Raw genomic sequence first — 144,179 nt, 5'->3', positions numbered from 1 at the left:
GGTCAAAGAGAGCTTGACAAGAGTGTGTTTTCTTTTGTTCTTAGTTTAAGTAGTTTGTAGATATCAATTATATATAATGGATGGATGGTGCTTTTTTATTTTGGAAAATACAAAATATTTATATTTTTCAAACTACAGAGTTCTTAGCCCCAGAGCCACCTTATGAATAGTCCAGAGACAGGTGATGCTTTTGAATTCAATTATGTCTGCCTGTTGGATCTGTGCATTTCTGACAAGGGTCTCCAACTATTACAGTGAATTCACCTATTTGCCATTGCAGGTGTATTGATTTTGCCTCACATATTTCCATGTTCTATTGTTAGGCACATACACATTAAGAATTGATATATCTTGGAGAGTTGACCCATTTATCATCATGTATTGCCCCATTTTATTCCTGATAATTTTCCTTGCACTGAAGTCTGCTCAATCTGCAATTAATGTAGGTATTCCAGCTTTCTTTTGTTGAATGTTACCATGGCATATCTTTCTCCAACCGTTTGATTTTAATCTACATATGTCTTTATATATTTAAAAATGGGCTTTTTGTATGCAACATATATTGGGTCTTGGTTTTGAGGTCCACTCTGATAATATTTTTAATTTGTTTATCTAGGCTATTATCATTTTCAACAGCAAAAGAACACAAAAATTTACTATATAATGAAGGTACTGGAATAATAGACTTATGGAGGGGAAAGGTACTTGAATTTAGTGATAGGGGTTTGGGCTTCTGGGGTGAAGTGGGTGGCTCAGTCTGTGAAAGGTTGCAGAGAGGATGTGCACAGAAAGCCAGGTCTGTCTTGTGATGCAGATATGACATCTTCCAGGTAACAGCCACCTGTGGTCATTTCTGTCTCTGGGCCAATTTCTTCTTCCTCTGGAAAAGCCCCTCCCTGTTGTGCAGGCATATGGCTTTTCTCCAACATTCATCCTCAGATCCATCCAAATCTCAACCAAAGTTTCCCAGCGCCGGTGGTAGACTGCTTTCTCTGTGTGCACATCCAGGTGCAAGGATCCTGAATTGTGAGGTTCATTTCTTTTCCTCTTTCTGGATTTATTTTTTAAATTGGTGCATTATAGTTATACATAAAAATGGAATCCATTGTGATTTGTTCATACATGCTTATAACATAGTTTGGTAAATTTCATTTTGTTGCTCCTCCCTTTTGCCATCCCTCCTCCCTGTCTCTGATTCCCCTTCCTCTATTCCACAGTTATCTCTTCTATTTTCATTAAATATGCCCCCTCCCCTTTTTAAAATTTCTTATTTCTCTCTAACTTCCACATAGGAGAGAAAACATTCCACCCTTGACTTTCTGAGTCTGGCTTATTTCACTTAACATTATGCTCTTCAGTTCTGTCCTTTTACCAGCAAATAACATAATTTCATTCTACTTTATGGTTGAGTAAAACTCCCCTATGTTCTATGCCACATTTTCTTTATCCAATTGTCTCTCAAGGGGTTCCCAGGCTGGTTACATAACTTGCTATTGTCAATTATGTTGCAGATTTGAATCTTAAGGAGGTTCTGAGAGTCTTGTAGAATTCCTGATGCTCTGGACAGACAAGTGGAAAGCATTTAGCCTTTTCCTCTGTCTCTCCAGGAGTGTCAAGTCTGTCTTCCCCTCTTGACTACTGACATTCAAAATGATTTATTGATATGTTTGGACTAATATATACCCATGCCTGTCACCACTTTCTATTCAATGTCCTTCCATTTTTCTTGGTTTTGTCTTCTACTCTTTTTCTGACATTTGTGATTTTCATTGAGCATTTTATACAAGTCTATTTTCTCTCCTTATTGTATCAATTATACTCTTTTTAAACTTTTTCCCTCACTGGTTGCCATAGAATTTGACGAACACATTCATAACTAATCCATTATTAAATAAAACAGTATTGATTTACAAGTAAGTGAATATCTCACAATAAAATATTACTAGTTCCTCTTTTCCATCCATTTGATCATTTCTGGCATTTATACATAAACTAGAGCCACTGAATACATTGTTGTTATTATTTTGAACAGACGGTTACCTGTTATATCAATATACCCCATTTGAATCAAATGTATGATATATGATATGTGAAGATCATTGTAATGTTTTGAGCAACCAATAAAAAAAGAATAAGAAAAAATAGTTTTAATTATACTTTTACTTATTTTTCTCTAATACTCTTCCTTTCTTTATGTAGATTCCAGCTTCTAACCTATATTATAATCCTTCTTCTTGAATTATTTTCATATTTATGGCAAGGCAAGCCTATTGGCAACAAATTCAATTATTATTTATTTGGTTAAGTATTTACTTCTTCTTTAATTTTATTTATTTATTGTCCTGATTTGGCTTCTTATGTTCTTCTTTCTCTTCTTTTCCTTTCCTTCTAGTGTTTGTATAATTTAATCTGAAAGGTATGACCAAGCAACTAAGATGATAAAAGGCTATTTACATTTTTAAAATTTATTTTTACTCCTAAATGACAAATAACAACTGTGTTTATTTATGAGGTACAATGTGATATTTTGATTTACGTATATATTACAAAAAGATCCAGTCATGCTAACTCACATATCCATCACCACATCAATTAGTCATTATTTTGTGGTCACACTACTAAATATCTATTTTAAAAATTTTCAAATATATCCTACATTATTATTAACTGTGGTCACCACAGTGCAATAGTTCACTGAAACCTATTCTTCCAGTCTCACTGATATTCTGTACCCTTTAATCAATACCTTCCCTTTTCTTTTCTTTCCTTCCCAACCCTAATTCCCAGCCTCTGATAACCCCTTTTTACTCTGTGTTTTTATCCATTTGACTTTTTGAGATTCTATGTATAAGTGACATCAGGTCTTTTTTGTGTTTGGATTATTTCACTTAAGCATAATGTTCTCCACTTTCATCCATGCTGTCTCAAATGACAGAATTTCATTTCATTGTATACATGCACCGTACTTTATGCATTCATCCACTGATGGACACTTAGGTTGCTTCCATGTCTCTGCCACTGTAAATAATGTTGAAATAAACCCCAGATGTGTCTTTCACACACCAATTTCAATTCCTTTGGATACATAACCAGAAGTGGGAGTGCTAGATAGTCTATTTTTAGATTTCTGAAGAAGCTCTATGATATTTTCCAGAATAACTGTGTTACTTTATGTTCTCAGTTCTGATGAAAATTTGATAGAATACAGGATATTTACATAGCCAAAAACGTGATCCCTCAGTATACATATTTATCACGAAGGGAAAAAGTGACTTTACAGGGAAGTTTGGCAGACACCTCCTTAATTCTATGATGAAAGTTAACATCACCAGTAAAAGTATAAGGTGAAATCATGTGCAACTTCATAAGAAATAAGAAGAAGGACATACATTATTTATGTATTATTCATGTCAAAGATGCATATCCTCCATTTAATCATGAAAGAACATTAGACTAATACAAATAACAAATATCCAATAGCCTGTGATCTTCAATATGCTGAGACCATGAAAGTCCAGAGGAGACCAAGGGACTTTTGGTCAGAGTACAGTCAAAAATGCATAATGGGATAGAGTGTGGTGGTGCAAGATTAGGAGGCTGAGGCAGAAGGATCACAAGTTTGAGCCCAGCCTCAGAAACTTAGTGAGACCCTGTCTCAAAATAAAAAGGGCTAGAAATATAGCTAAGTGGTAGAACGCTCCTGGGTTCAATCTCCAGTACCAAAAATAAAAAACAAATAAAATATCCCCAAATCCATGATGAGACTGGGGGTGTATAACTCAGTGGTAGAGCAATTGCCTAACATGCATGAGGCTGGGGTTTGAGCCTCAGCATTGTAAAATAAACAACAACAAAATAAGAAAATAAAAATACATCATGAATAAATGCAATGTGTAATTCTTAACTGGATCTTTTTCTCCATAGAAGACATTGTGAGAACTGGTGAAATCTGAATTAAAAAACAGAATCAGTGGAGCAATGCATCAGTGTTAACTTCCAGAGTTGCATGGTTCTGTTGTGTGTTATTACCATATTTAGGAGCGATGGACAATACATCAGCAATTACTCTTAAATAGTTTCATGGAAAATAAAAAGTTTGGTACTTTAAAGTTTTGTAACTTGTAAATAAGTTTTGTAACTTGTAAAAGTCCTTGTAAATTTTCTGTAGGTTTGAAATTTTTTTCAAGATATGATTTTTTTTTTTTTTTAGCCAGGCATGGAGGAGCATGCCTATGCATGATGCCAGCAACTTGGGAAATGGAGGCAGAAAGATTTCAATTAGTGAGTCCTTAAGCAACTTAGTGAGACCCTGTCTCAAACTAAAATATAAAATGAGCTGGAGATGTGGCTCAGTGGTAAAGCAAGCACCCTTGGGTTCAATCCCCAGTGCAAAAAAAAAAAAGGTCTAATTTTGTCTATGTTCCATTGGGGGTGATAAATTATCTAATTATCCCAATGATTGGTGTAAGAGTTCCTCTAAAAACTCATTCCAAACTAGTTATTGTTCAAAATGCAAAATATTAATTTATCTTTATAGTTGTGTCCTTTTCTCTAGAGAAAGATCTTTCCCAAAGCACTACAGAGGTCATAGCCCTAGGACAGAGTTTGAAAATATCAAATCTAATGAAATCCTCCTAAACAAAGGAATTAGGAGAGAAAAAATAAATCCCAGATTTGAAAACTGAATGAAAATAAAGGAGAAGTGAAAAATTGCATTGTCCAAAAAATTCTTAGTGTCATATGAGTCCAAAAGTAGAATCCTTGATTCCTTATGGGGTTTCTACTAATTAAATTTCCTTTGCTGTGTTTCTATATTTAGTCTGTACAAATGGAAACAAAAATGTAGTTATGTATTCTCCAAACTAAATGCCAATGATCATAGCCAAAGCCTGTTAGTGACATAGATTTTCAAACTAACAAAGACAAAAGTTATAGTTTATATACAGAGTTACAAAAAATTGTGCTGTGAATGGATAATTATGAATGTAATGCACTCCACTATTGTCATCTATGTAAGAAATAAAAAAAGAATAGTTTTGCTTATGTAGGCCTATGGTATTGCTACTTGATCATGGTGTTCCTGGAAATAAACTAGATAAAAATCTGAAAAAAAAAAAAAAAAGCCATGGAGTAAACAAAGATGTGTGGGGCAACTTGAGTAAAAGGAAAGGAGTGCAATCTAAAGAACCATGATCTTTGAAAGAAAGATTCTCTCAAGGAACAGAAACATTGAAACCCAGACAGAGAAAACAGACTTAGGAAAGAGTGGGAAAAAAGCGAATAAGTGAAAGTTTGAGTGTCTAAGAAACTGCTACAGAAACTATTCAATCCTTGTATAATTGCAAGTGGTTTAGGAAAATAGAACACAAAAGGTGGAAATTTTGTAAACTTTTTTTCTTTGGGATGAGAGAGAAGATTCTAACTGCTAGAATTCCTGAGTCTGAGGCCACAAACAGTTCAACACTTCTCAGAGCTGGTGGGCTCTGTGATCCACCCCCCACCACTTGCTGCCATGACTTCTGACTTTCAACTTTTCTTCTCTCATTCTGAAGCCTCCCTTCCAACCGACTTCCCACCAAAACAGACCATTTTTAGTCTTCATGAATGAGAGGCATGAAGGTCAGATGCAACATCATTCCCTGATTTGATCTAATCAAAGATGTACCCTCTTCAAATCTAAACTATTTAACACAGTCAACAGCCTAAGTTCTGTTGATTCTGGAAGCTACACCAAATGCAGTTTTAAGACATGAGATATTCTTTTTCTATCTATGGTCACTCTTTGGACTCTTCATATTTTCCCCTGAAGCTGTTGGATTTATTTCTAAGCTCTGCTCTATAACCTTGCCTGGGATGATTCATATCCCAAGTAATTTTTTCTTTTTTATACATTTCTTAAGTTATAGGATTTCAAGGAATTTCCCCATTATCATCTAAACTGTAAAATTTACTGGCATAAAATTGAACATACTATGCCCTGATAATTCCTTTGATGTCTCAGGATCCGTACTGTTCTTCTTCTATCCCTGATATTGGACATTCGAGTAACTACTTTCTTCTCTATCAGTTCAGTTAAGGATTTATCCTATACATCTTAAGTCCATGTTTAATTCAAGACATTTTTGCCTTTTTTTTTTTCTTGTCCTGAAGTGCAATTTGGCCAGCAGCTGGTGAATTTCCAGGTCCCGGTGAGGTCAAGTTGGATGAGAAGGGGAGGGAGCAGGCAAGGTCAGAAGCAGGGTCTGTGGAGGGTGAGGAGGCTGATAAGGAGGGAGTGTGGTGACTCAGAATCTGGGCGGACCCAACACCAGTGCAAAACAGCCATGCCTACACACCCTTCCGCAGTCAGTACAGGGATATTTCCTGGGAATGTATTGTTAAAGGATGATTTCCCAGTCTATTTTGCTGAGGTCTGAGGAACTGACCATTTAAGCTCCACAGCTGTACATTAAACTCACAAGAACCTCAGGAAAGTTGAACTATATATAGAGTGTACATTTCTCTCAAATATGGGAAGGAAGGAACACAGGACTTAAGACTCCAGAGAGGGTGAAAGAACTATTTTTATATACCTCTGTTTATGTAAACCGTAGTTACCTCTGAGATGTTTAAATTGTGCTGATTCTTAGCTTCTAGTGTTTTCACTGTGGCACACATTGGCAGCTATTTAATAAGAAAGATGCATAATTTGTTACTATGCAGACTATAATTTCATGCACTAAAGTGTATGCTAGACAGCAACGAAAAATACCAATAATATAAATTACAAATAACAAATAAAATATAAGATAGCATGAATTAAATAAAATAATAAAAATTTAAGGCCAAGCTGAAATCAAGTAAACAAAAGGAGAAAAAACTAAATTCTGTGCTTCATTTTATAGTGTACTAAGTTCTTCCCTTTGGCCTCAGATCTGGCCCAGAACAGAACTCTCAGTCTGTGCTGGGGAGCAGTGATGCTGAGGACATGCTTGCTGGGGTTACAAGTGGACATGTGCATCCATGCCACACGGAGTTGTCCTGGACTTTCAACAGAGATATGTGGTGGACAGACTCTTCACCCTTCAGTGGGATCCTGAGTTAGTGAACCAGCCAAGTGGAAAGATTTGCTTAATGTGATTCTCAAAAAATTCATTCTCCTCCAGATTAGCAATATGGGTAGTGGGTGGACCACAGTCTTCTTTCTCCCCTGTTCTACATTTGACTCTCTTGTTTTTCAAGAATTCTTGGATCCTGGTTTAAAAATGGGAACCTGGTTCATCTCCTACTTTATAAGGTATTCAAAAGAATAGCACTCCTGAAAGAGACATTTATTAAAAGACATGAAATCTTAGAGTACTTTTGATTTGCATTTCTCTAATTGCTAGAGAGGTTTAACATTTTTTTTATATATTTGTTGATTGATTGTATATCTTCTTCTGAGAAGTGTCTGTTCAGTTCCTTGGCCCACTTATTGACTGTGTTATTATTATTATTTTTTTGGTGTTAAAATGTTTGAGTTCTTTATATATCCTAGAGATTAGTGCTCTGTCTTATGTGCATGTGGTAAAAATTTGCTCCCAAAACATAGGCTCTCTTATTCACTTCACTGATTGTTTCTTTTGCTGAGAAGAAACTTTGTGGTTTGAATCCATCCCATTTATTGATTCTTGATTTTAATTCTTGTGCTATAGGAGTCTTATTAAGGAAGTCAGGGCTTAATCCAACATGATGGAGATATGGGCCTACTTTTTCTTCTATTAGACGTAGAGTCTGTGCATGGTGAGAGATAGGGGTTTAATTTTATTTTGTTGCATATGCATTTCCAGTTTTCCCAGCACCATTTGTTGAAGTGCTATCTTTTCTCCAATGTATGTTTTTGTCTAATATAAGATAACTGTAATTAGGTGAGTTTGTCTCTGTGTCCTCTATTCTGTACCATTGGTCTACAAGTCTATTTTGGTACCAGTACCAATACAAGCTAGGTGTGGTAGAACTCACTTGTAATCTCTGTGACTTGGGTGGCTGAGGCAGAAGGATTGCAAGTTGAAGGCCAGCCAGGACAAGTTCCAGGCCAGTGTAGACAACTTAGAGAGATCTTATTGTTAGGGAATAGACAGATATGAATGGTGGGAACATGAGATTAAGAGAATAATTCTAGGTCTGGGGGTGTGGCTCAGTGGTAGAGTGCTTGCCTCATATGTGTGAGGCCCTGGGTTCAATCCTCAGCACCACATAAAAATAAATAAATAAAATAAAGGTATTGTGTCCAACCACAACTAAAAAAAATAAATATTTTTTTAATATATTAAAAAAAGAGAATAATTCCATAAAATGAGTCCACTGTGCTGACTCTCACATGCTTTCCTTTTCAAGAAGCAATTTACCTGCATATATATAAGCCTGGCTTATGTGGATAGGCTATGTCACATTCTTCAGAAAACTACCTGTAACCTACAGAAGAATGCAGGTCCCAAATAATGTCAATATGAGGAACCCAAGTTATGATGAAAGGGAAGATTTTTGTGACCAGAACTTGAAACCCAGGGAGATAAGGACAGTTCCTCCGAACCATAAAAATCTGTAAAAATTAATTGTTAAGAAGCCAATTAGTGCTGGTTGACACTAATTGACAACTGACCTAGAGTTGTCATAGAAGTGGGGACTTGAAAGTCTTATGTCATCCTGATGTTAGTCAACAGCTGGACCTGGGCAAAACTCTCCAGAAAATTCTCTGGGATCCCCAATAGTCCCTCTCATCTCTTAGAGGACCCATTTCTCCCTTGAGAATGTCCCCTTTCCCTTTTCTCAGGCTTTCAATAAACTCATTCCTGTTCCTCTGTGGGACATTGTTTAAAATCTCTCTGACTTGATTGCAAGAATCGGGGTTTGAAGGGGGGTCTTCACAGTGCCTCAGTTTCTTGGAAGGCCCCAGGTCTGTAACACTATCTAAAAATAAAAATAAAGGAAAAGCTTAGTCGTCAATCACCTAGTACAGCAATAAATAGGTTTGATTCCTAGTTCAGCAATACATGAAAATAAAAAGAAAAAAGAGAGAGATTGCATACTTAAATTTTACCCTTATCAAGAAACATTAAGCCCTTCCTTAGAAAAATTCTCTCAGTGCCATTGTTCTTGCTCCTTTCAGGGTTCTGACCCACTTTGAGAATCTCATGATGCCACAGACCCTCACTTCATAAAGGCACAAAATGTGACCTCGAGGAACTCATTGAGCCACTGGACCCAGGGAATATTCTGATTCAGAGTATCTGCTCTGAGAAGCTGCATTCCCTAGGAGAGGATTCTGAAAGGATGCTAGGGATGCTTCATGGTGACCACCTGTGTTCAGAGGTGATGCTATTTAACTTTGTTTTCTTTTATTTTACCCAGGTCTCCTCAGAGTTCTCTGTATGTTAACATCAATGGGCAATCTTCTTGCTTTTGTTTCCCAAACACTGTGGCCCAGAGTCCCAGTTAAGAAGTGTGGTCTTTGTCACTCCTCCCACGAAGGCCTGCAGTTTCCTGGTTGGCAACCATTTTCGTTTGGAAATAACATAGTGCAGAGACCTGGACTGCAGAGGTACTCTGGGAGGATGGGGAGGCATAGGTTAGTGAGCTAATAATATCCTTCTACTCCCTTTTCAAGCACAAGGGAAACAGGGTGGAGACTGTGATGAGCTAAGGTAATCTTTAACAATCCCAGGGCGGTCCTGGGGAGGAAGGCTTTGCTCCCCGGAGCCTCAGGGTGAGACGCTTCCTGCCAACCTCAGGGAACACGTTGAGGCCTTCCTTTGGGGAAGAGGTGTCAGTCCCTGCTGACACCTCATCCAGCGGGGTGAGGCCATGTGCTGGGAGAGAGGGAAGGGTGTATGGTGTGGGGGGGCCCCTGACACTCTTTTCCATACTCTGCTGCATGCGTCAGAGCAGGATGGAGGAACAAGTAGCCTTTGCTTTAATTTAAATCTTATTTTTCCCTTTTGCCCTCCCCCCCCTCCTCCTCTTCTTCTTCTTCTTCAATTTATTGGAAATTTCCAACTAAAGCAAAGTTGAACCTCCTGGCACCCATCACCTATAGAGCACTGACCTGCTTCTGCATACCCCACAAGGTTGTCTTGAAGCAAATCCCAAATATCATATCAATTCATCCTTCAGCCTATATTCTAACAGTTAAGGGCACAAAAATATACAATTGCAATACCATGAGCTTATGAAAACCTAATAATTATATAAAATCAAGTGAATGTTGCTATTTCCCCATTGTTTTATAAATGCCTCTTAAAGGTATTTTGTTTAAAAACAATATCCAAACAAGTTCTATGTGTTACATTTAATTGATAGGCCTTGGTTCATCGCTTTCTCTCTCTTTTTAAACTAAGGCTAAATACGCCAGCTATATATATATTTTTTTCATTTCTAAACAGTTCATTTATTTTTTATTTATTTATTTTTAATTTTTTATTGTTGGTTGTTCAAAACATTACATAGTTCCTGATATATCATATTTCACACTTTGATTCAAGTGGGTTATGAACTCCCATTTTTACCCCGTATACAGATTGCAGAATCACATCAGTTACACATCCATTGATTTACATATTGCCATACTAGTGTCTGTTGTATTCTGCTGCCTTTCCTATCCTCTACTATCCCCCCTCCCCTCCCCTCCCCTCCCCTCTTCTCTCTCTACCCCCTCTACTGTCATTCATTTCTCCCCTTTGTATTATTTTTCCCTTTCCCCTCACTTCCTCTTGTATGTAATTTTGTATAACCCTGAGGATCTCCTTCCATTTCCATGCAATTTCCCTTCTCTCTCCCTTTCCCTCCCACCTCTCATCCCTGTTTAATGTTAATCTTCTTCTCATGCTCTTCGTCCCTACTCTGTTCTTAGTTACTCTCCTTATATCAAAGAAGACATTTGGCATTTGTTTTTTAGGGATTGGCTTGCTTCACTTAGCATAATCTGCTCTAATGCCATCCATTTCCCTGCAAATTCTATGATTTTGTCATTTTTTAATGCAGAGTAATACTCCATTGTGTATAAATGCCACATTTTTTTATCCATTCATCTATTGAAGGGCATCTAGGTTGGTTCCACAGTCTTGCTATTGTGAATTGTGCTGCTATGAACATCGATGTAGCAGTGTCCCTGTAGTATGCTCTTTTTAGGTCTTTAGGGAATAGACCAAGAAGGGGAATAGCTGGGTCAAATGGTGGTTCCATTCCCAGCTTTCCAAGAAATCTCCATACTGCTTTCCAAATTGTACGCCAGCTATATTGTGCACTGATTCTAATCACACAACTTAATGAATGTTTTTGATGTTCATCTAGCCTCACATGTCACTGTGCAGATCAGTGTGGGGCTTTTCCTGCTCCCCACTCTCTCTACTCCCTCCTGTCAGCACATACCTGCCATTCCCAGAAGGAACCTCTGTCATGCTTTCTCTCAACATGGATTTGGTAGCCTGTTCTTGGACTTCATAGACTTACATGTGCAGTATGTTTTCTTTCCTTTATGAGTTCTTTTTCCATGTCCTGTAATGCAAGATCCATTCATGTTACAGTTGTCATTTTGTTTGTTTCCTAAAGTATTCCACTGGTAAATACTAAAGTTAATTTTGCTATTTAAATTGATAGGGGTTGCTTTTGTATTTTGGCTATTACTACTAATGCCTTTTATGTCCATGTTTTTTGGCAATATAAGCACTCCTTTATGAAATGCCTGGATAATAGGGTAGGTGTAGTTTGCTTTTGGAAATATACCATGTGCCAGGCGTGATGGTTCACACCTTAATTCCCACCACTCAGGAGACTAAGGCAAGAGAATAGTGAGTTCAAAAACAGTCACAACAACTTAGTGAGGCCCTAGGAATCTTAGCAAGACCCTGTCCCAAAATAAAAAAAAAAAATGAAAAAGGACTGGGGAAGTGGCTCAGTAGTTAAGTGCCTCTGGGTTCAACCCCCCAGTACCAATTAAAAAAAAGAGAGAGAAAGAAAAGAAAGAAAGAAAGAAAAGAAATACTGAAATAACCCTATGCAATATTCTAAAGTGTGTGAATTCTAGTTGCTCCACATCCTTCTAAATATCTGGTATGGGCTGAACATGTCTAGTCCAAAAATCCAAAATCCAAAATGCTCAAAAATATAAATTTTTCTGAAGGCAAATATTATAGTATAAACAAAAATTCTACTCTATGAAATGTTATTTCATTCAAAAAATTAAAAATATTGTATAAATCACCTCATACTGTGTATAGGATGTATCTGAAGCATACATGAATTTTGTATTTAGACTTGCATCCCATCCTCAAGATATCTCATTATATACAGAATAGGGAAATATTTCCCATCTAAAAACAAAACAAAACAAAATTCAAAACAGGTCTGGTCCTGAGCATTTTGAATAAGGATACTTAACCTGTGTTATCTGTTGTTGTTGTTTTTTTAAATTTTTTTATCTGTTTAAAAAAGTCCACTTTGTATGTAGTGACAAAGATTCTCTTCTTGCCTAAACTCCAGCCAGGCTCCCTGAGCCCCTTTCTCCACTAGGCCTCAACCTTGTCTTGAACAAACACAGCTTCTAATAGCTCAAAGCCATATCCCCAACACAATCCTATCTCCCCTTAAAGTGCCTGCCTGGGAAAATTGGAGGAGCCAAGAGAATGTGCTGTTTGACATTCCAAACCAGTCACACCTGTGGATAGGGCCTCTGGCTCCAGGCTGAGTCTCTGGGGACCCCAGAATCCTGACTTTAATGCTTTTCTGCTGGTAGCTGCACCTGCCTTTTGCGTGGATTGACCCTTTGCATTTTCACTTTCCTGACTCTGCCCAGGCCCTGTTTCCCTTCCTGCTCCCTCACTCTCCCTTGAAAACTCCTTTCACCTTTGTACAAATTGATATCAAGTTCATTTCATGATGGACTCTTTCCTATTGCAAGAGTCCTTACTGACTAAAATCTTCCCTTACCACTTTAACTAGCATCCAGTTTTGTTTATTTTTGTTACTATACTTTTTTGTGACTTTACCTTTTCTTAATGACTAATAATGGGGAGCATCTCTTTTATATGTGTTTATGGGTTGTTTGGGCATCTTTTTTTGTGAAGTATCTTTTCATTTTTAAAGTTGGGTTGTATTTTTCTTAAGTTTTTTTAAAATAGATTCAGCAGTTTTTCCCACTAAAATTCTGTGTGAAGAACAAATTATCTGCAGAAAACTAGAAGGAACAGGTTAGGAGTGGATAGTTTAAGGGTGAAAGAATAGAAATTTAACATAAGAAAAATGCTAAAAATATTGGTACCTTTAGAGGACTAGAAAAGGTAGGATTTGGGTCTCTTGTTGTTCTTCAAAGAAGGTATATGCCTTGGGAACAAGATAAGGATAACATAATAAAACAGAAATGATTTAGAGACTGGGTGTATAGCTCAGTGGTAGAATGTTTGCTCAGAACTGCAAAAATAAAAAATATATATATACTTAAGAACTTTTATGAATGCTAGAAAAATGATGATTGTGGGAAAATTATTATGTCAGTGTATAATGATGGACAGTAAATAAAAGGAGAAAAAATTTGGAATATATGAAGCAGTAGATGGAGTATTCTACCCTTTGGACATCACAATATGGCTCACATCAATAAGGCTCACATCAATACATGACATATAATAGCCATAATATATCCAGTGCATTTTTAATATTTAGGAAAGTCCTCCTTTAAGTTTTCTTTAAGGCCTTTTAGTGTATAAAATTGCAAGTGCTCACTTGCGCAAGTTTGCCATCTTATCAGCCTGACATGACCCATCCCCTCACGTCTTCACTGTAATCTGTCCCTGTCTCATTTGAAGTGGGCAGCACTGTAGAGGGCTCCCCCCGCCCCAGGACTTGTCCTACTGGGTGTGGGACTTCCTGCCCGAGGGGCCTTGCCTTTCCTGAAGGAAAAGTGAGGCTGTCCCAAGGGGAAGGAAGAGACATTCAGAGCTAGTAAAGTTACCCATTCCCAGGGACATCCAGGTGGGGGATGGGGACAGCAAAAAAACTCACTACATAGAAGATTTCTGATAAGGACAGTCCAGTCATGGCCATCCCAGAGCAATGCTCACTTGCAACTCAGTTCAACCCAGTGGCTATATTCACATGTGGCCCAGTGGGAGACCATAAGCAGAGGAAGGTTGAGGGGGTGAGCTTGGCTTTGAAACCTAAAGGGCCACTCCACAGCTAACTTGCTCCAGCTCTCCACATTGGCTGAGATTGGTGCTTGGAGGGTCTGAAGGGAAGAAAATGGGTTATGGAAGGAGAAAGGGTGTGGGACATTAAAGGAAAGTCACCAGAACAGGGAGAGGGTCCACAGTGAATCACCATCCCCAATCACTGGACTACCAGGAAATAGCCTTTCTTGTGACGAGATGAGATCTGCTGTCCTGAGTTAGAGGCCACCTAGTCAAGATCACCTGGAAGAGAGCACAGAAAGTGGTGACAGTGCACATACACTGGGATCAGATAGACACTTTTCTGGGCCATGTGACTGTAGGTAAACTATTTAATATCTGCTGATCAGCTTTCATTTGTGATCTGCTTAAAAGCAGGTGAATCTCAGGAATACAGGGAAAAAAATCTCTGGCTCGGCAATAGTGTTTGGTAAATAAGAGAACTGTTGATCTTCCAAGAGTGACACAGGAACCTTCCTTAGGGGTTATTTCCTTTGTTATTTCCCAACTCAACTGCCTGAGTTCCCTCTGGAATATGTCAGATCCAGTTCTGACAGCTCACCTTGGCTCTGCCTCCTTCCAGACAGTGTGACTTCCAGGACACATCAAGGCAGGAAGCAAGGGTACTCAGGTGGATCCAAAGCGAGGTGTTGATTTTTTGAAAGTACTGGATGAATTGATCCTTGTATGGAGCTTCATGTTAAAACAAATGTATAAACAATTCTGGCTAAAACCACTGAGTTACCCTATTTTTTTTTCTAAGTTGATTTTTAAAACATCTGGTCACTTAGTTCATTGGTCAACCCAACTGTGGTTCTTGATTTAGTAATTTTTTCCTGAATGTTGTTAGAAGTATATTCAGTGGTTTAATTTTACTTTATATTTGTTTTCTACTCCAAGAAATATACATGGAAGTAAGAAAGCAATATTCAGAATCTCCTGTTGCTCACCTAGTTTAGTTCAATGATAATTCATTTATGTGATTTCTTCTTCTCATCATCTCATCCCATGAATCCTTACTGAGCACTTCCCTGGGCCAGGTTGTTAGACATCTCACTTTGGGCTCAGGACACACAGGTCTCTGAAGGAAGGTGCCCCCTGCAATAGTTATGGTGAAAAACTAGAAACACCCAATTCTCAACCAATAGAAGCAGAGCTGAATCAATCATGAAAAATTCATACCATGCTCCACCAGGAAACAGTTAAAATGAGTAGAGAGGATTTAGGTACAGTGGTAGAGAAAGACTCTGAGACAGGGGACCCTTCAGGAAGATTATATGTATGTATGTATTCTACATGTATGGCTTAGTCTCTGCTTCTATACAGAATGCCATTGTTTTACTCAACTTTTCCCCTGCTGCAACCAAAAAACCTTGACAAGAACAATTAGAGGAAGAAAACTTTATTTTGGGGCTCATGGTTTCAGAGGTCTGAGTCTATAGATAGTTGGCTCCATTCTTCAGGGTTCTGGGAGAGGCTGAATATCATGGAGGAATAATATCCCAGAGAAAAACAGCTCAGCACACGGCCACCAAAAGGCAGAGAGAAAGCACTCTCCTTAAGGCATGCCCCTAGGGACCCACCTCCTCTAGCTACACCCTACCTGTCTATAGTTACCACCAAGTTAATTCCTATTAGGGGATTAATGCACTAATTAGGTTAAACCTGTTAAAGCCCTATCATTTCACCTCTGCATTCTCTTGCACTGTTTCACACATGAGTGTTTGGGGTACACTGCATATATAAACCATTAAAACCTCAGAGTGTGTAATCTATAAACAGAAGTTCATTAGTGTACAGTTCTAAAAATTGGGAAGGCCAAGATCAAGGGGCCAGCAGGTTTGGTGACTCTCATTTTGTGATGGAGCCTTGAATGCTGTGTCCTGTGGAGTGAAGGGATGCTTCATCATCACCTGGAGCAAGGCAGAAGGGCAAAAAGGCAAAAGGAGACTGAACTGGCCCTTTAATAATGGCATTAATCCCATCCACCAATGCAGAGTCCTTATGGCCCAAACACCTCTTCACGGCTCCACTTCTTAGCACTCTGACAAGGAAAATTAAACTTCATCATGAGTTTTGGAGAGGATAAATGTTCAAATCATATCAATCTATGTAGAAGTCTTGGCCAAATATTTGATTTTTTTATGCTCTGTGTATATTCTTTGGAAACTTAATTTTTATATATGTATAGATACAAGTACAGGTATAGGTATAGGAATAGGTATAGGCATAGTCTTATTTATAGTTAAACACAGAAAATTCTGAAAGGAATTTTTTTTCTGATTGTGGAGAAGGGCTGGAAATAAGTTTATTTTCAAAAGGGAATTTAGCCTTGTTAAATGTTCAAATTTTGCCATGGAAAATGCATTATTTGTGTAACTAAAAATAAATTTTACTTAGATATTTCCTTTTGGGGAAAACAACAACATCAAAAAAAAAAAAAAAAACAGAATTAAAGAGAAGACTATTTTAAGATGCCCATGCCACAAAGGAAGTAAGAGAATTGTACAGCTTTTGAAGAAGCGTCCATGTGATTTCTTGGTTGTTGGGTGATTTTTCACTCATTCATTCAGTCAGTCATTCAGGTTTATCAGTCCCGCCAACTTCTGCAAAATATTTGAAGTTGATTACAAAATTCTACACATATAGACTTTAATAATTCAGCATAAAAATAAAACTAAGTGAAACATATCTGTATTTTTTACATGGATGTGTTATGTACATGTCATTAGGTACTGACTCAGTTCTATGTCTGAATTTCCTGGTAGTTTAAAAGAGAGTCTTTTATATGGATATTACCACAAATAGCACATCTGATGTGGTGGGCTTTTTGCAAGATGTTACTAAACTCTTGTTTGTCCTCTGAAAGAAAATATTATATTCTCTATGTTCCCACAAAACTGGATATCCTGGAAAATTCAATACATATTGAAACCATAACAAATCCTTTGTTTTTTATTGTGAATAAAATAAAGCTGTTTAGGTTATTGGATAGAATAATTATAAACAACTTCCTTATCTATGAAAGTATCCAGTGGGACATCTCAAAGTTATATGAAGTAGGTGACAATGTTTATTTAAAGCAGGAATTTTTCCCTAGCTGGATGCCATGGCTTATTCATTCTGTGCATTACATTGCACTTTATGACACAAAAATGAAACTTTTATGAAAATATACAATATTTAATTATTGTTATTCAGTCTTATATTACTATTGTAAAATACCTGAGATAATCAGCTTAAATGAGAAAATATTTATTTTGGCTCACAGTTTTGGAGGCTTCAGTCCATGTTGATTGGCCTGTTGATCTGTGGTTATGATGAGGCAGCACACCATGGCAGGAGCATATGATGGAATCTACTCACCTCATCACAGCCTAGAAGCAAAAAATTAGAGAGAGGAAGGTGCTGAGGTCCCAATATCCCCTTCAAGGTCATGCCCCCAAAGGACCTAACTTCCTCCCACTAGGCTCCACCTATTAAGTGTTCTCTACCTCCTAGAAGTGCCATAGCCTGGCAGACAAGCTTTTATTGTGTGTGTCTTTGGAGGATGTTTATTCCAACCATAACAAATGTGCTGGGTTTTTACAGAATCCTCAATCATCTGCAATAAAATTTCCGTCAAAGTCTTTCACAGGCACCTGTTTTCTGTCTTGTTTCCTTGGAATTGGTGTTGTGTTTTTCCCAGTCATAAATTGTGCAATACCTCTTATCAGGCAATGATTAGCTAATGCCCTTATTATTTTATCTCACTGAAAAATAATGTGAGTTTAAAAAAAGAAATATTTTCCAAATATTTCTGCACATCTCTAGTATCTACAATGTATCAGCTTAACATTCTTAAATAGCATTGGATACTTTTTCAACAGGTTCTTCTTTTTATTTTCAGGTAGTATAAATTTTAGAAAACTTTGGTGAATTGGGGTGGTGAGTTTAAGGATAATTTCCATGTTTTATTATTCTTCCTCTGAAATTTCCTGAACTTTAAAAACTTTAGGAACAGTGATAATGATACTGACACTATATCAGATTGTTTTCATGTTCTTTGATTTTCAACATGAGTCCATATATTATTTTTAGTAACACCAATGAGAAACATAAGGAAAAAAAAACATGATTTGCACCTTGTTACTTGCACAGGAAGGGATGGGGTGGGACTCACATTCAGAATCTTTGACTTCTGGTTAGATGTGCTTTCTCTCATAGATTTAATAGCTCCATCTACACCTACAAAGCTGGGATGGATTCCACATCTCACCTTATCTGCTCACTAAAATATCTGACTATTTGCATGGGAAAACTGCTCAGTGTCAGGGTTCCTGGTGTCCTGCCCACCTCCAAACCTCTTAGCCAATTTCTTGCAGAATATTGATTTTCTAATTGAAATTTCTTGCTTTGATTTATATTTCTGATTGTTATTGTTACTATTTTGGTACTAGGGATTCAACACAGGACACTTTACCACAGAGCTCTATCCCCAGCTCTTTTTATGTTTTATTTTGAGACAGGTTCTCACTAAGTTGCTGAGGCTGGCCTCAAACTTGTGATCCTCCTGCCTCAGCCTTCTGGAGTCACTAGGATTATAGACATACACCCTCACATTTGGCAACTTACATCACCCAGTATTCCCAGGCAGTCTCCCATCCAGATTCTAACAAAGCCAAACCTGCTTAACTTCTGAGATTAGACAAGATTAGGTGCATTTGGCCGGGGTATGACTACAGACCTGATTACATTTTTATAATGAAAATACTCTAGGGAAAAGTGTTCCATGCTCCCTATTCACCGATGTTGTAATGAAAAGTAATTCATTGGCTTTCTTTCTGTGAGGAACCTGAAGAAAGATGAGAACAAGAAGGCCTGATGGCTGTGTGTGTGTGTGTACGTGTGTCTGCAAATACACAAGTTTGGGTGAAGGATCACAGTAGGCTGATACCAAGAAGAACAAAAAATTTGTCAAAAATTAGTATTCAACCCACCATTCTATCCCAATAATATATCTACTTGATTAAATTTTAAGTTTCCTTAATATGGTTCAACTGTGTCAGATGGGTATATATATTTTTTATTGGTTGTTCAAAACATTACAAAGCTCTTGACATATCATATTTCATACATTAGATTCAAGTGGGTTGTGAACTCCCATTTTTACCCCAAATACAGATTGCAGAATCACATCGGTTACACATCCACATTTTTACATAATGCCCTATTAGTAACTGTTGTATTCTGCTACCTTTCCTATCCTCTACTATCCCCCCTCCCCTCCCCTCCCATCTTCTCTCTCTACCCCATCTACTGTAATTCATTTCTCTCCTTGTTTTTTTTCCCATTCCCCTCACAACCTCTTATATGTAATTTTGTATAACAATGAGGGTCTCCTTCCATTTCCATGCAATTTCCCTTTTCTCTCCCTTTCCCTCCCACCTCATGTCTCTGTTTAATGTTAATCTTTTCCTCCTGCTCTTCCTCCCTGCTCTGTTTTTAGTTGCTCTCATTATATTAAAGAAGACATTTGGCATTTGTTTTTTTAGGGATTGGCTAGCTTCACTTAGTATAATCTGCTCTAATGCCATCCATTTCCCTGCAAATTCCATGATTTTGTCATTTTTTAGTGCTGCGTAATACTTCATTGTGTATAAATGCCACATTTTTTTTTATCCATTCATCTATTGAAGGGCATCTAGGTTGGTTCCACAGTCTAGCTATTGTGAATTGTGCTGCTATGAACATCGATGTGGCAGTATCCCTGTAGTACGCTCTTTTAAGGTCTTCAGGGAATAGTCCGAGAAGGGCAATAGCTGGGTCAAATGGTGGTTCCATTCCCAGCTTTCCCAGGAATCTCCATACTGCTTTCCAAATTGGCTGCACCAATTTGCAGTCCCACCAGCAATGTACAAGAGTACCCTTTTCCCCACATCCTCGCCAGCACTTGTTGTTGTTTGACTTCATAATGGCTGCCAATCTTACTGGAGTGAGATAGTATCTTAGGGTGGTTTTGATTTGCATTTCTCTGACTGCTAGAGATGGTGAGCATTTTTTCATGTACTTGTTGATTGATTGTATGTCCTCCTCTGAGAAGTGTCTGTTCAGGTCCTTGGCCCATTTGTTGATTGGGTTGTTTGTTCTCTTATTGTCTAATTTTTTGAGTTCTTTGTATACTCTGGATATTAGGGCTCTATCTGAAGTGTGAGGAGTAAAGATTTGTTCCCAGGATGTAGGCTCCCTATTTACCTCTCTTATTGTTTCTTTTGCTGAGAAAAAAACTTTTTAGTTTGAGTAAGTCCCATTTGTTGATTCTAGTTATTAACTCTTGTGCTATGGGTGTCCTATTGAGGAATTTGGAGCCCGATTCCACAGTATGTAGATCGTAGCCAACTTTTTCTTCTATCAGATGCCGAGTCTCTGATTTGATATCAAGCTCCTTGATCCATTTTGAGTTAACTTTTGTGCATGCCGAGAGAAGGGGATTCAGTTTGATTTTGTTGCATATGGATTTCCAGTTTTCCCAGCACCATTTGTTGAAGATGCCATGCTTCCTCCATTGCATGCTTTTAGCCCCTTTATCAAATATAAGATAGTTGTAACTTTGTGGATTACTCTGTGTCCTCTATTCTGTACCATTGGTCCACCCGCCTGTTTTGTTACCAGTACCATGCTGTTTTTGTTACTATTGCTCTGTAGTACAGTTTGAAATCTGGTATTGCTATGCCGCCTGATTCACACTTCCTGCTTAGAGTTGCTTTTGCTATTCTGGGTCTTTTATTTTTCCATATGAATATCATGATTGCTTTATCTATTTCTACAAGAAATGCCGTTGGGATTTTGATTGGCATTGCATTAAACCTATAGAGAACTTTTGGTAATATTGCCATTTTGATGATGTTGGTTCTGCCTATCCATGAACAGGGTATATTTTTCCATCCTCTAAGATCTTCTTCTATTTCTCTCTTTAGGGTTCTGTAGTTTTCATTGTATAAATCTTTCACCTCCTTTGTTAGGTTGATTCCCAAGTATTTTATTTTTTTTGAGGATATTGTGAACGGGGTGTTTTTCCTCATTTTCGTTTCAGAAGTTTTGTCGCTGATATACAGGAATGCCTTTGATTTATGCGTGTTGATTTTATATCCTGCCACTTTGCTGAATTCATTTATTAGTTCTAGTAGTTTCTTTGTAGACCCTTTTGGGTCTTCTAGGTATAGAATCATGTCCTCTGCAAATAGTGATAATTTAATTTCTTCTTTTCCTATTTTTATGCCTTTAATTTCTTTTGTCTGTCTAATTGCTCTGGCCAGTGTTTCGAGAACTATATTGAATAGAAGTGGTGATAGAGGGCATCCCTGTCTTGTTCCAGATTTTAGAGGGAATGCCTTCAATTTTTCTCCATTCAGAATGATGCTAGCCTGAGGCTTAGCATAGATAGCTTTTACAATGTTGAGGTATGTTCCTGTTATCCCTAGTTTTTCTAATGTTTTGAACATAAAGGGATGCTGTACTTTGTTGAATGCTTTTTCTGCATCTATCGAGATGATCATATGGTTCTTATCTTTAAGTCTATTGATGTGGTGAATAGTATTTATTGATTTCCGTATATTGAACCATCCTTGCATCCCAGGGATGAATCCTACTTGATCATGGTGCACAATTTTTTTGATGTGTTTTTGTATCCAATTCACCAGAATTTTATTGAGGATTTTTGCATCTAGGTTCATTAGAGATATTGGTCTGTAGTTTTCTTTTTTTGAGGTGTCTTTGTCTGGTTTCAGAATCAGGGTGATGTTGGCCTCATAGAATGAATTTGGAAGAGCTCCTTCTTTTTCTATTTCCTGAAATAACTTGAAAAGTATTGGTATTAATTCTTCTTTAAAGGTTTTGTAAAACTCCGCTGTATACCCATCCGGTCCTGGGCTTTTCTTGGTTGGTAGTCTTTTGATTGCTTCTTATGTTTCATCCATTGATATTGGTATGTTCAAATTGTGTGTATCCTCCTGACTCAGTCTGGGCAAATCATATGACTTAAGAAATTTATCGATGTCTTCACTATCTTCTATTTTATTGGAACATAGGTTTTCAAAATAATTTCTAATTGTCTTCTGTATTTCTGTAGCATCTGTTGTGATATTGCCTTTTTCATCCCGTATATTAGTAATCTGAATTCTCTCTCTCCTTCTCTTCTTAGCATGGCTAAGGGTCTGTCAATCTTATTTATATTTTGAAGAACCAACTTTTAGTTTTGTCAATTTTTCAATAGTTTCTTTTGTTTCAATTTCATTGATTTCCGCTCTGATTTTAATTATTTCTTGCCTTCTGCTACATTTGCTATTGTTTTGCTCTTCCTTTTCTAGGGCTTTGAGATGAAGTGTGAGCTCATTTATTTGTTGGTTTTTTCTTTTTTTGAGGAATGACCTCCAGGCGATGAATTTCCCTCTTAAAACTGCTTTCATTGTGTCCCATAGATTCTGATATGTTGTGTCTGTATTTTCATTTATCTCTAAGAATTTTTTGATTTCCTCCTTTATGTCTTCTGTAACCCATTCATCATTCAGTAACATATTGTTCATTTTCCATGTGATGCAGGATTTTTCCTTCCTTCTTTTATCATTGATTTTCAGTTTCATTCCATTATTATCAGATGAAATGCATGGTATTATCTCCACCCCTTTATATTTACTAAGGGTTGCCCTATGGCATAATATATGGTCTATTTTTGAGAAGGATCCATGTGCTACTGAGAAAAAAGTATATCCACTTGATGATGGTTGATATATTCTATATATGTCAGTTAAGTCTAGGTTATTGATTGTGATATTGAGTTCTATAGTTTCTTTATTTAACTTTTGTTTGGAGGATCTGTCCAATGGTGAGAGAGGTGTGTTGAAGTCACCCATAATTATTGTGCTGTGGACTATTTGAGTCTGGAACTTGAGGAGAGTTTGTTTTATGAACGTCACAGCACCATTATTGGGTGCATAAATATTGATAATTGTTATGTCTTGTTGGTGAATGGTTCCTTTTAACAGTATATAATGTCCTTCCTTATCCCTTTTGATTAACTTAGTCTTGAAGTCTATTTTATTCGATATGAGGATGGCCACCCCTGCTTGCTTACGAGGACCGTGTGTGTGGTATATTTTTTCCCAACCTTTCACCTTCAGCCTGTGTATGTCTTTTCCAATCAGATGTGTCTCCTGGAGGCAGCATATTGTTGGATTTGTTTTTTTTAATCCATGTTACCAGCCTATGTCGCTTTACTGGAGAGTTTAAGCCATTAACGTTTAGAGTTACTATTGATATATGGTTTGTACTTCCAGCCATGTTTGATTATTTATCTTTTTTTTTTTAATTTAGTTTGTTTCTCCATGATTAACTTTTCCTCCACCCTCGGTCTTTACTGAGGTTCTTCCCACTGTTGGTTTTGGTTATTGTTTTTCATTTCTTCCTCGTGTAGTGTTTTGCTCAAGATGCTTTGTAATGCTAGTTTTCTGGCTGCAAATTCTTTTAACTTTTGTTTATCCTGAAATATTTTTATTTCGTTGTCATACCTGAAGCTTAATTTTGCTGGATACAGAATTCTTGGTTGGCATCCATTGTCTTTCAGTGTTTGAAATACGTTGTTCCAGGATCTTCTCGCTTTCAGCGTCTGTGATGAAAAATCCGTTGTTAACCTTATTGGTTTACCCCTGAATGTAATCTGCCTCCTTTCTCTTGTAGCTTTTAATATTTTCCCTTTGTTCTGTATATTGGATATCTTCATATCAATGTGTCTTGGCGTTGGTCTACTGTGATTTTGTGTGCTCAGTGTCCTGTATGCATCTACAATTTGTATATCCGTTTCCTTTTTTATTTCTGGAAAGTTTTCTATAATTATTTCATTCAGCAGGTTGCTCATTCCCTTGGTTTGAACCTCTATACCTTCCTCTATCCCGATGACTCGTAAGTTTGGTTTTTTTATGTTATCCCATATCTCTTGGATGTTTTTCTCGTGATTTTTTACCAGCCTTTCTGAGTTGGCTAGACTCTTTTCAAGATGATATATTTTGTCTTCATTATCTGACGTTCTGACTTCTACTTGCTCCACTCTGTTAGTGATACTCTCATTTGAGTTTTTAATTTGGTTTATAGTTTCCTTCATTTCTAGAATTATTGTTTGATTATTTTTATAATATCTATCTCCTGATAAAGATGCTTATTTGCTTCTTTTATCTGTTTATGTAATTCATTTTCAATGTGTTCTTTCACTGTTTGAATTTGCTGTCTCGTATTCTCTTTAAGATTCCATTCCATCTGTCTAAGGTATTCCTTGAGTTCTTTATTTGACCATATTTTTGATGCCTCTAGGTCCTCCTGAATATTTAGGCTGTCCTGCATTGTTTGTACTCCTTTTCTTCCTTGCTTTTTCATGCTGCTCATGTTACTTCTTGTTCTGTTTGACTGCTGAGTTACTGTTTACTCCTATAAATTTATTTGATGCTTGGGAGGAAAGGTATTAGAAGGGAAGGGAAGAAGTCACTAAAGAGAATGAGAGTAAGCAGGTAGAATTCAAGGAAGGGGGAATAAGGAAATTGAAAAGACAAAAGAAAAAATAGAAACGAAAAAAGAAAAAAAATTTAAAAAATAATAAAAATAATAAAAAATTAAAATTAAAAAATAATAAAAAGTATATTTAAAAAAAATTTAAAAAATAAAAAAAATGTACTACAGAGCAATAGTAACAAAAACAGCATGGTACTGGTACCAAAACAGGCTGGTGGACCAATGGTACAGAATAGAGGACACAGAAACCAACCCACTTGAATCAAAGTGTGACATATGATATATCAAGAACTATGTAATGTTTTGAACAACCAACAATAAAAATTTAAAAAAAAATGAAACCGCCCCCCCCAAAAAAAACTAATAAATGCAGTCTTAGAGTTTGATTAACTTCTCTTCCAGTAGGTGGAGCTGTGCCCACCAGGCCAAGCTTCTCCTCTCAATACGCGGGAACCAATCACTGTGCAGCAGCTTCTCCTACCAGACTGGGCGGGTCTCCAATCCTGAGTGCCTAGGGTCTTCTCTTGTGTCTAGTCACTTCCCCACTTTTCCTCAAGCCAGGCCCCGCTCAGCGGTGACGGTCACCACAATACTGGCTACACACCAGGTCTGCTGCTCCCAGGAGCCCTATTTTCTTGAACGACTGGGCACACTCTCCCCGTTTGCCATTCCCTCAGACCCTAAGTTTGTGGAGCTTGGGGCTGAGAACCCTCAGTGAATTTTGCTTGCCCTCCGGTAGCCACGCCCCCAGTAGCTGGTGCAAGAGACCTCAGTTGTCAGCACTGGTGGGAGTGGTAGCTGGGAGTTCCGCGTCGCGGGTCCCGCGCCACTCCTGATTCCCTCAGTCTGACTATCGCGCTCACAGGAGAGCTGGGAGGGGCCCTTACAGGAGAGCTGGGAGGGGCCCTTAAGGTTTCCCCGCTATGTGGAGAGGGAGGGCTAGGGGGTTACACACCTGTCGCCACCGGTTTCAATGAAGTTATCTCCTCTGCCGCATTCTGGTGACGTCAGTTCTCTGCCATGGTGGTATCCCATGCAAATGGCCACAGTTCGTTCCCTTTGCCAGGTGACCAATGCAACGGGTGGGTCCTGACTGTCTCTCCCAAGCCAAGTCTCAATCCTGTGGCCACTGCCTATGAAGGCTCGGTCTGTATTAACCTCCGCACGTTCAGAAGGGCCGACCAGTTGTTTCAGCGGGATCGTTTAGTGCTGAGTCACAGCGGTTTGCGAGACGCAGGAGAATGGGAGCTTGAATTCAGCTGATCCGGGCTCGGTGTGTGTTCTGAGAGGCCCAGACTGTTCGCCCCAGATCCCCGTCAGCTCAGCATTGCCTAGTGATCCTGAGCAAACAGCATTTCAATGGTTTAAGACTCCCTATGCCCGCGCAGCTGAAGAGGTCAGAGACTTGATCTCTCCGCACCCGCTGCCATGTTGAATCAACCCCTGGATGGGTATATTTTGATACATTAGTTATATTTCAGTTAACATCAGGTAAATTATTGGAAGTGAAGAACTGAACATTAAGAAATGCCATTTCAGATGAGGGTTTGATAGGTTTGATTCTTCATTGATTCACTTTGGTTTATTCTCAATCTGTCCAGATCCCTAACCCTCTATGCATTCAAGGACGATGTGCAAGCTCAGAAATATTTGCTACATTTAATCTGAGTTATGGATTTCTGCTTCATCCAGCTCTCATCCATATACAAGCTTAGCACCTATTGTCCTATACATAAAGGTTGACTTCAGACTGTCTCTTACTCATCCTTTATTTAAAACCCATCACCAGCTGGGCACGATCACCAGCTGGGCGCCGTGGCACACCCCTGTAATCCCAGAGGCTCAGGAGGCTCTCAAGTTCAAAGCCAGCCTCAGCAAAAGCGAGGTACTACTTAACTCAGGGAGACTCTGTCTCTAAATAAATTGCAAAATAGGGCTGGGGATGTGGCTCAGTGGTCAAGTGTCTCTCAGTTTAATCCTCAGTATCCAAAAAGTAAAAAATAAAAATAAAACCCATCACCAAAATGTCTATAGACTCTTCCTCTGAATGAACTTTTCTAATTCCCCTTGATCTCCAACAGCATGCTGGAGAAGCAATGCCCTCTGTGCTCATTACTTTTCTCCTAGGTTACTGTCATATTATCTTCACAGTGTAGATGCCCCAGCAAGGAGGAGAATCCTCTTTCCCAATGTAGATGCCTAAGGGAGAGCTCATCAACCAGCAAGCTCATTGTCTAGATTTTTTTTCCTGTACCAGGCATTGAACCCAGGGGGGCTCAATCACTGAACCACACCCATAGTTTTTTGTTTTTTTATTTTGAGACAGGGTCTCACTAAGTTGCTTAGGGCTTAGAGACGCCCTAAGTTTCTGAGGCTGGCTTTGAACTTGTGATCCTCCTGCCTCAGCCTCCTGAGCTGCTAATATTGCAGGCATGCACCACCACACCTGGCCCAGTCTAGATTCTTGAGGGATTCCCTTCAATAAGAGATCATGAGGTAAACCTTTGGGAAACAAGGAAATCAGCAATTGTTTTTTCTAAAGATAAAACTAGTTCCACAGCGGAGCTTCAGTGTTTCTGTCAGAAGCAGGAACTGGCTGCTGTCGACACCAAGTGGAGCCATTCAAAAGATAACACAATGCAAGGATTCTCACGAAAAGCTGTTACAATATGAAGGCAGCCAATGCACAACTGGGACCTTTCAGCAGTCAAGTGGGGACAGATTCTGTGAATGGAACCAAGGGAGCAATGCTCAACAAGATACCCACATCCCAAATGAGAGGGAAGAAAAAACAGTGGAACTCAGGTCCAGAGGGGCAACAGGATGAAGGCTCAGAGAGGTCAAGGAGCAAGAACCGTGGAGATTCCCATGGGACGTGGTGTGTAGATGTTCATTTATTTATATCAGAAATACATGCAAAGAATCACTTTATACATTGAAATTATGGTTTTCTATCAATAACTAAAACATATAAATAAAATAGGCCACTGAAGTCATAGCTACTGAATTTCAAGCACTCACTCCCCCACCTCCATTTCATCCTTCTTTCCAGTTTAATAAAGAAGCAGTGAAAGTTTTCAGACGGAAAAATCTCACTATCGTATTCTAGAACAAAGAATGGATTTAGCGTCTCTGATGGTGTTGGGAGATTTAAACAAAAAGCCTTCATCTTTTAGACCCGGAACCAAGAGAAACAAAGGAGGAAAAAAAATCTCTGGGAATAGTGTTTAGAAACATTATCTAAAACCAATCTCCTCTTTAGAGCTTTCTCCATAAATAAGATTTCCGAAACCTTATTTTTATCATCCTCATAAACATCTGAAGGGTTGCCAGGATTGAGACAAAAATTGTTTACCTTTCACACATTTGTGTAAGCATTTCCAAACACAGAGCAATGTTTTATGCATGTGTCAAGAGGTGGATGGGTCTGGAGGAAAATATACAAATAGAGTTGACCAGAAGTTCAGGGAGAGACAGACCATGGCACCCCACTTCAGTAAGAGGTAACCTTGGCAGCTTTTTGGGCTCCATAATGGCCCCTGGTGAGGTTTTGGATTCCAGGTTCTGAATGTCATTTCTCAGTATCATGTACCAAATGTGCATTCTGCTTACCAGGATGATGTCCAGTTGTTTCTATTTTAGCCTCTGAGTATCAGATTCAAAATCTTTAAAGAAGCAATGACTCACAGTTCACAAAGTATAGTCAAGTCAAATCTTTCACATCAGCTGATTTTTGTTTATGCAGCAAGGGTCCACACTGACCCAAACTGTTCACTCTGGGATTCAGGAATTTATGAGCATCTCTAGTGCCTTGGGGGACTGCCAGGAGCTGTTCACATGAGACCCCAGGAAGCCACTTGGGAAGGACATCTTGGAAAAACAATGCTTCAAGTTTATTCTAGTTGTCCTTCTTGAGCCAGCTCTTCCCAAGCCCATCCCCATTACTTAGTTTTGTGTCCTCGGAGGAAGGAGGCTGTATCAAAATGGAAGGAAGGCATAGAGAAGGCAAAGCTTCAGCAGGACAAAAGATCTGTGATCCAGGGAAATTTCCCCGGTACAGGGCCTCAGCTTTACAAAGGGTTAGTACCAGCTGTGATAGGCATCATCAGATGGGACAGGTACTGTTGCACTGGGGGTGTTCACAGCACAGTTATAATGCCACTACCCCTCACTGGAGTTTCTGCAGATGTTATACAGTAGCCACATCTGTTGGGGGAACCAAGCAAGGGGAAATGGTGATTCAAAGTGGGTTATGGAAGAGAGTGTGTGTTATAATTGGATATAGGGTGTCCTCCAAAAGCTCCTGTGATAATGCAGGAATATTCAGAAGTGAAATGATTAGATCATGAGGACTGTAATATAATCAATGCCTCCTAGTTGAATGGATAATTATGTTCAGGTGGGGTGTGGCTGGAGGAGGTGGGTCACTGGGGGCATGCCCTAGAAGGGTTCATCTTTCCTGTGGCCCCTTCTCTTCTCGTCTCTACTTCCATGAGTGGAACAATCTCTCTCTACCACGCCCTTCCACCATGATGTTCTGCTTCACCTTGGGCCCTGAGCAGTGGACTCAGCGACCTTGGACTAAACTACTGGATTCATGAGCCAAAATAAAAATTTCCTCCTCTCAGTTATTCTTGTCAGGTATTTTGTTCACAATGATTAAAAGCTGACTAACACAGTATGACACAGCTCGAGGATCCCTTGTCCAAAATGCTGGTGACCAAAATTGGTTCTGATTTGAAATTCACCCATGAAAATGATCCAAAAGAGGGCGAGCAAGGCATAAAATGTGTTTTATGACCTAGCCTTGAAGGTAATACCTCCGCTTACACCTTATTTTGTTTGTTTTAAGTGAGTAACTAAATCCAGTCTGTATTCAAGGGCGTAGGAAATAAATCTCACCCTTTGAAGGGAAGACATTGAAAAAATTTCAGACATACTTTAAAGTTATCACACTTCAAATTCTTTGTCATCTATGTAGGTGTTATATTTTTTAAATAATATTAATTTTATCAGTACATTATAATTATACATAATGGAGAAATTCATTATGCTATAATCATATATGCACATAATCTAATTTGTTCCATTTTCTTCCTCAGTATTTCTCCTTTCCTTCCTTCTTTCTTTCCCCCTAATATCAACCCCCAATCTATTAGTCTCTCTTCTATTTATTTTTTAAACTGGTACATTATAATTATACATAAAAGTGGGATTCACTGTGATATATTCATACGTGTACATAGCATAGTTTGGTTGATTTCATTCCCAAGTACCTCCTGTGTCCCTTCTCTCCCTTCTCCCCATTGATTCCTTCTCTCTACTCTACAGTTCTCCCTGCAGTGCAGTCTGTTATTGAGCCAATCTAAGTCCAGAGATGGTGGGCAAAGCAGAACCTAAGGGGTCTGGGTAGGCTAAGATTGGGTGACAGGGGAATTATAATTCTTCCACTTTGGGGAGCTTGAAAGAGCCATCAGTTTTTGGAGATAAGACAACAGCAGATGTGGCTGGTTGGAAGGTGGTCTCCACTGAACAAGTGCTCAAAGGAAGGGTGAAAGGAGCAGCTAACACCCTTGAGCCCCAAAACTCACCTTAAGATCCATATCTTCAGTTTCACCTTTTGTCCACTTTCTCTCTAAGCCTCTCCAAGTTTCTCTAACCTTCCTCCTTTTGTAGAAGTGAATACTGAGATGGAATTTGATAAGCAAGCCATTTCACAGTGATGGGGGTTTTTAGCTTAAATATAGAATACTCAGGTAAGTTGAATTTCAAATAAACAAAGAATAAGTTTTTAAAATGTAAGTATGACTCATGCAATATTCAGAATGCACTTATACTAAAAAATGAATTATTATTTATTTGCAATTCAAATTTAACTGGACCCTTTATTTTTAATTTTTTTTTTTTTTGCTAAATCTGACAACTATAAGGAGGGATCAATACCTGTGAAGAAAAGAAAGAGGAAGAAAGACTGGGCAGAGAATAAGATGCAGAAATGGTAAAACCCTGGCCAGCTCTGCAGGAAGTTCTGGAGCCGCTGTTATCTGTCAGAGTTTAGAATTGGGAGAAAATTTTTTCTCCCTTTATGTGGCATTGTATGCCTGCCTTATTCTGTCTTTTCTTGAGTTGTGTGGTCCTGGCAAGGCAATTCTTTGCAGCCCAGGCCAGAGCCAACAGCTGAAGGCCACCTGAATATCACCATCTCCATGACAGGGCAGAAAGTCCTTCCCTGAGGGAAGATCTGGTCTGCATATCTTTGCAAGCACTGGCCTTTGCTATTACTCCTATTTGGATTTCTTCCCTGCTTTCCTACCTGGTTCTAGTCAGTCACTTAAAACACCAACATCACTTGTTCTGACTCCATCAGTACCTTACATTTAATTAATCACACCCTCTCCTGTGCCTCTGTGTATTCTTCAGTTGTTCATCTTGTTTCTCTGGGTTGTCATTTGTTTGCTTACATCTGTCTCCCCTGTAAGATGGCTAAGCTCTTCCAAAGTCTATTTTGTGTCTTTTTCATTCAGAAAATATTTGTTGACGTTAGTTGTGATCCTGGGTGGTGCATCAGGCACTAGAATACTAGTATGAACAAGAGCCGCTCATTCTGCCCAATCTGACTGACACTAGAATTGGGTGGGGGGTGCAATCAGTTCAGATGGGCACCCATGATAAGTATTGGGATGAATTGTCTTGGTTCAAGTTCTCCTAGCAGTAACCCTGAAACAAGGATTTGGGTGCAATAAGTTCCTTTGGAAGGTGAGCCAGGAAACCCTAGTAAATGAATGAGGAGGTGAGATAGAAATGGAGGGCGGCCAGCAGGAGGTGCTATCTGAAGATGACTGGAGCCCTGTCAACCACGTGTCTTCACAGGAATTCCCCTGGAAGAGCAGGGGAGCTAGGGTACTGATCCACCATGCCTGAGAGCCACTGTGTGTGTTTATATGGTTAATTTTCTAGCTCTTTCAGTCTAGGATGTAGTGCCTCTGGCAGCTAACGTCTTCAAACTACTAGCAATCAGGCCACTGTGGATTGTACTTTGGAAAGCCTAAAGAGCTATCAGTGGGCCTCTAAGCACTAATAGGAAGAGCAGAACAGGGAAGTAGTATCCACAGACATCAGTCTACTAACCCAAACTTACAGAGGAGGGAAATGAAGTCATTCCTCAGCATCTTCATAGGATTGTTTCCAAGACCCTCCTCCAGTACCAAAAGCTGTGGATGCTCAAGAACCTTATATAAAATAATGTAGAATTTGCAGATAACCTATGCACATTCTCCCCTATACTTAAATCATTCTTATATTATTTAGGAGTGCCTAATACAATGCAATTGCTGTGTAAATAGTTGTTATATGATATTGTTTAGAGAATAATAAGAAAAAAATGCCTGTACATATTCACTAGAACTGTGATAGCCCTAACTATATAATAAATAAAGGAGATGCCCAGGTGAACAATGCTCAGATACTGAATGCTGGGGAGAGATTGAAGATCTGTGAAATAGCAGGATATTATCATAGGGTATCCCTCTATATAATTATTCTCATGCATCCAGCACACTGGTTGATGAGCTGCAAATTCAATTTTTGTGTTTTGGAACTTTCTGAATGTTTTTTCATATACTTTCAATCTATTGTCAGTTGAGTCAAAGGATGTGGAATCTGTGGATATGGAGAGCCAACTCTATTGGGAAAGAAGGAATGGGTTCTAGGAGAGGAAGGAATGTGTGCAAACGCTCAGAGTCAAGAAAGTGCTGGTACATCTTAAGTCAAGATCTGGAATCCAAGGACCTGCATCATCAACTGTAGGGAAGCAGAAAGTGGGCCAGAGGTATTGGGAAACAGACCTGAGAAGCTTTGAAAGTCATGTCTTGTGTCTCTATCAGGTCCACCAGGTTATCTGGAACCCATGAGTATCCTAGATGAACAGAAGTCTGTTGGCTAAAGGGTACCAGATACTTTTGTTGATGTCATAGGTTCTACAGCATCATTAAGCTCCTAACTGAACACTCAGAGCAGAGCTAATAAAAAATTATCTTCCTTAACCCATTAGGTTCCAAGTTTTAAGTTCTATGAATATTTCATTGAAATTGACCTGGAACATTAAAATTAATTGGAAACAATAATCTATAGCTTTTATATTATTATATTAATAAATAATGTTATGATCATATCCTTATTAAAATTACATTGCATGTTATTTAATTATATTGTAGATTATATACTGTATTTAAATTATTTGTTTCACATCTGGGATGGGTTAATATGGACACCCACTAGCTTTGCCAAAGAACACACCAACCCCAGAGGCCCTACTCTTAACTAGTAGATTAAAGTCAGGCCTGGGAGTGCCCCTCCAAGCTCTTTGGGGCAGGTTGAAACTCGTTATCCAACACATAGCATTTCTTTTCCTCTTGACTAGGCTCCTGGAATCTGCTGATTATCAACACTGCCTGAGTCCTATATCAAAGGCAAATAGAAAAGGATGTATGGAATGAGAGAAAGGGTCTGCCATAGTGCTGTACCCTGGAGGGCAATGGGAATGGAACCAACTCTGACCCCATAACTCTAATCACCTAAACTTGAACTCCAAAATCATTCCCAAGAAGCAATCAACCATTATCAGTCTTAAGGAAATTAGACTTTGGCTCATGGTCAATGGTAAATATTGCTGAGAAAAATGGTCTTCTTGTATACACTCAAGAAATGTATTGAATTGATTGGACTTGATGATGACTATGTTTTAATGAAAATCTAGCAAGTTAGGGGTATTATATACACCATGCAAGGAAGGACTTGGATTATTTTCTTGCTCAAGGCACCATCTTGAAGTACAGAGGCTGTTTCTATATTTGTGCTCCCTACTTTGCAAGCACACATGTTCTACTCTCAGGGACCCTTGTTGCCAAGCAATGTAATACAGGAAGAAACACCAACCTGAGACCAGGCTCAGAGGCCTGGGTTTGAAGTGTGACTTGGTTATTCAGTCTCAGACATTTATTTGGCCCTAGACAAGTCACTTACACTTTCTAAGGCCTGGTTGTCACATCTTTAAAATGGAACCAAAGTAATTCTTCCTTTGCATTGCTTTCACATATTTGGTCTTGTAGGTATGCATGTCTTGCAAAATGCCTGAAATGAGGCACCCATGAATATTGAAGATGACACTAGAATCCCCAAAAGGAGACATGACCTTGGGCAGGCCTATTTGCTCTGTGCCATGGTTTTCACTTAACTTCTAATCCTGAGGGATGATGCATGTTCTCAAGTGCCATCTTCAGCCAGACCTTACAGCTTAGCTCACTCGTGGTTAAGGCTATACAGGGGACTTGGTCTCTAGAAATTTCTGTGTAGTCTAACTTTTTAGCTTGAAAATTTATGTGGAACAATTTTCCATATTTCTTAAAACTTCAAAAGTTGGCTCAGTCTCAGAATGCAAAGAAAGACAGAAAGCTGTAGATGAGAGAGAAATCTCACCTACCCATAAACCTCATGGGTTTATTGGCTGAGATGACTGAGCTTAGGATCTGGAACCAACCTAGGCAACAGAGTCAGGCTGGCTGTGGATATGAACTGAGCTCCAGCAGAGGGGACTGGCTGCTTCTGAACCTCTCTGCTCTTTTGTTTTGATGAACAGAAAAGGCCAAGCCAGGGATGCAGATGTACACTGTTCCCCACATAGGTGCCGAGCTTATGGTTCATAGACAAATTGATACCTACTTAGAAGGAACACATCTGATGGCTAATGTTGTTTTCAAACTTAACTTTCTGCTAAAGGACACAATGATCTTGCTTCTGTGAAAACCTCTGGGTAGAACTGTTTTCTGGGTTAGGTGTCATTCGTCACTGCATGGCTTTAACTGATATAATCAAATGAATGATTTGGATGGCTCTAGATGTCTGCCCCATGTGACTAGGTATGATAAACAAACAAACAAATAAATGAACAAAGATTCCTTTGACCTCCTCAAAAAAGTCTCTTGAATGTGGAAACAAAATCTTCATCACGGGCCATTGGGGAAGCCAGATTCCACAGTTCTATGTGTGCCTGCAACACATGATTTCAGAGGGGGATGGGAACTTATTATTTTCTAAGCTCAATTTGATCTGCCCATTTAAACAGTCAACAATTAATGTTAGTGTCTAAGTCCAGCTGAACAATGAGAGTGATTTCTCATTAAGTAGTAAGCTGTCTGGGCTCCTTCAGTTGGCTGAGAACAAGGAAGGAATGATTAGCCACATTTTCCTTTAACAGTTCATAAAAACTTGCCCATGCCTAATTAAAGTTCACATCTGCACAGCACACTTAAGTTTCCAAAGTGCTCCTAGGTTTATTATTTCAATGGAGGCTCCTAACAACTGTTTCGCAAATGAAGAAACTCAGGTGAGTAAGGGTAAGTGATTTTCACAAAGCTGGGAAGGGTTAGGCCACAGGTTGGGGTCCAGATCCTCTGAGAATCCCCTCATCATATCTACAACCTGGGTTTTCAACAAGATCCATCATGAGATCCTGATGAGACTATACAAGCAGAATGTTTGCACAAGATGAAATTGTTTTTAAGAAATAAACCCAACAGATCCTCTATTTTTACTTGTTCTTAACTTAAAAATCATTAATTGTGGAGGTCCACAGAGGAGCAGTACTTAATCAATCTCCCACTAGTGTTGCTGTGGGTAACATCATTGATGTGTGTGTTATGATGATAGCAGTTGCCTAGTTTACTTTTTAGGACCTTGAGCCTTTTATTGGAAAACACTGACTTTTCACTTAGGCCGGTGGATGTCTAATGGGTGGTGGGTGACTTGAATAGGATGAAAAGCTTAGGCATCTCTGTTTTCCTGTTAGGTCTGTCCTCTTTGCTGCCTCTACGCAGCTCTGCATAGAGACAGACTGATTGCTTGTCAGAGCTGGTTTGTGTTCTCTTCAACTCCACCTTTGAACTTTTTCAGCAGCTATCATAGCCCAAACACCTAGTCCTTTCACAGTCCTAGATCAACCCACAAGTCCAGAATGTTCACACAGGATGGCAGGGCCAACTGCAAGGTAACTTGGCAGTTCCTGGGACAAGTTCACCGTGATGTCAGTCTGAGTTTCCCACAGGAAGAAACTTCTTTTGGAATGCACCCCTGGCATTGTACCCCTGGCCAGTGGAAAATTACCAGACTCTAGCCCATCCCAGCAAATTGGTAAAAGTTTACATCTCCCTTTCTTCAGCAGCCTGATCTCCTAATCAGTATTGTCATCCTTCAGCTGAAGCCCCAATTAAAGTCTTGTTCGTATATTTGTGCTCACTTAACTCATTTTTTATTTAACTCAATTTTTATTTGGTGGCCAAATTTTTATTTTAAATGAAAATTCTCATCTCTGGTATTTTGCATTTTGTCTGTTTAGTGGATTCTCCTTGTGGTGGTTCTTTTTGTCTTACTGGAGCCAGTATCCTCAAGGGCAAATAAGATGGAAGAAAAAAACCTGAAGAAAGTGAGTCTCTTAGCCTGGCAAGATGAGTCCCTTATTCCCACCCAAGAGCACACCATTTGTGCCAGACTAATTCTCTGGCACCATCTCCATGTCTTTATTCTAATGATTTCACAAAGCATAACTTCAAAAGAATTTTCTGAATCATATCCTACAAGTAAAGTACAAGTGAAGGAGAAATGTTCCACAAATAAAGAGAGAGAGCTGATGAAGCTGTGACTTTAGACACTGCTATGCCCAGTCCTAGCCACCCCCAGCCTGCCTGTGAGGGGGCCCCCCAAAGGACATTTTCGTTCCATTACACCCTGTGGATGGGGAACGGAGCGGCTGCTGACACTCCTGGTACAAGCAGCACCAAAACACCACTGCCTGACTCAAAGGGTGGGGTGGGGAGTGGACTCAGGAAAAGAGCTATCCAGGCAGCGCCTTGACAGACAGCTGGAGCCAGCCTAAGGGCCCAATGTCCCATGCTGGGTGGTTCCAGGAAATTCCAGGCTGGCCAACCTAACTGGCTGCTATTTTAAGGGCTGGGCTGAGCCCAAGGAGACACCAGGCTCAACAAAAGCAAGACAATTAATTGTTTCAGAGAAGGAAGGTCAAGGCGGGCTCACACCACCCCTTTGTACCACTGGGACATGGCCAGGCTTATGGGTAGGCTGTGACTCTGAGGCCCCTTTGACATCTGTCCAACAGTTTCTGGTCCCCCAAAAGCCTGGGCTGATTCCTTGAAATAACAACCAAAAGAGGAGCTCTGTTTTATGGGATTGTCTAATATGCTGATATCCCCTTTGGCTGGCTGGTGATGCTCTTCACCCATCATCTCTATATTATGGCAAAGTTTCCAAAGTGATCCCACCGGATATCACTTTTTTGCTAAGACCAGAAAGATTTTTCCATTGCTGGGTCAAGGTTCACAGTCCTCAGCTTATAGACTGGCATGGCCAAGGCCGGGGTCCTCATCTGGCATTGCTCTGGATCACTCATGCTTCCTGCTGGCTCTTCCTTCAATGTTCACATGAAGTGTGGGAGTGAGTTTCCCTCCAGTCCTAACATATCACAACAGAACCCTGTGCAAGCAGCACCAGGTTATCTGTGTGCCTGTGAGTGGCTGCAGGCAGCAGGACTGAGCAGGGCTGCACTACAGGACTCAGCCTTTCTTTGATTCCCCTGGAGTTTTCACACTTCCCATAGGACCTGGTTCCCTTAGGACATCAATACTCTGAGGATCAGGAGACTGAAAGGAGCTGCTCAGGGCCTTATTGAGAGGTGAAATCAGGCACTTTGAAAACTTGCCACATGACTCTAGAGAAGTCCAGCCCTCCATGCCCACTCTGTTCCACAGGCCTGGTTAGATTAAAAGGCTGAGACCATAGCTTAGAATTTATTTTGGATGCAAGTGAAGATCAGACTGAGGCCACTTACAGCCACTTGGCCTCCCCAAGCTTTTGTGTCCTCCTCTTGAAATGACATAATTGCATATACATCTGGTATGCACCATTCCTTTCTTCATATACAAGAAAGATTCCATCAGTGGGATTACCACCTAGATTTCCATTGTCTGCTTGGCCCTGGAATGAGAAAAGGGGACCCTCTGTTCAAACCAAGTCTCACTATGTGATCAGATAGAAAGATGGTGCCACCAAAGAGTTTGTGATTTTCAAAGTTAATGAGGAGAGTACTGACAAACTCGGTTCAATGAAGAGGACAATGGCAAATTAATAAGAGCCAAAGAGAAAAAAAATAAAGGAAAAGAAATAAACAAAGAAAGAAGAAAGAAAGACTAATATCCTGAGAGGATTTGACATGATTGAGGACAGGATTTAGGCTGTAGAAAAGTTGTTGACAGATGTTCTGCCCTCAGGACTATATGAGGACAGAGAAACAAGGGAAACGAGAGAACCCAGTGCCTCAATAATATTTTAAGATGCAGATAATTTTAAAAATGGAAAATGGATCTTGCATGTGCCTGGGGGGAATACAAACACAAGTGGTTATTTTGTACTAGCAAAGTTGACATAGTTTCCCTCTGACTTTTTGAGACACTGTCTCTCCTTGGGCCTCCAGTCCTGATGGTGGATTTAATAATGTCCCAAAAGGAGGCCTGACCTCAGGCTGCCTGCATACTGTGTTTTTTTTTTTTTTTTTGGCTCCAGACCACTCACTTTTCTTAAATGACGGTGAGACGGAGGGTGAGGCTGTTTACGGGGTGAGCTATGGTAGGAACAGAATAATTGGAAGTATGGAGAGAACTTTTTTCAAGTCCTGTGTCTTCAGTCACGGGAAAAAGCTGAGAGAAGAAAACATTTCACTGGGACTCACAGCACCTGTGCTGGATGGTTAATGACTAGACCCAGGTAATCCAGGGCCCAAATCCTTAACACAATATTATACGTAATCTTAAAGAAGCAGGGAGAGTTTTTGCAGTCAGGGTAAAAATAAATATTAGTGTGGGTGAGGTGGGTTTCTTCTCAGGCAGCAACTGAGAAAACCTGCTCTCCATGGTGGGAGATCAAACTGAGATGAGAGCATCCAGGTGCTTGCACCTCCAGAGGCCCAGAGCCCACCCCAAAACCCATATAGATGGCAGGACAAAGAGTGATATGAGCACTGGTCAAAGTTGGGGAGCTTGATTTGGAAGCCACAGGAAAAGACTCAGGAAGGGGGGCCCTAAGGGAACCAGGTGGAATCCCAAATCAGACATCATGGAATTGGAGAATGGGCACAATCAGGCGAGTGAGAGAATGAAAGAAGAGAATGAGAGGAAGAGAGAACAGGAGGTGTGGGAATGGAGAAAAATAAAGATAAGGAGTAAGCAGAGATCAGTGTCTTTCCTATGTCCAAGTCAAAAGGAAATAGTATAGTAGAAAAGATTAGGTATAGCTTTGTGTTTTCGCCAGTTGAATGGTCTTATCCCATGGCCTTGCTCAGTGACAACTCCCTATTTTAGTGTGACATTTGTAGAGTTAGGACCACATGCCAAAAACTGGTTATGAAATATATTTTATTCCATACGTTTTCTCATTTAATCCCACTTAATCTTTATAACAGATTACAAGAATGGTGTTATTCTCATTTTTTCAGATGAAATTGGAGATCAGAGAAATTAAATCAGTTGCTTGTGTCACACAGACAGTGGAAGAACTAGGTCCTGTGCTTATGTTGCTTTTTGTGATATAAGCTTACCCAATCACAGTCCCAGTAAAAGGATAGAGGCACCTACCCTCTTTGAGGGAGGGGTACCTCCTAGAACCTGGCATGGTCAACTTGGATGGGCTTCTGCAGTCCAAGCAGGATTGAGAAAGACCTCTGGCCCTGTAGTAGAATTCTCAGACATGGTTTCATTTAGAAGTGGGGTCTGTGTTCTTTCCTCTTGAATTTTTGATGGTCCTTATGAAATCACTTGAAGTATAAGTGAAGTTGAGCAACTTTTATGACCAGAGAAAGCACTTTGAAGCCTTGGTTTTGGTCTCTTGAAACAATAACTTTTTGGAAATGCCTCTGGGGATGCTCCCTTATGAAGATGACCTTCTTACTGTAGGAAGCTCAGCTACATGGACAAGTGCCTATAGGTGCTCTGATTGGCATTCAACAGCCATCATCATCTGCAAGCCAAGTTAATCACATTGGACTTCCAGCCTGAATGAGCCTTTGGTGGTGTGTAGCTCTGGGAGATATCTGTTAATAATTATTTGAGAGATTGCAAGTGAGAAATTCCCAGAAGAGTCCTTCTGAATCCTTAACCTCCAAACTATAAGCAAAATAAAGCTGTTTGAAGTTCCTGAGATTGACGGTATTTATTGCAGAGCAGTGGATCACCTTAATGGGGCCTCTAAGTATCTGAAAGCTTCCCCAAGGTCCAGACATGTGTGTAGGTCATGGGGCTGTTATGTGAGGATGGAGGATCAGAGACTGCCTGCTGTACTCAGAAAGGAATGTGACTGTATGACCAATGTGATTCTACAATATGTATACTCAGAAAAATTATGAGAAATTATAACCCATCTGTGTATGATACATCTAAGTAAAAAAAATAAAAATAAAGTGCTAAAGGAATAAAGCTGCCAACCAGGAATTGTGTATTTGGAAAAGTTATCCTTTTAAGATGAAGTAATTAAAATATTCTCAGATATACCTAAAAAAAAAGAAAGAAAAAAGAAAGGAATTTCTCCTGAAAGGGGGATCTCATGCACAGCCTCAAACTATCCAAGTAAATTTCCAGGGAAAGAGTCTCAGAGCAAACTTCTTTAAAAACTGTTTTTACTAGTGCAGTGTACTGGGGTTCATTTTAACATAATCATACATGCATGGAATATCATTTGCTCTATTTTCAGTCTCCATTGCTTCCTCTTTTCCTTCCCTCCCCAACCCTATTCCTCTTCTACTGATCTACTGATCTTCCTTATACTTACTTGCTGTTTTTTTTTTTTTTTTGTAATTGGTGCTTTATAGATATACATGAAGGTGGAATTCACTGTGGTATATTCATATATTTACATAATAGAATTTGGTCAATTTCTTTCCACAGTTCCTTCTGTTTTCCTTCCCTTTTCCTTTCCCCTCGATCCACTTCTACTTCATCAATCTCCTCTCTATTTTTCATGGGATCTTACTTTCTCCTCCTTTGGAGCAAACTTTTAATTGGTGACCGACAAACCTATCTCAGACTGTGAACAAAGAAGGGCAGCAGGAGCCAGGAGCAGAGATGAGTTCAAAAGTCATCCAGATGGATTTCTAAAGCATGTGAAGACTCAAGAATGGCGGGAGGAGAAAATAGAGGGTAAAAAAGCAAATACCATTCATGCTTGCATGAATGGCATAGTGACATTTTGCAGTTATTGTTGACTCTGCTTCTCATTTTGATGATCATCTTGCTTCAGAATTTGAGGTCCTCTGGGAAAGGATTCATGTTAGTTGTTGTCCCTGAGGTGAACAAATCGGTCTCTCTCCTCTGAAAATAATCTTAAGCTGTGTTGAAATTGGGGTTTCTCTCTCCAGTCATTATGAGTATCCAGAGATGGATGCATGCACATCAATATGTCAAGTCCCCAAATTTGGTTTAGCATAAATCTGATTTAAAATCGAGCATGAGTTGTGTTTTGAAAAATAATAGATATGCATGTTTAAGACCTTGCAATTTCTAATGTCATATTAAGGGCTTGAAATTCAACTTGCCTGTCCTCCAGCTGCTGAAAAAAAAATCCAGTGTTGGAGTAGAATTGTCTTTTGGCTTCATGTTCTATAAGAATCTTAACTTTGAAAAGAATCAGACCCCCAGGCATCAGTGAGAACACAGAAAAATTTCCAGGGATGTAAAATCTGGGTAGGATGCTTCCTTTTAGTCAATCAGGGAAACATTTTCTTTTCCTGAAAGAAGCACAGGGAAGTAGGAGGGGGGATGAGGGAGAGGAGACAGGTGATTTTGCTGTTAAGTCCCTGCAAGAGTCCAAGGATGCTAGGTAAACAGCCCTGTGGATTCAGTCCTGGGCCTTTAGCCAGTTGGATGATTTATTTGTTTGCTTATTTTTATTTCAATGAAGAAAAGAATGGCTGGACAAAAGAAAGGAGATTAAAAATAAAGAATTGTGACATTTGTAGATAAACAACCAACTTTTAAAAAAGAGGGAAATGAAGATTCTGATGGTTAAGGTAAAGAGAGAAAATGATGGCATTTGAACAGATATCTTGAGATTACTATAGAAGCATCTGTATGTGAAAAAGCAGAAGAAATACTAACACAAGCTTGCATTTGGCCAGATTTTGGGATGCTTTTTGGGTCTGGATGGAGCTTTGTTTTCAAGAATTGGAGGTGAGGTACCCTAATTCCGAAGTTTGCTTCTTTTAGAGGAAAAACTCTGAAGGGGAAAGACTGTGATACAGAGGAAATTAAGAACAGGGAGAATCCGTGGCTTATATGTGGGGTAGGGATGGCAAGTCCATGGGTCAAATGTGGCCACACCCATAGGTTTGAACATTGTCTGTGGTTGCTTTCCTGCTCCGAAGGCTACAGGGAGCAGTTACAACAAGGGCTATATGACCTGTAAACCCTAAAATATTTACTGTCTCACCTTTCATAGAAAATGTTCACCAGCTCTCAGTCTAGAGAGTTACAAACATATTCTCCTTGGTGCCACATGCCTTTTTGTTACCCCCAGATTTTGTTAGGTTAGGTTTTGTATGATTGCTAGTATGGTGAAGAATGTAAATATATACATACAGACAAAGACACACACACATATAGACAAGCATGCATATACATATACAAAGACAGACACATGGTCACCTATCCACCAATCCATCCATTTACATAATACAATACAAAAAGAGAAAGAAAGAAAAGAAAAAAAAAATATTATATGGAGGGAAGAAAGACAGCAGGCATGGATCAGGGTTTCTCTAGCAGTCACCCCAGCCCTGTGTCCCCTGAGCATTCACTGCCTCTGTACACACTGCACGCATTCTTACTGCACATGGGTGAGATTCCCTGTTTGAAGGGTTTTCTCTGGACATAGAAATGTGCTTGATCCTTGTACAGGGCAGATTAATTTTACTAGTTGGCTCATAATCAAGGACAAATGGGAGTTAGTAGAGACTAACAGTCCCATTTCCTTATCCCTTGGGCAGACAACTCTAAGGTACCTGTGCTGCACTGTCTCCCAGATGTTCCAGAGGTATTGAGCACAGTTGCTCACAGCCCTCCTGCTTTAGCTTTTTAATTGCTGTAACCAAAAAACCTGACACGAACAACATAAAGTAGGAAATTTATATTTTGTGCTCATGGTTTCTGAGGTTTCGGTTCATAAAGAGTTCATTGCTCTGGGTCCAAGGTGAGGCAGAACATTGTGGCAGAAAGGGGTGGAGGAGAAAAGCAGCTCAGGACATGGCAGTCAGGAAGCAGAGAGAGAGAAAGCTCTGTGCACTCCAAAGGCACACCCCAGTGACCGACCTCCTCCACCCACACTGTATATGCCACTTAGTTAATCTGTATGAATGGATTAATCTAATGATTAGGTTATTATTGTCATAATCTAATCATTTCACCTCTGACCATTCTTGCATTGCCTCACACATTAGTTTTTTGGATACACCTCGTTTCTAAATGGTACGCCTTGAATACCACCATTATTGTCTGCCTTCCCTGTCACACATCCTCATTCCCTATCTGTACTCACAGGGGTCACCTCCAAATAAGCTGCCTGGGCTCACATTCTAGAATCAGAGTCTGAGTCTGGGGGAACCAATCTACTATGAAGGCATGAGAAAAAGGAGAGGGACAGAGTGACTTTTGCTTTTAGGTTCCTAGATTTCATCAGGCAGCTCTCCAGCTTGGGACAAAGCCCAGTGGTGCTGGCTAAGTAGCCCGACTCAGAAACAGCATACTTTGCTGTTGGCAGTCAGCTACTTTACACTGCTCCCTATTTTCCTTTGCTTGATAAACTATACTGTGTTTTAAAATATAAGAATAATAACAGGACTAATTTAATCAAGAGTTGATAATATCTTATTTTCTTACTCATTACCTAAAACCAAGGAATACACACACACACACACACACACACAGAGAATCAATGAGGACAAAGGCTAACCTTCTGTGTTATTCAAAATATTTTTAAGCCAAGTTCAGTTAGTTTGGGCACCAGAGGCTATTTACATAGACAGGCAAAGGCACAGGAAGAGCCCTTCTACATTTTCATTTTTTTTAACTCGGAGTAATTTGTATATCTCTTTCAGCTAGACGATAATCTGCTCTACCTGCTGCACAATTTACAAGTAACTTTACCAAGCATTTTTTTAAGGAATATGAACGGGGCTAGATACAGAATTAGAAAACACATTCACCTAGGGACTAGGAGGGAGACTGAGAAGCACTGAGGGAGAAAGTCTATGGGAGGAGTTTCTTAGAGACAATGAAGAACAGTGGTTTTCCCACAGCCCTTCGGCTACCAAGAAGAAAGGGAGCATTTGCAGCATTTTATTCACTGTATGAAGAAAGGTGGGAACCTTCAGAAGAGAAGGTGCTTAGAGGAAGCCATTACTCTCAATAGGGTATGAGAGACTAATTAAGAAATAGAGATTCCTCTCTCATCTCTGGGATGGGAGAAGGTTATTGCATGAGGGAGACTGGGATGGTGATAGAGAGGAGAAAAGAAAGATCTCTGAAGAGCTGGCCTCCCATTTTCTGAGTACACATCTCTTATTGGCCTTTAGGGGACAGACAACTGGCTTCAATGGACTACTTATCTGACTTAATATGCCAGTATGTATACTAGGATTCATTTTTACAGAAAACAGAGGCTATTGCACAAAACAGGTCATCCTCTCTTTGTAGTTTTAGACCTGCTGGTGGTTTCTATAGTAACCTGTGATTCTCACATTTCACTAATTATAGAGCAGTGTCTCCTGTCATGAGGATTCATGATAACAATGCCCATGATTTGTGGAATGTTTACCTTGAGCCAGGACTCTGTTTATTGTCTCAAATACTCACTATAACCTTTCAGAGTAGCTTATAATTCCCATGTTAATGGGTCTCAAGAAATTATGTGCTTTGCTCAAGACCAAGTAGGGTTTGAATCAGACAAAACACTCTATCACTGAGCCACATCCCCAGACTTAGGGTTTTGAATCTTGATACAGCCAGATCCTGTGCCATATTGTATCCACCACAGCAGTGTTTCTGCACACAATCCCATTTAGATATTCTGGTTCAATAGAGGTCATTGGTTGGGCTCCCCCAGAAGCAATTCCTGAGATGGTAAGTGTCCAAGTACAAATGACATTGGAAGGTGATACCATGAAGCACAATAAAGGGACAGAGAAGGAAAACAAACCAGTAAAGGGTACATTATTAATTAGATTACTGCTTTGGGCAACTGGGGACTCCACCCTGGGAGATTGTGAAGGATGTGCCTCAGAAAGGCAAGAAGCTGGGGCATTTCCCACTAATTGCTGTCCATCATTGGCTGAGTGACATGTCTAGGGCAATAATTCCTTGGCACCACTGGCATCCCCTGAACATGAGCCAAGTATATGACGAGACAGGAAAATTCTGCAGGTAGAAGTTTTCAGGTGTTTGGGATAAAATAAACCACCTGTGGCACCAGAGGTATCGACCACAGACTTAAGGTGGGGTGGAAGAATTTGCAATTTTAAAAGCTCTCTGCTTGTCAACAAATGCTATTGGAAAAACTGGATATTCACATGCAGAAATTAACTAAAAATAGAGCAAAGATCTAAACCTAACACTTAACATACTGAAATTCTTAGAAGAAAACCTAGGAAAAAACCTGCATGACATTGAATTTGGAAATTATTTCTTGGATAGGATCTCAAAAGCTTAAAGAACAAAAGAAAAAAAATAATTAATTTTTAATTAAAATATTAATCAAACTAAAATGTCTGGTAATCAAATGATACCATCAATAGTAAGAAAAAGCAACTTGCTCAATTGAGAAAATATTGTGAATTATATATTTAACAATTATGAATTATATATTTATATATTCCAGAATATATAAAGAATGTCTATAATTCAACAACAAAAAGACAAATGATCAAATGACAAATGATCAAATAAATGATCATAATGTCCAAGATATACAAATGGCCAGTAAGTAGATGAAAACAATGCTTAACATGACTAATATTCAGAACTGTAGTGAAATACCACCTCACCTCCATTAGGGTGGCTATTATAAAAAACAAACAAACAAAAAACCCCACAAAAACATAAAACAGTGAAGAGGATGTGGAAAAATTGGAACTCCAGTATGTTATTGATAATAAAGTAAAATGGCACAGACTCTATGGAAAACAATTGATGGTGCCTACAAAATTACAGAAGAATTGCCTTATGATCAAGCAATTTCACTTCTAGGAATAAATCACAAAGAAGGGTCTTGAAGAGATGTCTGTACACACATATTCATAGCTGCCACTAGTCTAATAGCCAAAAGATGGAAACAACCCAAGTATTCATCGATGGATTAGCTGATAAAAAATATGCTATATAAATATAATGGAATATTATCCAGCCTGAAAAATAGGAAGTTCAGACATTTGCTCCAACATGGATGAACTTAAGGACATTATGCTAGGTGAGATAATACAGTCACAAAAAGACAAATACAATATGATTCCACTTATGTGAGGTTCATAGACTAGTCAAATTTGGAAATAGAAAGTAGAATGGCAATTTCCAGGGATGGGTTGGAGATGGGGTATAGTTGTTTAATGGGTACCATGTTTCATTTTGCAAAACGTAAAGAATTACGGAGATTGTCTCCATACAGTGAGAATATACTTAATGCCACTGAATTGTGCTCTTAAAAATGCTTGAGATGGAAAATTTTATGTTACATGTATTTTACCCTAATGAAGGAGGAAAAACCCTCCATATTTTTGATAAGCAGCCAAATTTGGGGACCACTGAACAAGATCCTATTGTGTTACAGGAGATCTACTGGCCCAAAATATAAAAGAATGAAGATTAGAGAGTAAAGGGGATAACTAAAGAAAATTCAGTCTACACCTTTGATCTCTTATAAAATAAATGAATTCCCTCATGCAAGTAAAGGGTCAACCATGAGAAAAGAAAGAACAAAAGTAGCCAGTCTTTCTAAAAAATTATATAGTGGTCAGTATTTAGTTCTTACCTTGCCATTGAAAAGATATCATCATAAACTACATGCAGTGACTTGGGGGTCTCATATATTGGCCCGCTTTTCTACATAACAAACAACTTTACAATCCCAGTGGTTTCTAAAAAGACACAGATATTTTCATGTTCAAGGTTTGAAGTTGGCCCTTCAAGGATGGGGGAAGTCAGGCATTAGGTGGGAGTTCAGGCTTTGGGTTGAGTTCAGATCTTCAGATGACTTCACTATGGTGTACAGACTCTAGAGACAGCAACTCGAGATATGTTTTGCTCATAGCAACCTATCGGAGTGCAAGAACAGCTAGCAGAAGCTCACTATCTCTATACTTTTAAAGCCTAGGCTTAGAACTGGCACAACATCACTTGTATCCACATTCTATCAATCAAAGCAAGACACACTGCCAAGACTGACATCAGTAGAATATATTACAAAGTTGCAAGATAAAGGACTAGAGTATATTAATATATAACAGGGAGGGAACGAGGAATTGAGAACAATTCAGTCTACCACATCACACTGGGGAGGACAGCAAATCAGGACCATTTAAGGAAAAACAAAAGCTTGGGAAAAATGCATTAGGGCAGTAGTTCAAAGCCAAGTCCAGTAGACTTAACATTTCTCAGGACAGACTTGATGGCTTGAGTGTGTGGATTGATGGGGACATGCTTGGAAATAGAGACCTCAGCCTTAGGGGATGTCTTGTTCCCAAGACTATCTGAAATAGTATAAAATAGAGCCAAAGCAAGGGGTCAGCCCTGAGGGAAGAGGGCTGTAGGAGCTAGATTATAAGATTAAGGCTCTTCATCAGCCAGCAGGGGAGATGAGGGTACATGGCACAGGTTCCATGTAGGTACCAGGGATCTGGATACATTGAAGAGCAAACAGCTGGCACAGGCAGAGCAAAGCATCATGTTAGCATTTTCTACTTCACCAGAGCCAAGTCAATGGCAGTCCCATTTCCAGCCACCTGTCCTGGATACATGCATTTATATCTGATCAGTTCACTTTCAGGTGTGCAGCATACAGAATACATAAGCTAGCACCTTGGCAGGCTGTGACTTCATGGGGTAGACATGATTTGGCCTAGCTGTGGAAGAGGAGGCAAAGACTAACCCCAAACAAGAATACTTAAAGAGTGAAATTCCTTCCAGGAAGACAGTCCAAGGAGAAAACATGAATCCAGGGTGTTTGATTCCAATGACACCAATTCCATGGAGAAAGAGAATTCTTCACTACCAGGTAGAAATAAGAGCCCCATCTTGAAGCTGAAGAAGGAATGAGTAAAATAAACCACACCAAATTTAAGAGAGAAAAGAAACAACATCAAATGAAAAACAAGTGGGAAGAGCAAATGGATCCTGTTCTCTCCACAGGGATTTCCTAAGATGGAGAAATGGTCAAATGGCCATAAAAGTACAAATGTCTTCTGTTAACATTGTTATGAGACTGCTGGGAGTAAGAAGAATATATTCAACAACAATCAATGGACATCCAGCAATAAATGGAAACTGGAGAAAGTGGACAGACCCTTAAGAAATCTCACCTTTTTTTAGAAGTAACTCTTAAAGCATCCTAGAACGTGTCTCCTTTCAGATCACCTATGGAGATAAAGCATATATTTTATCAATATCAGAAAGAATATACACTTCACATGTACACTTACATAAAAAAAAACACTGAATCTCTTCCTTGCTGATTGATTGCATGTGTAGTGTTCAATATTAGCTGCTCTGAGTTGGGTGCTGCTATGGTTTGGATGTAGTTTGTCTTGCAAGAGTTCCTGTGTTGGAGGCTGGGTCCTCAGTGTGGGTGATGGTAGGAGCTGATGAGCCTTTAAGAGGTGGAGCCTGGTAAAAGGTCTTTAGGTCATGGAGGTGCCTGCCTCAAAAGGGATCAGGTAGTTCTCTTGGGATCCTCAGTTAGTTCTCATGCAAATGAGTTGTCATAAGCCTGACCCCTGAATTACTTTCTGGATTCTTGTTTTGAGGTATGATCTGTTCCTCCCATATATGCTCATGTCACTGTGGTGGCATCTGCCACAAGGACCTCACCAGAGCCAGGCCAGTGGCAGTCCCATTTCCAAGACTGTGAGGAAGATGGTCAATTATAGAATGTCTTAATAGAAAACACAAAGGATTCTCAAGGAAAACCAGGAATCCTGGGCCACTTGAGGAGAGTAGAAACAAAGTACTATTTGTTCACTAGAAATCATAGTGGAAGAGAACAGCTCATCCAACCAACTGCAAATGTGAGAGCCTCACAGAAGGTGGGGTGCCACCTTAGAGACACATGTCCCAGCCTGTGAAGTCTGACGAAGTATGGACTCTGGGAGAGGACACAGCATTCAGACCACCTAGTGGACCCCTCAATTACAGGCTGTCCCCAAAAAGTGAGAATAGCCCATACCTTATTCAAAAAGTAAAGAAAGAACCTGGCATTTGTTAAATTCATGGTCAAGGTCATGTGAACCATTTTAATGACTTCCAAACATGCTTGTAAAGTGAAAAATTCAATCCACCAGATGTGCACATCAAGGTCATTAGTAGGTTACTGCATAACCCTCTCTCCTGCTGAAAGCCATGGCCAGCCTCCAAACAGAAACAACTCTTTCTATAGAGGTGGGTCCTCATTCCCCTTGTCCTCCCTGACTCATGTGATCACACACACTTCCCTTCTGTGTCTTCTTGGGATTGAAAATAATCAAAAAGGCCAAAAAGGGGACTTGGGTCTCACTCTTCTGACCCCACAGGTTGGCATCCTTCTCTGCCTTCCTGCAGCTGCTTCTCAGTCCTCCAATCCATGCAGTCTATCCCTTTGGGAAACACTTGTGGCTCAGTAGAGAGTTTGGGGGCTTTGGTTTTGAACTCGATGAGTGTTGACCAAGCACAGTGTATATGTGTCCACTGCTCTGGACAGTGGAGACCAGGGCAGGCTGAGTCTTACATTAAAGTGAAAGGAAGTGCCCCGTGGTAATTATGGAAACACACTGGAAGAGGCACAAAACCTCCCTGGAGGAGTAAAAGGATCCAAGAGGTCCTCTGGAGGATGCTGTATTTCAGCTGAGATCTGAAGAGTGCACAGGAGTGAACCCTAAGAGAGGAAAAGTGTTTAAGCTAGAGGACCAGGATATATGAAGACCCCAAGGGATGAGCAGGCTCACAAATATGAATGGTAAGTGGGGATGGAGTAGAGAAGCCAGCAGTGGGCTTGTGGCCAGACTGTAGAGGGCCTCCATGACCATGCTGAGGACTGGAACTTTCATGAAGCAGAGGAAAGGCAGTGAGGAAGGCTTAACCTAGTTGTTACCTCATTTGAAAAGCCCAGTTTGGTCACTTTATATAAAACAATGTGAGGAGGAGAGTAGGTGTGGAAGGGCAGCGAGGAAGCAGCTTCTGTAACAAGAAAGGACCTTAAGTTGCTTTAGGGTGGAGCCCACAGAATGAAGAGAGATAGGCAGATGAGTGATATCTGTTGAAGGTGACTCTGGGGTACTTGTTGTTGGATTGATGTGGGGCTAAGGGAGAAGACAAATCCACAAATCAAATTTTGAGTGAAGTAACTGGGTGAGTCTGAAAAGGAAACCCTAGGTTATTGGGTAAGCTCATCGGGACTGTTGAATTTAAAGGGTTCAGAAGACAAAGTAGGCCCATATTTGGCCATATTCTGATGCTAACTTTAACTTTCTGAAACTTTTTTCCTTCACACACAAAGATGAAAAATTTTTTATGCCTTTCTCATGGGGCCATTTTGGATTTGAGAAACAAATCTAAATCAACTTTTCAGTAATGGCAAAGCAGTATAAATGTAAGATGGAATATCTTTTGGAAAAGGAATGATCAATTAGTAAGTATACATGCTGGTTCCCAAAGAGTAAGGACAATCATCATGGAAAAATAATCAGTTGGGAGCCATCAGCCCTCCTTCCCTCAACACACACATTCTACACTCAGTTCTATGTGCATGCAACTGTATGTGTGCATCATTGTGAGACTGTGTGCATGCCTGTGTGTTTGTGTATTCAAGCATGTGTTCAATTAGCAGGAGTTATGAGGAAATGAGAAAGGAATGGGAGGGAAGTTTCTGAGATGAAAGCTAAAGAGATAATCCCAGGCTTTGGTAAGCATGTTTGAAATTCTTTGCCCTTCTGAACTGGCTCAGCAGGGTGACTATGCAAGGTCAAGTAAAAGTAATATTCAGAGAGGGAGGGTTCCTGTGGATGTCGAAGAAACATGACTATGAGGATTGTGGGAGTAAAGGGAAATGATAAATGTAATAGAAATACTGAAGGGGAAGCAGTGATGTGCACTTTTCCAAGTAGAGAGGAATGGCTCATGACGTAAGTACCTGATAAGACAGTTCATGAACAGTTTCATCCTGTTACACAGTATGCGGGCAATTCATAAATTCCAAAGAATCAGTTCACAAGTCACAGGGCACAGAGACCTGGTGAGTGATGTTTGCTTTTTCTGCCAATTCTTCTCTTCAGTTTACCATTTCCTTTCTCTAGAGAGCTCCACTTTCTGACCCCAGAGGTTGGAACTTGAAACCAGAGGAGTCAAATGTGGCATCCTGTTGCCCTGGTCTTAGAGAATAGAACTTGTTGTGCCCATGATCTGCAGCAAGAGCCACTAGAAGTCTTACTCAGGGTGTTCCTACCAGCGTTCAGGAAAGAGTTTCCAAACCCCAAAGTTTCAAGGGTGACAAGCAGATCTGCTAGCCACCATGGGTGGGTCTGGTCTCTCATTCAGCCCACCTGTGAGGAACAAAGAAAAGTGGTTAGTGAGCTATTGATTTTAACAAGTCACCCTAATAATTAGTGGCTCACCACAACCACTCTCTCTTTTTACTTTCCGTTTTGTGGTGGTTGGATGTATCTTTCCTGCTGGTTCTTCCTTTGGCACCAGCTGAGGTGGTGTCCCCAAACCCCAAGCACAGAAGCTTTTTGAGATTTTTGTGTTTTCTGACATTTGATTGACTGAAGCAGGTCACATGGCCCAGCCCAGAGTAAAGTGGGAGTGGATACTGGGAGGGGAGCCATGATATAGGTGGAGTAATCACTGTAATAACCTATCACACCAACCTACCACAGGATCCTGCTGACATTGGCATCCATAATTCTGGGGGCTCTGATTTCTGTTTCCATGATGTGGAGATCTCTGATAAAGACTGCTAGATACCATAGATTACTGTTTTCCAATAGGAAAATTCCTCTACTTTGGAATATAAGGAAGAATCGAATATCTTTTTCCTTTAATCTGAACCTAGTGTTTGTTGAGAACATACTAAAACCCTATTTGAGATAAAATGAAGAATTACATGCTATTTCAGTTTTAAAGAATAAAGAAGGATTATACACAGTGTTAAAGCAGTTCACAACCTCTTTTGGGGGAATGGGCCATTCACATTCAGAAATTCAAAACAGCCTAACATTATGAGACACCATGAGTGAAACTTAACACCCATCATTAATTGAACACATACTAGGTATTTTGTCTTCCTCTCATGGTAGCTGTTCACCCAAAAATTCTGAAAGAAGAGGACCATCGTATGGAACAGTAACAAAGACTGATCAAGTCTAGCAAATCTCTTTGTGTTTTGCCCAGCCTTGTCTCCCAGGGATGAAAATGACATGAATGATTGAGAATTAAGAATAGTATGAAATATTCTCACCTCCCTGAGGTAAAGATTTCTCTTAAACTGTCTTGCAAAAAAAATGAGCAGAGCATCCTGGGACTATTAGAGTGGTTGGAAGCATGTGTTTTAAAAAATTTGATAATACTGTCAAAGGGCCCTTCCAAGGGTCACATGGATTCACTCTTGGAATGTCTTTCTTCATCATTGTTTGATATTATTAGACTTCTGCCAAGCTGAATAAGAGTAAATGGTGTTTCAATACTGTTATTATTTACATTCCTTTATCCATGAGTGAAACTGAGTCTCTTTTAATATTTTTATAAGTCATCTGTATTTCTGGCTTGTAGAAAGTTTTATATCTGCTACCCATTTTTCTTTGGGGGTTGTGATTTTTTTGTATTAAGTTGTATGAACTCTGAAAATGAAATTGTTATATGTAACAATTTGTTATTATTTGTCATCTGAATTTGTCAGTGATTTTATCTTTAAGTAACAATATTTAATTTTTTCTTTAGTGGCTCTGGAGATTGTGATTTTTCTGAGAAAGACCTTCTCAACTCCAATAAGATGATTAAAAATACCTATACATGTGGCATTTTTTGTTAAAACAAAATCTTTTTTTAAAGAGAGAGAATTTTTTAATATTTATTTTTTAGTTTTCGGTGGACACAACATCTTTTATTTTATTTTTATGTGGTGCTGAGGATTGAACCCAGCGCCCCACACATGCCAGGCAAGCACGTTACTGCTTGAGCCACATCCCCAGCCCCAAAACAAAATCTTTTGATCATCTAGAATCTGTATTAGAAGGAGTGAAACAGGGACGTGAGGATATGGTTGTATCTTCTTCCCAGATTTTTACTTCCATGGCTTATTTCCATGTTGCTGTATGCTAAGAGGTTTTCTGTTTTTCTTGGGCTGTTTATCACAACATTTCTTCAAAGTGCACCATTTCCTTAATTTGCACTTTAATTTTTTTATTATTCATAATTTCTGCATCTATATTTATAATTGAACTTAGTCTCTACAGTTTTTTTTTGCCACAATATGTACTTTCTTCTTTTTGTTTTGTAGATTATTATTAGAATGTTTTTAACATTTTGTTTCTTAACTTATTAACTTTAAATGCTGCCTGTTCCCTCCACAACATGAAAAAATTTTTGAAAAAAGGTGGTATTATACTATTTGCCACAGCCCTGTATCTCCTCTGGTTTTGTCACTTGTAGACTTTTTTTTTGGGGGGGGGGCCTGTATAACTTTAAGCATTTGATTAAAAGTTGCTTTAAACTATTTAATGGCTTTATTACCTTTTGCTGCAAAACAAATTATTCTAAAATGAATGGCTTGAAACACTAATAATCATTCATTATTTCTGATTGTTTCTGCATGTCTGGAATTATACAGGGCATGAGGAAGATAGCTCACCTCTGCACCATGCTCTTCAGAGCCTCAGTTGGAACACTTGAAGGCTGGAGCCTGGAGTCATTTGAAGCTTGTTTACCTACCTGTCTGGTGGTTGATACTTGTGTTGGCTGAAAGCCTGAGGCTGTTAACAGAGACACCTACATGTGGTCTCTCGCCACAGCCTAGGCTGCCCCACATTATGTGGCCAGTTTCCAAAGGTGAGCAAAGAGAGGGAAAGAGGAATGAAAGGAGGATAGAGAGGAAGAGAAGAGGGAAAGAAGAGAGAGCAAGGAGAGAAGCAGGAGAAGAGAACCAGGTGGCGGCAATATTCTTTTGATGACCTAGCCTAGGAAATCATAAGAGCACCATTTCTGTCACTTGTATTCATTAGAGGTGAGTCACCAAGTCCAGTCCATACTCACATTCCATTTGTGAATCTGGGGACCTTCAGGAGTGAGCACAGCTCTCCAAATCATTGCCCCTGGCAACTGAGATAAACGTGCAATGTGAGACTCTTGTTATCTTAAACATGTACAGGTGTGAATTTGTGGCATAAGGAAAGAGTGACATTGATGCATAGATGGACAGTGAATGACAGGTTTTCAAATAGTTGAATTTTCATAAAAATAATTATTTACAAGTAAATATAACATTTAAAATTTTATTTCTATTCAAATTTTATTTCTACTTTTTATGTATACTGGTGATAATTTGTATTTTTCTCTTTTAATTCTAATAGATAATCTTGATCATTTTGAGGAAACATACTCTTCTAGACAAACCTTTGTTGTGTACCAGGGATTGAACCCAGGGGTGCTTAACCACCAAGTCATATCCCCAGCCCTTTTTATATTTTATTAGAAACAGGGCCTCACTAAGTTGCTAAGGTTGTCTTTGAACTTGCAATTCTCCTGCCTCATCCCCCAGGCCAGTGGGATTAAAGATATGCACCACTGTGCCTGGCAAGGAAAATGTATTTTAATTTAAAAAGACTTAATGCATCAGTTTATTCCATCAATAAAAATAAATTCAAATCTGGGTAATTAAATTTTTTGTTTAATATAATTCATTTGTAATGTTTTAAAATCAAGTTTTCTCAACTTTGACATTTACACATACACTTCAGCACAGGTAATGCTGTGTTGTGGTGCTGTCCTTTACACTTTAGGGTATTTAGCAACATTCCTGGCTTCTTCCCACCAGATGCCAGTAGCAACTGTTCCCTGTCCACTGGAGTGACAATCCAAAATGTCTCTAGACATTGTCAGATGTTCTTTGGAAGGAAAATCACCTCAGTCTAGGACCCCTGCATCAGATTATTATTGTCAAAAGAACACAGATCATGTGAAGATATGATTAGACAAGATAATTTCACAAAAATGCCAAGAAGATAAATACTCTAATAAATGCTTCTTTTATAATATAATTTATAAATTATAGTATGTATGAATTTTATTGCTCACCTAAACTTTGATGGACACCTAGGCTCATGCAAGTATCTAAGATTTCTTTGAGATTGCACAAAACTTCAATCATAAAAGGACAAAGGTTTAGAGATTTTAAAAAATGTTATTAGTGCATTATAGTTTTACATAACAGATATTTTTGATTGTGTTTTTATGATGATATATTATTCAAAGTAGACGATATCCTACAGATGATATATTATATGTGATTATGATTACTGACATATCTTTTAAATGAATGTGTACAGATGTGGATTACCATTGTGTAATTGTGAGAGGGGTCTGACCCCCTTAGTATTCTGTAGACTTGGTTGGGAGTCCTGGGTTCTGCTTTTTCTCTTTTTATTGTACCAGAGGTCTTCTAAAACAGGTCCTGTCAACATATTTAGGTATACATTCTTCTGATTTCCTTATGCTTCAGGAGATAGCCCTGCGTCTCCCTCAGGGAGTTCAGCATGTGCTTGTCTTGTCAATCTCAACTTCTCTGAGCCACCCTTCCACACAAACAGGCTCGAGGACGGGTTTCTTTCGGGTTTCTTTCTCGTGTCTGTGCTGTTACCTCCTGGGTGCTTTGCTCCTGCAGAGAACATAATCTGCTGAGGTTTCCCTTGGTATTTTGTTTTGTTAATGTGCTGTTGGTGGCTGGAGATCCACAGCTCTGACTATTATGGTTTCCTCTTCCCATGTCCTCCTAATCTGGAAGAAGTAATGGGGTATTTTCCAGTGTATTTTCCCATGTCTAAAGGGAAAGCCAATTTGCTGAGAGGGACTTGTCTTAAGGGCTGATGCTTTGTGATGGCTTTGCACATTTGATGTTAATGGTGATATGCATAATGTTAAGTGGCCTAACCCTCCATCTTTACCCATCTTTTTAAGGAGTTCCTGCTTTAAATTTGTAAAATGTTAGAAGTGTCAATCTAAGTGGGATTTTTAATTATTAAAATAAAGCAAACTGTTTATTTGAAAACATCAAATCTAGCTTTTCCTAACAAATTATTCTATGTTTATGGTTTAATAATAGGTGATTAAGTTATAACCTTAAAACACATTTGTATGGAATCCTGTGCTCCTAATAAAAATCACCTTGTAAGAAAACATTTATTGACAAGGGAAATTCTCATGATCAATTTATACAGAAAAAGGAGGAAAAAAACATGGCAATATTTTTATATTTTTTCATATACAGAAGATTCCAGGCTGTCTTATTGTAGTTTGACTTAAGATTTTCTTGGTTGATATAAGGAGAACAACTAAGAACAGAGCAGGGAGGAAGAGCATGAGAAGAAGATTAACATTAAACAGGGACGAGAGGTGGGAGGGAGAGGGAGAGAGAAGGGAAATTGCATGGAAATGGAAGGAGACCCTCATTGTTATACAAAATTACATATAAGAGGATGTGAGGGGAAAGGAAAAAAAACAAGGGGGAGAAATGAATTACAGTAGATGGGGTAGAGAGAGAAGATGGGAGGGGAGGGGAGGGGAGGGGGGATAGTAGAGGATAGGAAAGGCAACAGAACACAACAGACATTAGTATGGCAATATGTAAAAAAGTGGATGTGTAACCGATGTGATTCTGCAATCTGTATACGGGGTAAAAATGGGAGTTCATAACCCACTTGAATCAAATGTGTGAAATATGATATGTCAAGAACTATGTAATGTTTTGAACAACTAATAATAAAAATTAAAAAAAATATTTTCTTGGCTTTATTATTATGCAAGAAAACGACATATTCAGTAGAAACTGCATTTTGATTTTCGAATTTGGATATTTTCCCAGGTTAACAAACTGTTCTACAACAGCTTCCAGGTGGTCCCACTGTTACAATGGTCAACAAATGATTGTCCACAGTGTGCTGCACTGACAGCATTTTTTTGGACACAGGTATTTAATAAATTACATGAGATATTCAACACTTTATTTTAAAACAAGCCTTATATTAGCTGATTTTCCCCAACTTGTAAGGCAATGCACAATAAGAATTCCAAGCATATTTAAGATAAGCTAGATTAAGCTATGATGTTTGGTAGACTAGGTATGTTAAATGCATTTTTACTATACCTATGACTTTTGACATTTTCAATTTACTATTGTAAATTGGAATGGATTTATTGAGACTTAACTCCATCGTAAGCTGAGGAGCATCAGTATACAAAAGGCATACATTGACATGTTAACCCAAGTCATCTTTGAGTAATGATATTATCAAGAATTTCTTTTAAAAATCATCTATTTCTCAAGTTTAATGTATTGAGCATGAATTAATCTTAAAATCAGAAAAAAGATTATTTGCAAAACAAGCATGAGCTACATTTGGGAGATGGGTTTCAAAGCTCTACACTACCAAGCACTGGATGGACATACTGGAACAAGCCCTGATGGGCAGGACAAGCATATGCCCAGAACTTTCTACCAGAACTCTCTTCTTGTCTTCTGGATATTCCCAGTAATAATAATATTCCCAGTGTTTGCTGAAGGCACTGACAAAAGTCAGTAGAAGCTCTACATCACTGGTACCAGGTGGCCTCTTTCCTTTCCCAGAAGGAAGAATTCAGACACACTGTGGGTTTTCAATGCTGCTTGAATTACTCAGATTGCTATTTCTTTGTTTGGAGTTTCTATCTCTAGTCTCCACATCTCCTTAGTGGGAATTACCCAGATAGTTGTGCAGCTGTGCAGACTTCCCCCCAAAGGTCATAAGCTTTGGTTCCATCATTGGCTGGGAAACATATGTTTCTCGTACTCTGAAAGGATTGTTTTTGGCTTTGAGTTCTAGTACTTAGCACTTGTAAAATTGAGATAAAGTACATTGGCAGATTTGAGACCTCTGCAAGCCAACAGCTAAGATTGGACTACAGGGTGGCTACCCTGCTGCATCCATGTTAAAATTGCATTTGATATTTCTTCTCACAAGGCTTTGCAACACTCACCTAGGGGGTTCAAATATTGAAGAACTTCAGTTCTGTTTTGCAACCCCAAGGTCATGTTTATTTCCAACCCACACAAATTTACTGTGAGACTGTACAGGGTCATGAGAGTGGAAGGTGAGCTTGCTCAAAAGACACAGAAAAGCCTGGGACCTGAGCCCAGATTCAGAACCTCATGCTGAAGCTCTTGTTAATTGAGCACACATCTCTACCTGCACCCAATAACACCAAACACGTGCTTCAAAATGCAGATGTTGTGCCCTGAATTCTCCAACATGATCTTCAAGCCGACATTTGGACTTGTTGGTTAGGAGTGTGATAAGGTTTAAATAATATATCTTAAAATATATTATAATGTATATGCAATAAAGTAAACAGTTCTTGGGTGTTTGATTTGATGAGTTTTGTCAGTAATGTGCACCTGCATATAATTACCACTCTATTCAAGATACAGAACATTTACATCACCCAGACAGTTCTGTGTCTCCTCCCAATTAAGCATTACCTGATCCAACCCAAAGCGACCACAGTCTTACTTCCAGAATCAGCAGATTAATTTTTCCAGTTCTACAACTTCATATAAAAGGCATCATTTATGGATACTAGGTTTCTTTCACTTATATAAAAGTTATCAGAATCAAAATGGAGTCACTTCTGTCAACCCTAACAGGAAAGCAAGCAAGCAAGCAAGAAAGAAATAATGTTAGTTATGAGGGAAATGTTCTTAGGCATGTCTGTCTGATAGTCACCATCACCAAAGACTCTTCCAGAACCATAGTCTTGCACAAAGACCACTGCAACTGTAACCAAAACAATACTTCTGTGATAACATCTGTCCAGGTACTTTCTGTTCGACCTCAGACTGCCATCACATGTTATTAATCTTTGTGCTAAAGGACTATTATTTCAAAATATATCTTATATTTCTCATTTTTGTTGTTAAACATTTCCCCTTGCCTGAACCTCCTTGAAAGTGCTCATAGTTTACTATGACACATATAATCTTATTGCAATGTTGTTTTATTCCCAAATAGATATTATTGTTCTTTGGGGAATCTCCAATTGTCATGTAGGTGCACATTCAACATATTTACAATGTTAATCCATATGGTTGTGTGTATCAGTACTTCATTTATTTTTAGTATTGAGTAGGGGTCCCTGAATACACCTAGTTGATAGGCAACTGGGTGACTTATACATTGGGGTCATTATAAATAAGGCTACTATGAAATCTTGTGCAAGATTTCTTGCAGTTTTATGCTTTTGTTTCTTGAGTGCATGTCTAATAGTGGAGTTTCTGGATTAAATGCATGCTTAACTTTATAAGAAACTATATGGGATGATTTGGAAAATTGAAATTTCTGGTAGATTCACTGCCTTTTAGAGATGAAAGAGAACTTGGGGTTTTTTGGTCTTTCAGTCTTACCTGATGATTTAAAAGAAGAGTGACTGAGATACAGAGAAATCATACAACCCTCTCTCATGCCTGTAGGTCCAATAAATAGCAGAGAAGGAATACCCTTCTGTCTTCAGACTTTCTTACTGAGAGTTATCAAAACATCCTCTTTGTTCCCACTTATGAGGTAGGAATTATTTATGAATGAATGGCTTAATTTTCGTGCCTTGGCCCACAGCACAAAATATCTAATCCATGGTGACCTTGTTGAATTCACACAGGATCCTACTGTACATTGATTCTCATGATATGCAAGTCATGTGAATCTGTATTCTTATTCTTGCTATGTGAGCCAAGTACAGATCCCCAACAGGGAAAGAGTTCAAGGTCTACTGTGCTCAATCTGGAGACACATTCTTAGAGTGAAGTCCAACCCAACATCTTGAGGAAGTTTTCATAAAGACCTAGGATTGACATCATATGAAACACAGCTGTCAGCTTTTGAACCCTAGAGAGAATTCAGATTGAGGTAAGGTCAAGTGAAGGTCTAACTGTGGAATGAAAGAATGGGTGAGATTCTAAAGCTCTCTGACAGTTTTAGAACTGTCAATACTTACCCCAAGCAGTGTTGATGATTGACATGTGTTCTAATATGAGCAGGGAAAGAGAATCCTGGGGTGGGTGCAGAGAGGTAAGAGACCTATTACTTTCCATTTTGAATGAAAATGGATCATTCCTTTTATATCTTACCTTTGTTATTTAGCAGTCCATATGTTGTTAAACACCCTTTCCTTTACTCCTTTAATTATATCTGCATGTTCTTGAACAGGTCACTCCCCTTCTTTGAGAAGCACTTATTTCTAACATGGGAAAAATACAAACAATTCACAGGATTTCAGTGAAGATTAACATTCAGTTATTCATATAAAAAGCATTTTGTAGAGTGTTATGGATCTATAATTGTTAGCTCAATCTTTCAATGGATATTTATTTTTCCACATTAGTGCAAACTGGAAACTCTGGCATAATAGTTAAGTCATAAATATGGCTGAAAAATCAGGCGCAAAAGTAACCACATAGAAGCTCTGCATTTGGACTAAAACTAGAAAGCAATTTGGCCTCAGGTGAGGAATCCATCAGTAGAGTGTGGTTCCTGGGACATCTTTGTAAAAGGTGCATATGTGGAGCAAGCCATATGTTTCCTTAAGTATCCAGCACAGAATTACTGAAGGAAGGCCTACCTTTTCTGCAGGCTAACTGGTTGGCAAATTCATTTCTTGCAGTATTTCAATTCCCCTCTTCACAACAACCATTTGAGGAGAGAAACATTTCCTGAGAGGATTCCCTTAACTCTACTTTTCAGCCCAGGTCTTTGGTCTTGTAATCTGGCCTCCAGGTCAAGTAGGAAAATGTGAACATCTTTCCTGATGGAATAGCTAATCTTTTTCCTAGGATTTGCAGAGCATAGAAGCCCAAGACTCACAAGTTAATTTAAAAAAACAGTTACATATATTTTATAGGCACTTTACAACCACTTTGCAAATATATATTTAAATTATATGAATTCATTACAACTTCTCATTATTTATAAATTAAGACTGCTCCAGAAATTAATCCAGTTCAAATGCAGTCAATTCCAGCTCGATAAACTCTGACACCAAATTTCTAGAAAACTGGGTATTTCTAACAACAAATACATTTAAAAGCTTAGTTGAATAATATTATATCATTTTCAGATCCCTGCTTTGTGAATGTGGAGTGAGGGTCAGGAAAAAATTTCTTCAAATTGCGATGTATAAATAAGGATGGAGGAAATTGGCCTTTCTCTGAGCCGTCTTATTATATTATTTTACTCTATATTCAAGAATTTCCTAAATGGCTTTAAGGATAATTTGATTCTTTTTTTCTAGATGGGATAGGAAAAGAGAAGCAGGGGCTCATACTGCATCTTCTTTTTCCACTTCATAGAGAGGTTACTCAGTTTATTTTCATTCCTTCAAACTTTCCTTGTCTTTCTGAGAGTGCATTCCATTTTGCTCTTTCATACCCTGTCAGGTGACTTAGCTTAAAAATTTATCCCATTCATTAATTTGGCAAATATTTGCTGATGCATCTGATGTGCCAGGCACCAGGCTAGAATGGTGAATGAAATGGGGCCCTTACTTTTGTATCGCCTGGTCAGGGCAACAGCCATGATAACACAATGTATCTTATGAGGGGTAAGTTTGGGGAGTGGGGATAACTGGAGGATGCTCCAAAATCCATATGGAGAATTTAAAAAGGCATGCATCATAGATAGAATAACATTGAACTCCAGAGCTCCAGGAGAGACAGGAGCTGGCAAGGAAATAAGGATCTAGGAGGAGGGAACATCATGGGTAAAGGTATGGGGCTATTGGAGAGCCAGGCACATTTCTGCAACTGAAAGGAGCTGTCAATATGACACCGTGGAGTCTGATTAAAGGATGTCAATACTGGAGGTGTGGGGCATAACACTGACAGATCCATGGAGCCCCCATGCCAGATTAAGGGAATTGGAGTGTATCCCTGAGATGATACTACAAATTCTCGAAGAGGAATAAAGTAGGATGTCGTCACTATAATTCAGGCAAGAGATGGTAGTAGCTTACTTTAAGGATAGCTGTAGCAGAAAAATGAGGATGGAGGAAAAGTGGACAATTCAAGAGAGAGAATAGAAGGATTTGGGGATGAATTGTTGAGATTTATGCCTTGAGTACTGGGGACCATTCATAGACAAGGATACAGTTTTGAGATTCAAGATGTTGAGTTCTTCAGTGACCTTTCACTTTTATTAAATTAATTATTTAACTTGTTTTATTATTTATTTATTTATTGGTATTCCTGGGGGTTGAACCCAGAGGTTCTTTACCATGGAGCTATACTCCCAGCCCTTTTTATTTTTTGAGAGAATATCTCACTAACTTGATGAAGCTGGCCTCAAATTTGTGATCCTCCTGCCTCAGCCTCCTGAGTCACTGGGATTACAGATGCGTTCCACTGTCCTGAGCTGTAATGATCATTTTGAGTTAAATGTACCAGTGGTAATAGACACTGACTCAGTGGATGAGAAAAGAGATTGTGCTGGCCTGTTCATGGCAATGTATCCCTCCCTACCTCCCTGTCCTTGTAAGTGGGCATCTGTCTTAGTATGTTGTATGTTGCTATTACAAAATACCTTAAGTTGGGTGCTTTATAAAGAAGTCTATTTAGCTCACATATTTAGAGGCTGTAATGCCAAGATTTGGCAATCTCATTTATTCTGCTTCTGAGAAAAGACTTGTGGCTATGTCAAACATGTCAGATAGCCTCATGTGGTGAGAGCTTGTATAAGAGAGATGCCATATGGTGGGAGAGGAAGCAAGAGAGCAAGCTGAACATGGTTATAGCATAATCTACTCTTAAAGTAACCAATCCATTTCTAAGAGAGTGAGAATTTGCTCCACGAGAAAAGCATTAATCCTTCTGAATGACCTGATCGCTTCCTAAAGATACTCTTTTCCAATGCAGTCACATTAGAAACCAAGCTGCAGCATTGGAGTCTTGTGGGACAAGCCATATCCAAACCATAGCAGCTTCCATACCTGTTAATTAAATAAGTGAATGAATGGATGAATGCAGATGAATATGGTCCATCACCACTTGAAGATGGAGAGAAGCCACACAAGGGACAAGAGGATGATTATGTGAGAGAAGATTGTACCACTGCAGTCAGGATCTGGGACAAGTCAACACTGATGAGGCAGACGGGAAGGGAGCCATGAGGGAGGGGAAAAGGGCAGCAGTGGGTGGAGGAGAACCTGAGCTTGGAGAATCCTAAATGCTGCAGAGAGGCCAGGGAAAGTTAAAACCAGAAGGGCTGTATGGTTTGGTAAAAAGAAGTTTGTTGATGATCTTCGAGAAAACAGGGCAAGGAAATAGAGTCTTGTTCTTCAAAGCTGCCCCTTAATGCATGACTGTCTACAGTAAAGAACAATCTATAAACAGAAACAAAGTGAAAGAAGTAGCCAGACTCAGCCCTTTAGTGCCCTACCCTTTAGTAGAGAGCAAGAAAGAACCTGGAGGGAAAGGTTATTTTTCTCTCATCTCTTTTTATCTGGTTAAAGGTAATGCAATTGCCTCTGACTTCTCAGGGAAGCAAGAAGCGCCCACATTCCTCACTAAGGCCAAGGGCAGAGGCCACCCTGGGAATGTTTGTGCTGTTGATTTTTTGCAGTTGAATCATATTGACGAAATTGTTTCCAAGTTGCTCAAACATGGATTGAGAAGCTGAGTGCTTTGCTGGAGATTAGCATTCTTCCTTGATGACATCACGTGGCTCATGTCACCAGCTAAAGGACCATTAATAAAGCAAGAGGTTAAGTCTGTGCCATTCAAAATAACAGACTTTTCCTCAAAAGATGACAACAAAGCATCAAGAAAAAAGTCAGTTCTAATAGGGAGACTCTGGTGAATTTGACAGCCTGGTTAGTGACTGCCAAGTGTATATTAAAACACAAAACAGGAAGAAAAAACAAAAAATAAAAGCAGTGTTGATTTTTTAACTAGCATTTATCATTCCTGAAGTGGGTTTTGAGAAAATGCTAAAAGAGATTATCTATGAAGGAGTGAAATATTTATGCAGGAGAAACGCAATACCAGGGTTTGGGAATGATACCACGTGCCTAAATCAGAACTATTTCCAAAATATAGTCTCCTGGGACATCCTATATTTCTTTGTTTCTGAGCTGCATAAGAGAATGTTTTCTTAAAAATCAAATATGCAAAATGAAACAGAAATGATATCTAGTTGACCCTGGAAGTTTTCTCCAAACAAGTGTAAACACTGGGACTAAAGAATCGGCTACATAAATCCTTATTCTATGCCATGACATCATAAAGCCAATGAAAAATTCGCTATATGATAACTATGCCAAATCTCCTCATTTCTTTAGAGAAATGAAAGTGGAATAAAAGGCAGAAAATAAGCAAATGCTGAAACAGAACCTTGTGTTCTATGGTGCAAAGCAGAGAACCAGAACAGTACAAGGAAGGTGGAGAGAACCACAAGGTGTGAGAGGTTGAGAACAAGATGCTACTGTGATCTTTGGCAAGATTAAGTGAATGCTCCTGGTAAGGTTCATGATGCCCTCTCTGATGACTTATGGTCACTAATAGACACAAGGATTTTTTTTCCTGGAATTTACTTTCCTAAATATTTTGCCTTTCGTGATATCATAGCCTTCTCATTTTGCTCCAGTTCCACTGGCCACTCCTTCCCATCCCTTGCTCTCCTCTACCTGTCCTCTAAAGGCAAGATGCTGCCTTCTTTTTTTCCTTCTATTTCCTTTTTCTGGCTGACCTCACTCAGTCCAATGCTGTAAATATCATGAAAAATCTGATGAATCCCCAACCTAAGTCTTTGATATTACCTCTTCCTATGTCTCAGGTGGACTTTGGCTTTGATGTCAGTCAATCCTTCTTGCTTTATCTCCAAAGAGATGTATAGCTGGTCACTCTGTCTGCACCACTGATCAAGATACCATCATTTTTTTCTGGCTAAATAAGTAGATTCCAACTTCTTCTTCCTGTCCCTTGACAACCTAATCTACCCCATAACACTCAGAGTAAACTTCTGGAAGTAAAAGTCAACCTACCTCCAATGACAGCTGCCCATAGAACATCAAATAGATTTCAACCCCTCTCCCCCTGGGATGCAGATCTCTCTGAGACCTACCTCATCTCAAACTGCTTTCCCACTTTGGTCTTCCATGATTGACAGTCTTACTCCAGAGTCTGGAAGATGCCATGTCCTTTGCATAAATGACTCTGTCTTTTGCTTGATTTCTTCCATTCTGCCTCATTCCATGTCATTCAGAATCGGATCGGCTTACAGATGACCTTCACAGAGTTGTGCTGTAGTGGTCTCCCCTGGTGTGTCCCCCTTGTTCAAATTTCTGCCATGATTGGTTTTCTCCTTGAACATTCACTGTTTATTGCTGTTTTGTGTCTCTTCATTTTCTGACCATCACAGGAACATTCCTCAGTATGCAAGCGACACCCTTACAAATACTTGTTGAACAGCTGACTGAGTAAGTGGACAGCTCATGTATCCCTCATAGGTTCTGTATCTTGGAGCCTATCTAGGTAAGAGGTGAAGATCTAGTTGTAGTTAAATATGATTGTTAAAATTCCAAGAAGATAGCCATGCACGTTGGCACACACCTATTATCCCAGTAGCTCGGGAGACTGAGGCAGGAGGATCTCAAGTTCAAAGATAGCCTTAGCAAAAGTGAGTGCTAAGCAACTCAGTGAGACCCTGTCTCTAAATAGAATACAAAATAGGGCTGGGGATGTGGCTTCGTGATTGAGTGCTCCTGAGTTCAATCCCCAATACCCTCCCCTGACAAAAAAAAATTCAAGAATTTAGAATAAAGTTGAAAATTAGGAGTAATGATATTTTTTCTTATTTAATAAATGGATCTTGGATTTGTTTTTCTAGAAATTTCACAGCAAAAGTCCTTCCAAATTTCCAATCAACTCCACTTTTATTTGCCTTCCTATTGTATCTTTTACCTCATTTTATCAGGGTTAAGAAAAAATATGCAAAGTACATTGTATAAAGTATGTTCACGCATGAATTGGCGTGAACATACTCTATACACAAAGATATGAAAATTGTACTCTATATGTGTAATAAGAACTGTAATGCATTCCACTGCTGTGTATTTAAAAAAAGAGAGAGAAAATACATCAGTTCTGAAACTGGCTTTCTCTTCTTCTTTATTACCCAAAGAAGGGATGACTACAAAGGGATGATAAATGACAGAGCAACATTTTCCCCAAAACACATATTGGACTGAACTTAACCTTTACTCATGTTTTAGAATCAAAATTCATTGAACCACAGTGATAGAAAGTAGATCCATGTTTGCCTGGAGTACAAATGGGTGGAGATTGACTGCAAGGGAGCTAAGGACTTTGTAAGGTGACAAAAACATTATCTTTGTTGGGGCAGTGTCAGATAACATATAGTATACATTTGTCAAACTTATCAAATTGTACTGTACAGACTTATTGAACATAACTTGTATTTCAATAAAGGTGATTTAAAAAAATCCATAAGAATTATTCTATTAGACACTCTGTTTAATGTCTTATGTTAAGTATTTTAATGTTCCTGAATATTATATGACATGCTGCATATTATATATCTATACTGCATAGATATGAACAGAGTGGAAGCTCTGATTCTGCCCATGAGTTTAATTCTGTGCAATAACCTTACCTGAGAAATATATATACTTTTTTGAGAGAAAAAAAAATATTTCTTTATCTCAATCACGAGACATATTGATTATCTGAAATATTTTCTCCAAACTAATTATCTGTTTGGCTTTTGGTTCTCCCCAAACAAACCCTGAGATGAAGATTTGGCTATAAGTCATTAATTTGGGAGTTGGTGTTAGCAGATTTGGGCCATCATTCCAAAAGACACAATCCCTAATGCTGAAATATTGAAAGATGGAAATCCGTATAACATGCAAAATCCTGAAAATACAGTTCTGGAAAAAAATAAGAGATTTGCTTTGAGATCTTTTTTGAGAAACATAAAGCATGATAGAAAACGTCACATGCTACTATACACAATAAAGTAGGCAATAATAAACATTTTGTGAGCATAAAAACTCAGTAATCTAATGACAAAGCATCAAATCTATTTGAAGTTCTATGGACAGCTGTCATTGTATTTAGGCTGACTTCAACTTTCAAAAGTTTACTGAGTGCTATGGGATAGAGTAGATTGTCAAATTGCATGGGTATGATGGTTTTGAGTACTATTAATAAAGAACTAGATTTTAAAAAACCCTAAATGTTTAAATGCATGTTGCTATGGTTAGTAATTTTTTGCACCCCACCCCTCGAAGTATTGAGAATCAAATTCAGGATCATACAGTTGCTAGGCAAGGGCTCTACCACTGAGTGACACTTTCAGCTCCAATCTAAGTCTTTTAGCAAAATGATCCAAAAGCTACAAGGGGTCATTAACTCCATATGCAGTCACTCAAAAAGCTGAGATCTGGAGAAATTTTATCTTTCACAAACGCAGGTGTACAAACAGGACAGTTCTTCAATTATTTGAAAAGTTTCAATAGTACACTATGCTTACACATAAAATCAATATTGTGATAAATGTGCTTTCACATAGTCAAATTGGCCAAAAAAAGAGTTAAAATGCTCTAAAAGTCTTTACAAAAATTATAACTCCAATTTGGAACTAAGCAAAGGTGATATACATAGCACAGTGAATTGCAAAGAAGAATGATGACAATTTAAAATTGTATGGACAAAAAAGTTAGAGAGAGGGAAAGAAAAGAACTAAGAAAAGTTGATGGATTTTAAAAAAGTGTATCACAGGAATAGGGCACAGAGGAGTCGGGTTGACATTGATGATCATTAACTGTATTTTGATGTTTTTCACATAGCTGCTTTTCTTTTTTATTTTAGAGCGTGATTCTCCTTAGAGAATACCTTTAGTTTTTTTTCTACATGGCACAGCTCTTTTTGAATTTTTCTATGATTCATTATACAATGACATTAGCACTCCTTATTACAATTTTTGCATCCTCTGTGCCATGCTTATGTTTTTTTTTTTTGTTGTTGTTTGTTTGTTTTTTGGAGGGGTTAACTGGAAATGCCTTCCACCAATTGATTCACATACAGAACCCAGATTTTGTGGAAGCAGTCCTGGGGATGGAACAGGAGCACCGTTGGGTGAGTGAGCCCTATCCTACCAGGCATATAAGTATTTTCCAAACAGTCTGTTGCTTTGCTGGCCTCTTCAGGCAAATGTGATTTTAATTCATTAAAAACTCCTAGAATTTCGTCAGTTGGAAGAAATTCCAATGTGGGAATTGGATACATTTTTCAACTGGTCAATCCTTTCCCCAGAATTTTGCTTTCTACCCCTTTTTTGTGGGCTTCTGCTCCCACTCTTATAATTTTCAGGATTTCAGCTTTCATGATTTTGACATTCAGGATTTTAAAATTTGAGGATTGTGATTCTCAGGACTTTAGATTTTAAGAATTTCAGATTTAAGGGATTTTGATCTTTGGGGATTATGGTGTTTGTAATTATATTTTTCAGGATTATCATTGACACCTGTCCCCATAAGTGGCTCTTGTGGAGTAGTGGGGTTGTGCAAAAAGAGCAGGGAAAAAAGTCATTACTAGTTGTGCTAATGACCAGCTGATCATTCTGGGCTCAGTCCTGCCAGGCTCCCACCTGGAGGAGGCAGTGGTGGCATTAATTCACCAGCTCCATCAGCAGGAGAAGAAGTAGTCCTCTGGGCCATTAACTCCCTATGCAGCTCATGTGCTAAGCTGGCTTGGAGACCAGAAAGAAGCTTCAGGCAGTCACAAATGCTTGCTCTAAGAAGCTGCGGGGTCATGGTGCAAGGAAACAATAGGTACTAAGAGGAGAGGGAGGACCATGACAGTAGCTGCTAAATATCCTGTATGTGAAAAGTCCATCCAGGCTTTCTTGTTTTATTCTTCTTTGTTATCAGAGTTTTATTCATATGTTTTCTCTTCTCTACTTTAACTGTAAACTGGTTCTATGTGGCTCTTTTGTCATTTCAAATTAAATCACTAAGATTAATCACAGTCAAATGTAATGACTTAGACTACTTTGATGTATAAGATCCTCATGTACACAAGAGAATACTACTCAAATTTTCTAAGCTCTAATTATGCATCAGATATAATACCAAGTGACTTCTGTACTCATTTGTCAAAATAAATCTAGGTTGAGGATGAGAGTGTTTATCCTTACTTTGCAGGTGTAGAAACTAAGGCTTTGAAAGGTTAAGAAATTGCCTATGCTCTAGAATAGGCAAACATAGCTGAAATCCAAGACCAGGCTGCTCTGCCGAAACTCTCAAACACAGGTCTCTACCCTTGCTTTATATTTTCAACCAGTACATTGCTTATACCCCAATGGGTGTCTCTATCTCAAAATCAGAGCATCTGAAATTGCAAATAAAGAATCACAAATGTCGTCGGTGAGCATGAAGTCAGAGAAAAGAGATTCAGAGTGTTGAGAGACACAAAGTACATGAGAACAACTTACATAAACCATGTCAAGATATTCACTGAAAGTTTACCAAGAAAAATACATTTTCTTCCTTAATAATATGATAAAAAAGGAAATAGTCCCAGCTGGGTACATTGGTAGAAGCCTGTTATCCCAGGGACTCGGGAGACAAGATGGGAGGATCACAGGTTCAAGGCAAGCTCCAGCAATTTAGCAAAGCCCTCAGTAACTTGAGGAGACTCTGTCCCAAAATAATAAGTAAAAGAACTGGGAATGTCTCTCAGTGGCAAAGCACACCTAGGTTCAATGTCCAGAACCAAAAAACAAAACAAAACAAAAAAATACTCCTTATTACAAAGATCAATTTAGCATATATAGGCACAAAGAATGTATTCAAATATTGGCTTGTCTAGGGTCTGAGCTGACAGAGTCTGAGGATTGTGGTATGACACTGAACAGTAACCTGCAGACAGCTGAGTATCCCAGCCACGGGCATAGTATTTACTGTCACCATCTTACCATGTCCAACTCCAATGTTCAACTCATCTATCTTCACATTTTCTGCTCAGTGGTTCCATGGTACCAATCTATTTTGGCTTTTTCTGCCATCTCTCCACCTATAGATATTATGGTTAAAATAGGATGAAATGACTTATTGTGTAATAAAGAGATGACTGGGGGACCTTCCTTTCTTGTTAAAAACCCCCTCCTTTCTTTCCACCTACTACACTTTGCAATGATTGTTTTTTCTATCCTGGAATGCACAATTAATTGGCCTCCTTCCTTGATTCATTTTCCCCTCCCCGACTTAGTGATTTCTGGGATCATCCAAACAAACTATTTGCATTCAAATCCTTGTCTCAGTGTTGGCTTCTGGTAGAACTCAATCTGAGATGACACATTACCACTACAAAATCCAATATACTGTGTCGTGACTCCACAAGCCAATTTTTAAGTTTCTGAGGGCTGAGACCAGGTTTCATAGTCCATAGCCAAGAGTACCATATGGTATACCCAACAATATATTGCTATTTTATAAGAAGTTCTATGGTATTAACATATAGTTGGGCCTCTGAATCTGTAGGTTCCACATTCATGGACTCCATCAATTGCATATAAATTATAGTTAAACCTCTGACTGTTGTGCCTTGTTGAACATGTAAAGATAGCCTTTTCTTATCATTATTGCTTAAACAGTACAGTCAAATAAGCATTTACATTGTATTAGGTATTATAAGTGTTAGAGAGGATTACATAGATGACATGAAAATACTATACATTTTACGTGAGGGACTTGAGCATCCTCTAATATTGGTATCTGCAGGGAGTTCTAGCACCAATTTCTTGCAGATACTAAGGGACATTGTTTTCTGCTTTGGGAGTAAAACACCAGAGCTCAAGAGCAGCCTGCAGGAGTCAGAAGAGCTGAGCCTTCTACATGAACCTTCACATACTGGCTCAGAGTCACTGTGTTCCCATCTAAACTTAAACTTCATCCCAGGTGGGTGGTGCAGAAATCACCTAGGGAAGAGAAGGCAGCTCCAGAGGGAGATTGTTAAACTCCTAAGGGCTGGCTGTGGAGTGTTACCCCCATTTTATTCCTTTTCTCTTTACATGGGCTGCTGGGAAACTCAAATCCAAATTTGGTGGCTCACTTCTTACAAAGAGTTGACTTTTTTCCATGACTTTGCCCCCAGTTGCTTCTATTTTCTCCACCATCCTTTATATTCCTCCCATGTTCTTATTTATTTTATCCTGTCACATGTTTACCTATTTGTATTGTAAATCATTTTTTAAGGAGAAAGATAACAAGATAAAAGGACCCCCCTACCTTTGCCAGGTATCAATGAAGACATTCAGGGGCCCCTAAGGGAGGAAGAGCTGGGTCAGGTCCCAGAGCTGATGAGTGGCAGGGCTGGAATTTGGTTGGGGATCATTGTCCTGCATCATAGGACTGGCTTCTGCTGTGGTGTCCCAGGATTCATTTTCTGCCTGTTTGGAAATTCAGTCGCATCTGAGCGGGAACTTGAGCTTGAGAACACAGCCAAAGAATGTCATCCTTGATGTGCAACTGACTGTGTCAGTGTTAGCACAACCAGAACAATAGGGGTGGCCTGCGATTTTTATGGTCAACTCTCTCTTGAGAGCCTAATGATTTCCAGCTGTGGTTTCTGAATACCCAGCTTCTGGGAAACCACAGATTGATGGAACCTGGGCTTTGAATTTGGCAGCACTTGACACTCAATTTCCAAAGGAGGGATGCTCAAAATAACTGTCTTTGCAAAAGAGAGGCACTTAGGAATGCTTCTATGCACTGAGGATGGTCTGTGACTCATAATTGGAATTAGAAGAAAAAAAAAACTTTCCTCCTGAATAAGGATTAATTCTCCTCTCCATCCTTGCATTTTTATTCCTTCAAAGCCAATTTTAGTAACGCTGACAATTTTACCTATGCCATTTAAAATTCTTTTCTCTTTCCAAGGAAGCTACCTTTTCTATTCTTATCGTGTATAGTCCCCTTCTGACATTTCAACAGGTTTTGAATATCACTAAACATTCATCATTTTTTTAAACAACTGTTTTTCTTCTTGGTGTAGCCTAACACATCAAAGGGTTTGGTGGTTTTCATATTGATAAATTAAATATGGAAGTGACAATATCTCACTAGTCCAATTTTACATTCTTTAAATGTAAAATTGAAAGTAGATATTTATTACAAATAAAGGTGTTTGGGTTTATTCTAGGCGGGGACAGTCAATCCTCAGTTTCTATCAGGAGGAAGAAGAGACTCAGTTTACAAGGAAGTCAAAGAATGACAGGCAGGGCCAAGAGGAAGTGAGGAGGTCAGCCGAGACACCAGTGCTGGGAAGGAAGGATAGTGGCTGGGATTGGGTGGTAGCCAAGGGATCAAAACAGAAGATCTGAGCGCACCAGGGCAGTACATGTCACAGGACCTACAAATGCAAAAGAGAGTTCCTTCTCACGTGAACTCATAGAATATTCCAACTCAATGGGAATAGGGACACCCCCCCCTCCATCTCTGGGCATAAGGGAAGGAGCAGGAAATACAGGGAGGAAAGAAAAAGAGAGAGACAGGAAGAGGAGAAGAGTGGGGGAAAGAATCAGAGACTGGGGAAGGAAAAGAACAGGGAAAGGGAAAGAGGAAGAGCCAAGGGAGAAAGTTGAGAGGGAGGTGGGTGGAGAGAATATCACAGAGTCTAACTTCAGAAGGACCGAGAAGAGCAGCTACCCCAACCCTCTCCTTAAAGACAGAGAACTCAGGAGCTTTCTCAAGCTTATGAGCTGCTCAAAGGAGATCTCAAAGTTAGGACTACATCTAATGTGAGTTTCACTGTAGCCCAATAAGTCACATTTCCCAATGGTTTTCTGGTTTCCAGTATTAGAATCAATTGTGAATATGCTGTAGTTTAGTAGAATGTCCCTTTAATAGCCACAGGTTAAATTTTTGGCCCTCAACTTGGCACTGCTGGGATGTGGTGGGAACCTTTAAGAGGTGGGGCCTACTGTGAGGTCTTAGGTCACTGGGGTCATGGGGTTGTGTAACCCTGGCCTCTTCTTCTCACTCTTTTGCTTCCCTGGAACATACACAAGCTAAAGAAGAAGGAGGGGATCTGAAAGGATGGATGTCAGATGACAGGAGGAAAGGAGCTTGAGGGGAAAGAAGATCTGATAGAGTTTCAAATATAATCCTGGTTTGGGGCAACACCAAGAGGTGTTTCCATGTAGAGGAGTGAGGTAGGTCTTACTTGCCTCCACCTACGTGGAAAGGGACCTACAATTTACAACACCCAGAGATCAGAGAGTTGTACTCATTCATTTCTTCTGCTCATTTCTCGAATCAGAAAAGGGAGGTCCTGAGAAGTTCAGTGACTATTGCCCTGATAAGAAGGCTACTGGGTGAGGGTGAAACCCAGATCTTTAAGATGTGTAAGACGTATACAGGAAGTGATTCAGAAACCAGCGGAGAACCACAGACAGAATCAGGAAGGGCACCTCGTGGTTGGATGATCTGCCCTTACAAAGAGGGGGGCCTACTGGGATGACTTAGGTCATTGGGGTCATGCTTGTGCAGGGGGTCGTGGGACCCTGGTCTCTTCTTCTCATGTTTTTGCTTCCCAGGAGCATACACAAGCTAAAGAAGGAGGAGGGTATGTACAAGGGTGGGTGTCAGAGTGGCCTTGTTTTCCCTTTAATGAAAATTACTGGGATTTCAGGGAGCCAATTTGACATGCAGTATTTAAGTTGTCATTATGAGAGAGTTCAGATGATGTGTGAAGCTCAAAGTTGTCACATTTTGATCCCTACTGCATCAGTGGGATTTTTTAAAGGTACAATTTAAATATAAATAAAATACATGTAACCACAGTACTCTCCCCAATACAATAGAATTAGTTCTCATCAGGGAATGGGGTCAGCTTAATAGATCCCACCAACCTCCCTTCTGTGACACCATAACCTGGCTCCTGAGATTTCAGGTGCTGGAATCTTGGAAGGATTAATTGGCCCCTTTAGTGCGAAGACTGATGTGGCCACTGATAGATCCTGGGAAAACAGAGGCCCTGCTGGGGTGGGAAGCCCTGCCTCCTGATCTAACCTGATGATGTGGGAGGGGTCTTATCTGGACATGGCTCTCTTGCCTTAGACTTGAGATCTCAATAAAGTCAGGAATAGTCGCTCTTCTATCCCAGACAGAATTTACTAAGTTTGACCATCTTCCAATAGTTTTAGCAAATCTACTTAATTAAAAAAATTCCCAGCTTCTTTCCAACATCTCAAATAGTGTGGAGGTCTATAAAGTGACTGCAGAGTTAATCTCATTGCTGTGACACTACCTCTGTCAATCCCTTCCCTCCCACCATAAAACCTGGGTACAGCATCTGCCCCTCCCCTATGCCTGTGGTCCTTGCCCTCAGATGGGCACATTGTACTTGCATCATGGCTAAATAACTTAGTTATATAACCTTTTAGAATAGTCATTTAGGACAGCTATATCAGTTTTAGTGTTTATTTGTGTTACTGCCACCCATTGGCATAGTGGCCCTGGATTTGGATAATGGAATCTGAAGTCGGGGCCACTTAGAATAGTTTATTTCCTGGAATTGTTTTCTCTATCTATATGAGTTTTGTTTCTGTCTTAGCATAATTTCATGGGTGTCCATTAGGAATTACTTTAGACACGGGTGTCTGAATCCAGAAACATTTCAAAGCTTCAAGTTTCTCCAGAATGTGAATGTTTCTTGAAAGTGTGGGGAAAGATTTCGGAAATAAGAAATACTGTTAAGCGATATCGAAGAGCAATTGAGTAAATCCTTTGTTAGGATAAAGAACTGAGGATAAAGAACTGAGTGAATCATTTTTAAGATAAAAAAAGGATCATAAAAATGAAATGGAGTGTGACCCAAAATGGAAATCAGAAATAAAAATAAATCTTCAGGCTTCTCTATAGTTCACAAAGCAGAAGGAGAAAATAAAAACATTTTCCCCAAAGGCTGCTTAGCTCCATGTTGGGATGACCCTGCTATAGTTTGGACCTGGAATGTCCTCCAAAACAGTCCATGCATTAAAAGCTTGGCCCTCAGCGCGGCTCTACTGGAAGATGGTAGAACTGTTGAGAGGTGGTGTCTAGGGGTAGGACATTTAAGAGGTGAGTATTAAGTCATTGGTGGCATGCCTCTGAAAGGGATTGTGAGGCACTGGTCTCCTCATCTTTCTCTTTTGCTTCCTGACCCCCATGAGGTGAGCAGCTTTCCTCCACCATGCATTCTCTGTCATGATGTGCTGCCTGTCTAAGGACAAAAAGCAATGGGCCAATTGATCATGGAGTGATATCTCCAAAACTGTGAGCCACAATAAACCTTTATTTTTTATATATTGATTACCTCAGGCATTTTGTTACAGTAAAGAAAATTGACTAATAGACTTCTACATGAAACCTCATCAAGTCCTACTTAGAAAGGGACAGGGTAACACATGACAATCAATAGTACTGAGTCACATCAGGTTTGACTCTGTAGTGTGATATTGGGCATGTCAGGAATCCATCTCAGAACTCTAACTTGAGTGGGCTGGCCACTATGTTTTCAGACTGGAGAGAACTGTGGGCATTCATCTGTGCTACACTTTTTGCCAAAAGGAGAGCCATATCTACTGCAGATGAGAGGCAGCCATCACTCACAAGGAGGCAGAAAATGTGGTCAGTCAGACAAAAAGATCTGGGACAGGACTTTTACAGAGGCCTGATGAGCAGGTCAAGATCAATGGGGAGATAGGGACCCTGTGGCTCAGATAAAGGACTAAGAACCTACTGAGTAATATGGAACCTCCTGAAATGGTACAAAAAAGATCCGGTTGCAAGAACTACTATGGGTTGGCAAACAACTCTAGTAAGTGTAAATCTCGAAAAAGGGAGATTATGAGGGCTGGGACTGGGGCAGCACCATGGATAGTTCTTCAGGGGATGGGTGCTTAAAACAATGTGTTAAGAAGGATTCTGAGGCTGTGACTATGCCAAGCAAGAAAATTTGCTATTGTTGATTAATGATGCCTGCCATGGACATGTGACAGGGTGTAGTGGAAAGTTTGCAATAGATTTTCCTGCCCTGATACAAGATGATTCTCGATCCGTCAGAAGGTCTTTTGCATCTCAGCAAATTTGCAAACTGAGGACTTGGGCCTCTAAATACACAAAAGTATTCTCCTGTGTGCATATGATTCTTTCCATTAACCTCTTTCATCTGAGGTCAGTTTTACTCTCCTGGCCGTGTCTGTCTGGAATCAAGGAGGTTCCTGAGAGCTGGACTTTTAGCTGGAGACTTGATCCCACTTTCCCCATGAATGGCCTGCAGATGTGACTCCAGATGTTGATCCAGATGAACTTGAGTAACCATGACAACTTCTCCAATTCCTGAGTTCAACTGTAGACTGAGTGTTACATTGAGAAAACTCTGTGTTACATTGACCTGGGGACTAGAGATCCGAGTGAACACATGGGTCATCATGTATAAATATCATCTTATAAAGACCCCAGTCTCCTTAAACATTATATTTTCCTTTGTGTAAGGCTTTCTGGAACCTGAGGGGGTGCCACCAGGGGCACCATGGGCATGCAGGCTTGGGATGTGTACTGCATACAGAATTCTTTTCTAACCACACCCCTGGTGTTTGGGGCTCAGACACACATCGTGTGAAGATTTCCATGCGAAAAGTGAGCATATTCAGGGCCATCTGTTTCTGGGAAAAGTTTTATCTTTTGGCTCAGAGATCCCCTTGTCTCTTAGCCTCTAAAAATGTTTTGAAATAGGACATGGATGATTTGCCACCATTTCTAAGAAGACTCTTTCTCCTCTTCCCTCTACAGTTACTCCTATCAATCCAAATGGGGAAATTCCCAGCAGTTACTTTCTTTTCCTATCATTTCCTTAATTAGCCTCTGGCTTCCAAACAGTTTATTTTTTGTAACCCTCCTAGGTTAAAAAAAAGTGACAAATAATTGGATTTTCTCTGTTTCTTCAGTGTCCCCATTCTATAGCATTATACTCTGGAGACCCTAACCCCATGTCTGGGGGCTAAGGACTAACCCACTGAAATTGCATGGGCTCTTGAGTACCTTCAGTTTAGCCCTGCCCTTGAATCATTTCTTTGCCTTTTCCTGCCTATTTTACCTGGAAGTGCCCAGTGGCTCTGTACTGATAACTGGAAGAGAAGCTGCTAAATATTCACCTTTAGATGCTAATGATAAAAGTGCAGTGTTGTGGTGTGAACTGATAAATATAATCAATAAGAGTGTAAGTTATAAGTTATAGATTAGTAAAAAAATATAGATATAAGATTTTGATAAGTGAGATAAGATAAAGCAAGAACTTTCATAGACAGGCTTTAGACTCCATTTTGCTGCCTTCTATAAAAAAACTATTAGAAAAGCTGTTTCTGACAAACTGAAATGAAAGCTGTTTTCTTATAAAAAATTATCTTTCTATACTTTGTACCCCACAAATTGTACCTTACTCAGGATGCAGCGGTGGTCATGGTGAGCTACATCCTGGGTTTGAATGCCCTTGTGGGTCTACATGACTTTGAAGTAGATTCTTGCCCTGCTGATCCCTGCCCAAATTCAGGATGGGACTGTCTAGCACCTGCTTGAACCCAGGACTGTGGTCAACTGAACTGCAAAGCTAATGTTTTTTTAGCTGCTGTTTATCGCTTGCTTGCTGACTGGAAAATTCCAGTCCTGCCTAGAGCCCAAAGGTCCCACTTATTAATGTTTTAATTTCTGTGATTGGCTAGCTTACATGACGATAAGCAAGTCACTGAGTTATGTTTTTTTTTTTTTTTTTGCTTATATTCTCTTTGGATGGACTAGGAAGCTGCTGTCCTCCCACAGAGCTTGAGTCTCTGCAGTGGGTGACAGTCCCTGGCCTGGTAAATAAAGCTCTCTTTTTATTTGAAATTCGGACTTAGAGTGCTTTCTGGAGCGACTCCCCATAACAGCAGTATTGCCCAAGACTTTGGATTTACAAAAAGAACTTGAAGAAGAGATAAATGACTAGTGATAAGTTCCCCAGTTCAATGGCACTGGGGTGTACAAAGTTTTCCTCACTACCATCCAAGCACTCATGTAGAGGCTTTGGTTGCACCATATAGGTTTAGACTTTCAAGTCATAATATCTTCTGAGCAATTCCCTTGTGTCTGAACCTGGTCTGGGACCATTTTTTCTTTTAACAGTCTTATACTTCCTGCAACATAGGTGTCATATCCTTATTTTGCAGAAAAAAATAAATGGCCCACTTTAGTAAAATTAAATGACTTATTCAAAGTCACACATACCTGTTGGGGATCCAACTGAGAATTTGCACCCAGATCTCTGAAGAAAACCCAATGACAACTCTATTCTGCTATAACAGTGGCTCTGAAACTGGACCTGAGATCCTTCAATGCAGGTCTGCACCTTCTACTCTGTGTGCTATTTCATCCCCAGCTCTCCTCCACCCTCCACAGTGGAAATGGGTAGGAATTAAACTTTAATCATCTCTAATCGCTAATTCTTGGCACTTATTAAATCTTTGGTGAATGTTTGCTGAATCAAAGGTATTATCAAAGATAATTAGAAACTGGTTAGCATATGTATTTATGTCTTGTGGCTCCTGTAATAAATTGCCACAAATCTGGTGACTTAACACAGTAGAAATGTATCCTCTCTCAGAGTTCTAAAGACCAGAAGTCCCAAATCTGTTTTACTGGTCCAAAATCAAGGTGCTGGCAAGACTGCACTCTCCTTGAGGGCTCCAGGGGACAATCTGTTCCTTGCCTCTTCTGGCTCCTGATTGCAGCCATCCTTTTCTGCTTATGGCCACATTTCTCTAATCCCTCTAATCTCTGTATTTGTGGCCACCCAGCCTGCTCTTCTCTGCATCAAATCTTATTCTGTCTGCTTAATGATGCATGTGATTGCATTTGGGGCCTATGCAAAGAATTCAGGATATTATCCCCATTTCAAAAATCCTTAATCACATCTGCATAAACTTTTCCATAAATAGTGACACAATTTTCAGATGCAGACATCTTGATGAACCTTTATGCAGCCTACTGAACATACAATTCCAGGTTTTAGAAGCATTGGTTTGAGACTGAGGATGCTGGGTGAGTCCCTTCATTTTACAGGTGAGGTCAGTGTTCAGGGTGGAGAATTTCACCTTTTCCACATGTAAAAATGCCTGCTGGTGAGCCTCCCTGGTCTCCAGTAGGAGCACTATTCCCAACTTCATAAGTGCATTCAAAATCTCTTTACCACTTCTGGATGACATAGAAACAGTGGCCCTAGCCTTCCTAGGCTTCAATTCCCTCAACTATGAATGTGATACTAAAAGTACCTGTCACCTTAGGTCACAAGACAGGTCCCTCCCATGTCAAGCATCTGTGATTTGTTTGGTATCTTTCAATATTAGATGCTGTAATTGCTCTCATTGTTTTCTAAGTCCCCTCCATGCTTCTCAAAGATTTCCTAATTCATAACTAATACTAGTAATGACGAATACTCATCAGTATCTTGGGCAGGTCAACATATGAGTGAAAGTGAAAGGTCAATGGAACTTTCTTTTGGGGTCACATTTATCTCTCGGTGACCTTTGACTTACTCTATCAAAGCCACTCTGTCATACAAGATGTTTTCCTCCTTATTGGGAATCAGATAGGCAGCAAATAGAAAAAGAAGTTTGCTTTCAACACTTCTAGGTGGTCTTACAGGAAAACATGGAACACTCATGTGCTTGAGAAAAGTGATGAGAGAAAGCTTCATTTGCTCTTTTGCACCCCTGAGCTGTGCCTTGTGAGTTGTTTTCCTTCAATAGAACAAAATTGGAATTTTCTTAATCTGACATAAGTTTCTTCTTAAAAAGAAGTTACTAAGAGGCAGGGACAGCCTTCCATGTTGACTTTTAGAACCCCTCCTCAACTACAGTCAGCATTTCCCTTGCTGTGCCCTTCAGAAGGGCAATGAGAAATTCTTTCAAATGTCATTGGTATAACCCAGACAAGAAAATCTTCTGTGAGGCCATTAGCACAGCCTTTGTCATGAGTCAAGGGCTCATATCAGAACTCCACACTGCCCCCTCAGGGCAGTTACTGCTCCCCCTCCCCCACCATTGTGGTCTTAGGACCTTCAGTCCCCATATGCCACCACTTGGCCTAGCAATGATTGGGTGTGTGCCTTTGTGTCTGGGGTATGGTGGATCACTGTTCCTGGGTCCTTTGTAGTGTGTCCCTCTGTGTTGGATGGAACTTCTCCCTGTCTCAGGAAAGCTGGGCTCAGCATGTGACAGCCAGTGGAATGTGGGTAGAAGTGACTGAAGAAGAGATTTCAAATGTGGTCTCTGCAGTTTGGCTCAGACTCTTGGCTTCTGCCATCCCATAAGCAGCTTATCCTTAGGGTGGGTCCCAAAATGGAGCAGATCCAAACCCAAAAAGCAGTTTAATGGTGAGCTCAGCGGAACCCAGTCAAACCAAGACAAGATGAGCCAAACCTCAGAGCTGGGAGTGAGTAAAAAGAAGTGTGACATTCTAGTCACCGAGGAGTTGGGGTTCTTGGTGACACAGCAAAGCATGTCTAGCACAGTCTTTCACTAGACTATGACCACCTTAGGGAATAGGTACCACACCTAGTCAACAGAGGTCAGGACCAGAGTGGATAGTGAAGCAGTTACCAAAGTACCAAAAGAGAATGGTCTTTATTTCAATTCATGTTCTCCTTTTCTCTAATGATTCCCCTGAGTTTGTGATAAGTGGAGCCAACAGAACTGGGGAACTGAGAGTGGTCAATGCTTCAGTGATGGCATAGGATCTGATGTAGCTATCTATGTAACTTCACATTGTAGGGCCCATGCAGGGGTGCTTAATTCAACCACACAGGCACAGACCTTCCATTGGACCCCAAATCAGACCTTCGATTCCCATATCCTATTCCAGTTCTATCCTGGAAGTAGGTTCAAAGGTGGTTCATAACCTGGGTGTGTTTCTCTTGTTACATGTGGTGGGACTCATGTAAGTTGTAAGGAAGAGAGAACCAAACCAGGAACAAAGGAAATAGACTGGCTGTGGAAGGGCATTCTTTTCTTTTTGGTACTGGGAATTGAACCTAGGGGCTCTCTACCACTGAGCTATATCCCCAGTCCTTTTAATTTTTTTTTTTTAATTTTTGAGATAAGGCCTCACTAAGTTGCTTAGGGCCTCACTAGATTACTCAGAGTGGCCTCAAACTTGTGATACTCCTGCCTCAGCCTCCCAAGTCACTAGAATTGTATGTGTGCACCACACACCTGGTTGTTAAGGGCATTCTAAGATGGGATTGGGGGTTATAGATGGGGTGAAAATTATGGTGGTCAAGTCCAGAGTAATTCCAGACAGGTGGAAGGAATCACCTGTCTTAGGAAGGGGCAGGTAGATGAGTTGTGGCTGTCTGAATCACAGAAAATCCCTAGGTGCATTCTGGGAGGGGCTGTATAAAGAAAAAAGACACCTTGTTCCATTTCTTGGGAAAGGGAGTTCAAAAGCTTGTTTGGAATAACAGCGGGTACAGTTCAAACTCAAAATCCAGAAGTCTAGCAGCAAATCAGTTCTAGGAGAAGCCTAGGGAATGGATGAGCTAAGCCATGAGGGCTAAGGGGCTCAGAAGGGCCCAGCAGGGACCTGGCCAGCCATGGAACTTCCCAAACCTCCAGGACTTATCATTTTTCACTTTCCTTAAAGGTCCTAGAAAAGTCACTTTTGCCAGGGCTGGAACAGATTGGAACATGGGCTGATGCTGGCCCAGGGCTTCCAGGGCCAGCATCAGCCCATGTTGTCTGGGAATCCACTTATAGCTGTGTTCCCAGTGTTCATGGAGCCCCAAGAGCTGACACATGTGAAAGGGCTGGAGCATGTGCTGGCTGCTCCATTCCCCACCCACAGCCCCCTCCCAGGTCTCTTTCCACTCTTGTCCTCTTCTGCACCTTCTCGGTCTTTCTCACAGCCCTTGCCATATTTAGTAATTCTACACTTCCCCAGCCTTCACTCGTCACTCAGTAAGTGCTGTGAGAGGGGACTGATGTTTGTTTTTGTCCCCACTGTAGCCCCAAAGCCTGACACACAGTCTGCCTCAGGATGAATTGGAACAGTGAATAAAATCAAAAAGAAAACAATAAGAATGAAGAAAGAAGAATTAAGGTCAATCTACAAGAAACTAGGGCTATATCCCTGTTTCGCTAAAGCTAATGTCATTTGGTGAACAACTCCTTCTTATGTGCCGGCCCCCATCTGCTGCCAGGAGACCATAATAGAATGAAAAGTCCTGCTCCTGAACCACGTTCCTTTGCCACCTTTTCCGGGCACAGCCTGAAATTACTCTAACCCAGCGGAGGTTTTATGTTTGCATTTGATACTGGGAATAATGACAACTTCATGGAACAATAAATAAAATAATGGCTATAAAGTACATTATTATATGATCAGAGATAAGCAAAGGCTAGCTGATTCTTTCTTCTTCTTAGATTTAATCAAGGTTTAGTTTCTTGCTTGCAAATACTAGAATTCAAATCCAAGCAAATTTAAATAGCAAGGGAGACTAATAGGCAGGCTCCTGAGGTGTCTCAGAGTCCAAGGAGCCTTTGGAAAGCCTGGTTTAGGAGGGGGACTAGGCAACTCTGGGGCCTAAGCAGTGGGGTTTTCTAAACCTCCTTGTAAGTGAATCACATTTGTTTGACCAGGGAGAATTCTGACTGGTTCGTTGGCCAGGTGCACACCCCTGCTTGATTGGTCTAGGGAGCAGGGGCTTTTAGAATGAATATGGACACTCATGAAAATAAAAGAAAGACCAATGAAGTAGAGAAAGGACACCAGGGAAAAGAAGGAGGACAGGGAAAGGGGAGGCCATTATGTTATGTGCATGTTTGAATATGTCACAATAAAGCCTACCATTATGTATAATTGTAATGCACAAATAAAAGTTTACTGAAAGAAGTGAACATGGGAACCTAGGTGACCCCTCCTATGGGAGAAGGTGACCATAGTTAAACAACAGGGATAGGTCATCAAGAGGTGACCTGTTTCATTTTACCCTTCTATGTTGCTTCTTCCACAAGACTATCCTCAAATTTCCAGCTGGTGATATTAATTGGGTCCTCTAGCAATATTTTACTCTTCACTTTGGGCATTTATGCCATTGATTGTAAGTAGGGATAATGCATACATCTGTTGCTTTCCTTCCCAACTTCTGCATCTCTCAAATGCAGGGGCCTTATCTGGTTTTTCTCTTGTGTTTCTACAATAAGCAAAGTGAGCAGTACATTTTAAGAATTATGTCTATGTATATATGATTTATTTAGTGGTCATAAGTCTACACGAATCAGAGAGTAAATGCTCCAAGATATGCAAAAATAAACTGTACTCCTTAGTGAGTTACTACCCTAATCACTAAGTTCCTGGCATTGAAGGTAAGGACTGATATATTCATTCACTGAGGATTATATTGCATCCCTCCTAATGCCAGATACCAAGCTGAGCCAGGATCCTGCTTCCTTGATCTACTGACTTAGGTGTTGGCTCAAAGGGGTGGTCTTTGAGAGATGAAATCACATCCAACACATTAGACACAGCAGTCAAATACAATTCTTATTCTACTTTCCCCAGTAATTTGATAAGTATTTCTTACTTTGCTATAGTAATAGTAATAGAAGAACTTGTTTTGGTGCAACCTTTAAAACAATTCATTCCTTGTATTTTACTCTGGACTTTAGATCAGTCATATTGTCTCACAGCAAATTGTACAATTGTACAGTTTTCCAAGATGCAAGCCAAATATTCAAAAGAATTGCTGGCTTGATAATTGAATACCAGGAACTGAAAAGTCCATGAATCTTATTTCATGAGACTTTGGATAGCAGCTATTTTTTTTTCTGAGGGGCTATCATTTGACTTTAAATGAATATTTTATTGGATCTGTTGGAAATGTTTTTCTTTGAAAGTTAATTCATGGGTGTAGGCTCCTGCTGGTTTTCCTCCATTTCAGAGCCTAAGAGTTATGCTGGATTCAGCTTTTCTAATCCTGGGAAGAAACACTCTCTACTTTAAAATCAAGGCACAGTTTTTTTTTTTTTTTCATCTTAAAAAGAAGACTAATGTTTATCCACTTTTTTGCTTAAATGAGGATCAGTAGAACTGAATTAAATCTTAACAAATTGACTGTGTGTTTTATGCAAAATTTATTCTATCATTATTAAAAACAACTTGGTCTTGAAGAACATGAAGTCAGTAAGCTTGCTATTTCTCACCAGGTAAAGTGTTAGCTGTGTTCATTCTGTGTTCTGTGAACCTGCAGCCTTGGACTAGGAAATCAAGTGTAGAATGTGTCAAAGCTCCACAAAACTGTCACCCATCATCCTCCCCTACTTATGTCCCAATGAAGATGAGTGTGTTTTTCCACGTGTGTAACAAACAGGTAAAGTAAATTACTACTTTGGCTCTAGGATAAATGGTCCAATGGTTAAGCAGCAAGTCCTCCAAAATATTATACCATCAGCAATGGAATAAGTCGAAATTGCCTACCACCTGAAAAGATGCAATAGGATCAACATAACTTCTGTAATTTTCTGCTGCTCTCATTTGGATGTTTAATATACCCCAAAGGTCCATGTGTTAAAGGCTTGGTGCTCAGAGTAGTGCTATTAGGAGGAACTTTTGAGAGGTGGGGCCTAGTGGGAGGTCCTTACATCATTTGGGACATACCTTTGTAGGGGACTGTGAGACTCTAGTCCCTTCTTCTTCCTCTCTTTTGCTTCCTAGCCATAAGGTAAGTAGTTTTGCTCTGTCATGAGCTGCCCACTATGATGTGCTACCTCATTAAAGACCCAAATCAGAGAGATCAATCAATCAAAGACTGTAACCTCCAAAACTATGATGCACAGACAATCAATGCTGAACAAGAAGAATGCAAACTCAACTGTGCATCCCCATGTTGTGGTTATAAACTCTCCATTTTCGTGACCAGACATGAAAATGTCAAGATACAGTGTGAATCAAAAGTCACATATTTATCTGTTCTTCAGCAACATAAAAGATACTTTTAAAATAAACTTGGAAATAAACGTAGGGTAAACAAGGAATCCCTTCCCAAGAAAAGACCTACAGAAAACCTTCTGGTATGAGTGGGTGGATGGAGGACAAGGAAGCAGTTGGAGGAGATGGGATACGTGTGTGGTTCACACAAGTGATCAAAAAACCACAGAACTGAGCCTGGGTATATGGGGCACTGAAGGATGGCCCTGCATGGCCAAAAAAAACTGTCCTGTGTTGGTAGGTGATGTGGAAAGAGATGGAATGTCTCTGGGTCCCTATCTTCCTGCACTTGCATGAAAATATGAAGAAAACAAGAAATAGAGTCAAGAAATTAGGAAAAGACAGAATGATCAGAACACATCTTAAGAAAGAGGAAATTAGATGCAGATGAGGAAACCCGTCTGATGACAATGCATAATTCTGGAGGTCATGGGGCCAATAAGCCAAAGTATTCTCCCAAGGAAGGTCACAACCTCAAGACAAACAGATAGCTCTTGGCAGGAAACACAACCTCTGGGTTCTTTCAGAGTCTGAGCTGCCGGAACCTGAGATCACACTGGATGGCAATGGGAGACAGAGAGTTTGGGCTAAGGGAGGAAGCACAGTTATGCCATTGTTGTGGTTTGGATTGGTAATGTCTCCCAAAGGCTCATGTACTTGGAGACTTGGTCCCTGATGCAGCAATGTTCAGAAGTGAGGCTTTAAGTAATGACTGGATCACGAGGACTCTAACCTTAGCAGTGAATTAATCCACTTCATGGATTAATAATTTGAATGGATTTGGAGGGGAGGTGGGACCTAGTTGGAGGAAGTAAGTTACTAGGAGTTTACCCTGAAAGGGTTTACCTTATCACTGCTCCCTTTCCCATTCACTACTACTACTATTACTACTACTACTACTACTACTATTCTTCCTCCTCCTCTACTTGCTCCTCTTCCTGTTCTTCCTTCTCTCTCTCTCTCTCTCTCTCTCTCTCTCTCTCTCTCTCTCTCTCTCTCTCTCTGAATCCTTGCTGCAGAGAGCTGATTAGTTTTCCTCTACCACTTTATTCTTCCATGATGTTCTGCCTCACCTTAAACCCAGAACAATGAATGGAACCAACCAACCATGGACTGAAACCTTGAGCTCATTCTGAAACCCCGCAGGTCCTTGCTTTGTGTGTGTAGGGATGTCCTGGTCTAAATGATGAAAAAGTAAAGTCTAAGCAAGAAACTGAAATCCAGTTTTCTTGCTCTGCATGAATGACAGGACTGCCATTCAGCAGTATGCCTGTTCCTGGGGATATATGTCGTCAGTCCAAAGGATGGCCTGGGAAGCCACGATGGACACTGTGATAGAAGGAAGCCTATTTTTAAAATGTAACTAAGTCTGTTAATTTTTTATGCAGAGAAATAATTGTATGTATTTATCCAAAGGAGGAAGTTGATGTTCTAAACAATAGGTCCAGCACATAAAGCAACAGAAAAGCTCCAGTCTGATGGAAAAGCCTCATTAGTGCCTGGAAGAGGAACTCACTGGGCAAAATGGAAGTTTTAGCATGTATTCCAATGTGTGATAGTCAAGTTATGCCCACTTGGACCATGTGTGCTCTGCTAAGCAGAAAAATGGAGGGAATAGTCCTGTGGGTTGAAATAAGACTCCTTTGTATTCTGTTCATAATCAAGGTCTCCATGGGGTTGGGAGTTGTGCCATTGTCTCTGGATACTGCCAAGTCCTGTGCAGAATTCTGGGAACATACTCCTGACCCCAAAATGCTTCCATCTTCATAATACTCTTCAATATGTACTCTTTAAAGAAAGGGATAGAAGTCCCTCTAATTTGAAAGATGCAGAAAAGCACGGAGATTAAGTAAGATTAAAACTGGCTTGGGGTAAATAGTGCACATAAAGGAAGAATAAAATAAAAAGGCAAGGCAATTTATGAGCTGTTCAACAGCTGTAGCTCACTTTGATGAGCCACAGGAATATGAACCAGTTATTAGAGAAAAATACCACACCAGCTTTCGTTAGCAAGAAGGAGGAGTTGGCTAAAACACAGAGGAAGGGAAATTCAAATGGACCCTCATTAGTGCTTGGGTCTGGTTTGTAGCATTTAAAGCTCTTTTGAGACCCAGAGGGAAAAATAATTAAAAGGGAAACTGCAACATCAAATTGGGGTCATACAGAGCCATCATTTGCAATGATTTAAATGCACACTACATACAAAGTAAGCCTGAATGCAATTTTAAAAATTTACAAATGGTAATGCTTTGAGTGGAACTGAAAAGATATTGCATCATTGTCAAGATTTCAAGGACAACAGCTGTTTTTTTTTTTTAATCACTCCAAATAAGTTCACTGTTACCCATAAGCCAGATCCACATAAGACAGGATGAAAAAAAATGTCAAAAATTATAAAGTAAAAGAGAGGTATATTAGTTAAGAATTAGGTCTGCATCCTTTGAAAGAGAACCAGTAGGAGTTTTATTACCTAAAAAATAGAATGTTTTTTGTTTATTTGTTTTGGGTTTTTGTTTGTTTGTTTGTTTGTTTGAGCAGGTGATCCTGTGGAGTCAGATGACTTTGTTTTTCCCAAGTGGTCCTGGAATTCAGACACTGTGTAGTGGTCTTGCTCCACCATCCCCAGGCTGTACCTTTGTCTTTATGTTTGAAGATGGTTCACCCCTTAGAGTGTCTGAATCCAGGCCATAATCAGGACCAGGAAGAGGAGAAGAGCATGCAGCTTCCTTTTAAATGCATAACCAGGGAGTTTCAGGTACAACCTCTCCTCCAACACTACTAATTTCAATGTACCCACATAGCTGCACTGAGCTATCTAAGTCTAGAACTAGCTGGGAAAGTATATGCTAAGACTGATATAGAGGCAAAGGAAGAGGTAGCAAATGGGTGCTGGAAATAGCACTGGGCTTCCTTCCAATATCTTGCTCCACTAGCCCCTGAGCTGGTGCCGCTATCATATGCTCAAAACTGGCCCAGCATCACCTCAGTTGCATCTCAGCCAGTGGGAGAAGGAAGAAGCATGTGTACTATGGGCAGTTTCTTTGAAGACGAGACTTGGGAGTTGTACAGGTTATTTCTGGTCAGTTTCATTAACGAGAACAGTCTTACAGCCTCATCTAGCTGTAAAAGATACTAGGAAACATCTGGGGCATGTCTGGGGCTGTTGAAGCTCTACAAAGAACAGGAATAAAGAAGAATAGATATGGGAGGATACGTTGAAGTCTAGAATACAAGTATTAGAAAGCATAATTACTGAAAGTCTGTTGAGCCTACTTATGATACTATCAAATAATTCTTAGATTCTCATGGATTTATGGTATTTGTAATTATAAAGATCTTTATTAATCAAATGTGCACAGCTGGATTTCAAACTTGGAAACAGTTGGTGTGGTCTTAAGAAATGATGATGATTTTCGTTAGAAACAATTTGTCATTTAAATGGCATTTTTTATAGCAATTTTGTTTGTATTTGAGTGGCTTAATTGCAAAAGGGCAATGCAATTTCAGAATACAGTTTCCCAAACTGTGTTTTGCGTATGTCCTGTGAAATAATTTTGGAGAACAGATGCATAATCTCTTCCCCTTGACAGTTCCACAGAACATATTGCACATTAAAGCTCTTATAAATTCTGAAGGAAAATTACTTAACTTTTTTAACCCAAAATATGCCAAACTTATTTGATCAGAGTCCATTCTTACTTTTTTACCTTTCTGTGCAATTAGCATTTCATGGGACACATTTGCAGAAGCACTTTTTAACATAGTAGATATCCTGAAAAAATAAGCACTATGCACAATTTATTAATCATTACCTGTCATGAGGAATACTGAATTGCAAAGAGTGAGAATTGGTTGTCTAACTTTGAGTTACCCAAACTCCTTGGATACCAGTTTTATACCATGATAAGAGGGAATTTAGCCAGATTACATCTAATTCTAGGTATTAGAGAATATGCCTCTTCAGTCTCTGTCACTGCGTACTGAATAGACCAACATGATCATGATTTTTGCTAAAACAGTTTCTCAGGATAAGGACTGGGTATGTCTTTCACAGTCAGTTTCCAGAGAAGACCCAGTGTCTTCTGGGTCTTCAGGAGACCCAGAAACAGACTTACAAATTAATAAGTGTGCTCTGAATGAGTGAGTGAATGAATGAATGGATGAATGAATGAAGGTGATCATAAAAGAAGAGGTAATATAATTACCCTTAGGGTAATGACATACGATTGATCTAATACAGAGGAGCTACTGAGCAAATAATGTCAGTTGATTTGCTCACTTAACCAGAAAGTGGCAGGAAGGGACAAGAACTCCAGGTATTTGCCCTGGTACCCTGTTCTTCCCTCCATACCACAACTTCTCACTCAGTGATGGACCTGAGCTATGTCATAGCCATGAATCAGGCCAGGAAACAATAGCTATATGTCAAATAATTTGCAAAGGCTAGTGTTCTACATTGCTATTGGATTGAAATTTAATGCTTATGAGAAATCTTCATCTTTTCATGGGAAAATGTTCACTAAAATGTTAAGGGAAAAAACAAAGATTCAAAATCTGTGGATAGCGCGTATTGTTGAAGGTCTATAAAAAAAGTGTCTAATGGAAGTGGAGGGTAGAAGAGTGGTCTTCAGAGGCTAGGAAGTGTGGTGGGAAGGGAGGATAGAGAAAGGTTGGTTACAGGGACAGATAGGAGAATTAAGTTCCAGTGTCCTATGGTACAGTGGAGTGACTAGTTAACAATAATTTATTGTATATTTCAAAATTGTTAAAAGAGAAGACTTTGAATGTTCCCAATACAAAAAAAAAATATTGTAAATGTCTGAGGTAGTGGGTAGGCTAATTACCTTGATTTGATCATTGCACATTGTATACATGTAACAAAATATCACACTGTACTCCATATATTATTGTGTCAGTTAAATATTATTATGCATCAATTATTACAATTGACATGATTATGAGTCAAAGCAATTTGTATAAATATAGGCATGAGAAAAAACTGAAAGGAAATCTACCGGTTCACTAATAATTTTTATTACTTTTGTAATTTTTATGGGAGTAGAGTTATGAGTGATATTATTATTATTACTTTTTGTTGTTGTTCTTTTTAGTGAGTAACTTGGCTTTACAATGTTTATCAACATTGTCACATTTTCATTAATCCTTCACCTCTACTTCACCGGCTCAATAGCCCAATGGTACCCTTTGTACTCTGCCTAACTGTGTCACCAGCTGCAAGCCAACTTGTTCTAGGTATCTCCATGCAGTAGAGCAGACCCAAGGGAGGCATAGCTGGAAGTACCTGTTGACTGCACTATTGCAGCTGGATCACACATATCAGCATCGATTGTAATGTGGGAGCCGGTGCCTCACAGCCCAAGTCCAGCTCCCCTCCGCACACTGTCAAACTCTATTTTAGTCTCCTGGCCTCTCCAATAATTACAGAAGAGCTGCACTTCCTCAGTTTGCTATACAGGCACATTGTTTTGAAAGTCACCAGCCCTTGCTAGAAAGCTTGCCTTGGCAACAGAGAAATGGCACAGTTGTGCTGAGGTTTCCAGGTTTCAGTGAGCACCAATTTAATCCCAACTTCTGCTCTGTGCCCAACCTTGCCTTTCCATCTGGAGGCCACTACTCTGCTAGATGCTAAAAACAGAGAGGATTTGCCAGGAGGCCATTTGAATGTTCCAGCACTTAAAAAGAGTTTTGAATTAGGCAGGGAACCACAGAAGCCTCTTAACTAAATAAATGGAATGGTAAAAGGAAAAATCGCCATCATTTTACTTATGTTTTGATGGAAGAATCAGAATATCCCAAAGTTAATCAATTTATATGTGTGTGTGTGTGTGTGTGTGTGTCTGTGTCTGTAAGGGCTTGTGTGCCTGTGTGGATGTGCACATGCATAGGGACATTTCTGAGCTTCTCAGAGGATGATCTGGGTTTTTGGTCCCTTCCTTAAGAGTCCATATGCATTTCAAAATGAACCAAATCTTAAATAAGGCTGTAAAATGTGTGGCTTATTTTCAGTGTTTACTTTGAAAGACACTTTAAACACACATGAGCTTTTTCCGGTAATGTGTATTATCTCATTTGGACACAATATAGAAAGTCTAAAACGTGTGTCCTGCTGTGCCAAACAGTCCCAATCCGTAAAGCCTCCTTCGGGCTTTTCTCCCACAGAGGCCTGTGAAGGAAGAGGGACCACAGACGCGAGACAAGGGCAGGTGCTGGCCTAGGACAGACATTCCCAGACATTGAGAGCTGGAATGTGCTGGCTTCTGGAAGCATTTCCCACTCTGGGCTGACCCAGAACTGCTAGAAGGAAAAGAGCAGACAGAATCACATGATATGGACACTGTGGGCTAGACTTCCCTGATCCGTAGAGGCTGGAATTTTCCCCCTCAGCATGGTTAGATCCAAAGACAAAACCTCCCACAGTACCGGAGCCAGCGGCTGGCTGAATTCAGACAGCCTGGGGAGCCCCATGCATGGGAGAAAGCTTTCCAAATCACAAAGCGTGAGATTTGATTAGCCTTATCGAAGTTACAGACTACAACTGCAGCTCACCTTCTGCTCTGTGCCCAACCTTGCCTTTCCATCTGGAGGCCACTACTCTGCTAGATGCAAGAGTTGGATTGTGGACAACAGTTCAGGAGGCTCCCAGGGAGGATGGGCACTGGGGGAATCAGGGAACAGACCAAGCACAGATTGGGGTTTAAGGGCTCGGCATGGTAGAGAAGACTCCACCGGCTGTCCCAGGAAGAGGTGGGGCGAGGGTGAGGAAGGGAGAGCAGGAAGCCAAGGTATGTCATCAAAATACAAGAACAGAGGCAAGCAGGACTTGGAGTGAGACCAGGACTTGTGGTGGCAGGGATTTTCACACACTGAAGATAGGTGTTCTGGAATGGTGGACACATAGGGTCCTGAGCAGTTCAGGGGCTGTGGTGGATCCTGTTTGATACCCTGACCACGGCAGACCCAGGACCTAGTATCCCAGGAGAGGATATGCAAAGGCAAAGGAGGATAAGTTATAAAGATACTTTTGACTCACAGGGACAAAGGACTGTATCCCTGTGTCCAGGCTGGTTTCCAGTGTTAGGTAGCTAGTCAGCCATAAATAGGGGTCGAGAGGTGGGGGCTAAGGTTAACACCCCCGCCAGGCATAATTATATCCCTTCAAGAAAAACTTGTTTCAAGATCATGTCACACCGTACCAGGTGGCCTTGACTGTCCATTATCGTGAAATTATCACCAGCCCCATCACTCTGGCAACAAAAATATCAAGATCCTTACAAAGCATGCTTTCTGAGGGCTACTCAAAGGATCATAAAATGATAAAGAGGGCAGGAAATGGAAGCCAAACAGGTGTGGGGGGCGGTTTACTCAATTTCCTTAACTCCTATTCTGGGATCACCATACCCTTCTGTCTACAGGAGGTCCATGCAGTTCCCATGCTGTAAGTCAAAAGCCAAGAAGAGGTGGACCTTGGTGGGATTTTCTAGAAACTTCCTTGGGAACCCCATAGAACTAGAGAGCAGGAGGAGCACACAGTTCTTCTCCTCTGTGAGAAGGACTAAATTAGTAAGTCAGTACCAATACAAACCTATGATCTAATCTACAGACCACATTCTCCCTTGAGAGTGTTGCTTTTTTCCCTTTCCCTATTCCTTCTAATAACTCATGCCTGTTACTCTAAGTGAATGTCTGAAATCTTTCTGGTGTGATTGCAAGAATCAGGGCAAAGTGGGGGCCTTAGTAGCTGTCAAAGCTTTACAGCAGGCATTGACCTGTAACACCAGCACTGTGAAAAGGGCTAGGCCTCCAGACAGCTGATAGAACCTTTTCTTCATTGCTTCCTATGCCCACCCAGGAATGCCCCCTATTCACGCTAACGTGATCAGGCTACCTGGGCTATACTCAGCCTCATCAATTATGCCTTATTCTTAAGACCGTTGTGCCTTCTACTGGAAACACATGGTAGATCTCATCTCTGCATGTGGAATATAGCCCCAGGCCCAGTGGAATGCAGGCCACCTACTAGTCTCCTGGCAACTGGTGGAGTCAAGGCAGGTGGCAGCAAGAAGGCAATCTTTCAAGACAAGGGCTCCGTGACTTCACACAGGGACAAAGGACTGTGTCCCTGTGTCCAGGCTGGTTTTCAAGCAGGTCCCTCTTTGGGCACTGTGTTGTGGGAAGGGACCTCTTGGCAGAGGTTGGAGCTCCCATGGACATCAGGAAGCACAACACACTGGGATGGCTGAGAAGAGCCAAACTTCAAGAGGCCCCCTACCAGTTCCCCCAGATCAGATAGAAGTGCTGCTCAGCTGACCACAAGTTAACAATGCAATGCCATGTCAAAGTCCTTTCTGTACCGGTAATAAGGACAAAATCAGAAGTGAAAGTTGGATCAGAAGGTGACCATCCATGGAAACATCACACTGTGCTCCATCAAAGTGTACAATGATCATGTGTTGACTAAAAAGAAAAAAGGAACAGTCTAGACACAACTTAAAAAAAAAACAACCTGTTTCAGACTTGAAGAACCTTTATAGGAAGAGTACAAAGAATTCCCAGATGTATCTTTCACTAAGAAAGATACATCTTTTTCCACCTCTTCTTGCTCTTCTCAGGGAATTGTTGTATTTTTCTCTTCTCAGCCCCTCCAGGAAGGCTGCTTGGGGCATGAATACCACATTCTCAGCAAAAGAGGGAGGCTAGAGCCTAACTTCCCATCTATCTTTCACTCACCCAAATGTGAGCATCTTTACTATTCTTTATTCTATCTTCTCCCCTATGCCTCTAAATTCTTCAGTGAATGTCCCCTAAAACACAAACACTCTCTCACTAACTTAAAAAAAAAATCTAAATTGGTAAGTCAGTACCAATACAAACCTATGATCTAATCTACAGACCATATTCAGATTTCATAATTGTCCCAATAATGTCCCTGATGGAAAAAGAAACCCTGGGTCCTGTTGCGTTTTGCTGACATCTCTTTGGCCTTCTTTAACCTGGAATGACTCCTCACCTTGTTTCATGTTTCATGGCCTGGCCATTTTTGATGATTCCAAGTCAGTTTCATAGAATGAGCCTTACTCTGGACAGGCTGTTTATAAACTTGCATCACAGGCCAATCCTCAGTGCCCTCAGCCAAAAGAAATGGCCCCGTCTCTAAATGCCTCTTACTTAAATCTCAAGATGCGAGTTCTGCTTTGATAAACGAATAGGAACTGTATTTTTGGCAGGCCAGTAGTTCTGCAAATTCATCTTTGTTAAAGCAGTGGCAGCCTTCCCCCCGCCTCTTGTTCTTCTCGGGGAATTGTTTTCATTTTCTCTGCTCTGTCCCTCCAGGAAGGCTGTTTGGGGCATGAATACCCACGTTCCCAACAAAAGAGGAATGCTACAGCCTAACTGCCCATCAAGTTACAGGGAACATTCTGAATGACAAGATTGTATTTTTCTACATGGAAAAAATTAAAAAAAAAACAGGTACATTGTGGCTCATCATCCTTTGAGGGTCTTATCAGAACCCCAGCATTGTTGAAAGCTGGAACCACCACGGTCAAATCCCTTTAGAACCATTCATATTCTGTGGCCATCAAGTGATTTGCATAAATCTGGTTTGCATTGCTGTGAGGACGCTGAAGAGAAAAATAAGAGGATAAAAATATTAGTCTGAGTCACTTGATTTCTTACAGAGGCTTTGGATTTGAGGTCATTTGGAGCTCAAACCATGAGCTCATCAAGCAAAGTCCCCAGGCCCTTTCATTTTCCTTTCTGCCAGGGAGGTCTTCTTAGCTCACAACCATAGCTGCCCCCTAGCTGCCCACCCCCTCCCCCCAAAAAAAACCAATTATACCAACGTGTTGATCACACCTCCTCCCCAGGAAATATGTCCATTTTAAAAATAAGTGCAGTAGCAAAATTGCAAAAACTATATTCAAAGAATTAAGTGGACCACTGTTATAGTAAAGGTAAAAAAACCAGGAAAGTCACTTTAATCAATGTAGCTATGCCAGAAACCTATGGAGGAGCTGAGTACTCATCCCTGTCTTTGAGGGGTTGACAATGACCTTGAGGTTTTATAGAAAGGGATGAATGAGGGCAAGAGCTGGGAGTTTGCATAGCCGAAGGATTGTCACAGCTGACAAAGCAGATGATATTGTTCAGGAGTGGCCATGATTTGGGGGTTGGTCATGTGGGTCTTTGTGGGCATCAGAAAGTTGTTATTGCCTACAAAGTAGCTCCAACTCATCATAAGATGTTTACTAATCAGATCTGTTCCTGGAATCCAAGGTGGCTCAGAGTAAAGGAGACAGATGCAAAATGATAGTAAATATGTCAAGTCTATTATCCTGCTTTTAGCCACCCATTGTTCACTTGCAGGCAAAAGTGAAGATTCTAAGCCCCTATTACAACCTTAAGTCTCCTAAACCAGGTATGTCCCATCTTCTGTGATCATTCCGCCGGGACTCTATTTTCTGAGAAACAATAGGAAGAGATGAGGCCTATCAAGTTGTAGACATAGTGTAGCCTTTGTCTTCCACCGCCCCCTCCCTGGCAGCATCTCAAATGAATCCTTGCACTCTCTTTCTCCAAGCTATTTAGTGGTCTCAGGACCTATGTAGCCACTGCCATTCTCTGGAGCAGAAGTCTCTTTGCCATCTCTGATCTGAGAGTTTAGTCCAGAAAGGCTTCATGGAAGAGGAGGCATGACTTGAGCTGCAAGAATAGGTGCAGGGCCCAAAGACATGGCTAGGTCCATTCAGGAGTCAACTATCACTCTTCTATTTTCTCTCCTTCAATGTGAGATACAGCTATATGGAGATGAAGTTTAAACAACTAAATTATTTGCTACTTAGATTTCCATGTTCCAACTTGCAGTGGTATCTTTGGAATGAAAGAAAATGGAATGATAAATGCTGTCTGGCCCCATCCACATCTACCTCCAGAATCTAAAGGCCACCAGCAGACATATCTGTGTATGTCAAAGGCTCAGCAGGTCTCTTTTCCTGAGGTTCTCTCACCTGTGTGTGGTTGGCTCAGAGGGTGAATAAGGACCATACCTCACATGAGCAATGTTCATACAAATGATGGGTGAAAACCCCGCCTTCCTTGGCCATCGGTGGGACAACTTTAAGGCACATCATACACAGTCTCCTGAGGGTCTGTGGGTTGAAGCCTCAGTTGCCTGAGATGATTAACAGCTCATCCTTCCCATTCCATCAGCATTCCTCCTTTTCCTCCTCCACTCCCTCATACTGCCCCTGGTCACCTTCCAAATACAGTTCCTGCTGTCATTGTTGGCCTCAGGTCTCTTCAATTTGGGGAGTTCACACTAACCATGGTGCCTTGATCATGGGTAACAGTGATCTCATTGCATTTTTTTTTCCATTAGCAAAGGTGAATGGAGCCTTGAGGATAGAGGCAGATCTTTTCGATCATAGGCCACTGCAGGGGTAGTGGATAAAGCAGACCCTGAGGCAGGGAAGAGATTGAATTTATTTCCCAGCTCCATTCACTCCCATGGACACCATCTTTCCCTATTGAACCTCTAAGTGTGAGGAGGGGCTGCCTAGTCCCTGCTCCTGAAGGACATTCCTGAGAAAGAAAAAGGCCAAGTCCTGCCCTGGAGCTAGCTCACTAGCTGATCTCCCTTGAACTGCCATGACCAGACAATTAGTGCTCAGTTGGAGCTGCTCTTACTCAAATTCTCAGCTCCTTGTCCAAATCTAAACAGCACAGTACTCACAGGAAGAACATGCTGGGATAGCTTTCCTCAGGGCCTCTGTCCCTGCCCCCTGCCTTTGCTATGGGGTAGAGCAAGCAGAGATGTGCTCAGGGAGAGAATGTAGGAAATCCTCAAGAGAGGCTTTAATTAAAATGGACCCAAGGGTCAGGCAGCACTGAGAGGTTTAGGGTTGGGTTCTGTTTTTTAAAGATTCCTTATGAGTAAGCACAAAAACAAATCCTGTAGTGGTGGGGAATGAATGAGCTCCAAACACCCAGCTGAGGTATCTAAGACAGGGTTTAGTCATTTTATAATTTCTTCCTGAGACTGTCCTAGAAGGTGGGAGGCATGATTGCACTACATTTTATTGGACATAAACATTACATTAAATTTATGGGTAGGCAAAAAAACACTCCATTTTATTTTCAGCTTAATTAACCTTTACTGAAATGCCACAGTCCCTCAGGATTGGGGCTTCCTGAGGTGCCATGGATGGGAGGCACTGAGTTCCAAGCAGCTGAGCCCTTGGCTACAGCTCACTATTAAGGCAGAGTTAGGTGGATTTGCTCATGTGGATTCCTGGAGACTGAGATCAGAGCCTAGGTCATAGGCTCTGTGTGGTGTGGGCTAAAGGACACCTTTCTCCATTCTCACCAAGGCAGTTTACATCCTGATCAGGTGCCTGCCCTTGCTTTCCACTCTCCCATCAGAAAAAGGCTTGAAAGAGGGGAAAAAAATGCAAAGCAGGCTACAAGGGCATCCTTTGAATCCACTGAAGGAAAAAAACTTGTTCTTTCCATATGATCCCCAAAAGGCACAAGAGTGCAATCATCCACTCTTACTCATTGGATTCAGGGTGCTAGGGCCAGCACCCATGTGCTCACCCTCATGGCCAGTGATACTTTGCATTTCATAACCCTTTTAAGAAATTGATTTGTCCTAACATCTAATGCTCTGATAGGTCTACATTATCCTTTTTAAAGTGACTAAAAGAATTATTCCACATTAATTCTAATTTGACATTAGTTGCAAATAATACTTTTGGTGAGAAGGTCATAATTCAGCTGACTTCTGGAGATTAGGAAAAGCTTTAATGCTATCAGGTCTTGGGAGAAAGCACTTTTGAGGGAGGAAGTGGTCAGTAATAGAAGATGGTACTGTGGGTGGCCTTGGATTCATAGGTGGGTTCTCACCTGTCCACCATAATGTGATCATTATTACCTACTTATCAGAAAACCAGTGGCTTGACATGTTGTCTATGAAGAAATTCCAAGAGAATTGAAAAAATAATGTAAGAATAAGTGATTATAGTTAAGTTTGCAGGATATAAGGTTAATGTACGACAGTCAATAGGTTTCTTATATACCAACAATAAACAAGAAGAAATTGGAATTAAAAACATAATATCATTTATATTAGTGCCCCTAAATGAAATACTTAGGTATAAATCTAATAACTTTGATGAAAGAAATAAAAGATTAACTAAATGAAGAAATGTTCCACATTCATGGATAGGAAGACTCAACATTTTTAAGATGTCTGTTCTTCCCAAAATATTCTATAGATTAAATAAAATCTGAATAAAAAGCTCAGCAAATTATTTTGTGGATATTGAAAAACTGATTCTAAATCCTATATGGAGAATCAAAAGACCTGGAATGACAGACACATATTTTTTTATTGATTTTAAAAAAATGACAGCAGAATGCATTACAATTCTTATTACACATATATACCACCATTTTTCATATCTCTGTATAAAAAGTATGTTGACACCCAATTTGTGTCTTCATACATGTACTTTGGATAATGATGTCTATCATATTCCACCATGCTTGCTAATCCCCTGCCCCTCCCTTTCCCTTCCACCCCTCTTCCCTATCTAGAATTCATTTATTTCTCCCATGCTCCCCCTCCCTACCCCACTATGAGTCAGTCTCCTCATATAAGAGAAAACATTTGGCATTTGTTTTGGGGGGATTGGCTAACTTCGCTTAGCATTATCTTTTCCAATGCCATCCATTTACCTGCAAATGCCATGATTTTATTCTCTTTTATTGCTGAGTAAAATTCCATTGTGTACATATGCCACATTTTTTTATCCATTCATCCACTGAAGGGCATCTAGGTTGTCTCTATAGTTTAGCTATTGTGAATTCTGCTGCTATAAACATTGATGTGGCTGTGTCCCTGTAGTATGCTGTTTTTAAGTCCTTTGGGTATAGTCTGAGGAGAGGGATAGCTGGGTCAAAAGGTGGTTCCATTCCCAGATTTCCAAGTAATCTCCATTCTGCTTTCTATATTGGCTGTACCAATTTGCAGTCCCACCAGCAATGTATAGTGTACCTTTTCCCCCACATCCTCGCCAACACTTATTGTTGTTTATCTTCATAATAGCTGCCATTCTGACCGGACTGAGATGATATCTTAGAGTAGTTTTGATTTGCATTTCTCTAATTTCTAGAGATGATGAACATTTTTTTAATATATTTGTTGATTGATTGTATACCCTCTTATGAGAAGTGTCTGGCAGACACAATATTGAGGGAGCAGAAGAGCATGGAGGAGTGACACTGTGCAACTTCATGACTTACAACAAAGCTACAGTAATTAAGATGGTGATACTGGTTATCAAAAAACAAACAAAAACAAAGAGATAAATAGAACAGATCAGAATACCTAGAAATAGACCCACATAAATATAGTCAATTGATCTTTAACAAAGGAGCAAAGGCAACATAATGGAGAAAGATGGTCTTTTCAAAAAATGGTGCAGGAACAACTGGGCAAATCTTTAGGGTTCTTCCCTACTTAGAAAATTTGATCCCATTTTCAAAACCTGACTCTGTCCATCTTTCAAGGTGAACTCTTACATAAATTCTGTCTCAACAATGCCACAAGTAATCTTTGAGCAATGCTTTTCTTTCCTCTTGATATTCCTCCCTTCCATCTCTTCTACAGGAAACACTAGTTCAGCATCTGGTAGGGCCAAGTACTGTGTTAGATATATAAAGACATAAGCAGAGGCATGTGTGAGTCCTGCCCTTGTACAGTTTGGATTCCAACTGGAAAAGAAGTAACATCTAATCTGACATTAAATATATATCCCACAGAGAAGTAGAGTTGTAAACTGGTCATTTCGATGAAGGAAAAGAGCCAGGTCATATGAGGTTAAAAAAAAATTCTGACTCAATCTGAAAAAATTATTATTTTTTTTATTAAGGTACACAGTGTTCTTGGAGATGGAGGCAGATCTTGCTGGGCCTGCAGACCAAGTTAAGAGGCAGCATCTTGACATGAAGTACAGTAGAAAGATATTGTGTGATTTAAAGAAGGGACTTTGCAAGCTTTTATGTGTGTTTTGAAACAGTGTTGTCATGGACTGGGTTCCCAAAAAGCAGAATGGAGAATGTATGTGAGATGTTTATAAAGATTCTTAGAACTTGAGATCAACATGTGAAGGAGGACAGGATGATGACAAGATTGGGCAGAGAGAGGAGCTGAACTATAGTGCAGTCTCAGACACAGCCTTAACAGACTCCGTGGTGGGCTCTGGACTTGGAACAGTCCTTCAAAATTGTCCTTTGGACCTGTTTTGGGCCCAAAGTGTTACCAACAAATAAATTCTCAAAAAAAAAAAGAAAGAAAGAAGAAAAAAAAAAAGACCAGAGCTCAAGTGTGCATCAGCTACTCAGAAGCCTGTAGCAGGAGAATTGCAAGTTCAAGGCCAGTCTGAGCAACTTAGTAAGATCTTATTTGAAAATAAAAAGGGCTGTGATATATATCTCAGTGATAAAGCACCCCTGGGTTCAATCCCCTGTAATCCTCCCAAACACACACACACACACACACACACACACACACACACACACAGAGCAAGATCAGAAGAGGTTCTGGGGAGGGAATGTTGTTCATCCCCAAGTGACTGGTGGACTATTTCAGGCCCTATAATTTGGAGGGATGGACAGTATGGCAGCACTGGGAATAGGGGAATTGAAGCAGAAGTAGGTAATTCCCACCTATATGCCCACAGTCTCTTGCTACCATGAAAATGGTTTCTTACTACAAGAATCAAGCTTTCTTCCTGCTGACTTTCTCTGGCTGCAAGTAGGCTAACCCATGTGTGTGATGGGCTGAGGACCAGGTTAATGCCCCCAGGAAATTCTTTAAGCAATTGTGTGTGGGCATCATGGTTAAATACTTAGGTCCCTGTTCTTTGGTGGGACATCTCTAGAGCTTGTTTCAAACAACTTGACCCTGAGTCCTCAGAGGAAGTAAATTCCAGTTGTCCACAATGAAAACTTACCTGACTCCCATCTTCTCTGTATCACTTCCCCTCTCTTGCAGATACGTCTTGGAATTGCTCCCAAGTAAACCAAGAACCTCTCTGGGAGAGCCCAGCCTAAGACACAGGGCAGCACACTGTCTCTCTTACCTTTACATGACCTGAAAATGTCACCTTAACACTTTTCATGCAGAAAACCTTCCATGTCTCATCCACCTCCCATCCACAGATGCTTGCTTTGCCAACTACTATTCAACTACCCCAAACTATCAAGCACATTTCCTTTGGGAAAGCAACACCTTAATCTTAACTCTGTTTGTACTAAATTATTTGCTAAATTGTAAAACTCACAGAAGGTAAATAGTCATGGTGCCTGCTCCTCCTCTTTAAAAAATACGCAATGGAGTATTACTCTGCATTAAAAAATGACAAAATCATAGAATTTGCAGGGAAATGGATGGCATTAGAGCAGATTATGCTAAGTGAAGCTAGCCAATCCCTAAAAAACAAATGCCAAATGTCTTCTTTGATATAAGGAGAGTAACTAAGAACAGAGTAAGGAGGAAGAGCATGAGAAGAAGATTAACATTAAACAGGGACGAGAGGTGGGAGGGAAAGGGAGAGAGAAGGGAAATTGTATGGAAATGGAAGGAGACCCTCAGGTTTATACAAAATTACATACAAGAGGAAGTGAGGGGAAAGGAAAAAAAATCAAGGGGGAGAAATGAATTACAGTAGATGGGGTAGAGAGAGAAGATGGGAGGGGAGGGGAGGGGAGGGGGGATAGTAGAGGATAGGAAAGGCAGCAGAATACAACAGACACTAGTATGGCAATATGTAAATCAGTGGATGTGTAACCGATGTGATTCTGCAATCTGTATACGGGGTAAAAATGGGAGTTCATAACCCACTTGAATCAAAGTGTGAAATATGATATGTCAAGAACTATGTAATGTTTTGAACAACCAACAATAAAAATTAAAAAAAAATTGCACCTGTGGGTGAAGCCATTTGACTACAATCTGAGACACAATAAAATGCAATAGGATACATTATTCTATCACTATGAAACAGCTTAATTACTTACTGAACAACATGGTTCCAAACATAATTTACCTAAATTGAAAAGAATAAACAGCAGATTTTGAATAGTCAGAATTTGCAAGAGTACATAAGCAAGTAGCTCACACTTGGAGGCTTAAAATGGTGTTCATGAGAAATTCAGCACTGTAGCTCCAGGCTCAGAACCCCAGAGCCCTTCTAAATGTTCGGTAATTGCTTTAAATGAAAGATCTGCCTGAGACAGGCTGGTGGGACTGGAATTCTGTCACCCTTGCTAACCTAAATACACTGCCAACATCAGGACTTTCTTATGATGTGAGTTGCATGCAGATCCTTGTCAGGATTAAAAATTACAACTAGGTGGAAGGTTAAAGGTGCTAGGATCATTTACCCTTGTGAAAAGAAGGCTGATCCCATAGTGTGTTCCAATAGGAAAAGTCCCATGTCCAGATGGTGAACAGCTGTTTCTTTCCCTGAGACAAAGTAGTCATGGGGATTAGGTGTAAATGAAGACTGTCCGGATGGGAAACTCTACCGGCAGTGGAGTGAAAGCCCAAGGGAGTCTGTAGTCTTTCCATAGAGATGTAAGTTGATGAATAAGTCTTAGTTATTTAACTTTGAGGCTGTGATTAATAGATTATTCTCTGAGACAGACCACATCATTTTGTGAAAGGTTGTTGTACTATCTTGAGAAATATTTATTAAGTGTTGTAGGGTATATACATTGTTAAATTCAGGAACTTTGCACTATTGTGAATGCAGTTGAAGCTGTAACTGAAGAATCCAATTCTTTTTCCTCTTTTGTTTCTGAATTGCACCTTCTTCCTATTTTTAGCACCCCCCTCATGTTATTGATGCCTGTGTTTTTAAATATCTGTAATAGTCCTTCTTCTTTGTGATTTCTTAGACATAAAGACATTAAGACCTTAACAAAGCCAGGCATCCCTGTGGGACCCCTGTGTCTCTAAGTACTCTCAATTGATTTTTTTGGTACTAAAAGACTGAACTCAGGTGTGCTCTGCCACTGAAATGCATCCTGAACGCTTTTTTATTTTGAGACTGAATCTTGCTAAACTTCCCAGGCTGTCCTTGAACTTGTGATCATCCTCCCTCAGCCTCCCCAGTAGATGGGATTACAGTTGCATGCCACCACCACTTTTTCTTTTTTTGGTGCTGGGGGTTGAATGTCCCCATGGTATGCAAATGCCATACGACTGAGCTACATCCCCAGTTCCCTGGCAGATACTTCTTAATGACTCTCACTTTATAATAAAAAGTGAAAAGAAAGTATACCAAAATTTTACTAAAAGCACATTTATGACTTGTGAATTGTATCCATTTTTAATCCTAGCACGGTAGCCAGATAACAACCACACTTGAATTGTGTAGCTTTAGACATCCTTTGCTGTCTAGGAGCCCAATAACAAATGGTGTAAAACAAGGTAATCACGCCTGCCATATTGCATTCTGAGAATTAATTGAGATAATGAACAAAATCCACTCCATCTAGTATTGGTGAGCTCATTTTAATTTTATTCTCATAAAATGAATTAAAAGGGAATCTTGAATTTATAAATTTGGGTTGATTATTGAAGAATACATCAGACAGCAGAGACAGGAGTGTTTGGGGACAATTTCCTACCCACCTTTCCTGACTCTGTCAGATGAGTATCTGCTAGACTTGACTGAAGCTAGGCATGTGCTGTCTTTTTCATTTTGCTGTTAATGTTTTTCAACAGCTATGGAAGATACTGTCCTACTCTAGTGTAAAATTTTCAATAAAATGGAAAGAAAATAATGGAAAGCTGAAGAAATTATTGTTTTTTGCTGCTCAAAAGCAAAACTATAAATTGAGGTTAGAAGGGAAAAGGGCAGAAAACAAAAAGAAAGCTTTAGTGAGGAAGAAGAAGGAGGAAGAGGAAGAGAAGAAACAGGGAAAATGATCTAGCAGGACAGATGAGCTCATCAGTCTCGCTATGATAAAGACATAACATTCTGCAATTTCACAGGATCAAAATGTAACATTATAGTTCCTATCTTGAAACCACATTCTTTATTAAGTCATTCAGTCACTTTCTCATTGAAACTAATGTTATTTTTCCTTTCAATAAAATCATTTTCTTTTTATTTTTGCCAGAATACAAGGCTTCAAAGAAAACCTATGAACTTTAAAAAAAATTTCTTCTGAAACTTGTTAGCAAATAAAAGTATGACACGGAAATTGCCTATAATTCTGATTGTAAGAGAGTTTCCTAGAAGGGACATCTGTACTAAGCTTTCTTACCAGCTCTTGGAATTGCGAAATACTCTAACCACAGAAAGAGAACTGAAAATTCAGCTGTCTGGGCTACAATCTATATTTTCCAAGCTTCAGATTTTTCACAGATCTGCCTTATCAGACCAGCACAGGCAGACCAATAATGTCATAATGCAATCTACTAGAAGGCAAAATTAACAAAAAAGTGCTGAATTAGTACATTGTAAATGATGTTTATATCATACTAGCCTTGGGCTCCTTTTTTTTTCAGTGTTTATTAGCATAGCTAAATAAGAAATGCTTTTTGTCTTGAAGGCAGTGCAGAGATAATGTTCATTTTGGTGAAGTGCCCACAGCAATCACTGTATAAATTTAGGGAAGAATAAGTCATTTTTTCCCACATGTGGAGTCCCAGTACCTGATTATCAGCAAATAATATTTCTAGTTCATAGCATATGAGCCTAAGACTACTCTTAACATTGGATTCTAGAGACGATGGTGACTCCTAAATATTTCAACATTAATCCTAACAAACAATGGAACATTCCATGACAGCCACTCTAGTATAAAGGGCTAACAAAATGATCCCATCCTATTATAAATATCAAGATCAATACTGAAATAATTCAAAATCGTACTTGACACGATTTGAGTCTTTCTTGATAGAAAACTCAAGGACTGCATTCCAAGAAGCAGCAGGGTTTTGTTTACGCCTAAGATTTTGCCCACCCTCAGCTAGAAAGCAAGAGGCTATTTTTCCTTTCCTTATTTGTCCTTCCACTGTGTTTTTCTCTGGAGCTCTGCTCTTCTGGCTTTAGAAAAACCACATTATATAGTTGGTCCTTCCTATGGTGAGACTAAACTGCAAACACAAAGCACACACTATAAACTGGGAGATTAATTTCTTTCAAGAAAGCTCAGCTAAAGTATCAAGTCTTTTCATTGGAGCAACCTTTAAAAATCAAATAAGCAATTTATAAAAGCCAGAAACCACACTCAAAAGGGTCAGCGTTTTCTTTTGTTTTTAATAGAAACTGACCTAGAGCTGGCAGAGCAAAACATTCAAAGGACTCTCTTTATTCAGAAGGATATCACTTCTTGTCTTTATGTCAACACTTGTTACCTACTTTTCCAAGCCTTCATGAAATGATGCAAAATGTCCTGTCCAAAGCAATCTCCAGCACATTCATTATCTGTTTACCAAATTACCCATAGACCAAAAAAAGTGCTTTTGGGTAAAGACACATTTCTTGTTTTGAGTTACCCAGAAAGAAATGGAAAATATTGCCTTGTAAATGTGACATAGGGTCCATTTTGTGCTGCTCACTGTGTGGTCAGTAATTCTTCTAATAGCTTGTGGGTGTCATCATGCATTGGTGTGGATAGACATATAGCAATGAACACTTGCAAATGATGCAGTAAAGAATTGGGAGCCCAGCCTTGTGTTAGGAAAGCTGCTAACTTAACTCTTCTTTCTGCGCTTTGTGAGTCAGAATCTTGACTTTCTATCAGAATTTCAGGTACATAATAAAGTTCAGTGGAAAACATGGACAAAACAATGACTAGGAATAAACATCCACCATGCCAAATATAATTACTCCTTATTCTTAGTCAACGATATTGTATCTGTGAAATGTCAGTGGGACTCTAGCCAGGGACATTTCCCAAATATATGAGCCCATAAAGAACTGTTTTGGAGACCGAATTGTGTCTCCCTAAAAAGATGTTGATTTCTTAACCACTAGGACCTCAGAAGATAACCCTATTTGGAAATACGATCTTTACAGAGGTAATCAAGTTACAATGAGTCAGTAAGTTGGGTTCAAATTCAATGTGAGTGTTGTCCTTATAAAATGGGAAATTTGGACATACAGACAGACACACACAGATGACAATGGGAAGGCACACAGGGGGGAAAAAGGTCACGAAACTGAAATGTTGTATCTGTAAGTCAAGGAATCCCAATGTTTGCCAATAAACATCAGAAGATGCAAGAGGCAAGGAAGGATCCCGCTTAGAACCATCAGAGAAAATATGGCCTGGCCAACACTTTGATTTAGACTCCAGGCCTACAGAAGCATCAGAGAGTATATTTCTGTTTCTTAGGCATCTAATTTTTGGTACTTATCACAGCAGCCATAGGAAAATCATAGAGGCAGGTGTCACTGTGTACCTCTCACCTCTTAAAGGATCTGTGTTACCAAATCCAGAATAGCAGTGAGTACTCAGATCAACCTCAAAGGGACAAAGAGGCCATAGGAGAAAGACTCAGTGTGAATTTTGGGGGAAGGACACAGTCCAAGCTCCTTGGCACAGTGCCCAGCCATAGACCAAGTGGGCAGGAGACCTCCAGCTTACTTGACACCAGCTAGAGCATCAATCTCCTTCCCAGAAATCTTCTGGTTGAGTCATGTGTCCCAAATTTCTATGCTCCAGGAATTAGCACTATTAGGCTTGCTTAATGCCCCTGGATTATTTATTGCATTTTGTGATGATTTCCTAAAGTGTCATATAAGAATCATGTTACACACACACACACTTATATGTAGGAAGTGTATTGGGGTAGACATACGTAGGAATTAGAGCCAGAAGACTTTTTCTCCAGTGCTAGACCATCCCTTGTAGTAAACTGTGTTACCATAGGGAAGATACTTAATATCTTCTGGTTCCTACTTTGTAAGTGGGAGAAATACTTTCTCCAGTTTGTGATTTAAATGGAATTATGCATATTAAACCAGCATTGCACTATTTTTTTTTAAGGAAGCAGACCTGTATAGTACAACAAGTTGCACTAACTTGTAGTAAAGAAATCTTGGTTCATGTTCTTTGCACAATGTATTGACAGAATTACCTCATCTTGCTAATAAATGTAAGCTATAATATTAGAGGATTAGTGAGATATGTGTGAGAGCAGTTTGGAAACTACAGTAAGTGTAAGTAAATAAAACATGAGATGTGTCTGTATATAGCTATTATGTTAGTATAAGTTTCAATACACTCAATTTCACTAACATTTAGTATTCACTAAAATTTTGATTTCAAAGTAAAAAGACATACTTTGCTAATAGAGATGGCAGCATATCTGGAAGGATTTTGGAGACCAGTTAGAATATATTTTGTAGCCCTTAAAGTTATGTAGTTATTTTTGCTGGTCCATTTGTAAGCATGTGCAATCGAAGGGATTTCAGATAAATTCTGCTTTTGGTATTAAACTCCCATTAGGTCAAAATTAATGAGCATTTAGCAGTCTTAGCTGTTTCCAGTATTTTTCATTTCCTTTAGGATTTATGTGGTGCCTATCAAATAAAGTATACTTGACATCTGGGCTAGTAAAAGAGAACCTCATTTATTAGTATCCTGTGTTTTTGAAGAAACACACACACACACGTTAATAATGACAGAATATCTCAGTCTCCTTTTCTACCCTTCTACCATATGGCTTGGGACTGCAACTAGCATATCTAACAGCATGGACTTTGTTTAAGCCAATAAATCTATGGCCGCCATCTGCATTTATCTTGAGAGGCGTGGAAAACACAGTGGGGCCTTAGCTGGTATTGTGTGTAATACAACAATTACAATGTCCTGACTTTGCCTAGGAATGTAGGATTTTAGTGCTTTGCTACAGAAATTTAGAGAATTCAGATACAAGTCAACAAACATTGTTCTATTTTTTTCTTCACTCCTTGTTAAGACATCCAAGAAGACACAAAAATTCTTGATATATATCTTCCTAACAATATGGCGTTAAAATAAGGCAAAAACTGATAGAACTGCAAGGAGAAATAGACAAACCCAATATCATAGGTGAGGACTTCAACATCCCTATATAAGTAATGGCAGATCTAGAATGCAGAAAATAAGCGAGTAAGTACTTAGTGGTCCTGAAAATCACCATCAATAACTCTGTGACATCCCTGTAACAGGCAGATGAAAGGAAGAACACAATGACTTGGAATTGACTACTTTATGATATAACTCATCAGCAATGTTTAAGTTTTAAGAAAGTTAGAAAAATGTACTTCAACATAATAATGACCACAAGAGCCAATGTTATACTCAATGAAATGCTGGAAGGTTTTCCTCTAACTTCAGGAATAAGACAAAAATGTTCACTCTTAACATTTCTAGTCAACATAATATTGATAATCCTAGCCAGCACAATTAAACAAGAAAATAAATAAAAGACTTACAATCAGAAAATAAGTGATAAAATTCTGTTTGCTGATGGCATGATTTTATACACAGAACACTCTAAAAACCCCACTAAAAAAATTCTGTTATAACTAACAAACAAATTCCATAAAGTTTCAAGATAGAAAAATCTACATACAAAATTAATCTGTATAATAATAATAAACTCTCCAAAAAAGAAATAAAGATAATGATCCTATTTACAATAGCATGGAAATCTTAGGAATAAATTTAACCAAAGAAGTGAAAGATCAACACACTGAAAACTATAAAATATTTCTGAAAGAAACAGAAAAAATTATAAATAAACAGAAATACGTTCTGTGTCCATGGATAAGAAGAATTAACTTTGATAAAATGTCTTTATTACGGAAAGTGATCTATGGATTAAATGTAATCCATATGAAAATTCTAATGAAATTTTTCACAGAAATAGAAAAAATAATCCTAAAATTATTGTGTAAACACAAAAGACCTCAAATGACCAAAGAAATTCTAAGCAAGAACAAAGTCACAGGCATCACACTTTCTCGATTTTAAATTGTATCACAAAGCTATAGTAAGCAAAATATTATTGTATTATTAAAAAAAACAGACTCATAGACTAAAGGAATGGAATATAAAGCCCTAAAATAGACCCATGCATATATGGTCTATTAGTTTATCACAAAGATACCAGTATTACCCAACAGGAAAACAATTTATTTAATAATCAATTTATTCAAAATCAATTTATTCAAAATAGATATCCACATGCATAAGAATGAAATTGAAACTTTACATGAAAAACTACTAAAATGGATTATGGTCTTAAATACTAAGACTTGAAATCATAAAACTTCTAGCAAAAACAGAGAAAAGGCTGAAATATTGGTTTTGGCAATGATTTCTTAGATTTTATTTCAAAAGCACAGAGAAAAAAACAAGTAATACAATTCCAAACTAAACACTTTTTACACATCAATGAACACCATCAGAATAATGAAAAGGCAGTCTACAGATTGTGAAAAAAAGGTCTACGAACTATACATCCAACATGAGATTAATATCCAAATACATAAGGAATCCATAGAACTCAATAGCATAGGAACAAATAACCCAACTGAAAATATGCAAAGGATCTGGATAAGCATTTTTGATAAAGAAGACTACAAATGGCCCATGGGTATATGAAAAGATGTTTTAACATAACTGAATCATCAAGGAAATGCAAATGAAAACCCATAATGAGCTATCATCTCGCCTTTGTTATAATGGCTATTACCTAAAACTCAAAAGATAACGAATGTTCCTAAAAATAATTAAAAATTAAAAATGGAACTTCTATATGATTCAACAATCTCACATCTGGTCATATATCCAAAGAAAATGAGGTCAGTATGTCAAAGAGATATCTACATCTTTCATGTTTATTGTATCACTAAATACAATGATCAAGATCTGAAAATAATCTATTGACAGATGAATTGATTAAGAAGATGTGATGTATACATATATACAAAATGGAATATTATTTGACTTTAAAAAAAAGAAAAAGAAAACCCTGTCACTTGTGACAGTATGGAGGATTCTGGAAGACTTTATGCTAAGTAAAATAAGCAAGGCACAGAATGACACAATGCATTTTCTCCTTTACAAATGGCATCTAAAAGAAAAGTGAATCTCTTGCAACAGACAGTACAATGGTGCTTACCATGGATGAGGGGTGGGGGTTGTTGGTTAAAGGACACAACATTTTAGCTATTGGATGAATAACTACCAGTGGCTTAATGAATAGTATGGTGACTAAAATTAATGAGACTGGATTGTATTCTTGAAATTTGCTAAGAATGTAGAACTTGAGTATTCTAAGCATGTGTGCGCGCACGTGCCTGCACACACACGTTAACTATGTGAAGTGGTAGATATGACAGTAAGCTTGATTGTGGTAATCATGTCACAGTGCATATATATATCAAATCATTACATCTTAAATTAACGAATTTTTATTTGACAATCATACCTTGATAAAACTGGGGTGGGAAGAGGGAGAAGGTGAAAATAGGACGAAAACATCACAATTCTTTCCAAGGGTAAGGATAGGCCTACACCCAGACCCAAGCTACTACTGGCCTGCAGATTTTTGAAGTGGGATGACGTTACCTTTGTGGCTTCAGTTTGTTTAATCATCTTAATGAGGCTTAGTTTGTGTGTGGATTTTCAGAGCACTCAAATGTATCCTCAGCGTCTGCCATCATGGGTGTATCCGGGGGGATAATTGCTTATAATTTGGAATGATGAGGTCATTTCCTTCACTCTGAAATACTCATTAAATGGAATTATTGCACTGAGCAGCAAATACTATTAAAAACTCATAACATTATTCCTAATACCTGACAATAGATATCACAGAGTAAAGGACAAAAAGGTTCAATTAAATGCAAGTTAGACAAAGGCTTGAGGATTGTTTATGGCTTAGAAGCCATAAACAAGATGATCGTCATGTTTAGAAAATTATTTAGTTGAAATTTTACTTGGCGTTGGGTAGTGTATAGCATATAAAAAGGGACCCTGAAATTGCAGAAAATTGCTTGGCCTAGTCTTTGAGTATTTTGCCCTTCATAGAACAGTTCTCCAGCCCTGTCCTCCTGTCAGTGCTCACTTGTCCTGAATCCCCACCTGGGAGGGAGCTGGCATCATTCTGCTATTCACTCTGTGAACACAGACATCATTGCCTCCCCAGATTCCTACAGGTGCCCGAGTCATCCCTCAGGAAGGAGAGAGTGCCTAGTGTTCAAGCAAGGAACAGGCCTTATTACAACAGACACTTAATTATTCTACCCTAAAAAGCAAAATACTCTTTGGAGAAGACATATGGGCCAGAGCGATCTCAATCAGTGAGACTTGAGATGAGTATAGAAGAATTTTGAAACAGAAGGTTAGATAGTATTGGGCAATGCCCTCAAAGTTAGGAGTGTGCAGTTGCTACTTTCAGACACCAAAACTAAAATGATTGTTCCTTGATAGTCATGGAGAATTGGTTCCAGGGTCCTCCCAAAACACCCAAATCGATGGGTGCTCAAGCTCCTTATATCAGATGCTATAGTATTTGCATAAAACTTGTGCATATCCTTTTATATTCTTTCAACCATCTCTAGATTATAATAATACCTATACTATGTAAAAGCTATGTAAATAGTTGGTGTATTGTATTTTTTATGGGGTAATAACAAAAAAAAGAAGGTCAGTACATGTTTGATACTGATGTAGTTTTTAAAAAATTATTTTTAATCTGGCCAGGCACGGCAATGCATGTCTACAATCCCTGCTACTCAGGAGGCTGATGCAGGAGATATTAAGTTTGAGGCCAGCCTCAGCAGCTTAATGAGACCCTGTTTCAAAACAGAAAGATAAAAAAGGCTGGGGATATAACATGGTGGTAGAGACTTCTGGCTTCAATTTCCAGTATCAATTTTTTTTTCTAAATTTTTTCATGAATGTGGATCCTATGGAGATTTCAAAGATTGCTTTACAAAAACATTACATTTTTGAGACATTCTGGAGAAGATAAAGAACCTGGTGTTAGAGATGTTTATGAAGAGATCTTTTCATGCTCCCCTTAAACTATAACCATATGGCCCTGAATTCTTGGGTGTGTGTTCCAGAGAAATGAAAACGTATTCACAGAGAAACTTGTATGCAAATTTTTTATTCATGATATACCCACACTCAAAATTATCCCAAAGGGGAAAATGGATAACAAACCATGATACATCTATCCTATGGAGTACTGCCCAGCAATAAAAATATATAAAGTATTGACATACACAACAACTTGATAAACCCTTACCAAATTATGCAGAGTAAAAAAACACTATCTTGAAAAATTATTTATGGTGTGATTGTACTTACATACCATTTGTGAAATAAAATTGTAGAGATGGAGAACAGGTTAGTCATTACCAGTGAAGGTGAGAGCCCAAGGGTTGGGGTGGCTGTAAAGATGTGGCATAAGGAGGAAGGTATAGTGGTGGTAGAGAGTCTTGCTTGTGATGATGGTTATTTGCAGCTACACATGTGATGGAACTGCATAGCATTACAAATGCACATAACACACACAACACAACATAAACATGTGCAGCTTGCATACGCATCTAACACACATTGCAGAACACACATACAGCATGTACACTCACAAAAGACAACATACACGTAACACAACATACACACATAACATACATACACACAACACACAGACACATAACACATGGAGAAAACACAAATGAATGCATATAAAACTGGTTAAATCTAAATAAGCCCTAGGGACTGTAACAATTTCAGTTTTCTCGAGTGGATTTTATGGTTTATTTGCTTAAGTTTTTTCTGGTGGGGAAGCTGGGAAAGTGAGTGCAGGACCACGCTATACAGTTCTTTGCACGTACTTATGAATCTATATTTGGTACAAAATAAAATAAAAATTATAATGTGAAATTTGAGAGGGAAGGAAAAGCAGTAACTTCCATATAGTAGACAATATTTTACATAAATATGAGACTTTAAACATGTATCTGTAATGTAACTAATGAATAAAATGTGACAAGTCTATATTTGACTGTTTATTCACATTCACAAAATTGAAGGGGGCTTTCAGTAAACCTGCATCTACTACATACTTATGAATCTCTTCCAAATCTTTCCATCATTACATTGAGGGTTTTTATCCCTTCTATTTCTTATCTACTTGGTTATCATACTGGTGACAGAGAGAGGAGGAGGAGGAGGAGGAAGAGGAGGAGGAGGAGGAGAGAGAATATGAATGAATAAGATCCAAATCCCACACTCCCCAATTCCTTAATTATTTCATTCAACACATATTTTATAGTGTTTCTGCTATGAACTTGCCAGCATCCTGGACCCCAAGGACAAGATGGAGAATAATACAAATGAAATAAGTAAAACTTGCTTCATAGAGCAAGAGATAAATAGTAAACTAATCATTACATCTCTGTGATGGGAAAGGCAGATTTTTCGGAAGAGTTCCCTGGGAAAGTGGAACTGGGATCTGAGCTCTTACAGATATGCAGAATTAAGTGGGCCAAGAGGTTTGGTTAGGACAGGGTGGGTATTCCAGGTAAAAGATGCAAAGGCCCTATGGCAGGAGATGGTGAGTATAGTGGAAGGGGACAGATTTAGGAGTCACTGGGAAGGCAAAGGTGAACAGATGTAGCAATGGATGGCAGGTGGGCATTGGAGGAGAAAGAGATGTCAAGGAGAGGTCTCAGCTTAGAACTCTAGGGCTGATCCAAGCACCTCTGGGCTTCCACTGTTCTCCACCCCATTCCTTATCCTGAACAATCAATGTGCAAAGTACAAAAAACTCCAAAGAAATTGAACACACAGAGTGGATCTGGCCAGTGCATGCAGTGCAAGGAAACCCTGGGAAACTTAAGGGTTAGTGTTCATAGCAGGGCACAGAAAAATCCTCCCTCAACCCTGTGCTCCAGAAATAGAAGGGCTAAAATATCACAGTGTGGTGACAGCAAAATTTGGAAGAGATCCATAAACATGTAGTGGATGCAGGTCTCCTGAAAGCCCCTTAGCATCTGGCCCTTGTTGGAATGTTGTGCAAATCTGAAATGTGTTGATGGTTTGGCCCTTAGCACCTTGGCTCTTGGTTATGTTTTTGTAGATGACTGCATATGTAGGCAGCATTTCAAAACCACAGGAGTATGTGTAGATCACTACTTTCATGCCCTGCTCTTAGCATTTATATGTAGGCTAATAGGACAGGCTTTATAGGAGGGTAGGATGAGGCCATGATGGGCAACCCACTGGCTGAGAACAGCCTGGGTGCCTTCGGCTCATATGCTATGCCTAGCAAGCTCATACTTGTACCATTTTGGAGTTTCTGAGAGAGACTAAATCAGGCTTCTTTATTCTCAAGGAATAACCACCTTGAGCTACCGTAAGTCAAAGGGGAAATTTGTGTCTTGGAATCCTAGAATATATCTGATAAAGGAGCAAAACTAAGCACATAACAACCAAGATGACCTTTCTTTGGGCATCTCATTTTTTTCTTTTTTATCTTAGTGACCTTGCTGGGTATAAAATATGACAAATATTGTTTCCATTGTTGAGACTTTTCAAGATTGAGAATCTGAGCCCAAACCTGGGCTTCCCAGCTCAGTGGGTCCTACGAATCAGGAGTATGAAAATTATCATGAAATAAAAACATAAAGCTGTTAAGCCACACTCATGGGTGATAGTGGGGGGTTATGTATGGGCCAGTGGCAACCTGTGCAAACATCCCAACAGGCACCTACCACATTACCCCACCTTAGGAATGAACGGTCAGAACTGAATGATTAATAGGAGCAGGATAGGAATTTCCACGTGAGGACCACACTTTCATATTACACACCATCTGGTTTGTTTTATTGTACACCTTGGGCACATTATCTATGGTACAAGACTGGAAGTCCTTGCAGTAAGAAATGATGTCATCTGTTGTTCTGATAAGTGCTAAATATTCTACTGGGGCTCAAAAATAAGTAACAGTGACATCACCCCCATGGCTTTTTCATTACTGATACTAGCGTGGAAGCTGTATTCTTTGTGTTTTATGTAATCCCCCAATAATCAGAACAAGGTATAACCTAGTTGGAAAGCCATTGTTTCGCTGCTAGGGAATAGGCTGCAATACAGAGCAACGAGGCATAATCAGAGGGACTCATGTGAGTTTGCTTTTTACAAGTAGAGAAGAGCCTGCCTTCTTCATCCCTCCTTCTGTTTTCTGTGCCTGTAAATTAGAGTTTATGCACCTAACAGAGGTTGTGGCCACCCGTGTCCCTTCATTGAAGAGACCCTATTCAGTCCTTAACTTAGAAAAGTCACAGGGAGCTAACAGGAGTCTAAATGAAGTCTGAATTACCAACACCTTAATGGTATGGCATCAGAACATGGTGGCTGAGACTCAGAGACTCCAAGAGTCAATTTTTTTTTCCCTCACATGTAGAAGGTAAAGAGAATAAAGAAATTAAAAGAGGGATCTCATGAAAAAAAGAAGGAAGATTAGTTGAGTAGAGATGGGGGAACAAGGGAGAGGAGAAGAGGAGGGAAAGGGCAACAACTAAGGAACGAAGTTGACTAAATTGTACTAGGAGCATGTACAGATATACCACAATGCAATCCAATTTTATATGTAACTATAATGCATCAAATAAAAAATAAATAAATGGAGGGAAGATCAATAAAGGAAAGGGGAGAAAGGAGGAGAGAAAAGAGGATAGTACAGGAAATGACATAGAGAAAACTATGTAACATTCACTTATGAGTATGTCAAGATTAGCTCCAAATTTTATATATATATATATATATGAAAGGAAGAACATGGCAAGGCTATTCATGAAGCTTAAAGCTGGAAGGAAGAAGGGGAAGTCACACCAATGTGTGGACCATGATCTGCACCTGTCCTTACAGGCCTCCTTTGTTCCAAAGACAATCCCTCTAGCTCAGCATGAAACTGATGTTATGAAGCAGCAGGGAACTACTGAACCATTTAATTTAAGATGTCTGAACATAGGTATATTTCTTGCAATTGTGTGAGGAGAGAAATCAACAACATGCAAGCCAGAGGCAGACTGTTGATGTTCTGGATTTTTTTTTTAACTTAACCCTTGTAACACACAAAGACCAGGCAAGTCTTACTTCATGAGAGCAGATGGAGCCAGGCTGAATCCTGAGATGAACAGGAAGGGGTCATGCTGTGATGTGAACTGCGGTGGACTTGTATTTCTGAGGCTCATTAGGGAGGAGCCATATTTCCTGAAACAGCCGTCCCCAAGATGACCCAGAGGGAAAGGATATGATCAATATCCTCTTTGACAAGGATGGGACCCTCCCCTCCACTCACACCCATTTTTCTAGCTCAGAGAAAAAGAGTGGGTATTCCAGCCTCTGTTGGCAATCTAGGATAAAGAATCAACAGAGGTAAATGGAGACTAATTTGCTAGTTTATATGTTACCTTCTGAGAGAATTTTGGGATTTACAAAGTAGGTGTTCAAAATTATATCTTAAGGCAAATGTACTCTGGTTCTGATGCTCTTCATGAGTAAATTTAAGAAATTTCCCTCAATTACTTTTTACCTCTGAGACAAATATACTATTTTTTTATTTAAAAAATAGCAGAAAGGAAAAGAGGTGACAGGTCTAGATCACCACTGAAGGAACATGGGTCCATTATTTCTTTGGATTCACATGGATAATTAAGGATTGATAGTTCTCCAATGTTTTGTTCATTTCTTCAACAGCTGTTGGTCATTGACAAGTAGCAAATTAACAGTATTTGCTAATATCATTTGTCCTTCCTCTAAGATTTAAACCCTGTTCTCTTTGGGGATATCCATTCTATTTAAAGAGTTCTAATGAACCCAGGAATTAGCTTTAGGCACATGATTATTTTTTTCAAATGTCCATTTATTCATGCTCCCCTAAGGACTCACTCTCTGATATCTGCTACACATCCTCTAATGAGGGCCAAACCCATTAATTAGGCCAATGCCACAGCCCTGGAGAGGTAGTGATCCTACTGGACATTGGCCTATAGATAGATGTTCACCACAGTGTACACTTGCACCAATTGCAGCTACATGGGTTGGCCTCGCCAATTTCCTTTAGGTCAATTATACTTTGATTTTCAACTTTGCTGTAGGAATTATAACCTTGAGTTGTAAACAGCTCCATCTATGACTATAAATATTCTACCCCCGGGATTTCTAAGGAAATACGCATCCATGCTGAAGGCCCCAAGTCTGAATTGTCCCTAAGAAACATAGAACCACAGCCCTGCCTTCAAACATTGTAATAATAAGAACGCTTCCTGGAATCTGAGATGATCAGACCCCAGCAATGTCTCTTCCTGAAAAGCCAAAGACCCAGAGAGACAGTGCTGCCAGAAAAGGCCCTCGCGACTCCAGGGCTCCAAGTTCCTTTTCCACAATTCAGTTTCCTGACGCCTGTATGCAGTCCAGACACAAGAAATGGATATTGTCCTCTCCTAATTAGACAAAATCCCAGACATGAATAGACCTTGGAAAATGAGATTCTGCTCTGTTTTTGTCCAGTCCTGACACAAGGATCCTCCCTAAGGTAAGGAAAAAACAAGTCATATGTTCTTTACCTTGGAATATTGTGAAATAACAAAACTTTAAATAGAGCATTGTTGATCTTATACTACGGAAAGAAAATGATTATGTTTCCCAAATATGAATACACACCCTTACTCCCCCACAACACACACATTCTTCGTGTTCCCAAAATTGAGATGCATCTTACAGTTTGAATTTAAAGTCATGCTCCTTTCCTCTAGAAACAGTCAAAAAAATATTTTTTTCTATTAAGTTGATTCTTTATCTGCCGTACAACAGTGTCTGGATTAGGAAAATGGGCCGTGTGTTTCCATTATGAAATTAATTTGAACATAAATTTGTTCAATAACTGCAAGAGGTCACTCTACTGGGTACTGTCATATGTATTTATTTCTTCCTAGACAAGGGAATGCTTCTGTCCTTGTTCCTTTATTTTTGTTTTTGTTTTTGTTCTTCCAAGAAGCCCGTATACTTCTTAGCTCACCTTGGTATGATATTTATTGTATGGTTATATCACTGTTTCAAGATTCTTATTATAATTTGCAAAAAGTCCTTATTCTTTGGAGGAGGATTTGTTTCCTCCTAATGCTTTACAAAATGTCAGCTGCCTGTAGATATATCTAGAATTGACTTCTTGGACCTGAAGGCCCTAGACTTTTAAAATTATTTTATCATGATTCTGGCTATGAATGAAGCACTTTCATGTCTTTTGACAGAAAGAGGCGCAAACTGGCTGGACCCTGGCAGGAATGAGCATGTCGTGTTATTCCCTATGTAGTCCATTTACCACTTCTTCTTTGCCTTTCTGCTGCCCGAGATCACCCCTGGGCTGTACAGCTGCTCATTTGTTATGTACTCATTTTTCTTTAAGTGTCATTTGACAACATACCCATTTTTTTTTGCATTTATATAATATTACCTTTGTTTGCCATTGTGCTGGACATCACAGAGATCATCAGTATGATCCTTGGCAGAAGGTTTTGTTCTGTTTGTTTGTTTGTTTATAAAGACTCTAATCTCATGGGTCATGTATTTCTTCCCTAAGAGCATGTTACACGCACAAGAGTTCTCAGGTGTGAAAGTTGTCAGTACCAGAATGGAGCCACTCCCATCAGACTCCAGAAAAGTAGAGCCAAGAGGTCCTGAAGGGACAGTGCTCATGCATAATTTTCCTGATAACAAGAACTATCCTAAGTGACTCTGCCAGTCCTGACTACAACTTTGCAAATACATTTGCTAAACCACAACTGTTCAGCCAAGATTTTTTCTATGAATTCATTTCCCTAGTAACAGCCAGTCCTGCCAATAGCACATGCAGACTCTTGCAATGAGCTTCTGTGACCAATTTTTTTTTTGTTTCAAAACAACTAATGTGGAGTTCTCTGTTTTGCCTGTAAATGCTTCCCCTTGTGATAGCCTCCTTGGAGATGCTTACGATCTGTCACAGCATGCATATCCTAGATTTAATTTAATTTAATTTAATTCATTCCCCAATAAACTCATTATTCTTTACAGAATTCTCTTAGGTACTTAGGTTAATACAGGGCATAATAGAAAAACAAAGGAAGAAGCTGTGGTTCTCCTAACACCAATTGGTGCCTTGTCCTTTGCTAAACCAAGTACTCAGCCCTAGCTGCTGGATGTGTTGGCAGCTGATAGCTTACAGCTGCTTACTTTTCAAGAGAACTGCCTTTGGCCAGTGACTAACCCTTGTCCTGAAATACCTGGTAGGGTACACAGTCAGTGAGTGTCCAAGACAGAAACAAGTTAAGTTCGCTTTCCTTAAGGTGGTTCAACCCTGCACTATTGTCATTCCTCCTGTGAGAGCAGGCTGAGACTAGACCCCAGCAAACACCTGATCTTCACCTGTATCTTTCCCCTGTCCTGCCTCACTTCTTTCCTGTCTCTTCTCCTAAGAATGCTCCTTCAACAATAACCTAGGGGAGAATTCTTACCTCAGGCCCTGTATTTAGGGAAGTGGCTTATGAAAAATGCTTTATCACCTTAAAGACAGGAGGGAGGACATGCAAGAGGACTGTGATGGTTTATTGTGGGTGTCAACTTGACTGGATTGAGGGATGCCTAGAGAATTGGTAAAGCACACTTCTGGGTATGGCTGTGAGGGTATCTCCAGAGAAGATTGGCATGTGAGTTAGCAAAATGAGTAGGAAGACGTGCCCTGATTGTAGATGGCACCATTCAATAGCTAGGGGGAAAAACAAAAAGCACAAGAAGAGGGAAACTCATTTTCTTTCTCTTGCTCTCTACAGGTCTTCCTTCCCAATCAGGTGTGTTTTCTTCTCTTTCTGCTGCTCTAAGACCTCTTACTAGAAGTTCTTAAGCCTTTGGACTCAAACTTGGTTTTGTCTTTGGCCTTGGCCTGAAGGCCCTTGTTCCGAAGATTCCAACTTCTGGACTAAGCTGTTACTTATTTACTGTTACTGTTATTTATTGTTTGGCTCTCCAGCCTATAGATGACCATTGTGGAACTTCTCAGCTTCCATGATTATGTAACCCAATCTAATAAATCTCCTCTTACATGAATATATATTTATTGGTTTGGTTTCTCTGAAGAACCTTGGCTGATAAAAATACCCTTTAGGCAAGGATGTAAGGAACAAAAAGCAGGATCAGGTTCTAAGCATTTTTGTGGAAAAGAAACAAAAATACCACCCTTTCGAGAGCTTCCTACCTTCAGCAATGCTACCCCTGATCTCCTTCTATCACAAACACCACACCAAGCAGCCCAAACAGATACCAAGGAAAATGAGCACAAGTTGCATTAGTAGCCTTCCTCTGGAGGGTGGAATCAGAAGATTGACACATATCCAGATGATGAGGCCATCTCAGGATTAATTCAGTGGAAGGTTAGCATCCAAGGGGCTCAGTCAGAGGGGAAAGGCATCCAAGAGTAATGTATACAGTAACTAGAGTTAGGTATCTCATGGGTTTATATCACATGATTCTAGAAATTCATGTCCAAAGACAGCAAGAGGAGAGGATACTTTCTTACACTGTGTCTTAATAGGGATGAATTTCATGCTCTGAAATGAGGGTTTGGGTAAACAAACTCACTCCAGCTTCAGAGGGCTAAATCCACACTCAAGTCACACCAGATTATAGGCTGAAAGCCAGAAATAATGTCCAGATTATAGTGACTCAAGAGACATCCAGGTAGCTGTCACACATCAGGACAGTCAATTTGAGCAGTAAAAAAAAAAAAAAAAAAAAAAAAAAAAAAGAATCCTACAGTGCAGGAACCTGAGCTGGCTTGTTACCCAAGGCTGAGCTGTGTTACACCAAGCTGTTCTGGCACACAGGTTTCCATTTCAGGTATGACACTTGATCTCAAAACAATACAAGTCATGTAGTAGCAAACTGTAAATCCGCTGATTTCACAAATAGTGAAAATAAACAAATAGTGATGGAAACGTTTTTCTTTTCAACAGAACTAGTCTCCCAAGTTCTAAAAACATAATAATTAGTTTCCTGGTATGATGTGTCAACATCCTAAACTAAGATGTGTCAGACCCATCTTGTCAGTCTGTTTCTCCATGCTTTCCTTTCTCAGCAAGAGATAGATGGATGGACGGAAGCATGCATGCATGCATAAAGGTAGGCAGAAACAGAGAAATATTGGATGACCTGGAGACAAAAGGCAGGATGGATCCATATGGATGGGTGGATGGGTAAATAGAGAAAAAAAAACATGTGGAGTGATGGCAGGCATGCTTATTTACATATACATAGTTGGAGGAGAAATGACATCTTTGCCTCATAGGGAAAGTATTCCTGAAAATGAAACCAACATTACAAACAAAAAACAGTGATCAGCGAGTGGGGCAGATACCTGAGACATCCCATGGACTATTGAATACATTATAATACAATATAGTGGCAACAAATTTAAACCAAAGGTAGGTATCAAAGTTTGTTACAGGGCTATACAGTCTACGAATGTGTCTGCCTGGGTATGTACTTGGACATCTGTCTACTTAGACCAAAAGATTTTATTTTCCATTGTCTTAGGCCTCCATGTGTCAAGTTAAGGGAATTGAATTTATTTGTTTTTGCAGTGCTGTAGATAGAACCCAGGGTCTCATGCAAGTAAGGTAGAAAGGGTCAAATTTAATATTTTAAATGGCATTTAGTCCTTTTGAATTGAGTTTTACTCACTGTTCTCTCATTATTCTTTTAAAATTTAGGTTTGGGTTCTGATTTAATTTTATTATAAATTGATACAATCCCTAGTCAATTATCTTAAATTCCCACCTCTCACTGCTCAGTAATTTATTTATATTTATTAAATACTTTGATGTACAGAGAATGTAATGATTATATAAAGAGGGATAATGTTGAAGATGTTTAATTAGTGATTTCTTGTCTTAAGAAGAATAATCCTTCTGGTCTGCCACGTGAAGCGCTTGGAAACCATCACTCCTGTTCTCACAATGAGAAAGAAAGCTGAACAAACTAAAAATTGACTGCCTTCTTTGATTCATCTGAGCATTGATATCACAGGACTGCTGCCCCCCAAAATGTAGAGAAAAACAGACACAAAGGATCAGAGATTACTCGGAGAAGAAACTGCTTCTGGAGCCAGCAACTGGTCAGAAACCATAAAGAGCAATTAACTAATTGTTGTAGACTGAGTGTTTTCTCCCAGAGTCCCACTCTTAATGGGACCCACATTTTCATGAGTTGTATCTCAAGGAGCCCTACAAATTCTCAAGGTGGAGATCTGGAAAACTTTCCTATGCTTCTACCAGGGGGTAAAAAGTAATCCTTTTGAAATAAATCCAGAGTATTATTTTCTCCTTAACAAAGACGTCCCCTGCAAGGAAAACTGTTTAACCAGAGCCTTGTTCAACATGGCATAAGGGGAATACCCAACTTCAGCCTCTTCTGGACTTACTGTCTTACTGGAGGGGAGAAAATTCTGAGAAGTATTTGTGCAGGTCATAATCCAGGAGCACAGATCTATTAAAAATCGAGACCTCATCATAGGATTACAGAATGCTTCCTCTCCTGACAATTTAGTATCCCATCAGTGGGGCTCAGCATAGCAATGGAGTATGACAACTGAAAGAACTGTAATATAGGAGAACATGTTTTAAAAAATATATCTTTAGGAGAACAGGGGAGATAAAAACAGTCTTCACGGGGTATTTTGACTTATGATACCTACAATTATAGCAAGCAAAAATATAGCCTAACTTCTAGCCAGATAAATAAGCAACAAAACCAATACCACACTAAACTTGGGAGTGAAATTGACCAAATTATGCTATGTGCATATATGAAAATATCACAATGCATTCTATTTTTTATATAAACATAATGCACAAATTAAAAATAAATAAATAAACAGAAAGAAGATCAATAGAATAGAAAAAGGGGCATGGAGAATGGGAAGGAAAGGGGAAGTAGTGGGGACTGAAGTGAAGCAAACTATCTTATATACAATTACTAATATGTCAAAATGAACCCCACTTTATGTAAAATTATAATGGACTAATAAAACTTAAAAATAAAACATCACACTAAAGTCCTGTTTATCTCCATTCCTATTACTTAATACATCATGTTCACTCTTAATCACAAGCATACTAAAACACAAAACCAAATAGCACTGAAGAGACACTGGGTGTGTTTCTGGGTTCTCTTCTCTGTTCTATTGATCTGTTTGTCTAGTGTTTCACCAGTATCATACTGTCTTGATAATCGCAGCTTCATAATAAATCTTAAAATCAGTCCTCTCTTTTTCTCTGCTTCAATATCATGTTTGCTATTTAGAATTTTTGTCTTTCCACATGAACTTTAAAATAAGTTTGTTGAATGGCAGGTGTGGTGGCACATGCCTGTGATCTCAGAGGCTAGGGAGGCTGAGGCAGGAAAATTGCGAGTTCAAAGCCAGCCTCAGCATATTAGCTAAGCCCTAAGGAGCTTGGCAAGACTTTGTTTCTAAATAAAATACAAAAAAGGGATGGAGATGTGGCTCTGTGGTTAAGTGTGCATGGGTTCAATCCCTAGTATCAAATTTTTTTAAAAAAGAATAAGTTTGCTGATATCCACCAAGTGGTTTTATGGGAGTTTGATTTAGATTGTGTCAAAACTATAATTCAATTTGCAAAGAAAAGCATCTAAACAATATTGAGTTTTTCTATCTTATCTCCTTATTTATTTAGATATCCTTTTATTTATTTCATCAACATTTTGTGTCTTTTATATACAAATCTTTTACATTAATTTTGGATGAAATATTTATGAATGAAATATTAGAGATTATAGGATGAAAAATCTTCCGAAAAATTTCTTTAATAAAAGTGAATTTCCTGGGCTGGGGCTTGTTTCTCACTCATGAGGTTCTGGGCTCAATTTCTAGCACCACACAATGCGACAAAGTGAATTTCCTAAAGAGTTAATATTCTGGGAGTTTGTGAGTATGTTGGAGAGTAAATGGTAGAGCTCAGGGAATTTTTACAACAGTGTGCAATATCATCATGGTGGATATATACAATGCATTTTGCAAATCCCATAGGACAATACAACACAAAGAATAAATCATAATGTAAGCCAGGAACTTTATTTAATGCTAAAGTTTTAGCTCACCAATTTTAACAGCTAAATATCACACTAATGCAAGATGTCAACAATCACAGAAATTGTGAGGGAGTGTATATGGAGAAATTTTCTGTACTTTCTGCTCATTTTTTAAAAATTGTTTTTAAAATTAGAGTTTAAGATTTTAAAATTACCCTGTCTTTTTAATAGCTTCTTTTGAAAATTGGGTTTTATCCTGACATTATTTAAATTTTGATAAAGAACCCCACTACTACACAATCCTGTCTTTGTTAAAATCACTTCTTGTTTCATAAATTGCAATAACAAAACAACAAATCATGAAAGTCGAATGAGAAAAATTAGAGATTAACTCTTATTTTTCAGGTCAACTCCCATCAAACAAATGTAACACAAAATAAATGAACATAATTTATGCAGCAGCTTATGTTATGTTATGTTATGTTATGTTATGTTATTCATAGCTCCAAGTCCACAGAAAGTTAATATGCTCCTCAGAATCTGTGCACTGAATTTTAACTGCTGACCTACTTATTATTGCTTTAAATTGGGTTCAACAGACTTTCTTACATGGCTACCTTTCAGGAATCAACACTCTTGTCCTACTCCAACACCCTGGGCATGCATGCTGAGTGGTTGTAGCTATCAACAATGTAAGAAGTGGGACTGTCTAATCATAGCCATTGAAGGTGGTTAGCAGTGGAATTACAGTAGGCACTCACTGTGGCTCTGGTGTTACAAGAGGACCCTGTATTAGTCAGGGTTCTCTAGAGGAACAGAATCAACAGGAAGTATAATTATAAAAAGGAGAGTTATTAGGTTGGCTTAGGTGACCAGAAGCTGGATAGTCCACAATGGCCATCTAAAGGCTGGAGAATGCTGGAAGAACCAGTAGTTGCACAGTCCAAGAGGCTAAAGACCCAGAACAAGAAGGATCAACAGTGCTATCCTAGTACGAGACAGAAGCCTTCAGGAGAATCACTGGCAGAATCTGCTTTGGAAGAGTGAAGAAACAAGAGTCCGATATTTTCAGAGGTCACAGCAGCAATCAAGAACTTGTTCAAGAAGAACTGAGCTTGCATCTGTTGCTGCTTCCTTGTTCTTCCAACTTTCATGCCATCCAAGCCATCATCCTATTGGATGGAACTGCCCATGCTTAGGAAGGGTCTCCACTTCAGTTGGTTACCCCACGTGCCAATCATTCCTAGACACACCCTCATTGACCTACCCATAAGCCTCTTAATCCTCAGCATCTCTTAATCCAATCAAGTTGACAATTCAAATTGACCATTACAGACTCAAAGCTGACACAATGTCATTTACTTGTGTCCTCAAGTTCAAGACAGTGCTTCCTACTGAAGCAGGAAAGAAGCAGTGTGATTATGTCTAAGCTTTTTTCCCACACCCACCCAAAAGTCTCACAAAGAGTTGAATTGATCAGAATGTTCAGTTCATTGAGTGTCATCGTTGATCCATGCAATGCCCTTATCTTACTTCTATCTATTGATGGATTCATTAATTCATTTATTGCTTTGCACCTTACCCCTGTAGTATATACATACTAGCATGTTTAATATATGTTCTTGCCTATATACATATGCTTGAACAAGTGTGTTTTTCCCTTTTTTAATTTTAGAATGGCTTTAGATTTACAGAAAAGCCATGAAGATAATAGAGAATCCATTCTGCCGACTGTGTCCTCTATTATTAGCACCTTACATTAGAATAATACATTTCTCTCAAGTAGTGAATCAATATTAATACATTATTGTTCACGAAACTCTGTATTCATTTAAATTTCATTGGTTTTCCCTTAATGTCCTTTTTTTCTGTCTCAGAACTCCATCTAGGCACCATGTTATAGTTAAGTCATCCTCATTCTTTTGCTTCCTCTGTTCTGTGGAAGTTTCTCAGAACTTCCTTATTCATATTGACTTTGATGTAGGGTCAAGCATTTCCCTGAATTTAGGTTTATCTAATATTTTTCTCATGGTTGGATAAGGGTTGTGAGTTCAGGGGAAAAACCAAGGTATGTTAGCAGGAATTGATCTTTCAACACTCTACTCATAAAATTCTTGTTTCACTCCATAAACTTTGACCAATTGTTTTAAAAGTCTAAGTCCCCCAAAGAAAGAATACTCCAACCAGGAGCCTTATTGAATTGGAAGTTGACATTTAGATCTCTTTTATTTAAACTAGTGGTTCCTTTTACTGGCTGAAATGAGGATCTAAGTTATCAACAGGAATAGAGTTGCTGGAAAAGGACATTGGCCTTTTCCAGAAAAGCCTAAGAGGAAGTAATTGTCTAAAACCAAGGACTTGCAAGAACACATTGAAGTGATGCTAATTAAGAACATAATCTCTAATCCAAAAGCACCATGAATTCTCCCACTGAGTTCTTTGGACTATTGTGGTCCAAAAGGAATATAGCCATAAAAGTACTAAAGTAGATAATTACATTTCAGCTTGATTTCAGGATAGCTTTTACTAATTACTAAGGGCTAGTATCTTTAAACTTGAGGAATGTCCTTGGTTGGAGAGAATAGAGGCACAAATTGTCTTCATTTCCCTGTTGGGTTTGTCAATTTACAAAGAAACCTTGAGGTAAAGGAAAAGGTTAATGAGGATGTGAAATATATCACAGCATTTGTTTATTTAGATGAGATGATTATTTTCAGCAGTATCAGAAGAACAGATGCAAGGTCCTTTGGATATCTGGTCCTCCAAGGGGAATAGTTTAAAGTTGTCCTTGGATATGTGTCAAAATCTGCTGAACCTCTGTTAATAGAGTGGACATACAAGGTCCTTGTTTGAAGAGATGATTGACCTTGAAAGTCTATCTACCTCCAACAATGACCTCAAGCTACAATTGGTGAATTGTAAGAAACACAAAAATACCTAGGTGTTTTTATAGGTTTTCAGGTCAGTTTTCCTAAATTACTAACTTAATAACACCATAAATCAGGAATTCTTTTGGAATTTTGACCACTTCTAACAAACAAGAGAAAGGCCACAAGAAAAGCAATGCAGGTTATCATCAAATGACCTCAATCCATCAATTATAAAGGAGTTATAAGGATGGATATAATACATTTGAAGATGAATATTTGCAGATTGGTAAACCATACAACTATTTTAAGTATGTTTTCATATGAAATCTTTCAACAAAGAGAAGAAAGCCAACAGGATAGCAAGTTCCAGGGGCCTCAAGGAGTCTAGGGCTGGGTCTCTAACCAGGTGCCTGAGGTCTTAGTACAATGTTCAATACAGATGCGTCTTTGCATTTGATGACCCCCACAAGGTTTCTTTACCTTTGTGAAAGACTTGTGAGCCTAGAAAGAGATAATGAGTATCAAAAGCAAATAAATATCAGTCAGAACTGATCAGAACATGAGGCTATGGCATACCTAGAATTTAGAAGTTCTGGATATTTTTGATCAATTCCAACAGCAGGTATTGGAGTATCTCTTGGGTTGCAGACTGGCCACAGTACACATTCCTACAGTGTGTACTCCTCAGCTTGCCAGTGCTGAGCCATCTACTACCATCACTGGTGAGTGATTGCATTGACTGATCTTTGTGTTCAATGGTCTTTGGAGATCAGGTCTCACAACAGTGGAGATCATCACAACTTTTGGAGAGACCCACCTTTGTGTTGGAGCTTCTTGGAGATTTCAAAAGAATTTATTTTGTGGAGACAAAAGATCTTATGGGGCAGGGGAAATGTAATGGGGTGATATTGATGTGCTCTCTCATGACCCTTCAATCCTTTTTTTTTCACTTCTACTCCAAAAGTCTCCTTCTTTCCCTTCCCATTCCCAGCATACACATGCACATGCATACATCTGGAGAACCATATAGAAATCACTCACTCTAGATATAAAAAAACAAATGATCTTTGACTTTTAAGTTGAAATTCTCCCTCTGGGCTGAGGAAGCAGGAACATACCTGAACTCATTTTTTTTAAAAATATTTTTTAGTTGTCAATGGATCTTATTTATTTATTTATATATGGTGCTGGGGATCGAACTCAGGGCCTCACACATGCCAGGCAAGTGCTCTAGCACTGAGCCACAACTCCAGCCCCCATACCTGAACTCTTTAAACTGACCGAGAGAATAACCTAATGTCTCTGTGTCCACAACATCTGAGTCCATGAGGCCCAGAGAGTTCATGAGGCCCCTCACTATGTGGTTACTCCGCATATACCTTATTGAGTGATTTTCCTTTCCTTCACATTTTCTCTTGCCTCAGGTCTCTCACAAATGATTCCCCAAAGTGAAGCCTCCTCCCACCTCCAGCCCTTTAAACACCCCATTCCTTAGGCTCACAACCCAACCATGTAGCTATGCTTTCTCTTTGGCTTCTGCCTTGTCCTCAGCTCACCTCCCTGTGCACATTAAAAATCATTTGACCTAAAGCCAATAAAGTGCTCCAACCTACTTCCCTAGACACAGGCCTGCCACAATACACTCTATCTCCTGAGCTTGGCTGGTCATTTGTAGTGTTACACCCATGACTCCCAGTGAGGGATATTAGCATCCAAGGCTGCTGAAAATGAGAAGTGAAATGGTTTCATTCTGTCACTTTGCCAGATGAGAAGCTAAAATACCACTTCTTAGTCGTTTTCCATCTAAGCAAATCTGCCAGAATTTTCTGGGGTCTGGGATAAGAGAGATGCACAGTCCTTTGTAATTGGCCCCCACAAGACAAATTTGAAAGGAGCCCCAATGGCACTAAGCAGGAACAACCAAGCCATTCCCTTTATGGGGAAACTGGCTCTGACACAGACATCACACCCTCCAACCTTATTCCATTGTGCGGCATACAAAGGAATGCATAACACATCAGATCCCTGTTCCTTTGGGAAGACTAAAATTGAGTGTGAAAAAGTAATAGCAAGTATTGGGGACAGATCTTAGGGGAAAGCAAATTTCTACCTCCAGAGATTGCCACTCATTTCTCCTACCCTCCATCCTACTCCATAAAACAAAACAAAACATGGTGAAAAATGGACTTTTCTAAACTCCCATGTTTAAAATACTTACACTGCTTTGCAGCACTAACAGATCAGAAGTCTCAAAACATCAGGGTCACCTTCTTTGTCAGGTGGCCCTGGGTGTTAGAAGCCCCTTTAATGCTAAACTCACCCCTGCTGTGCTTTCTGGTTTGTTCTTGTTTTATATTCTGAAGCTGCACAGAGCCCACAGACACCCTTTGGTACATGACAGCCTTTCCAGTAACTGAATTTTTATAATTCCCACGAATATTACCTTTTCTGAGAAAAAGATTTTCTCTTTTCCTTCGTAATTATTTGTGTGATTCTTATTTGGTCCCTTCCTTATTTTGTCAACCTGCTTCTCAAATTCTGCTCCTCATCCCACCCATGACTTTTAGTTACCACTTGAGCAAGATAAAACCCTATGGACAATTCTTTCCTTGAGCAGGACCATCTCCCCTCTTGAAACACAAAGTCACCTTAGCAGCTGTAGAGCAGCTTGTTAAGCTTGGTGATCTACTCAGGTCTGAAGATCCCCTCATACCCATGTTCTTCATTCTCTGCTTATACAGCTTCCTTGAGACTTTAAAAACACAAATGGATATTTATCTGTGTTGCATTTCATCTTTTTGGTTTGAATTTCTTTTCCCGGTGCAAGGAAATCATTGAAAGCTTTGAATCTGTCTTTGATTATATTTTCTGTTTTCCCCATTACTGAGGAGACTTTTAAAAATGAGGACATCTTGAAATACTAGATGTATGAATGCAACCCCAAACAGGCCTAGAGTACAGACATTACATACAGCTGTAGAAACAGAAGCAGAGTAGCAGCAAAAGTTATTTTTGTCCTTCCTTTTATCATCACACTAAAGGACATCCTGAATGTGATGGACCATAGACTACATCAATGCAGATGTCAATGACGTGGCCTCAGGTCATGGGGGCACAAGCTAATCCATAAACACCCCAATCTCTTTGCCCCTTAGTGAGACCACTCATGTTTCTACACTATCTTCCCTAATGGTACTGATCCCAGGTGTCCAAAATCACAACTGACCAGTAACACTGCCTTCTCTCTCTGTCTGCTTCCCCACTCCACTCCCAATACTCCCTGAAACCACCTCCAAATAAAACACATGTATCCCCATGCCCACCTTAGGGATGGCTTCTAAATTGAGAACTAGACTCTTAAGTGGGTATAAGGATACAGGAGTGATGCCACTGAATGTCAGGAAACTCCAAAGAAAAAATGGACTCTTAAATTATAATATCTATTGCATTTTAGGACAATAACAGAAAATTCTCTCCTTGAATCATTGATTTAATTTAGTGGAAAGCTTGAGTTACAGAATTTATCTCAGGAGATGCAGCCTCACTGCTTTGGGGGATATACAGCTTATGGGACTCCATCCGTAACACAGCAGCAATAATCCTCCAAGGGAACAATCACAAGTGGGTAAGAATAATCAGTAAACAGTCAATTGTCTATGAATCATGCAACTCCAATGCCTGAAAAATGGTTGTTTTCTGATGTCAATTTTGCCATCTTCTTAAATAAACCCACGTGCTTTCTCACTTAGACAAACCCAATCCAACCTTCCTCCATGATATAAAAAATTTAATTGTGGTGTCTGATTTATGGATGCTTTTCTCTGTTAGTATTTGGAACAGAGACGGCATGGCAATACTGAATCTGAGTTAGTTTTGGTGGTTTACATTAGGATCATACACATCATTCATTGCTAATGAATCTGAGGTCCACAGGTTCCCTGAGATCCTTGCCAGAGTTGGGCAGGCTGATGTGAAGGTCGTGAAGCTGACAGGGAACAGCGTTCCTCATGTCACCCCATGGACAGAAGTTGAGCTGGCTGCTTTTGGGCATTGGAGAAAATCAACATGCATGTTTCCCAGCCCTCCAGGTCTGTCAGCAGCTCATTAGTAGTTCTCTCCTGCAACACTCCCCTTTCTGAATAGCACAGATTCCTCTTGACATCCTGTAGTTCCATAATACTTGACTTTAGCCCCTACTCCTAAGCAGTTAGATTTTTTTTGGATGGTCCTGGATGGGTGGTGATGGCTTTAACATTGTTCTCATTTCCCAGGCCTCTTGAATTTTGAGTTAAATGTTAATCTGAAAATATCCTGGTGAGCAGCATGATTACTTGACCTTTTAGATTTTGTCCTAATTCCAACCAGGACACACTGGGGAACAAAAGATGAAAAATAACAGGAGAGGAAGAGCTGCTTGGTATTTCTTCTTGCTTTTCCATTTTAAGTATTGAAAAGTAAGATTTAAATGTAGGGAAAATTTTGTATTTAAGTCTTTTTTTCTTTTTAGTCAGGACCAGTTGTTCAAGAGATTCAAGGGGACAAGATGCTTATCTCTAAAAGACATGTGTCTCACAAATTGATCAAGCTCAGTTTGGATGCATTAGAAATAGGGAACTGCCTCTAGAACAGGAATAAATCAATTTAGCCTTTTTTAAAGAAAGGGATCCAATACACTTATTTTGTAATTAAATATCATCAAGCCATGATTTAAATAATACCATGATTATAAAGTATAGAAAAGATTAATTATGCCCCAAATGGCTTCTTTCTTTCTTTCCTTCCGTATGGGGGATTGAACTGGGGGGCATTCAACCACTGAGCCACATTGTCAGCCATATTTTGTATTTCATTTAGAGACAGGGTCTCACTGAGTTGCTCAGTGCCTCACCATTGCTGAGGCTGGCTTTGAACTCATGATCCTCCTTTTTCAGCCTACCAAGCCTCTGGGATTAAAAGCATGTGCCACCACTCCCAGCAGTTTCTGTTTTCCTTATCTTGACTTCATCAATCCATTAACCCTGTTATGGCCCAGGAGATACCTCCTCCTGGTTGGTAGCAGTACTGTTGAAATCCCTGCACATATTTATTATGCTGAAGTTCCTCTAAGTGGGCGAAAGAGACCATCGAGCCTCATCCACTCAGCTCTGAATGCTCAGCTCTGATCTGTAGAAGTCTGCCGTTTTCCTACCTTCACGTGTGTTTGCTATCTGGTTAGAGAATATTCAGCTCTGCTCTAGAAAATAAGAGAGATGATCCAATAAGGATGAGAGACAAGCCTAAGTGCAGAAGCAGGTGACCTGGGCATCATAAACTACTAGTTGGGTTGAGCATGTGCACTGCTATACATGGGTAGGATGGAATAGAAGAGCCAAAGATATACCCAGCTATTCACAAGACCTCCAAATGGCCACTCACTGGTGACACCATGTGTCCTTCCTTAACACAGAGAGGGGTGTGTCCTCAGACACAATTGCCCCAGCATCCCTCAGATGGTAGAGAAACTGAGTGTTGGGTTCAGGTACCTCCATCCACTGAATCCCAACTCTGGTTCTCATCACCACTCCATCAGTAAGGAAGGAAAGCTGCTGGGGACATTAGAAACGCAGCATGAGGAAGTGGGTCCTTCTGGCCCACTGGCACTCTAGGTACATAATTGACCCCATATCTTCCCCACTCCTTCTTACCTGTTTTTTAAAATTAATTAATTAATTTGTTCTAATTAGGTATGTGTGACAGCAGAACGCATTTTCCTTCATTCATTGTGCAGTCATACATGTACCTAGGGTAATGATGTCCATCTCATTCCATCATCTTTCCTGCCCCTTTACCCCCTCAGCCTTCTTACTGTTTTTAAAGTCCATTCAGTTTATGAGCTCTGGGATAGCTGCCTTGAAGTTACTTGGAGATGATTATTGCATCAAGGGAATTTCCCAAGTGACAGAGGTGGTGACATGTCCCTAGGCTATGAGGCCTGTTAGAGTCCTATACTGTCCCATGATTCATATAGGAACTAAAAGGTATAGGGGCCTAAGACAGAATTCAAGTTAGACAGGAAAGGTACTGACCTTTTATTCTCTGTTCCTCCATGATTTCATTCCATACAAATGTCCATGAAACAATGTGAAGTGAAAAGAAAAATCACAACTTGTATAGACATTATGACTTTATTTTCTAGAATCATTTACATCATAGATAAGTTTTCATATTTATGTATGCATTTAGATATTTCCTGAGCAAGTGCTATGACATCAGAATTGAATTTATATAAGTGCATTTTTCTTTTAGAATATTCATTGTCCTAAATCAACACATATCAATGAAAGATGCTAGAAAAAACGCATGTACATATTAACAATGGTTGGTGAAGTTATTGATAAGATTTTGTTTTCTTACTTATTTTTTTTTCTTTATTTTTAAAAATTTCCAAAAGCTAGCAAGAATCACACAATGGGGAGATCCCATCCTTTAAAATCAAAAGACAGCTCTCAGCCACCCTTATAACACCCCATTCAACATAGCATCCTTTCCAGAATTCATCATTCTTGTCACTTTCTAACCCACACTGTTATAGTTAAAGCTTCGTCCCAGGGTTTAACAAACTGACTTCCAGACCACTCCTGTATAATTGAATCAAGCCTTTATTGAAGCACACTGGTGGCGGCTGACCAGAACATAAAGCTGTTCCCCTGATCAGCCCCGAACAATTGCAAGGGCACTCCTTATAAGCCTGAAAACCGCAAAAGGGATTTTCAGAGGGTCTAGCCAATGTGAGCAAGCCGGGTTACAGAAGTGGGACAGTGCAGTCAAGCGGAGGGAAGCCTAACCAATCACAGTTAGCCCAGTCACCCCAGTTACAGAAACAGAGCCCCATTACCCTAGTTACAGAAACAATACCCCATTAGGTAGTTTCGTGTTCTCAGAGATTTCTATAACAAAAGGAAAAGAACATTTTGCTCCAGTCATGACTCTTCTACTTGGCATGGTTGTTTTACAGGATGAAGTCATAAAACAAAATGGAGTCACATTTGCTCCTACTACCACAACACCCCACAACTTCTGGTTCCTACATATGGAGATCAGAACTTGATCCATATGATAAGAGGTATTTTGCATTGGGCTCAGGTCTCCTTCAATATTTAAATAGTATTTAGAGTACTAAAAAATTCAACCAAATTATGTCAGCACCAGGCTATGGTTAGCCGTTATCCAAGTTCACAACTTACATGGCAGCTCAGTTTTAAAAAGGCTGTTTGTGCCAAAGAAGATAAATGGGCTGATTCCTCGGGTTCATTGGTAGGTAGAGAGTGGTTTCAGGATGTACCGTATCTGTCCACCCCACACATTTGCACATAGTTTCAATTATTGCTTGTCACAACCTCAAAACTTAGTGGTTTAAAACAGGATCAGTCATTTTATTCTCTCTCATTGTCTCTGTGGATCTGAAATTTGGAAAGTGCTGGGAAGGCAATTCTAGCTCGGAGGGTCTCTCATCTAGTTAAATTCATTTTGTGACTGAAGTTGGAAGAAATTGGTGGATAGGGAAAGAACAGCTGGGGAGCTGGCAAGCCAGCTCTCTGTATGTATCATTTCGGGGCTGCTGTATGTGATCTCTCCACAGGGAATGATTTGGGCTCCTTGCAAGCATGATAGCTGCAGGGCAATCAGATAGCTCACATGATATCCCAGGGCTCCAGTCTTGATTGTCCAACAGCAACATGAAAGCTAAGACATAGTGTGGGAAGTCACAGTACTTTAATCACCTTTGCTATATTACAATAGTCAAAATAGTCACCAAAGACTTTTTCAGTTTGAAGTGCAGGGGAGACATAGACCCCACATCTTAGTGGGTCAATGGGAGCTATTATTGTGGGCCTGCCTGAGAAACATAGGTACTGTGCTGTCATCAGTAACACCTACCCTTTCTCTACTCCTACTCATTCTTTGAGGCCTGGATGCTCAGATAGTCCTATGAGTCAACTTTCTTGGGATTACTCTTTAGGTTTAAGAGTATCTTGTTCTAAACCCTACCTATCCCTTTCTTAGCACTCTTATTACACACTTGCCTCTTCTACTAAAAGACTTGGCAAGGCCTCCCCAGAAATCCTGTAAGCTCCCTGAGAGTTGGGGCCTTGCAACATTCATATTCTCTTCTCTATGTAAGCTATCCAAAATGCTTCTAAAACGGAATTTAAAAGAATTCTTAAGATGGGAAATATCAATGATACTAATAATTAGAGACAAATTCAGGACATGACGTTACATACATAGCTTAGTCTCATCCATGTGGAAGGGTCAGAAAATCGAGGAAGGACAGAGACAAAAGGACTCACATTGGTGATTTCTGCAAATAGAAATTAGTAATGCTTTGTAATCTTCCATTTTCCAACTTCTTGGCTTTTCGGTAATAAACTATTTTCATTATTTATTTAAAAAATAATGAACTTAAAAAGTAAAATATTTCATTGTGCAAACGCAGAATAGATTAAACCAAGACAGGCTGTATCTACAAAGTATTGTTTTTCAAGACTCGCTTCCATCTCAGTAAGCCATACCATACCAGACTGGATCTTTCACTCCTCCCCACTCTCCTCCGGATGCCATAGGCATGACAGAGACAGAAAGTGTTCTCTTGGAGCTCTGCCTTTGCAAAGCTGCCAACCTGAGATTTGTGATATGGAAACCATGCTTAGTTTCACTCTGCCATTCCACCCACTGTATGCATTTCTTCTCTCATCTGAAGCCCAAAGTTTCTAGCTGTGTCTTAAAGTAAAATAGGTAAAATCCAAATTCCTGGTACAACTCTCCACTGTAGGCACTTGACAGCTGCTTACCAAATGATTTCTGAGTTCATGCTGATTCCTTTCCCCATTGCACTGCACCACAGCGTTGCAGCCTAATCAGTACTTACATAGACACTGAGATCAAAGAATCCATGTTTTTACATTGATATACATGAAGTGTTTCAGGACACCACATTTAGGTTCATTGGGTTTAACAGCTGTAACTTAATACTGTTGGCCCTCTGTATCTGTGGGTTCTGTATCCATGGAGTCAATCAACTGCAACTTACATCTGTACTGAATATGTTCAGATTTTTTTTCCTTGTCATCATTCTCTAAATAATATAGTTCAACAACTATTTAAAAATTATTTACATTGTATTAGATTTTATAATCTAAAGATGATTTAAAGTATATGGGAGGATATGTATAAGTTATACGCAAATACTCCACCATTTTATATTGGGAACTTGTGCATCTGTGGATTTTATTATCTGTGGCGGTCCTGGAACCAATCAGTCTCCCACTGATACTGAGACATGATTATGATCACTGCTTAGCATTGGCAAGACTTGAGGAAAATAGATCAGCAACAGTTGCACTTAAGCCACATTTTTCAGGGCATTTGGGGAAAATTATTCTAACAGAAATAATAAAGGAAACTATCCTCACCAGCCCCATCCTGTCCCTAGCACCCATAGCATAGAAAAATGGGCAAGGTCTCCAAGCTAATTCATTTCTGTTCTCTTTTTTTTTTCTTCTTTCCCTTGTATAATTCTATCTCTGCATCATTTCTTCTCTAGGTAAGGGCCATGTTCTGCTTTTATAACTACAGTGAGTTTGAAGACTGAATGCAGCAGTCTTGGAAAATTCCCTACATAGGAATCAGGAATGCTGGGCCACACCTTAATAGACCTTGTGAATGAAGTAGGGCAATTGTTTGGCCCTTCCCTGCTGCCACTCAAGGTAACATCCATTTTTTTGTCTGTGGAATACATCATTTACTTTAGAAGGTAGTAATTATTATTTTAATTATAGTTTCCCTGAGGCTGGGGATATAGCTCACTTGGAGTGCTTGCCTAGAATGCACAAGGCCCTGGGTTCAACCCCAGCACCACTACCAAAAAAAAAAAAAAGTTATAGTTTCCCTGGAAGGCAGCCCTGAGACACAGATTAGAGGACAAGCAGTTTATTTGGGAGGTGGTGGCACAAAGTACTGGTAGGAAAGTGAAGAAGAGACACTGGGAAGGGAAAGTGGCCCAGGACTCTAGAGTTCATTACCATACAGGACAACATTGTAGGGAGCCAGAACTTAATCCTGTTAGGGAAATCTGGGAGCTAGGTGAACACATACCTTGGAGCTCTCCCATCTGAGAGGAAAGGGGACTCAGGTATTTATTTACCACCTTCAGCAGGCATCGGTTTGAGGGCAGCTCCCCAAAGAGGATCTACTCTTCAACACTTCCTTCTCGTCACACTTGGGCACAGAAAACTGTGGTGGCCAGTGGAAGCAGTCACCAAAAAAGCACAAGTGCTGGTAGTAGAAAGGTAGACCTCTGTCTCTGGGTCTCAGTTTCCTCTTCTGTGAAGGAACAATGAACAGGTTGAGCTCACAAGCTAACAAGTGGGTAGGAGAGATGATAATGGCAATAGAGTCAGCGTCAGCCAAGCTAACTGTAAACTCCCGTCAGCTACCTCCTTACCTACTAAACAACTAGAGCCAGAAGGCCATGTCTCTCTGAAAACAGAAGTGATTACACTTGTCTAACACTTCTTTTCAACAGCTTTTTTGATGTATAATTGAAGTAATAAAAACTGCATGCATTTAATGTATAAAATCTGATGACTTTGGGGACATCAGACACCAATGAAACCATCACCACCACAAGGTATTTCTTATATTTGATCGACTTTCTTTCTTCCTCCCTTATTTAAAAGAATTTTCTTAATTTTTTGCTGAATGCACAGCAATTCTATTTGCAGCTGTCCAAAGGGTGATATGAAACCAATCCTAGGTGTTTCAGTCTGTCAAGATGTGATTGCCTAAGCTGTTGACCTCATTGCAGTATAAAAACCCTTTTTTGACATTTGTTATTTTCCTGATTTTTAATCAAATAAATTAGAAATTGATTGCTAAGATTTCCCACCCATTTCCACAGCAAAGCAAGGAAGATAGTTTGCCTTTATAAATTAAAGAAAATAAATTAAAAGAAATGTGAGGCAGAGGGTAAGAAAACTCAGACTTATTTTTCCCTTCCCCCTCAAATTCTCTTATATGTAATTTTGTATATCAATGAGGGTCTCCTTCCATTTCCATGCAATTTTCCTTTTCTCTCCCTTTCCCTCCCACCTCATGTCTCTGTTTAAAGTTGATCTTTTCCTCCTGAAAGAATTAAATTACAACAGATGGGGTAGAGAGAGAAGATGGGAGCGGAGGGGAGGGGGGATAGTAGAGGATAGGAAAGGTAGCAGAATACAACAGTTACTAATATGGCATTATGTAAAAATGTGGATGTGTAATTGATGTGATTCTGCAATCTGTATTTGGGGTAAAACTGGGAGTTCATAACCCACTTGAATCGAATGTATGAAATATGATATGTCAAGAGTTTTGTAATGTTGTGAATAACCAATAAAAAAATAAAGTGTTTTAAGAAATAAAAAAAAAAAGAAAGAAAACTCAGATTTAGATTTCTTCCCTCTAAAGCAAAATTTTAAGTTTTGGGAATGCATGGTTGATATTGAAGACACAGATCAGAATTTAATGAGACAATTTGAAATTCCCTTAAGTAAAACAACACCAAATCTTTAGCTGTTTTCTTCTTTGATGTTGTACTTATTTCATCTTTCAATTGTCTTCTAAAATAATTTAGATTGTTTGAAAGGAAATGAAAATCTTCAGTACTTGTTTTTTCTTTCATGTGTTTGAGAAGCAATATGAGTGGAAAGGCTCTTTGCTATAAGTTGTGAACATTATTGATTAAAAATTGAGGAATATTTTCCTCTTCAAAATCTGGAAATATTGACATTTAGATAAAAGAGTTTTCACAAGGATGATAAGGACATCCTATTTATATGTAGATCATGGACTTGGCTTCATTCTCTATTTCTCCCACTCACCATGTATATTCATCTTCTTCCTATCTTAAATGTGAATGTACGTAGTTCTAGTTAACTGATTTTCATGATAAATTACAGCGCATAAAGGAAACCATATTAAACAGCCTTTATAATAAAAATCCAGATGAAGAAGATTTAATTCTTCCTTGATGATCCAGAAATGTTCCTAATTAAGGCCAGCAACTAGGCAAATGGGTTGCAAAAATATTTGGTTATTTAAATAGATGACTCAGTCCCTGGATGTTATTTCTGGCTGATGGATCATTGAAGAACCATAGATAGCATATTGTCTCCATTTGGGTGCCCTAAAAGATTAAGCATTGTTTGTGCATATATGACCTTGAACTACATATCCTCTTTAAGGTCCAAAATATTTTCCTCTAATTTTTTATAGTAGCTATCAGTGAAAGGTTTCATGCATATTTGCAGCAAAGCATAACATCCTCATGATTTGCTGTAGAAGAAAATAGCAACAGAAGCAAAAAGAACCTTAGTAAATCTGTAACAAAGAGGTATGATTCTTTCCTGTGTCTGTCTTGGTGAGTAGGAGGCTCTTTGATCCTGACATTATTTTCAAACCCACAGAATCAATGACTTGTCCAAATCAGTGAGACCTCATGAATCAGATCTTCTCAATTACTAATTCCTCCATTAAAATTAATCTCTACCTTCTCTTCACATCCTTAGCCCAAATTCCAAAGAAAAAAATATCTTTGCATATGTTTCTTATCTGCTCAAAAAGTGGTAGAGATTCTGCCTGTATCATGGAAAGCTCTGTGGCTTGGAGAACATCAGCTCAATGTCAAACTGCGTGAAGGGCTATCGTGGGGATCAAATGTCATGATACCTGAAACAGCACTTAAAATGAGTATTAGTTATATTTGCTTTCTCCTAAGTATACTCTGGGAAAGGGATGTGGGAGTGTATGCAGGAGCTGATCCCAGGAAACATTAGTGGAGGAGTGGGCAAGTGTAAGAGGGAAAGGAATCAATACAGGATGTATTAGTGAGCAGGCTGTATCTGTGGACAACTGGGGCTCAGCTCTAGTGGGAATCTCTGATAAATTAGGTAGAATATGCTTCAGAGCTGACCCATCCAATGTTTGAGGGAATTATATTTTTACTTTCCAATCCCTGTCCATCAGTGATTGAGAGCTATTTCCCAGGGCACTAACTCCTCAGCACATCTAGCTTGATTGAAACCTGTTCTTAAAGGTCTGAGCACATCTATGAGCTGAGCATACCTGAGCAAGTCCTCAGGCAGAGCCCCAGGTGCCTGCAGGGGAAGCAGTGGTTGTGCATGGGAAGCCTTATGTCTAGGGCTTCTGTTGTGTGTTTGGATGAACATTGAATCATCTAGAGAGCTCTTGAACATAACCAGCAGAGCCTCTCCCTTAGAAGACATATAGCTCAGTAAGTCTAGGGGAGAGATTGTGCTTGTCATAAGTTCCAGGTAACCATGATGCTGCTGGTCCAGGGACCAATTTTGAGAACCACTCACTGGCCTGGTAGATAATAGTGGGGCCTCAATGGTGTCTGCTATAGTGAGCATGCTAGTAACATCTTCAGAGCTAGTGGGCAATGATTGTAGATTATGGATGAAACTCAAGAGGAGAGAAATGATGGAACAAGAAGGAAGAGGGAAGTAAATGGATGCAGTGTCTCTTTGCTCTCTGCTCTTAATGAATATGATTTCTTAGCCAAGCAGATGCGCTATAAGTTTCTGTCCCTAAATATCATCTTCATTTTTAATGAAGAATATCATTCAGTTTTTGAAGTCATGGTAGGCATGGCAGATACAGTGGGGCTCAAATTTTTCCTATAGTTTCATGTGTGAGGAACAACTGCCCCAAGTGTGATACACTCCTATGAGTATGTCCAAATTTTGACAAAATCTGTCAAATTTTGTGAAATTATAAAGCAATTTAATCATTTGTAATCTCCATATTTTTCATAGAGTAAAAAAAAAAAATTCTGTGAAAGTTCTTCAGGAAGAAAAGAAATTGGTCATTGTTTATTCTGTTGATTCCACCTTCCTCACCTGCTCAAGCAAGCCTAAAGTTCAGGCTTGAGACATCAGTGACAACACATGACGCCTTGGGTTTCTGTTAGTAGGACTCCATGGAACAACTGGATAAACAGCCTGTATGCCAAGTCCCCAGCTCTGAACTGTGAGATGACCTTGACTCATGCTGTGTGAGTCTGTGCAATTTACTTCAGTCTTGGATGCTGCAACCTAATCATCACTGTGTCTTTGTCTCATGCAACTCTGCCATTGATGGGTAACACCTGGCCCAGGTATCTCCATATCTCTGACAGGAGTCTAGGCAAAAATTTTTTTTTTTTTTGAAGTGTATTTTCCTTCAGTATATAAGGCAGGCTAGGAAGGCCTATTGAATTTTGGAAATCTCTCTCATGTACCACCAAGTGTTTCTTGGTGATGCCCTTTGGGAGTGGAACAGGACAAGAAGGTTGTACTTCCATCTGTTATTGGTACATATTTTTTAACTAGGAGTCATGACAGTCTACCTCCTTCCTGTATGAATGATGTAAGGCTCTTTTTCTGGTCTCTGTATCCCTTAAATATATTCTTGGCACTTGTCAACATGGTGGTTGGGCAGAGAGCAATGTTGTTATAACATTGTCTAAAATTAGCTCGAATTTTAATCAAGGAAATAACTTCCAAGCATTGGCACTTTTGTGTTAGTTGTAATGTTTTTGGCACACTTCCCATCTGATTGGGATGCACAGGTGTGTAAGGAGATCCATGCCTAGAGCCGCTGGCCTAAATCTGTGCCAAGAGCCAGTCTTTCATCGAGAATTCTTCAGGTCTTTATTCAGTAATATGATTTTCAAATTGCTATTAGTAATCCAAGATCATGGTATGTTAAGGGCACACAAAAGTTTAAAAATTTATATTCCAATCTCTTCATGAAAACAATGAGCAAACAAAAATCTTTCTGTGTTAGGGACCTTCCTGAGAGACACAGCTAATTAGCAGGAGCTGCAGTTCCAAGATCCCCTGCCTCCCACATGACTGCAACTCTCCAGCCTCAAAATCTCAGACTCATTTTTGACTTTTGACTCCCTTTCTTCAATCATTCCACATCCTGCATCATATCTGTCTTGCCTAGTCCCTCCACTGTCGCTGTCTTTCCAACATCCATCACCTCCTGTATTTTTACAATTGCCACCCAGCTGGTCTCTGATTCAACCATTTCTGCATTCTGCCTCCAGACTAAACTTTCCCCAAGCATGATTATTTATTCTTCTCTTGTAAAAGGAGTCTGTCTTAAGATTTAGAGGTAGATAGTTAAAAGGCAACTCTCATAAATTCTCTGTAGGTCTTACCCCTCGCCCCCTGACATACATACACTCTGTTCTCCCCATTCCCATACTTGTTGTGGCCTCCTATCACCATCCCTATGGCTCCATATAAAGCTGTGACTGGTTCAGGAAGGAGCTTCATCTGCATGTAGGTCAGGCAAGAAGTACCAGGGGATTCATGCTGGTGGGAGCTTTGCCCAACTGGTGACTCATGGGAGTTGGGGAAATAACTTCCACTTCCCCAGCCCTCTGCAGAAATGCTCTGTGCTTCTCTCTAAAGTCTCTGGTGAGAATGAACCCTGTCTTCCCAAAGGGATAACCAGTCTGTTAACAAACCCCATACTCTCCCTTTATCTTCCCACCCTCTAACTGGTATTTCCTGGGATCACCTTCCAAATAAACTGTTAGCACTTGAATTCTTGTCTCAGAATCTGCTTCTGCTGCAAGTTAATCTGAGACAGAGAGGAATAGAAAGGACCTATGGTTCTGGCCTTGGGAACGTTCAGGAAAATTGTCCCAGAGGATTGGAACCAAGATGAAATTTGATAGGTGACGAGAAATCACTCTCCTAAAGCAACGCAAGTGGTTGAAGGTAGTACAGAAACCAGGTTGAAGATGGCAGGTCTGAGAGAAGGCAATAAGCATGGCTTGTATGAGAGAAAATAAAAGAATTTCCTAGAAGGCAGTCTTCTAGAATGTTGCTACAACACAAGGAGGGAGGGAAACACATGGAAGAAAACTGAGGAGGGGTGAGCAACGATTGTCACCTAAGATGCATGGGAGCTGCGGTCCTCATAGTGAAGGTAAAGGAAAACCATAGATGGATGTAAATGGAAATGAAAATGATCATGTTGTCATTTTTAAAAGATTTTTGTCTACAGATTGGATCACGGATTGCAGTGGGGCCAGACTGCAGACTATGAAACTCATTAAAATTTTGTTATTAGCACCTCAGGAGAAAAATGATGAAAATATCTTTGGGAATAAAATAAGAAGATGGAACTGAAGGATATGTGGAAGAAAAAAGCGAAAGGCTTGTCAATGTGGGAAAAGGAAAATTTAGGATACCCTAAAGCTGAGGCTCAAAAAACTAAGTGGGCAATGTTTCTACTTACTGAATAAGTCAATGTAGCAGAGGAAAAGGTTGGAGGAAAGGAGAAGGTGGTCCATTCTGGGACTTGTTATATTGGACCCGATGGATGACATACATGTAGAAGTGTTGGGTTACATATGGGGTGGGCTGGATTTGGAAATAGTCTGCATATAGATGCTTAATGAAGACAGAAAAGAGATGGAATATTTCTGAGAAACATAGGTTCATTTGGGCAGAGAGGGAGAAGGTAAAATTGCTGGGAGAAACACAAGAACAACATTTTAGCGAATGAGAATGAGAATGGGCGGAAGAGTGTTACGGAAAACAGGAAACGGAAATGCCACTAAGGACAACAGAAGACAACTTAATATGAGTGGTATCCAATGCCACCAACAGGGAGTGGAGCTAAAGACTGAAAACTTTTTTGTTGGA

Source organism: Marmota flaviventris, chromosome 2 (genome assembly GCF_047511675.1).
Source record: "Marmota flaviventris isolate mMarFla1 chromosome 2, mMarFla1.hap1, whole genome shotgun sequence".
NCBI lineage: Eukaryota > Metazoa > Chordata > Mammalia > Rodentia > Sciuridae > Marmota > Marmota flaviventris.
The sequence above is the reverse complement of the archived record's forward strand: the minus strand, read 5'-3'. Positions refer to the sequence as shown.